General features: G+C 48.0%; 2 protein-coding genes across 2 annotated transcripts; one reads left to right on the top strand and one right to left on the bottom strand.

Moving 5' to 3' along the window:
• Positions 1-56,849: 56,849 nt before the first annotated feature.
• Positions 56,850-62,953, top strand: FABP6 (fatty acid binding protein 6; the record flags this gene model as incomplete). The annotated part of the gene is made up of 4 exons (XM_081232388.1): positions 56,850-56,916; positions 58,047-58,222; positions 60,338-60,427; positions 62,900-62,953. 4 exons carry the CDS (start codon positions 56,850-56,852, stop codon positions 62,951-62,953), a joined length of 387 nt encoding a protein of 128 aa, XP_081088514.1.
• Positions 62,954-70,843: 7,890 nt separating this feature from the next.
• Positions 70,844-126,276, bottom strand: CCNJL (cyclin J like; the record flags this gene model as incomplete). The annotated part of the gene is given in 8 exon segments (XM_081230796.1): positions 70,844-71,818; positions 73,348-73,507; positions 75,083-75,385; positions 94,859-95,072; positions 125,522-125,636; positions 126,015-126,028; positions 126,030-126,158; positions 126,160-126,276. Coding segments are annotated over 8 exon segments (1,476 nt in total). The 3' UTR covers positions 70,844-71,394.
• Positions 126,277-144,179: the final 17,903 nt, after the last annotated feature.

Below are 144,179 nucleotides of genomic sequence, written 5' to 3'. Positions count from 1 at the left end.
CCTCTGCTACCCTCACCCCAAATGTTACCTTTAAAAACTCTTCTCTGAAAGCCATCGAAGAATTTAGGCCTTTTGAGCACAAGCCACTGTACCCCTTGCTCGGCACGCTGCACATATGTGCTGTGCTTTCCTTTACCACAACCTGGTGTCAGTGTATTGGCTTTGCTGCATAGCAGGTGAGTGGACCCAAATTCAGTTCAGTAACATAATTAACTGCTTAATGTCTTTCTTCTCCCCCCTAGACTGAAGCTCCAAGAAGGCAGGGATGGCATAACTTTTAATTCACTTCCCAGACTTGGGCAAATTAATTCTTTTGAGCTTTGGTTTTCTCATCTGTAAAATGCAGGTGATACTGATAACCCTCCTTCTTAACTAAGTATTAGGACTAAATGAACAATCCAGCAATTCCACTTCTGGGTTGTAAAGAAGAAATGTTGCCTGCCATTCCAGTTTTACAAGAGTCAAGCCATTGGCCACTGCAGGCACCCACCTGAGGAGAATTCAGGATGGAAAAAAGAACAGGAAACATGCTGTGCTTTGTATATACTGGCTCCTAGAGAGTTAAGGTGCATATCTAAGGAAAAAGTTCAAATTACCCCATACATAGAAAAGCACTAATATCATTAACTTGAGATGTCTGTTCTTTGTTCTTTGTGATTAGCAGTAATTTTTTCACGCTTGACTACATATTTTCCTGGCAAAAGTTCACAGATATTCTGGCTCCTCCCTTATCTTTTCAGAGCAGTTCCTCATAGCTATCTGAGAGGCTGTATCGCAGGCTAGAGTCCTCAGTAAGGTCCCCAAATAAAACTTAACTCACAGGCTTCCCTGGTGGTGCAGTGGTTAAGAATCCGCCTGCCAATGCAGGGGACATGGGTTCAAGCCCTGGTCCGGGAAGATCCCACAGGCTGCAGAGCAACTAAGCCCGTGCACCACAACTACTGAGCCTGTGCTCTGGAGTCTGCGAGCCACAACTACTGAGCCCACGGGCCACAGCTACTGAAGCTCACGCACCTAGAGCCTGTGCCCTGCAACAAGAAAAGCCACTGAAATGAGAAGCCTGCACCCCGAAACGAAGAGTAGCCCCTGCCCACTGCAACTAGAGAAAGCCCGCACGCAGCAACGAAGACCCAATGCCGCCAAAAATTAATTAATTAATTTAAAAACTTTTTAAAAACTTAACTCACAACTTTTACATTACGCATTTTTCTTTCAGTCGATAGGGTATATACCCAAAAAAACTGACAGCAGGAACCTAAACAGGTATTTGTATACCCATGTTCATAGTAGCACTATTCACAATAGCAAAAAGGTAGAAGCAACCCAAATGTCCATCAATAGATGAATAGATAAACAAAATGTGGTCCATACATACAAAAGAATATTATTCATACATGACTAAATGAAATTTTCATACACGCTAAAACATGAACCTTGAAGATGTCATGCTAAGTGAAATAAGCCAGACATAAAAGGACAAATATTTTGTGATTCTACTTTTATGAGATGCTTAGACTAGGCAAATTCATAGAGACAGAAAGTAGAACAGTGGTTACCATGCACAACAATGTGAGAGTACTTAATGCCACTGAATTGCATGCTTAAAAATGGTTAAGATGGTCAATTTTATGCTACATATATTTTACCACCACCACGACAAAAAGATTAAATGAGATCATTTTATAAGGCCTCTTAGCATAGGGACAAATATTCATTATTATCACTTTTTTCCTAGAAGTGTTCTAATAAAGAGAGGAACCAAGAGCTAGGGGCGCAGAAGCAAGCAAGCTGGCTAACTGGGTGTGGTCTGCCTCAGGGACCGTTCACAGCTGAGATGATACTGGACTGAGACTTTGCTACAGAGTTGGAGGGGGAGGCTCTGAGAGGCCAAAGCTGCAGCTCCTCTGAGCCTGAAACCACCACGACTATCAAGCTCTAGAAGGGGGTTCCGCACGGAGCTGGGGGGCGGGGGGGAGGGGTGCGGTGGTCTGCCTGGGTGAGCCCTTCCCATAAGGGCCTGAGGGCCCATACTTTGTCTTCACCAGGCAGGAATATCTGGGCCTGGGGACATCTGCATTTGGTATCTTGATTGCTGACCTGTCCCAGCAGCTGCTAAACCATGATATGCTTTCTCTGAAACCCAATGGGCAGACAGAAAACAAGTTAGCCTGGCCTTCCTGGCTTTGGTGTCATAATTAGTATTCTAGTCCTTGTGTAGAGAGAAAATAGCCAGAGCACCTGCTCTGAGAGGCGTCAGTTGGCGCCAGATCTCCCCGGGGCATTCTTTATACGTATACCATTTTAGGGGAAAGACTTTTAGGAGCCTTAGTCTAACCCACTCATTTCACAGTGAAGCCAGCACAACGCCAAGGAAGTCGACAGACTTGGAGAGCAAGGGCTATGGTTCAAATCCCAGCTGGCCACTTCCAAACTGTGCAACTTCGAGCAAGTTCTTTAACTTCTGGAAGCCTCATTCCTCCTCAGTAAAATAAAGATAGTAATACCTGTCTCTTGGAGATCTTCTGAGGGATGAAGGTCAAGGAGAAGTTTCAACTCGTGGCAGCTGGCTGGAGGGAAGTTTGGCTGCACCCCCTCCGAGAATGCTCTCTGTACCAGCCACATCTTTTCACACTCCATCACTTGCCTGGTGTTATTGTCTCCCTGACATCTATCCTCACCTGAAATTGTTTATGTGTATACTCATTGGTTTTCTTTTTTTTTTTTTTTTTTGCGGTACGCGGGCCTCTCACCGCTGCGGCCTCTCCCACTGCGGAGCACAGGCTCTGGACGCGCAGGCTCAGCGGCCATAGCTCACGGGCCCAGCCGCTCCGTGGCATGTGGGATCTTCCCGGACCGGGGCACGAACCCGCGTCCCCTGCATCGGCAGGTGGACTCCCAACCACTGCGCCACCAGGGAAGCCCCAACTCATTGGTTTTATTCTTCCCCCTTCCTCCACCAGAAAGTAACTCTGACCCACTCTGGCTCAGCAGCTAGGGCTGGATCTAGCACATTAATGGCATTTAGTAAACGTTTGTGGAATAAATGGCCCTCGAGAGTTACTCTGGGGTTAGATCAAGCCTCGTTTCTTCAAACTGCCATACAACACATGGGCATGGGCACTTTAGGTAAATTATTTCAGTAACTGTTGAGAAGTCATCAGCCTAAGAGAGATACATTTAGCTGTGTGGACCAGAAGTAGTTCATATCTCCAAGGCCTAGACAAGGAGAGTAAATAAAATGAAGGCCTCTGGTACCAGTCCCTCCTTTGCTGGAACCCAGTGTCCAGGTAACGTGGGAGAAACACTGGGATTCTGAGGGTAGAGGTGGGAAGAAGATGGATGTGAGGAGGGTAAGGCTGAGTGGGGGGAATAAGGTAACCCAGGGTGGGGATTGGCTTTTCTAGGATTCTGACTCTTGGCTGTGCAGTACATTGCAGAGTTGGGTTCTTAGAAAGAAGCACTGTATTGAACCAGGGCATCATAGTAGTGAAATACGTAGGCTCTGGGTCCAAACCTAGGTTCATCCCTTACCTCCTGTGTGATCTTGTCACCACAGAACCAGTCCCACAGTGGCTCTATTCTGGTTCTAACAAGACCCTGAGCTGTTTTTCAGAGACGACAGAACAAAACCGCAAGTCATGCAGCCAAAGCATGTGCAGAGGAAAAAATTTTGACCTCAAACAAATTCGCTCCCTTCCCCCATCCCCCCACCCCCTCAAGAAACCAAAGGACCTGGGACATGACCAGAACTTGAATGACGGAACCCAGAAGGGAAGGATCCATTGTCCAGGAAGATCTGGTGGTGAAGCCCCTTTCCCACACCTTTTACCCTAAATGGCCAAGTTCCAGAGCCCTCCAATCAGAACCTGCCTGGCCAGACCTTCAACATACCAACCCTCCTCCCCTAATTCATAAAAGTTTGACAGAGGCTTCCCTGGTGGCGCAGTGGTTGAGAGTCTGCCTGCCGATGCAGGGGACACGGGTTCGTGCCCCGGTCCGGGAAGATCCCACATGCCGCGGAGAGGTTGGGCCCGTGAGCCATGGCCGCTGAGCCTGCGCGTCCAGAGCCTGTGCTTCACAACGGGAGAGGCCACAACAGTGAGAGGCCCGCGTACCGCAAGAAAAAAAGAAAAAAAAAAGTTTGACAGAACCCCAGATGGGGAGACAGATTTGAGCTGTGCCTCTTGTTCCCTTGCCGGCCAACCTCGCAATAAAGTTCTTTCTTTTCTCAAATGCCGGTGCCATAGTATTGGCTTCTATGCATGTAGGGCAGTGAGCCCTTTGCTCAGTAACAATCTGGAGTCAGGTTTGTTTCCTCTCTGGGTTTCAGCTTCCTCATCTGTGAAATGGGATGATAACAATACAAGGTACTTTGAAAATACAAGGTACTTTACAAGTACCTTGGTACAGGTACAATACGAGGTACTTTATTCCCTGGTTAAATGAGATCAGTCACCCAACAGTTAGCATAGTGTGCTACTGAAATACATTTCTAGTCCCAAGATGGAGTCACTCCCACCTGGGGTGCCAAGTCAGCAAACCAAAACTTAGATAACGTTCATGTCCCAGAAAACGCTCCACCTGACCAGGAACACAGTATACCCAGGCAGCCAATCCCCAAAAGCCGAGCTAACTCTGGGCTCTATACTTATTTCCTTGTCCCTTATTCATCTGCTAATTTGCTCTTCCTTGTCCCTTATTCTTTATCCTATAAAAGCTTCCTGCCTTCTGTCCCAGTTTGCAATTCTTTGGAAACTTGGGAACCGAGACTGCTTGCTTCATGAAGTGTTAAATAAAGTGTTTGCATAACCTGAATTGTCCTCTTTTTTTTTTAAATATTTATTTATTGATTTGGCTGCACCGAGTCTTTGGTGCAGCATGTGGGATCTTCATGGCCACGTGCGGGATCTTTAGTTGTGGCATTCAAACTCTTCATCGTAGCATGCGGGGTCTAGTTCCTTGACCAGGGATTGAACCCGGGCCCCCTTGCATTGGGAGCACAGAGTCTTAGTCACTGAACCACCAGGGAAGTCCCTGAATTGTCTTCTTTACTCGTTTTTAACAGCACTCAGCACAGAGAAGCAGCAGAATCATTCTTAGCTATATTTTCATTCAGATGAAATGCTGAGCTCTAGCGTAGAGACATGACTCCAGTTGGTGGCAGAGCTTAGAACTCACTGCTCCCAGTTCATGCTCTGTCCTCTATCTGTTGTGGCTGCCATCTCTTGTCCCCAGGGCCTTGGGTCTAAGAGGGGAACCTGAATATGTAAAAAATAAATCTCAGGGGCTTCCCTGGTGGTGCAGTGGTTGACAGTCCGCCTGCCGATGCAGGGGACACGGGTTCGTGCCCCGGTCCGGGAAGATCCCACATGCCGCGGAGCGGCTGGGCCCGTGAGCCATGGTCGCTGAGCCTGCGCGTCCGGAGCCTGCACGTCCGGAGCCTGTGTGCCGCAGCAGGAGAGGTCACAGCAGTGGGAGGCCCGCGTACCGCAAAAAAAAAAAATAATAAAATAAAATAATAAATAAATAAATAAATAAATAAATAAATAAATCTCAGGAAACTACAAGGATGACAAATGAGGCTTAGTATGTGTAGTCAAGTAGACCCATGCCTTGTGATACTAGGATCTTCAGAAAGAATTTCCTATCCAGAATGATGGTAACTAATACAGTTTATTGAGTGCTTTCTCATATGTACAAGACATAGTTTGAGTGCCTAAAACGACTGTTATTTATTCTCCAGAGCAATCCTAGGAAGTAGGAGCTGTCATGACTCCCATTTTATAGATGTGAAAATTAAGACCATAAGAAGTTTAACTGGTTCAAGGCCATATTAAGAAAGTTCTAGGGAATTCCCTGGTGGTCCCGTAGTTAGGATTCCACGCTTTCACTGCCGAGGGCCCTGGTTCAATCCCTGGTGAGGGAACTAAGATCCCACAAGCCACACGGTGTGACAAAAAAAAAAAAGATAAATAAAAATTTTTTTAAATTAAAAATAAGAAAGCTCTAAGTGGAACTATATGGCATGCCCTCCTTGCCCCACCACAGATTGACATTCCAGTATTAAAGAGTCCTGCCTAAAGATCACAGCATCTTTTTTTTTCTTATTTTTTGGCCATGCCATGCAACATGTGGGATTTTAGTTCCCCGCCAGGGATCGAACCCGGGCCCTCGGCATTGAAAGCATGGAGTCTTAACCACTGTACCGCCAGGGATCATAGCATCTTATATGCTATACTTGTAGAATCTCAGAGGTGACAGGAGTATTAGCAATAATAACAGCGAATACTGTGTCAGCTATTGTTGTAAGTTCATGTAAACTTTAAAAGCAAGACTACAAAGTAGGAACCATTATTATTCTTGTCTAACAGAGGCATAGAGAGGTTAAGAAAGTGGCCACTGGAATGGCGAGGCTGATGGCCAATGAGTGGAGCTGGGAGCTGAACCCAAGCAAGCCACAGGCAATCTTGTGTCTGCACTTCGCCCTGTTCTGCCTCTTGGTAAATGACCTGCCCAGTTGCTTGATAACCTGTTGGTAGGCTGTTGGTAGGCTCAGGTGACCCTTTGTGAATCTTAAAAACAAAGCCATAAATTCTCTCTTCAGACACATAACTCTCTGTGATTTTAGGGGCTTCCCAAAGCCTCTGTCTGATATGTATCAGAAAACCTCCAAAAAGTAACCTCATTTCAATCCAGACCCTGTAATCTCCCCAAAACATGCTCCATCATTGTCCTTTAGCCTGGCTCTACCATCTCCAAGAGTGGGAACGTCCTACCTCCCAGGCAGCTCATTCTTCAATCAGCAAGATTCAATAGATACTTCTCCTCTCTGGTGAGATGATGTTGCCTCCCAGAGCCTGCTGCACAGAGCCTGGAGTCTTGGAGAGCAAGTCAGCTTCCAGCTCCCAGACAGCTCTTCAAAGGACAGCCCTGGGTCCATCCCATCCCACCTCTGCTTCCTGGAAAGCTTCTGATAGGCAGGGAGCCCTGGCCTCTCATCTAGTTGTTTGTCTCCCTCTTGAAGCAAGAGAAGTAGAGATGAGGGTGATGCTGCTTCACAAAGGATGTCCTTGTCCCTGCTGAGAGCAGGTATGGATGGAAGGAGCCTAAAGAGCCCTCCTGATCCAAGAAGTGCAGGTGCGGATACCCTTCTGCTGGCTTGCTACGCACGCTTGGTCAGAGGCTGGACTGCATGTTTCTGGGCCCAGGTTAGTCTTTCTGCAAAACTAGGGGGCGTTGATTAGATTGAGGCTGCAAACCCAAAAGCTCATTGAGGCCAAGCTAATGATAGAAATATCTAGGAATATTCATTTCCTCTACAAAGAAGAAGACCACTCTCTTTTTCTATTTCTGATGGAGCCGTGGAGGCAAACTATCCAAAGTAATAAAGACAAAACTGTCAGCGGTGAAGAAAATGGCAATGAGCACTTGGTCTCAGTGGAGGGGACCAAAGGGGACTGTCGCCCACTTCCCGTCTGCAGGGGCAGCTGTGGGATGCCGATTCTTTGTCTATAGGAGCGTCTGACACTCAGCATCACCAATGTGGACACAGAGACCTGGTGATGGCAGATCTTACCCACTTCCTTTTTTTTAAAATAAATTTTATTATTATTATTATTTTGTTGGCTGCGTTGAGTCTTCGTTGTTGTGCGTGTGGGCTTTCTCTAGTTGCAGCGAGCGGGGGCTACTCTTTGTTGTGGTGCGCGCACTTCTCGTTGTGGTGGCTTCTCTTGTTGCCGAGCACAGGCTCTAGGTGCGCACGCTTCAGTAGTTGTGGCTCGTGGGCTCAGTAGTTGTGGCTCATGGGCTTAGTTGCTCCATGGCATGTGGGATCTTCCTGGACCAGGGCTCGAACCCGTGTCCCCTGTATTGGCAGGCGGATTCTTAACCACTGCACCACAAGTGAAGTCCCTTACCCACTTTCTAAAGAAGCCAGACACATGAATTTTTATGTGAAACTCCCAATTTTTAGAATGTTGGCTCAAATTTTTCTTAAACAGTGGGAGGGCCAAATACATGTTCTGAACTGTGATCCACCCATTTGCAATCTCTGGAGCTGGTGTTTTTAAAGCTCCCTTTCTGCTGGAACATTCTGTGGAGGGAGAAGTGAAGAGAGCAGGAGGACAGGAAAGAAGGAGAGATGGCAGGAGCCGCAGGGGAATCTCTCTGAGACCTGGTTTGGCCTCTGCTGAGCCTGTGAACCTCTGCTAGTTCAGCAGAGGGGAGGGGGAGGGGGAGGGGGAGGAGGAGAGGAAGGCCTGGCCCTTCTAGGCCGGGAGGCTGTGTTTAGTAAACCATCCTCTCCCTTGCTTTCAGTTCTCACTCGGGAGAAACATAATGGCCCCAGGCCTCAGGAGTGTCTGAGCAGGTCTGAACAGGAGGCCCAGGTCTGTGGCTGGAGAGGCGGTGCCCTGGCTCCCAGGGCTGATGGAGAGGGGGAGGGGAGGGGGCACTCAGCATCCTAGGCCAGAGGCGGGCCCTGGGCCTCAGCCTCAGGCTGGACTGCTGCATGCTCCCTGGCTTGCTTCTAGCTCCCAGGGAGCCCAGGATATCTTTCCAACTGGGCCTCTGTGTCAAGCAGGGAGTTTATAGCCCATGGTTAGCATGGCTGACCGCCAGCCTGGCAGATGGCCAGAGCCCAGAGCACACTGGGAAGGAGCATAAACAAGGCCCCTGGTGGGCAGCTGTGACCCAGAATCTTCCAGCAGAACAGAAGTAAGCAGGGAGGAGGAAGACCAGGGGGACCCTTCCCCTGACCTCTCAGGCTCCCTGGGCTTCAGGCATCAGCCAGGGACAGGATGGTGCTCCCTGAGGCACCAGGCAAGCAGCTGTCACAAAAGGGCTGCAGGAGTTCACTTTTTTTTTTTTTTTTTGTGGGCCTCTCACTGTTGTGGCCTCTCCCATTGAGAAGCACAGGTTCCGGACGCGCAGGCTCAGCGGCCATGGCTCACGGGCCCAGCTGCTCCGCGGCATGTGGGATCTCCCCGGACCGGGGCACGAACCCGTGTCCCCTGCATTGGCAGGTGGACTCTCAACCACTGCACCACCAGGGAAGCCCAGGAGTTCACTTTTAAGGGGACTTTCAACCTTCTGAGACGGTGAGTCCATGACTATGATCCAGCTTTTCTCACACTGTAGGTGTCTCTCTGTAGAGAGGACGTCTGTGGTTTCCCCTCGCCTGGAACCCACTTCCCTCCTTTTGTTAGCGGCACCCCAGTTATCCTTCCAGAAACAATCCCTCCTCCACTCTCAGTCCATGCGGATCAGGTGAGGCTAAGCTGGCCTTTCTACCTGCCTGGCTCCAGGGTGGAGGAGGGATTGTTTATATGTGCCAGGCCTGGCCTGGCTGATCAGCCGATTTCTACCTCTGCTGGGTCCAATGAGACCACCTGAAGGAATTTTGCTGGAACTCTTGGGAAAAGAGACATTGTCAGCAGTCAGCTTCCTGCACATCTGGAGGTGCTGGAGACCATCTGGCCATGACACCGGAGGAGCTTCCTTGAGGACGACGCCATCACAGAAGGAGACCCCATGGAAAGAGAGGGAGAGAAAGAGACGGAGAGAGAGGGGACCAGATTGATGGATGCATTGATGTGTATAAGAGAGAGATAGAGACCTGAAACTTGATGAAATGGTTTAAGCCCCTGGATCCAGCTTTAACTGATGAAGTATTGGATCCCTGGACTTTTCAGTGAAACAGTAAAGAATATGCCACTGTGGCATAAAAATTACTTTGAGCAGAAGGCATTTGAGTTCCCGATATTTTTTACCTGCTTAAAAGCATAGCTTCTCAAAAGAACTCAATTGTCCTAAATCCCTCCCTGGGGAGCAACAAGGGAAGATTGACTAGAGACGAGAATTACCCACCTAAATCTACACTGTCATAAAGTGATCGTATCTCCCATCTCGTCTCCTAAGGGCCCATTTCTCTTTCCTCATAGTAATTTGTTTTCCTGTAACTTCCCTTCTCCCTCCTCCCTAGGGACTTCCCTGGTGGTCCAGTGGGTAAGACTCCGCACTCCCAATGCAGGGGCTCTGGGTTCGATCCCTGGTTGGGGAACTAGATCCCACATGTATGTCCCAACTAAGAGTCCACATGCTGCAACTAAGAGTCCGCATGCCACAACTAAGAGTCCGCATGCTGCAACTAAGACCCAGCACAGCCAAAATAAATAAATTAATTAAATAAATTAAAAAAAAAAAGATGGTATATAAACCCCAAATTCTTTTTTTTTTTTTTTGGCTGCACCGGGTCTTTGTTGCTGCGCACGGGCTTCCTCTAGTTGTGGCGACCGGGGGCTACTCTTCGTTGCGGTGCGTGGGCTTCTCATTGTGGTGGCTTCTCTTGTTACAGAGCACAGGCTCTAGGTGCGTGGGCTTCAGTGTATGCGGCGTGCGGGCTCAGTAGTTGTGGTGCACGGGCTTAGCTGCTCCGCGGCATGTGGGATCTTCCCAGACCAGGGCTCAAACCGTGTTCCTGTACTGGCAGGCGGATTCTTAACCACTGTGCCACCAGGCAAGTCCCTAAACCCCAAATTCTAACCACCTCCTTGAGTCACATTTTTCTGTAAACTTCTGTATATTATGTGATTAAACCTATCTTTTTTTCTTACTAATCTGTCTGTTGTTGGTTTAATCCACAGGCCCCCATTTACATAACCTAAGAGGGCAGAAGAAGTCTTTCCTCTCTTACATCAGTTATATAGGCAAAAAAAAAAAAAATCTACCTCTGACATCAGCTTCCAGGACTCCAACATTCCACATGAGATTATATAATTATATTATGTAATTATACAGTAAATCTGTGATTTACTCTATAATTTGCTTAAGGAGTAAATTCTACTTTACCTACTTTTTTTTTAGGACATAGAGAAGCCAGCAATAACCCAGGCCTCTGAAATCCTGCCCTGGTTGACTGAAACTAGGGGAATTTGCCCAAGAAGCCTCAAGGATCCTGGCTGCATTCCTGCCCTGCCTGCACGCCCAGCATACACCCTAGACAGCCCTGGTCAGTGCCGAGACCTGCAAAAGAGAATGTCACAGGTCCCAGTGGTGCCCTTTATTCATTCATTTGCTAATTGAACACATATTTATGGAGCACCAACTGTGTTCAGAAATGATGTTCTTATCCTCAGAGATCTCAGAATTTGGTGAGGAAAACAGACCAGTAAGAAGAATTTCATCAGAATGTGATGACTGCTATGCTAGAAATAAACACAGAGAAGGGACCTCTAGACTGGGGAGCGTGGCAGGCATGTCATAGAAACTTCCTGAAGGAAGTGACCCTTGAGATGAGTTCCACAGGATGAGAAGGAGTCAGCTGGATAGGGGGTAGAGGAAATGCTTTCCAGGCAGGCAGAAGGAACAGCATGAGGTACAAACTCCAGGGGATGGGAGAGGCTGTGGCCTGTCCGTGGGAGTGACTGGGGTAGAGACGGAGTCGGGGGAAGTGCAGGGGATTCCCATCAGGGAGCAGGGCCTGTCTGACAAGCTGGCTTTGATGAGGGCTGCTTCCTGTGCAGACGAGCACACAGATGGCTCAGACCTGAACCTGAGGCCAGGGCAAAGCCTGACTCGTGCCGCAGGGGAAGAAACAAACTGGAGGAGCCCCAGCCCGGGCCCCAGGTCAAGGGTGTGCAACAGAGCCCTGGCCACAGAGAAAGCCTGGACCTCCCTATTGGAAATGATTGAAGGCAGGGCCCGGAGCCTCATCTTCCATCTCCTCTCCCACTCCGGATTCCTCCCTTTCCCACACATGTCCTTGAGCTCTGTGGGGTCTGTAAGGATGGGAGAGATCATGGGTAAAAGTAGGGACTTTGGAAGTCAGGCAGTCCTGGGCCCTAGTCTTAGCTGTGTCATGAAGCGTGGCCTTCTTCCTCAACCTCTGTGTGTCTGTCTCCTTGTCTGCACAATAAAGCTAGTAATAGTACAGATTCAATAAACTAATGCCTATCTGGTGACGCAGTCGTGCATTCGTTCATTTACTCTTTCTTTTTATGTTGTCTCTTAGCATCCCTTTCTTTGGGGATCCACACCACTCTCTGTGTTTTGTTAAGACTTTCAGGGGACTTCCCTGGTTATCCAGTGGCTAAGACTCCGCACTTCCAATGCAGGGGGGGCGGGTTCGATCCCTGGTCGGGCAACTAGATCCCACGTGCCACAGCTAAGGGTTCGCATGCTGCAACTAAAGATTCCACATGCCGCAACGATAAATAAGTAAATAAATAAACATTTAAAAAAAAAAAAGACTGTTGGTTACAGAGCCTTGGCCTCTTCTGGGCCACAGGGATGGGGCATAGACTATGTCCAGCCAGTCATGCTATCCCCTTCTTGGCAAAAGTGATTGGTCCCTAGGGTGGACCTGAGATTCAAGCAGGCCAAGCAGAGACTGGATTTCTCTTCCCCGCTGTTACTGAGCTGGAAGAATATGAGCTTGGAGAGAGAGCGCATCTACCTGTGGGTGACATCGCTTCTTACAAGGAAATAGAGCCAAGATAACGATGATGATGATGACATCACCATGCTTTGCTTGAAGCCAAATCTGTTCCTGAACTTCCCAGTTTGAAGAACATATTCATTCACATTTTCCTTAAGCCAATCTAGTTTGGTTTCCTTTATATGCAGCTCCAAGACTCTTAAGCCATTTGGCATGTGAAACCCTGACCACAATATCTGTCCCCATAGGAAGAGCTCAGTGAACTGTCACTACAATGAAGAGGCTGAAAATATCTTAAGCTCCTTCACTATCACCCCTTTCCCTCCCAGAACACAGTCTCAGCCCTTACCTTCTAGCCTGGGGAAGAGGCTACTAGCTGTGTTGGCTTCCGATTTGCAAGAATGGCCTGGAGGTGAGGGATAGGGTGACAGGCAGGCCAAACACCCAGTGCCCACCAGTTAGCATGGGAGCTGCAGCAGCCCCACCGAAGTCCCCAGCTGCCCACTGAATGTGATTTGGATTGACTGCCTGGTAGAGTGGCCAACAGCTGGAGTCCCACTGGCCTGGTCTGCATCCCATCACTACAGAAGTGTGTCTCAGTCACTTTATCTTTCTGGGCTTCTGTTTTCTTTTCTATAAAACTGGCACAATAAAAGCCCCTGTCGCTCAGAGAAGTTGTGAGGACGAAATGAAAAAGAACTAATAATAAGCCTAGTCTTGACAGTATGCTCGATATATTCCAGGCATTGTTCTAACCACTTTACAAACTATTAGTCCAATTGACCTCCACAGTAAGCCAAGGGGATAGGTACTATTATTATTCCCACTTTACAGATGAAGAAACTGAGGCTCGGAGAGGTTAATAACATGCCCAGAGTCTCAAAACTAGGAAGGGGTAGGGCTGGGATTTGAATCCAGGCATTCTGACCTGAGTTCACATCAGTAGAGGTCCAGGCAGGATCAAAACCAACGCCAGAGGGTTGAAGCGAAGGAATTTAATAGGGGCAACTAGTTAGAGAGGGGCTAAAAGAGATGAAAACCAAGGAAAGATGGGGCAACCTAGAGGTTAACAACTGTAGGAAATAACTATTTCCCCAGGGCTGACGGGACAAAGGGAAGAGTCAGTGTCACTGCAGTCCAAGGAGAGCCTTGGCTGCCTGGTAGGAGCTAGGACATTGGAGGAAGGGGCCATCCTCTGGAGTCACTGCCAGAGGCTGCAGGAGTGGCGGTGTCAGGGGTAGGGGATGGGGTGGATACATCTCAACTTCTCCCCACCCCCTGCTCTCTAAGCTGCTGGCACCTTCCATTGGCCAAACTGAAAAGGAAGCCAGTGGGCAGGGGAGCCTGGGAAAGATAGTTCAGCCCCCTAGATGTGAGCCCAGTGGAGGAAGGGAAAGGTATGGGTCTGAGAGCAAACAGTAAATGACCTGCATATCCACCGTGCCATACAGCCTTTTCATCAGACTGCAGGGCACATAAGGGCAAATGCACCCATAAATGGGAATTGTGAGGACAAGAATTTAGGTCTCTGACTCCTGGCTCAATGTTGTGTCTGGTACAGGAGCAGAACCCAACAGTTACCGGCATCCGGTGACACTGAAAAGCAGAGGAAGGGGCAACTGGGGTTCCTGATGGTGCCTCCTGTTCTTGGCCTTTGCACATCTGGAAGCTTCTACGGACGGCTCTACGCAGCAGAGTGCAGATCCGCAACAAGAAGCAAGCACTGTTTTTCTCTTTCAAGGGTATGAGAGCAACCTGAATATCCCCAGCAACTGCTTGGGGATCTGAGAGAAACAGATGCAGCTGCTGCTGAAAAACAGGAGGCAAATACATGGGGTGAGGGGCTTCTCAGCTCCCCATGCCCTCCTTTTGCAAAGGCCGTCTTCTCTGTCTCTGCGGAGTTCCCTCACTCCCCTCACCCCTGCAGGCCCCATATAACCTCGGGGAGTAGCTGGGAAGCAGCTGCCACCTGCTGCCCTGGAAGCTGGCAGGATCCCACAGGTGACAGCATGAGCAAGCGCAGAAGGTCCAAGCCAGAGCACAAGAGGTGTGGAATTGAGCAGGTCCTGCCAGGATGGAGTGGAGATGGTCATGGGAGCCCTTCCCTTTGACCAGAATTCTGCCTCTAGGGATTTATCACAGAGATAATCTTACACAAGCACATAAAGACTTCTGGACAGGGCTATTCACTGCAGTGTGGGTTATGATTCACAGAAGACAAGGGAAAAAAAGCCAATCGGAGGTGATTTGATTAAGCAAATAATGGTGTACTTCAACAATGGAACGCTCTGTGCACTTACAAGGAATGAAACATCTACATATGCTGAAACAGGCTGATCTTCCAGACAGGCTGTTAAGTGAAAAAGGCAAGGGCCAGAACAGTGTGTCTAATATGCTGGGGCGGAGCCAGGGGTCGGGGAAGAAATGTTCTTATGTGTATTTATGCAAGCACCTCTTGCTATCCAAATCTATTTGGTTTCTGAATTCAGATAGCAGGGGTTCAAAGCAAGGGATGCTACATTATTGGAATCTTTGACTCCTGTCTTTCATTTCCGACAGCAAATAGCAAGAGTTCATTAGTAAACAGTTCATCCAAGAGGCTATCTGAATCTATTTTGTTCCTGCATCGGAATAGCATTTGGATAACCAGAGTAAACAGTAGGGATATCTGTATATGTAAAGCTCTCACCCTGTGTACGTGTGTATTTTCTCTCTGGGAAGATACACAGGGAATTGGTTAGCAGTGGTTGCTGCTAGGGAGGGTAATTCAGCCCTGGGGGAACGGGGTAGAAGTGAGACTTATTTTTCAGTTTACACATATGTTGTGGTGGTTTTAATACATGGCCCTGCAATTCTTTAAGAGGTGGGATCTATGTCCTGTCCTGTTCCGTCTGAGGGGCTTTGCATCTGCTTAGACAGATGAAGAATGGTGGAAGTGATACTACATGACTTTGAAGGTTAGGTCATAAAAGGTCATGCAGCTAGATCTGGGACACTTTCTCTCAGACCCCAGCCACCATGCTGGGAGAAGTCTAAGGCACGTGGAGAGGCCCAGTGCAGGCACTGTGGTCCCCAGTGCCACCTGGGCTCCAGCTCCAGCTAACATCATATGCAGCTATGTGAGTGAGCCATCTTGAAGTTCAGCCCCCATCAAGCATTCAAATGACTGCACCCTCAGCTGCCATGTGACCACATCAATGCCAGAGACCCCAGGTGAGAGCCACCCATATGAACCAAGTCAGCAACAGAACTGCAAGAGACAATAATACATTGTTGTTTCAAGCCACTGAGTTTTGGTGCAGTTCTTTGTATGTGAATATTAACTGGACCATATATATCATCACACATATTACCTATTCAAAATTAAGAATATCAGGCTTCCCTGGTGGCACAGTGGCTAAGAATCCGCCTGCCAATGCAGGGGACACAGGTTCGAGCCCTGGTCCTGGAAGATCCCACATGCCGCAGAGCAACTAAGCCCGTGTGCCACAACTACTGAGCCTGTGCTCTAGAGCCTGCCAGCCACAACTACTGAAGCCTGCATGCCTAGAGCTCGTGCTCCACAACAAGAGAAGCCACTGCAATGAGAAGCCTGTGCACCGCAACGAAGAGTAGCCCCTGCTTGCTGCAACTAGAGAAAGCTCGTGCGCAGCAACAGAGACCCAACGCAGCCAAAAATAATAAATAAATAAAATAAATATTTTTTTAAAAAAATTAAGAATATCTTCCTTGTAAACATACAGGGATGGTGCTAAATGTTAAATGTACAGTATCTCATTTATTCCTCACAAGTTCACTGTAGTTATCTCCATTTCACAGATGAGAAAACTGAAGCTCTAAGGGGTTCTCTGGTTACCTGCCCAAGATCACACCTCACAAAAAGCAGCCCTAGGATAAGAACCCAGGAGGCCTCTCAGTCCCAGGGCAACTGTCCCTCCCGGGACCCTGCTCTCACTCCTTCCCACTGCGGGCCTCACCTTCTCCAGTGACGGGATGGGAAGAGGTGAGGGGTGGAAACTCATAGCCCACAGGGGCCTGGTCAGTAACACAGAGGGGTGAAGTGGGCGTGGTGGGCTCAGCCCTGGGAAAACCAGCTCAGAGTTGCCAGATCGTTGGATTTTTTGAATAGAATCCAGAAATCAGATTTTTATGTGCACTTTATTTCTGTTTTAATGTTGGCAACTAGTTATGTGTGTGTATTGTTATTTTTGTTTTTTTCATTGTGTAGACTGACAGGCAAAACAAAAACAAAAGCCTGCGGATTTGCCTCTTTGGACTAGAAGATCTCCAAGGAGTTTTTGGCGCAGACGTTCTGACTTTCGGCAGAGCCTCTCCGGGGAGACAGCGCAATTCCAATCCCAGGAGGCTCAGATCTGAGAAAGGAGAGGGGTGGTGAAGACGGAGACGCCCCAGCCCCTCCAGAAGTGGGGAGGGAGGCAGGGGGTTCCGGGAAGCCAGGCCACAGGGACCCACAGCAGTGCTGGAGGGCAGCTGAGCCTGTGGCCAAGCAGCCGCCATAAGCTGCCCGCCTTCCCAGAGCTGTCGTTCTGCTCCCCGGGGCCGCGGAAGGCAGCCAGGGCACCGGGGGAGACTGAATTTAAATCGCAATGGGAAAGCACCTCCGCCCGCCCACACCAGCCATTTTCTCCACCTCTTCTGCTCACCCCACTCCTTTTCCAACAGGAACGCTGCCCCCACCTCTTCCGCATCGACCCTTCTTAGCGGAGGCGGGGATCGATCCCGACCTCAGCTGTCTCCTTGGGCCTCTCCCTCCCCACTCCCCACTCCCCAGTGTCTTCGATTCCCTCCTGAGCTTGCGGCCCATTCCATTTTCAGCTGACTTGTCTTCCTCTGAGATCCAGCCTGGCAGAGCGCCGTGGAGTGATTGATGAGCTAGGGAGCTCTGGCTGGCAGGCGGGTGGGCAGCCAGCCAGAGACGCGGCTCTCACAAGACAGCCCGGCCGCCCAGGGAGAGCCCCCAGCTACTGGGGTGCTCCCTGAGGTCCCCCCGCCGCCACCCAGGTTGACATGGCAGCCGCTCTGGACAAAGCAGATAAGCACAAGGGCCACTGCGTACAGTACCTGGCACACAGCAGTCCCTGAGACAACGAGGGCGCTCTATTCTCCACTCCAAAAACAGACCCAAGAAGATGAAGACAGTGAGCTCCTTAAAGCTGGGAATGTTCTCATTCAGCCATGCCTCTCAGTCCAGGTATTTATAATTTGTACACTCACTCATTCATTCGTTCATTCATGCAGCATGAGCCTTTGCTATGAGGTTCAGCACTTCATTACAATTGCTAGTGTGGTCTTGGGGGACAGGGTGGTTTGAATCCAGGCTCCATTGCCTCCTAGCTCCGTAAACTTGGGCTTGTCACTTCACCTCTCTAAGCCGCAGCTTCTCTCTCAGGGTTGCCGCTGTGAGATTGTTAGATAATAGGGAAAAAGTGCTTAGGACAGACCCTGGTATATAAAGGGGATCAAGAAATGTTTTCAGTTGGGGCTTCCCTGGTGGCGCAATGCTTAAGAATCTGCCTGCCAATGCAGGGGACATGGGTTCGAGCCCTGGTCGGGGAAGATCCCACATGCCACAGAGCAACTAACCCCGTGCACCACAACTACTGAGCCTGTGCTCTAGAGCTCGCCAGACACAGCTACTGAGCCCATGTGCCACAACAAGCCCGTGCACCTAGAGCCCGTGCTCCACAACAAGAGAAGCTACCACAATGAGAAACCCGCGCGCCGCAACCAAGAGTAGCCCCCGATCGCCACATCTAGAGAAAGCCCGCCTGCAGCAATGAAGACCCAATGCAGCCAAAAATAAATAAATTAATTAAAACAAAACAAAATAAATGTTTTCAATAAACAGCAAATAAATGAGGGCCTACCACATGCCAGGTTCTGGGGCTACAACTCTGAGCGAGGCAGATAAGATCCCTGCTCTCATGCAGTTCACCTTGGAGAGAGTCTGGAAGACCAACAGAAAACAAATAACTGAACGGACAAACAGGAAATAGCAGGTAGAGCTAAAAGGGCATAGGATGGAGAATGGCAAGGAACAATGGTGATGGGGGGATGGCCTGAAGGCCCCTCCAAGGAGGTGACACTGGAGTTGAGTTGGGATGAGGAGGACAGGTGAAAATCTGGGGAGACAGCATTTTAGGCAGAGGGAACAGCACATGTAAAGCTCCTGAGGCAGGAGCAAAGCTTGGAATATGTAACAATCAGAAAAAGAAGAGAGAGGGGCCCACGTGCCAAGAAGAGCAAAAAAGAGAATGTAGGAGATGAGCTTGGAGACCTAGAAAAGGCCAGAGCAGCAAGGACATGTAGGTCAGGATGATGGTTTTATTTTAAGCACAGTGAAGTGACTATGCTTTTTGTTTCTGTTTTGCTTTTCAGTCTTCACAATTTAAAAAAAGAAAATGCCACAACTAAGTAGCCCGCATGCCGCAGCGAAGATCCCGCGTGCTGCATCTAAGACCTGGCACAGCCAAAGTAAATAAACAAACATAAATATTAAAAAATAATAATAAAATAAAAATTAAACAAACAAACAAAAAGGATTCGTTGCCAACATTTTAAGCAGGGGAGTGGTGTGATGAGGGGATAGAAGAGGGAGCAGCCGAGAGGTTCTCATGGTGACTTGGACCAGGGAGGGGGCCATGGCGGGTGCAGGATGGTCTGAGAGGTTGCAGGGACAGGTCTTTTCCTAGATTCCCAGGAGGAGAGAGATTGGACCAGGTGTCCATGATGATTCCTGCGGTTTTCATTTGAGCCGCTGGATGAACGGTGGTGCTGTTTACGGAGGTGGGGCAGCTCCATAAAGCGTATGTTGCTTTACGCCATCAGTCAAGAACAGGAGGCACAGCACTCAACCAGAGGTGGTCTCTGTCCTTAGGAACTCGTGGTCTGGACGGGGCATCAAAGAAATGACCAAGCGATGACGATTTAGCATGACAGGTACTAGGACAGGGAAGGAGAGGAGGGGTACCCACCAAGACATGGGGGAGAGGCCCAGCTCCCCGAGGAAGGACCTCCGGGCCCATGTGCTCCAGCCCTTCCCTCCATCCTCCCTCTGCTCTCCTCCCTCACTATACTCCAGCCGCACTAATCTTTCTACTCTTCTAAAAAGCCACTTTGGGGACTTCCCTGGTGGCTCAGTGGTTAAGAATCCGCCTGCCAATGCAGGGGACACGGGTTCGAGCCCTGGTCTGGGAAGATCCCACATGCCGCAGAGCAACGAAGCCCGTGTGCCACAACTACTGAGCCTGTGCTCTAGAGCTTGTAAGCCACAACTACTGAGCCCCCAGGCCTGGAGCCTGTGCTCTGCAACAGGAGAAGCCACCGCAATGAGAAGCCTGCACACTGCAATGAAGAGTAGCCCCCACTCACTGCAACTAGAGAAAGCCCATGCGCAGCAACGAAGACCCAACACAGCCAAAAATAAAAATAAAAATATATAAATTAAAAAAAAATAAAGTCTTTTTCTTTCCTGCCTCTGAGCTGTGCACATGTGGTTGCATCTTCTAGGAGTGCCCACTTCTATCTCGGCCTGTTTCTATTCCCCTCTATGTTCATCTCAACTTAATTTTTTTCCTGCTGAAATTGTTGAATTGACCATCTCCTCCTATAAGAATCTGTAAGGGGATAGGAAGAGATTTGTGTCTTCTTCACTCCTGGATCCCAAATCCTCAGCACAGCCCTGCACACGATAAGTACTCTATAAGTATGGGGGGACTTTCTTGGTGGTCCAATGGTTAAGACTCCACACTTCCAATGCAGGGGGCACGGGTTTGATCCCTGGTTGGGGAACTAAGATACTGCATGCTGCATGGCATGGCCAAAAAAAAAGCACTCTATAAGTATGGGTTGAATGAATGAGTGAACAGATGAATGAAGGTAAGGCCTGAAAAATGAATTGAGTTAGACAGGCAAAGAGCAGGGGAGGTAAGACTAGTCCAGGCAGAGGGGATGGCTTGTGGAAAGGCCAGGAGGCAAGACAACACAGTATAATCAGAAAACCAAAAGGACGGACAGATCTGCAGCTACCTGTATTTTCTCCAGGCCCTCGGCCTGGCCAGCACACAGGGCGTCCTCAGTGAGCATGGAGGCCTCCCTGCTCTCTCCCGTGTGGTGAACAGAGAAACTGCAGCAGGATGGCCAGAGCCCAGGAGCTCCCAGGGTAGGGACTGTGTCTCATTCTGTGCCAGGCCCAGACCATCACATCGTAGGTTTTGGACGTTGACTGATGCTGAGAGGACATTCACACCTCAGCTGCAAAAGTGACGGGACTTGATAATTCCAGAATGTTAGCTCCAACAACCTAGAGCCCAACCTGCCCCTTGTTACCAATGAGGAAACTGAGGCCCAGAAAAGGGAATGGATTTGTGCAAGCTCACACAGCAAGTCAGTGAGATGGGAGCCCAGATGTCCTGACTGCTGGTGCAGAGCCTCTCCCACCCTGTGCCCACTTCTACCAGTCCCCCTCCTTCCCTCTCCATCCTTCTGCCTTTCAAGATGTTAGAAACCAGCAGATTGGAGCCAACAGAAAATCCCTGAGTGCCTTTTACCAGGGTGAAGGCATTGTGTTACAGGGAGGGCAGATGGGCGACCCATTAGCAAGTGAACACTGAGTTCCTGTGGGCTCCATTAGTGCTTCTAATTAACCCATTAGCACCCACTGGAAGCGGGAAGCACAGAGACCCCCAGAGGGGATGAGTAATGGAGTAAGAGAGCTTTGATAAGGCCAAGGGAGCAGAGTTGGAGAGACAGAGAAGGGGTCTTTCCTCTTTCCTTAGAAGGAGACTTTCCTTGGAGAGGGTGCCAGGTACTGTCAGGGATGAAGAAGACCAGGCAGGACTCAGAAGCATGGCATTTCAGAGCTGGAGGGAAGCAGCTGAGCTGACCCTTTGTACAGATATGAAAACTGAGCAACAGAGAGGAAGAATTTGTCTCTGAGTCACTCATGGAGAGCCCAGGATTCCTGGCCATCACACTACATTACAGGACTCAAGTGTGTAACAGGAATTATGGCTAAAAATACAGCAAACCATTATTGCAGCACCAAGCTAACTGTTTTACATATTTATCTTATTCTCACAGCAATCCTGGGAGGCAGATACTATTACCTCAAAACTGAGGCTCAGAGTGGTTGAGTAACTGCCCCAAATCACACAGTTAGTATGTGGAAGAGCCAATATTCGGACCCAGGCAGACTGATCACCAAATTCTCATCTTCATTGTCATGCCATCTTGGGGAGCAGCAGAAAGAGACAGAACCACCATTTGATACATTTTCTGCACAGCCCTTCACTCGGTCATGCTTTTTTTTTTTTTTTTTTTGCAGTACGCGGACCTCTCACTGCTGTGGCCTCTCCCGTTGCGGAGCACAGGCCCCAGACGCACAGGCTCAGCGGCCATGGCTCATGGGCCCAGCCGCTCCGTGACATGTGGGATCTTCCCGGACCGGGGCATGAACCCGTGTCCCCTGCATCGGCAGGCGGACTCTCAACCACTGCGCCACCAGGGAAGCCCCGGTTATGCTTTTTATTTTAAGCACTTAAAGATGATACTATTGTCCTATTTTACAAGTGGAAAACCCAAGGCACAGTGAGGCCAAGGAGCCCACCTAATGTCACACACACAGATACTGTCAGAATCAGGATGCAAACCCGTTGATCTCACTTCATTGCCAAGGCTCTGGGCCACCCCACTGCGTAAGTGTGAGGACCTCTACTCTAGGACAAGCGTGTAAATGTGCCTACCTCTCTGCTTGGCATCCAGACTGATCCTTCTACTTACTCGGGGAACCACTGAATGAAACCGCCTGCCCTGGCCAGGCACCATAGTAAGCACTTGCGTGAGTTATCTTAAACAGGCGGTCCTGGTACGGAATGCAGAACTAACAGGCTACCACCAACCAGAAGAATTTGGGAAAGGTCAAAAGGAGAGAGGAGACTCCAATCCTCATGCCTTACCAAGCTCCCAGAATCCTTCCTGCTGGAATCCATCTTGGCTGAGTGACATGCGCACCACCAGGAAGGACCCCGAGTCAGAGTGACTGGCCAGACACAAGCCGGAAACTAACCCCATCACCATAAAACCTGAGACTGCAAGCCACATGGCAGAGCAGTTCTCCTGCGTTCCCTTACCCTGCTGCTCTCCACCCGGGCCCCCTTCCCAATAAAGTGTCTTGCTTTGTCAGCACGTGTATCTCCTCAGACAATTCACTTCCAAGTGTTAGGCCCACTCTCAGGCCCTGGAAGGGGTCCCCTTTCCTGCAACATACTTGTTCATCTATTCATTCACTCAGACAACAAATGTAATATTGCGTGCCTGCTGTGTCTGCCAGGCCCTTGCTTACGAGACCAGTGGGATTCCAGCACTTGTGCAGCTACCATTCTACTTGGGGGGGCAGGAAAGACAGATAGCAATTCCAATAGGGTAGGGATGAGCATTGGGTGTCATGGCATCACCTAGTCCTAGGGGACAGAGAGGGCCGAGCTGAGTCTTGTAGGCCAATTAAGCATTGTCCAGGCAGAGAGAAGCTAGAAGCAGCCCAAACAGAGGCCCAGAGGTATAAGAGATCCCCAATTCCAGTAAAAGCTGGGTGGGAGCTTTTACCAGAGGAGCCAGGTGGAACTGGAGAATCAAGAAGTGGCTGGAGTGTGGACTTCACTCCCAAGACAATGGGGAACCACTGTAGGATATTACATGTATCATGAAGATTTGCATTTAGAAAGCTTGACTCTGGAAGAAGGATGTGATGGGCTGTGGGTAGATGTCTAGAGGTGGGTTTGGTGGTGGAGTTTCCAAAGATAAGGAGGACGAGGGTGATTGATTTGATCCAGGAGTGAGAGGCAGGGAAGTGGCCTGTTACTGACTAGGATGACAGGAGAATCAGGGTGGGGGTTGGGAGGATGAGAGACAAGTGCCTTAGACCTGCTGAGTATGAGATGCCTAAGGGTGTCCAAGAGACTCTGTCTAGAGTGTGCCTGGACTTACTGGCCTGGATTTCAGGCCTACTGGTCTTAAGATTTTGCAGAGAACTGACTCCAGACCTTCTTACCCTGTGTCTCAACTTCCTCATCTGAGGACTTCCTTGGTGGTCCAGTGGGGAAGACTCGCGCTCCCAATGCAGGGAGCCTGGGTTCAATCCCTGGTCAGGGAACTAGATCCCACATGCATGCCGCAACTAAGAGTCCACAAGCTGCAACTAAGAAGTCTGCGTGCCACAACGAAAGATCCCACGTGCCGTAACTAAGACCGGGCACAGCCAAAATAAATAAATTAATTTTTAAAAATTAAAAAAAAATGTCCTCATCAGTACAATGGGTAATAACATGATCTCATAGAGTTGTGAAGATTAAAAGGATACAAAATATATAATTAGGGCTTGCCTGGTGGCGCAGTGGTTGGGAGTCCGCCTGCTGTTGCAGGGGACATGGGTTCGTGTCCCGGTCCAGGAAGATCCCACGTGCCACAGAGCAGCTGGGCCCATGAGCCATGGCCGCTGAGCCTGCACGTCCGGAGCCTGTGCTCCGCAACAGGAGAGGCCACAACAGTGAGAGGCCTGCGTACCGCAAAAAAAAACAAAAACAAAAACAAAAACTATATATATATATATATATATATATATATATATATATATATATATATATATATATATATATATATATATATATAATGTATAAAGGATTTGACACAGTCCCTGGTACATGGGGATGCTTCATAAAGGTTAGTTGAATAAATATGTGAATGGATGATTCTTTGGGCTGTGGCTGCTAGAAGTTATTTGGGAAGAAAGAGTTGATTTAAAAATTCATAGACCTTATTCATACACCATGATCAGGTGGAATTTATCCCAGGGACGCAAGGATTTTTCAATATCTGCAAATCAATTAGTATGATACACCACATTAACAAATTGAAGAATAAAAAGCATATGATCATCTCAATAGACACAGAAAAGGCTTTGACAAAATTCAATACCCATTTATGATAAAAACTCTCTAGAAAGTGGGCATAGAGGGAATCTACCTCAACATAATAAAGGCCATGTATGACAAATGCACAGCTAACATCATTCTCAATGGTGAAAAGCTAAAAGCATTTCCTTTAAGACCAGGAACAAGACAAGGATGTTCACTCTCACCACCTTTGTTCAACATAGTTTTGGAAGTCCTAGCCATGGCAATCAGAGAAGAAAAAGAAATAAAAGGAATCCAGACTGGTAAAGAAGAAGTAAAACTGTCACTGTTTGCAGATAACATGATACTATACATAGAAGATCCTAAAGATACTACCAGACAACTACTAGAGCTCCTCAGTGAATCTGGTAAAGTTGCAGGATACAAAGTTAATGCACAGAAATGTCTTGCATTACTATGCACTAACAGTGAAAGATCAGAGAGAGAAGTTAAGGAAACAATCCCATTCACCACTGCAACAAAAAGAATAAAATACCTAGGAATAAACCTACCTAAGGAGGCAAAAGACCTGTACTCAGAGAACTATAAGACACTGATGAAAGAAATCAAAGATGGCACAAACAGATGGAGAGATATACCATGTTCTTGAATTGGAACAATCAATACTGTGAAAATGACTATACTACCCAAGGCAATCTAAAGATTCAATGCAATCCCTATCAAATTAACAATGGCATTTTTCACAGAACTAAAACAAAAAAATTTTCAATTTGTATGGAAACACAAAAGACCTCAAATAGCCAAAGCAATCCTGAGAAAGAAAAATGGTGCTGGAGGAGCAGGCTTCCTGACTTCAGACTATACTACAAAACTACAGTCATCAAAACAGTATGGTGTTGGCACAAAAACAGAAATATAGATCAATGGAACAGGATAGAAAGCCCAGAAATAAACCCACGCACCTATGGCCAATTAATCTATGACAAAGGAGGCAAGAATATATAATGGAGAAACGACCGTCTCTTCAATAAGTGGTGCTAGGAAAACTGGACAGCTGCATGTAAAAAAAATGAAGTTAGAACATTCTCTAACACCATACACAAAAATAAACTCAAAATGGATTAAGGATCTAAATGTAAGACCAGATACTATAAAACTCATAGAGGAAAACATAGGCAGAACACTCTTTGACATATCTTTATGGATCCACCTCCTAGAGTAATGAAAATAACAAAAATAAACAAATGGGACCTAACGAAACTTAAAAGCTTTTGCACAGCAAAGGAAACCATAAACAAAACGAAAAGACAACCACAGATTGGGAGAAAATTTTTGCAAATGATGTTACTGACAAGGGATTAGTCTCCAAAATTTACAAACAGCTCATGTGGCTTAATATCATTAAAACCAATCATCAAACAACCCAACCCAAAAATGGGCAGAAGACCTAAATAGACATTTCTCCAAAAAAGACATACACGTGGCCAAGAGGCACATGAAAAGATGTTCAACATCGCTAATTATTAGAGAAATGCAAATCAAAACTACAATGAGATACCACCTCACTCCAGTCCAAATGGCTATCATCAAAAAATCCACAAACGGGACTTCCCTGGTGGCACAGTGGTTAAGAATCCACCTGCCAATGCAGGGGACATGGGTTCGAGCCCTGGTCTGGGAAGATCCCACATGCCACGGAGCAACTAAGCCCGTATGCCACAACTACTGAGCCTGCACTCCAGAGCCTACGAGCCACAACTACTGAGCCCACGAGCCACAACTACTGAAGTCCACACACCTAGAGCCCACGCTCCACAAGAGAAGCCACCACAATGGGAAGCCCACACACCACAACGAAGAGTAGCCCCCGCTCGCCGCAACTAGAGAAAGCCCACGCACAGCAACAAAGACCCAATGCAGCCAAAAATTAATTAATTAATTAATTAATTAAGGAAAAAAAAGATGTGGTACATATATACAATGGAATATTACTCAGCCATTAAAAAGAATGAAATAATGTCATTTGCAGCAACATTGGCGGACACAGAGATTGTCATACTGAGTGAAATAAGTCAAACAGAGAAAGATAAATATTGTATGATATCGCTTATATGTGGAATCTAAAAAGAAATGATACAAATGAACTTATTAACAAAACAGAAACAGACTCACAGACTTCAAAAACAAACTTATGGTTACCAAAGGGAAAAGGTGGTGGAGGAAAGATAAATTAGGGGTTTGGGATTAACATATACACACTATTATATATAAAATAGATAATCAACAAGGACCTACTGTATAGCACAGGGAACTCTACTCAATATTCTGTAATAACCTGTATGGGAAAAGGATCTGAAAAAGAATGGATATATATGTGTGTGTGTGTGTGTGTGTGTGTGTGTGTGTGTATGTATATATATGTGTGTACATATATATATATATACATACATATATATAAAACTGAATCACTTTGCTGTACACCTGAAACTGACACAATATTATAAATCAACTATACTCAATATAAACTAGAAATTAAATTTTTAAGAAAGGAAAAAAATTAAAATTAAAATTCATGGACATTTTTCCTCCTTCAGTATTCAGGGCTGGGTTGGAGGGTAGGGGAGAGGTATAGTAATGCCAATATTAACCTGGAAACGACTGGGTATGGGAGGGGATGGTTCCATCTTCCATCCTCACCCCTACCCTGGAGAGACACACACACACCTCTAGGTATTGAATAATTATAAACCTATAAAACTGGGGGGAATGGTGGGAGGTGGGGGGTGGAGGACATTACAGCCCTTATAAAGGAGGCTCCAGAGAGATCCTTGTCCGCCATGGTGGCACCCTGATCTCTGACTTCCAGACTCCAGAACAGGGTGTAAGGCTTTGGGACATTGTTTTGGGAGGAAAGGAATGGCCAGGCCTTTTCTGTGCTCTCTCAACGGAGCTTGGGATCTTTCTGCAGGAAAGCACTTTTTAAGCTAGGGAGTAGAGAAAAGAGCTCAAGGTAGAGCTCAGAATTGAGCGCATTCATTCATTCACTCATTCATTCATTCAACTAATTAAGTGGTTCTCAACCAGGGGTGATTTTGCCCCTTGGTGAACATTTGTCAATACCTGGAGACATTTTTGGGTGTCCTAACTGGTGGGGGGGGGAGGTGTGCTATTGGTATTGAGTGGGTAGAGACCAGGGATGCTGCTAAATATCCCCAAATGCACAAGATAATCCCCACAACAAAGAAGTTTCCAACCCCAAATGTCAATAGTGTGGCATTGGAGAAATTCTGATCTAGTTAGTACTTACTGAGAGCCTGTTGTATGCCTACTAGGAGATACTAGGAAGGGGGGACAGTCAATTTTACTACCAGGTAGGGGAGACACACACTAAATTTATCAGGTGGTGATAAGTGTTATCAGGAAAACGTGAGAGATGCTGGGGGCTGCAGCACAGGGAAGGGACAATGACTTTTTTCTTTTTCTTTTCTTTTATTTATTCATTTTTTGGCTGCATTGATTCTTCGTTGCTGCACGCGGGCTTTCTCTAGTTGAGGCAAGCAGGGGCTACTCTTCGTTGCGGTGCACAGGCTTCTCATTGCGGTGGCTTCTCTCGTTGTGGAGCATGGGCTCTAGGCCCATGGGCTTCAGCAGTTGCAGCATGTGGGCTCAGTAGTTGTGGCTCGCAGGCTCTAGAGCACAGGCTCAATAGTTGTGGCGCATGGGCTTTGTTGCTCCGCAGCATGTGGGATCTTCCCGGACCAGGGCTCGAACCCATGTCCCCTGCATTGGCAGGCAGATTCTTAACCACTGCACCACCAGGGAAGTCCCACCTTGACTTTTCAACTGCAAAGAGCTGGAGGAATGGAACTGCTAGGGCAAAGGCCCTAAAGGCTGTGGAGAATCTGGTTTCATTTATTCTGAAACTACTACTGAAGTGCTTCCTGTGTGTTAGGCACTGTCCCAGGTGCAGAGTAGAGATCACAGGGCAATACAGATACAAATTCCTTCCCTCTTCAACAGCGCAGCCTCCGGCCCCTAAGGAGACTAAAATAATGAGGAAAAGTGCCTCCTGTGGGCACTGAGAAGGTGACTGAAACAAATATGGGAGGTGAGGGAGTGAGCTTCCAAGGAAGCAAGGACCACCAGTGCAATGGTCCTGTGGTGGGAGCGCAAGCATGTGGAGGGAATGGGGAAGGTCAGTGTGGCTGACTGGAGTAGCAGGAGATGAGTCAAAAAAGGTCTAGAGGGGGCTTCCCTGGTGGCGCAGTGGTTGAGAGTCTGCCTGCTAATGCAGGGGACAGGGGTTCGAGCCCTGGTCTGGGAGGATCCCACATGCCGCGGAGCAACTAGGCCCGTGAGCCACAGCTACTGAGCCTGCGCATCTGGAGCCTGTAATCCGCAGCAAGAGAGGTCGCGATAGTGAGAGGCCCGCGCACCGCGATGAAGAGTGGCCCCCACTTGCCACAACTGGAGAAAGCCCTTGCACAGAAACGAAGAACCAACACAGCAAAAATAAATAAATAAATTTAAAAAAAAAAAAAAAAAGGTCTAGAGTCTGAACGTTCGTGTTCTCCCCAAATTTATATGTTAAAATCACTCAAGGTGGGCTTCCCTGGTGGCACAGTGGTTGGGAGTCCGCCTGCCGATGCAGGGGACACAGGTTTGTGCCCCGGTCCGGGAGGATCCCACATGCCGCGGAGCGGCTGGGCCCGTGAGCCATGGCCGCTGAGCCTGTGCATCCGGAGCCTGTGCTCCGCAACAGGAGAGGCCACAACAGTGAGAGGCCCTCATACAGCAAAAAAAATCACCCAAGGTGAAGGTAGTAGTGAAACAGGAGGGAAGGGGGCAGGGCACAACCTTTAAAAGAATGACACAGCCATAGGACATGACAAAAACTGGTTAGATCAAACTAGGTCCAAGATGGCGGATGTGAGTCAACTTCCCGTAGACCTTGAGCCTCATTGCAGGCTCACTGTAACGCATCAGTACTCTAAATGACACACCCACAGGCACCATGACAGTGCCAAGGCCGACCAAAGATGGTAAAAAATTGGGTGGTGGCCCCAATTCCTGGAAATCCCCATCCCTTCTGCAAAATATTGATAGTTGGAATAATCCTCCCACTCATTAGCCTATGAAATTACTCACCCCTACAAAAACTGACAACCCCATACCCTGAGGCCTCTCTTGTCTTCTGAGATGGCCCACACTCTGTCTGTGGAGTGTGTTTCTCCCTAAATGAATCCACTTCTTATCTATCACTCTGTCCCTCACTGAATTCTTTCTGTGATGAGATATCAAGAACCTGAGCTTCATTAAGTCCTGAGGCCAGGTGTGTGATCTCAATTAATAGACTGTGGGATTAAAAGACTGTGGGTTCAAGTCCCAATCTGAGTTCCATGGTTTCATTAGGAGGTGGGAGCCTTTGAGAGGTGATTAGGTCAGAAGGGCTCTCATGGAATTAGTGCCCTTATAAGGGAGGCTCCAGAGAGTTCCTTGTCCCCCACAGTGGCACCCTGACCTCTGACTTTCAGCCTCCAGAACTATAAGAAATAAATTTCTGTTGTTTATAAGCCAGTAGTCAGTCTGTAGTATTTGGTTACAGCAGCCCTAACAGACTAAGACAAGAGGTCATGGGGCCCAGATCGTTGGGCCTTATAGGTCACCACAGCGATGTAAGCAGATAGGGTAGGGGCAACCCGGAGAAAGAGAACCAGGCATGGCTTTCTGGACATAAAAGAAGCCATTTGTGGCCTAAGCCATTTTGTAATCTATGCCTGGCCACAAAGCTTGCCCTTGAACAGGTCTCAGTAATCAGCGATCTTAAGGGAAGCGAGGGAATGCAGGAACAAAGGAAAAGCAAACAAGAAACAATGGTTCAGTGAAAAAACAGTGTCCTAGTTCCTGCTCAAGGGATATACATAACAATTTAATACAGTCTTTGAGTTCTGCAGGAACTAAGGCCCGCACCCAGGGGAAGGACAGGAATGATGATGTTGACCCACATGACTTCAATCAACTAAAACTTGGACTCTTATCAATCATGGCCCCAATTCTATGCTGAATTCTCCTCTGCTCAGGCCCCTTCATGAATATGCATGTACCCTTAGCTTAAAACTTCCCCAAGTTTGCTCTTTGGGGGAGACACTATTTTAGGAAAGATCCCCAAGTGTTATTACTTTTGCTGCGAGTGATAAACCTTTCCTTTTCCTGATCTTTGGCTTGGTTGTATCTTTTTCTGACACCCACCAAAAGGCGAACCCAGTTTTCGGGTAACAACAGGATTACATGAGAAGATGTCTGACCAGTAAGAGCTGCCTGTGAGAAGCTTGTAGAGAAGAGTAACAACAGGGGTGGTGGGCTGTCTAGACTGGCAGTAATAAGTCCACAGGAAGCAATGTGGAAGGAGAGGGGAGGAGAAATGGGTTGCAAAGCTCCACAAGGAGCGAGCAAGGGAGTGACCGTACCCCCTAGACCCTGATCTACGGGAGTACCTGGGAAAATTAACAGCTCTCCTTGAGGGACAGTAAGGGAACAGGGTCCTGGGGTGGTGGGCAGGGGAGGGCAGGTTTCAGGCCAGGAAGGGGAAGAGGACGTGCAAAGAGGCTGAGAATCAGCAGTTTTCTGATGAGGACTGTGGGCTCCTGACATCACCATGGCAGGGTGGTCGCAGAAGGAGTCAGATTAGTTGTGTCCGGGCTTGTGGGAATCAGGGTCTCGGTGATGGAGCACAGATGCCGAGGGAAGCTCGGGCTCCTGGTGGGGAAGGATGTAACAGTTCCACAAACGGTTACTCTCACAGCTCCTATTCTGAGCCACACCTTTAATAAATGTTTGCTATTACTTCTATTATTTCGCCAGGAAGCCAGAGGAAGGAGCTTCTGAATTCCTCCGGGGCGGCCCTCCCAGTTCACCCCGGAGGAAAACAGGCTGGGGCGGGTCTCAGATTCCAGCCGTACGGCTGGAGCCACCGCGCACCCCACGACTGCCCTCCGGTGGCTCCTCCCGATTCCTTATCAGCCAGGAGATCCCCCAAACAGAGGCGGATCAGATGCTGCTTTCAGAGCCCTAGGCAGCTGGGTGTGTCTTCCCTGCTTTGCAAAATCGGGGAGAAAAAGAAAAAGAAATGCCTGGACGAACCTCCTGGCTCAGGCAGCCAGCTGGCTGAGCGTGGGACTCGCCTTAGAACCCGGCGGCAGCGCAGTCGGGGCAGAAGCCGCGTGCGGCACCAAGCGGAGAGCGGAGCGCGGGGGGCGGAGGCCGAGACGCAGGCACCACCCGTTCCCCGCCAGCTAAGGGCCTCCGCCAGCTAAGGGCCTCCGCCAATCCCCGCTGCAGCCCCGGTCGCGGCCCAACTGAACCTTATAGGCCCCAGGGGCCGAGGCGCCCGCATCCCGGCCCACTGGCCCACTCCTCCCCGCGGGAGGCAGCCCCCAAACTGGCTGTTGGCCACATGCTGAATGGCCTTGGGCAGGTGGCCTCCAGTCTCTGGGCCTAAGCTTTTCTCATGTTAAAAGAGGACGCTGGGACTTCCCTGGTGGCGCAGTGGTTAAGAATCCGCCTGCCAATGCAGGGCACACGGGGTCGAGCCCTGGCCCCAAGTCCCACGTGCTGCGGAGCAACTAAGCCCGTGAGCCACAACTACTGAGCCCCTGTGCCACAACTACTGAAGCCCGCGCACCTAGAGCCCGTGCTCCGCAACAAGAGAAGCCACCGCAATAAGAAGCTCATGCACCGCAACGAAGAGTAGCCCCTGCTCACTGCAACTAGAGAAAGCCCGTGCGCAGCAACGAAAACCCAACTCAGCCAAAAATAAATAAATAAAATAAATTTATAACAAATAAATAAATAAAGAGGACGCTGGACTCAATTTCTCCAAGGTCCCTCCAGGTTGAGGCAGTCCCTGCAATGACCTACCTTCTCCGGATTTGAAACTCTTCCCTCCTCGTAGCCTTCAGGTGGACCCTGGGTTATCTCGGGATGGTATTTATCCTTTCTGCATCCTTGGGGGCAGAACAGTTGCAGCGCAGCTGTGCTTCCCAGCAGAGGTCAGCATACTTTTTCTAAGAAGGGCCAGATGATAAATATTTTAGGCTTTCTAGACCAGGCATTCTCTGTCACAACTATTCTACTCTGCCCTTGTAGCAAAAGCAGCCATGGAGGATAGTAAACTAATGAGCGGGGCTGTGTTCCCATAAGACTTTGTTTATGGCAGCTGATTTGAATTTCTTATAATTCTCAGGTGTCAAGAAAATTTTCTTTTTATATATTTTTTTCTTTCACTTAAAAACACAGAAAGTGTTCCTAACCTAGCAGGCTGCACTAAATCAGTTTGTAACCCCAGGCTTTGTAATGTGGGCTTTGGGGTTGATTCCTTCACTTTTCTGGTGCTGTTTCTCATCTGCAAAACACTGACAAACTTCAGCATGGTTGTGGGGGGTGGGGGGAGATGATGTCAGACCACAGATGAAACTACTACATAATTGATGTCATTCTCCATGTTGTAGCTGGTACGTGTCTCCAGCAGAAGATGGGGGCTTAGAGGTCAGGATGGTGTCTTGTTGCATCCCACACTCCCCTCATTTCCTGAGTGCAATTATGTGACAGGCACTGTGTTAGCTGCTCAACATGCAAATCTCATTCAGTCAGCTCAGGCTCAGGAGATAGAAATTGTAGGCAGATAGGATAAGGGGTCTGGGATAAGGAGAACCAGGCATGGCTTTCTTGACATAAAAGAAGCCATTTTTGGCCTAAATCATTTTGTGATCTAAGCCTGGGGCACAAAGCCTGCCCTTGAACAGGTCTCAGTAATCAGTGACCTTAAGGGAGGTGACAAATGCAGAACAAAGGAAAAGCAGTCATGAAACAATAGTTCAGTGATAAAACAGTCCCAGTTCCTCCTCAAGGGGTATAGTAACAATCTGATTACGTTTTTGCGTTCTGCAGGAACTAAGGCCCCCACCCAGGTGGAAGAGGGAATGATGATGTTGACCCTCCTGACTTCAATCAACTGAAGTTTGGACTGCCCAGGCCCCTTCATAAATATGCATGTACCTTTGGCTTAAAAATTCCCCAATTTTGCTGTTGGGGAGACACTGCTTTGGGAAAAATCCCCAGTGTTCTCCTTACTTGTTGTAAGTGATAAATCCTTCCTTCTTCCTTTCTTTGGCTTGGTTGTGTCTTTTGGCTCAACACCCACCGAGAGGCAAACCCAGTTTTGGGGTAACAAGATGACATATTCCTACTTTACCGGTAAGAAGGTGAGGCTCAGGGGCTTCCCTGGTGGCGCAGTGGTTGAGAGTCCGCCTGCCGATGCAGGGGACGCGGGTTTGTGCCCCTGTCTGGGAAGATCCCACATGCCGCGGAGCGGCTGGGCCTGTGAGACATGGCCGCTGAGCCTGCGCGTCCGGAGCCTGTGCTCCGCAACGGGAGAGGCCACAGCAGTGAGAGGCCCGCGTACCGCAAAAAAAAAAAAAAAGAAGGTGAGGCTTAGAGCCCAGATTTGAACTGGGTGTTAGGTCAGCCTCCAGAACCCCTTTCTTTGTTTCCTTGCTTTTTTGTCTGATAAAACTTAGAGTTGCTTAGTCTAGCAATGTGACCTCAAGCAGAATACTATTTTTCTAGATATCTGTAAACTCTTTGGTCAAAGGACAAGCTATAATTAATACCCATTATGTGCACCTGTCATTTGCTCCCATTTTTCAGAACAGAAAACTGAGGCTGGAAGAGGTTGAGGATTGAAATCTGGGCCTATCTGACCCCTAAACTGAGGCCTTTCAACTGAGGACAGTTTCCACGTAACTGGTTGCATAGGCTCCAAACCTAGGAGCCCTCTAGGTCTCCTCCCGTCCCTTCCCCCGTGCCCAATACGTTGGCAAGTTGTTTTGATTCATCCTCGAAAATATATCCTGAATCTATCATTTGGGGGACGGAGAAGAGCTGCTTTGGGGCTACCGTGATCTATTGAAAATGCATATTAGAACCTTGGAAGCCTTCCTAGTTGACTTGGAATAATATCCCAAACCTTACCTCGAGGGCCCTGGGCCATCTAGCCCATCTCTCTCTCTCCTGTCCCCTACTCATGGCCACATTCCCTTAGCTCCAGCCTCAGTGGCTTCCTACCTTCCAGTGTAGCGAGAGACTGCAAGAGATAACGCAGGCGCCGTGTGGTCACAGAGAGATCGCCTGGTAAATGGCAGTGTGATGAGAGTGTGACTGCGATCAAGAGGACAGTCTCTTCCAGGTTCTCAACCTCAGCACTGTTGACTTTTGGGGCCAGATCATCCTTTTGTTGTGGGGGGCCATCCTGTACCTCGAAGGATATTTAGCAGCATCCCTGGCCTCCACCCACTAGTGGCCGACCCTCTTCAATTATGATAACCAAAAATGTTTCCAGATATTGCCAAATGACCCAAGGAGACAAAAGTGCCTCCAGCTGAGAATCCTGGGTCTTGTGGGAAATGCTGCAGGAGCCGAGAGGGTGGCGTGGAGGCAGCAAGAGCAGGAGGTGGAATGTGAAAGGCAGCAGAGGCTGCCTCCCCGCCTTGCACAACTCCACGGTCAGCTCCTCTGGCTCTGTCCCTGGAGACCCTTTGTCTCTGCTGGAGGCTTCCTTCCCATAAGGCTGCAGTCAACTGTGTGTGTGTGTGTGTGTGTGCAAGAGCTGGAGAGGGAGAAAGAGAAAGGGAGAGAGAGATTGGGAGGAGACAGAGAGAGACTGCAGATGGAGGCGAAGAGAAAAAAGCTCTTTGGGGCTGGAAGCCCCTCTGGCCCCAGGTCCCAAGCCTCTGAACACACCAAGCTACAGCCCTGGGGGCCTCTGGCAATGGAGTCTAGGGTCCTTTGCCCCTCCACTAAGTGACCTGAGGGAGATGACTCAGTGGCCCCATCCCCAGGCTGGAAGGGGTGGGGGGTGGGGGACGGGGAGGCACCATCCTGGTCTCCATCATCCCTTCCCCACCACAGACAGCCCACCAGCCGGTCCTGTCCAGCCGGCCTCTCAGGTTCATCAGAACCTGACCCCTCCCCGCCCTGGTTTGGCAACCATCCCTCTGTTTCCGGGGGCCTGGAGTCTCCCCGTGGCTGCCTCCCTGCTTCCACCCTCACCCTTCCCATCGTTTGTGCTCCAAGAAGTAGATGGAATGACCTACTAAAATTGCAATTCAGATCACGCCATCCTGGCTCAAAGCGCTCCAGTAACTTCCTCGGCCCCCAGAATCAAATCTAAACCCCTGGCACACCTTCAAGCGTATGTGGTCCCCAGCCCCCATCTTTTACCTGAAGTTTCCCCTGCCTGCTCTCCCCAGTCCTGTGTCCTCAGCATTAAGGTGTCCCTTACCAGACAGGCCTTCCTGCCCACCCCGTCTGAAAACAGTCTCCTCACACTCCGGCACCTCCGCCTGTTGTGTAGTCTTCAAGGCACTTTTGACCACTTGTCTCACCTTGTTTCTTTCTTGCCTGCCTCACCTGGAATCTCAATTCCTTGCCTGTCATTAATTTCTGCATCCTCATGTGGCCAGCACATAGTAGAGCTCCATAAATATTTATCAAATAGACAAACGAATGAACAATTCGATAGCCTCAAGAGCCCCTGTCCTTGCTATGGCTCCGTGTCTCATCACAGGCTTTGTGGCCTTGCGCTCAGCGAGGCTCATAGGCAGGGACGGCTCAGCCCATGGTGGTGGGGCGGCAGGCGCAAACAGGACAGCCCTGAAAAGGTGCAAAGACGTCAACAGAGGCAAATGCAAGGATGTCCCTGGTCACAGTGGGGAGGACACTTGGGGGACTTGGACATCTTTCCGTGACTCTAATGATGAGTCCATGGCTTCAAGAATCCTTTCCCTCCTTTTATCAGTCTCTTTGTGACCCTTTTTGAGGGCGACTCATTGTTACTATTATTAAGCTGGCTTCCCTCCGCGGAAGGACACTTCCGGGAGAAGCCGCGGGCCCGCTTGGGCCCAGAGACGGTCCTGGTGGAAAGGAGGCGGCCCCTCCTCCCCTGGGCCCAGCCTTCCCAGGCCAGGCTGCGGAGTGCGCCACCAGAGGGCGTTCCAGGCCACCGCATCCCCGTGAACTGGCGGCCAGAGGTGGGCATGGCGGTGCTGGGCTCTGCTGCGTGTCCGCCTGCTGGAGCCTCTCTCCCTGTCCCTCTCTCTCTCCCATTCAGGTCTTCCTGCAAGAAGTGGGGCTGGACATGGCCGTCTCTGTGGAGGGGCTCCACATCTCCACCCCCACCTGCAGTTATCCTCTCTGATTGAGCCCCTCCCCGCGTAGTCACAGACCACGTGACTTTCTGAGCTGGAAGAGGCTTAGTCAGGGTCTCGTTGCCTTACCTCGCTGAGGGTTAATCCAAGGCCGTGAAACAGAGCATGGAGTCTGGCTTTATATCCGCACTCTGTCACTTAAGAGCTGGACCACCTTGAGTGGGTTCCCTAACCTCTCTGAGGTCAGGCTGCAGACGTTCCAGCCTTTTCGGGCTGCGGGAGGTGACACATGCAAAGTGCTTAGCACTGTGCCTGGAGAGAGCCATTATCATTATGAAAGTGGCCTGCTGAAGGCCACCTGTCAAGCTGAGGTGGCAGACCTGGGCCCAGAAGCCTCAAACTCTCAGGGTCCAGCTCTTCCTGCTGTGGTGGGCAGAGGCCACCTCTGCTTGCACCCTTACTTGGGGGAGAGGTCTGTGTTACCAGCCGATGTCACAGGACTGTCCCCATGTGCCTCATCTGTGTTTTCCTGCCATGGGCTTCCCTTGGGAATGGCTCCACCCTTCCTCCTGGCCTGGCTACACCTGAGCTCCCTTCAAGCCAGCCCAGGGGTTGGGGAAGGGGGAGGCAGTCTCCAGGTGGTGGCTCTGCCAGGATGTAGCACATACTCTGTCCCAGCCATTCTACTTCAGGAGACTTAATCCTACAGACAACAGTAAATAATGCACAACATTTTCCACTGCAGCTTTTTTTTTTTTTTCTTTTTTTGCGGTACGCGGGCCTCTCACTGTTGTGGCCTCTCCCGTTGCGGAGCACAGGCTCCGGACGCGCAGGCTCAGCGGCCATGGCTCACGGGCCCAGCCGCTCCGCGGCATGTAGGATCTTCCCAGACCAGGGCACGAACCCGTGTCCCCTGCATTGGCAGGCGGACTCTCAACCACTGCGCCACCAGGGAAGCCCTCCACTGCAGCTTTGTTTGTGATTACAATAGTTGGAAGTAACATAAACGCCCCTTCAGTAGGTGACTGGTCAAATATGGTGGAGTCATAGAATGAAACACTAGGCAGCTGTAAGAAAGAATGAGGACGTCTTTGGTATCAACATGGAACACTCTTTAAGCTGTATTAAATAAAAAATCCAAGGATGACAAAGGGGGGAATATATATACACATAAAAATGGATACATATTTGTGTATATATGCATCAGATGGCTCTGAAGGACACATACAAAACTGATCATTTTGTTTACCTGGGGTGGTGGGGATCAGGGTGGCAGGAGACCTGCGTGTGAGGGGAGATTTTCTTTTTTCTTTTGGCTTTGCTACGTGGCTCGTGGGGTCTTAGTTCCCCAACCAGGGATTGAATCTGGGCCCTAGGGAGTGAAAGCACGGAGCCCTAACCACTGGACCACCAGGGAATTCCCTAGGGAGATTTTCTTTGCAGCTCCTTTTGTTACTCTTGAATATTGAAACGTGCATGTGTTACCTGTTTTGAAAATTCATTTAAAAACTCTCTTTAGGGACTTCCCTGGTGGCACAGTGGTTGGGAGTCCGCCTGCCAATGCAGGAGACATGGGTTTGAGCCCTGGTCCGGGAAGATCCCACATGCCGCATAGCAACTAAGCGTGCACCATAACTACTGAGCCTGTGCTCTAGAGCCCGCATGCCACAACTACTGAAGCCCATGCACCTAGAGCCCGTGCTCCGCAACAACAGAAGCCAACACGATGAGAAGCCCGCACACCACAACGAAGAGTAGCTCCTGCTTGCCGTAACTAGAGAAAGCCTGCGCGCAGCAACGAAGACCCGACGCAGCCATAAAAAATAAGCAAAAAGAAAACCCCTCTCTTTAATGAAAGGAAATGGTGACCAAAGAAAAAATTATGTAATACAACATAATAGGACATGATATAATGTAATATATTTGGGTTGGAGAGAATCCAGCTGGGATGCTTCTCCCCTCTCTGTCCCCCTCCTTTTCACTCCTTTCTCCTCTTCCTCTTCCCTCTCTTTAGGAAGCTGCCTTTTCTAGACCAGCTCACATGGTGAACTGTCTCTGAACTCATTCATTCATTCACTTGTCATTGATTTATTCACCAAATGAGCTCTGGGACGGAAGCAGGATTTAGGCAGACATAACTACTTTCTGCTGTGTGGGGGCAGAGAGGTACTGTGAACACACAACTAGCCAACAGTGTCATTACACTTAGCATAAGTGCGGTGAAGGAGACGGCACATGGCAGCACAGAAAAGGGGACCTGACCTAGCCTCTGGGTTGGAAAGGCTTTTCTGAGGAAGTGACTTGTTTTTCCCATTTATTCTTGAACAAGCTCTTATAATCTCTTATGAAAGAGTTCAAACACATACAGAAATAGAGAATATATTATCATGAACCCCATATGCACCCATCAGCTCCCACAGTGGACAACACGGCTAATCTTGTTCTGCCTCTGCACCACACCCACACCCTCACTTCACCCCCACCCAGTTATTTTGAAAGAAAATCCCAGGCCTCTTATCATTTCATCTGTAAATATGTATCTCTAAAAGATAAGGACTCTTTAAAAAGAAAAATATAATCACAACACCATCAACACGCCTAAACAAAATGAACCTTTCCTTAGGAGAAGAAGTGACATTTAAGCTGAGAGCAGGCCAAGCAGGTGCAAAGGCCTGAGGCAGAGAGGGGCACATATATGGGGCTTCCCTGGCGGTCCAGTGGTTAAGACTCCATGCTTCCAAAGCAGGGGGCAAAGGTTCGATCCCTGGTCGGGGAACTAAGCTCCCACATGCTGCGTGGCATGGCCAAAAAATTAAAAAGAGAGGGACATATATATAAGTAGATTTAAGGAATAAAGAGAAGGCCCGGGTGGCTGAAGTGAAGAAGACAAGGGTGGTGGGCGGCGGCCAGACCGTCTGGGGCTTTGTAAGCTGCAATAAGGACACTGGCTTTAAACGTTATCCTCATAGCAATGAGTAACCCCTGAATGGCTTTAATCAATGTTGAGAGATGATCTGTGGGCAGAAAAAAAATAATTCTAGCCGGATACCTGGCTCCTCACTGAGCCTGAACTGTGCTTTCATGTTTTGCAGGTTGAGGAGTTATTTCTCTCCTTCAAGATGTTTGGACATCTGTGTTCCTGTTTGACAGAGTGTGAACTCTGGAATCAGGCCGACTGGAGTTCAAATCCCACCTCTGCTCTTTATAAGGGGTGTGACTGTGGGGAAGTCTCTCTCCCTTTCCAAGCATCCTTTCCCTCATCTATACAAAGACCCACAAAGCCCTTGCTTCAGAGCTCACTGTGGAGATAGAGTGAAATTCCATAGGGGAGTTGCAGTGTCAGGCCTTTCCCTCCCTGCTTCCTGCCCCCGCCATATTGTCTTTACTGGGAAATGCGCTGTAGAGAGTGAAAGAGAAGCCAAGGGCTCAGGGCCTACCTGGGGTAGGAGACCTCACTTTGCCAGCAGCCTTGAGCTCCGCTTCCTAGTCTCTCTGGAGTCCAGTCCTGAGGTTTACAGCCCCATGGGTGGGGCTGGGGTGGGGATCACGGAGGGAGGCAGTATGGCAGCTAAGCTTTCCTATTGGCTATTGGAGACCAGTGGTGTCCCAAGTAGAAAACGGCAGGCTCTCGGGGATCAAAAACTGTGGCAGGTCTCTTCCTCCACTGCCAGCAGTGTGGTTTTAGTTTATGATAAGGCCTGAGTCTTCTGCCTGGCTCAGGACCCAAGACCTTCCAGTCAAGGACAAGTTCCCGGTAATGATTAGATTGTTACCCTTGGCCAGGATTTGCAGTCTCAGGAAGGCCACAGCCCCGGCAGGTCCACCCCATCAACTTTCCCCCTATGTATGCACACATATGCAGGCCCCTGGCTCAGGCGGATGCTTACACCTGCACACGTGTGCACACTTCCTTGTGTGTATGTGCACTTTTCTCCACGCATACTTACCCACCTGCCTGTGCATATATGCACATAAACAGGCATGCATGTGTAAACTGACACTTACATACACACCTTCACACTAACATACACACTGCCACCTACACATAACCCACAATCCTTAAAACGCACACACACAAGCAAAACTGCACACACTCAGATACACTCACCCTCATGTTCAAGACATACTCCTGCTGTGGTAGATCATTTCTAAAGATGGCTGCCATTAATTCTTTTCTTCTCTGCATGTGCATGCTGCCCTACCTATCAGAAGGTAAATTCTATTCCCTTCCTCTTGAATGTTTGTGGAAGAAGCAACATTCTGAGATTTCTGAATCCAGGTTTTAAGAGCACTGGCAGCTTTTAGTTCCTCCTTGTTGGAAGTCAGCTGCCACGAAAGAAGTGCAACGATTCTGAGACTACCATGCTGTGAGGAAGCCCAAGCTATTCATATAAAGAGAGAGAGGAGCCATGCTGATGTGCACTAACATGTCAGAAACAGGAGGGAAGCCTTCTTAGACCTTCTAGCTCAGCCTAGCTACTAGTGGAATGTAGCTTTGTGAGTGACCGCCGATGATGCCATTTGGTGCAAATGACCACCCAGCCACACCCTGCCCAAATTTCTGACCCACAGAATGATGGGAAATAATAAATAAAACTTTAAATAGTTGTCTTAAGGCATTATGTTTTGCAATAGTTTGTTATGCAACAATAGGTCATTGAAACACCCATACATATTACATACTTATGTTCATGTATACAAACCCATGTACACAAACATGTGTGACATGTGTGCATACATGCACATACCTTTGTACTAGGCACTTCCTTTTTTTTGGTCACGCCACACAGCTTGCAGGATTCCCTGACCAGGGATAGAACCCAGACCCTCAGCAGTGAAAGCCCAGAGTCCTAACCACAGGAACACCAGGAGGTCCCCTGTACTAGACTACCCTTCCTCCAAGCAGCCTTGTGCTTTGAAAGGCTGATACCATCCTCACTTCCAGGAGAGGGATCCTGATGAGTCTAAACCAAACTTGGTGGTCTCATCCTCTCCAAGATGGGTTTAGCTTTGGCAACGTTTAGTTCTAGCCAATGAGACATGGGGGGAGGTAGGACTGGGCTTCTGGGAAAACTTCCTCATTCTTAGGAAAGTCACCCTAGAAGCAAATATGCTTTTATCAGTCGCTGGATTCTTAATGTCTGAGTGTGGGATATGGAAATGCTACAGTCATTTTGTGACCATGAGGATGCAGAATTAAGCAAAGTGGAGAGGTGGACAGGCCCTTAAAGACATTATTGATCGAGGCAATCAGTCAACTTGAGAGTCCTCCCTCCCCACCTCTGGAATTCCAGTCAAGAGGGATAAAACTTACTTATTGTTTGGGGAGGGTTGTTTGTTTGTTTTTGCTTGAAATCTAAGGCTTCCAACTAATATCTACCCTCCCTTCAGTAAATAAACACTCTCACGTACCTATGAACAAACAGATCCAGAGGCATACTCAGAAAGTCACAGCTGAGCACATGTGCGCTCTGCTTTGCATGTATACACAAGCACATAATAATACTCCACATGTATACACAGTGATACACACCCATACACAAAGGAAGCATATATCCTTCTACATACACAGATACAGGGGGACCTACACATACTTTGTTACACATGCATGCAATTCTTGTGTACAGTACCACAGACATAAACGCACCTGTGCCATGTGCATTTTTATACAGAGAAGCACAGAGACAAACACTGGTCACGTTAATGTCAACGTGAATTTACCTATTCCTGCCCACGTCTGAATAGCTGTAACAAACATACAGCTCTGAGGGCCTCCTTGGCTGCAGTGAGAAGCCACTGGCAGAGGCCAACAGCACCTCACATGGGACTGACAGAAAGTTCTGGATAGAGATAGGAAAGAGGGACTTGCAGACCAGAACATGGCCCAGGAGGCAGGAGGACAATTCCAGTGTGACCTGGATGTGCAGCCCCATAGTCATGGTTGCTGAACTCAACACAGCACCAAGGAAGGCTGTGAGAAGTTTGTTTCCACCCTCAAAGGGGAAAGAAAACCTCCCCCCACCTGCCCAGCATCTCCTTCTACACTGACACAAAACCTATGCTGTGAGGGAGCCTAAGCTAGTTTGCCCTCCAAGGGCCTCTTCTGGCTTTCCTCATAGGCAAACACTTGACCTGGACATTGTATGAAAGTGAATTTTCACCATTTATGGCAGTGGGCACTCTAGGTAGAGAGACAGTGTATGCAAAGGCACGGAGGTGCAAAACAGCATAGTGAGTGTGGGAGATTCCAGTGACCATGAGTCTGCAGCAGAGAGTCAGCGTGCGACAGAAAATGAGGCCGGGGAGGTGGGCAAGGGCCATGTCGGGCCCCTGGGTTCATCTCTGTACTCCACAGCCCTGTCCACTCACCCTGACCCCAGTGCCAAGTGACTTTGCACTTAGGCCTTCATCTTCCATCCACTGGTCTTCTCATGCCAAACTCCTGCATCAGACTGAGAAACAAGATGTTTGGTTTCTTTTTGGGGGGCTGCGCTATGGCCTGAGGGATCTTAGTTCCCCGATCAGGGATCGAACCCGGGCCCCTCAGCAGTGAAAGTGCGGAGTCCTAACCACTGGACCACCAGGGAAGTCCCTAAATGACATTTTTGAAGATAAGGTAGCAATAAGCAAATTTCCTTTCTGTCTTGCATATGAGGCTTTTTGGACTTTATTCTCTCAATCCCCCTTCTTGTATCTTCCCATAACCCAGAGGAGTTACCAAGGAATTTTTTTTTTTTTTTTTTTTTTGGCCACACCTGGCGGCACGAGGAACTTCCCTGACCAGGGATTGAACCCTCGCCCCCTGCAGTGGAAGCGCAGCGTCTTAACCACTGGACCACCAGGGAAGTCCTACCAAGGATATTTTTGTTAAATTAGTTTTTATTTATCATCTGATAATGTAAATTCGTCTTCCAGAAATTTCCTATTTCTTTTTTTTTGCATTTTTGCATTTTATTTATTTTTTATACGGCAGGTTCTTATTAGTTATCTATTTTATACATTAGTGTATATATGTCAATCCCAATCTCCCAATTCATCCTATCACCACCACCACCCCAGCTTTCCCCCCATACGTTTGTTCTCTACATCTGTGTCTCTACAGAAATTTCCTTTTTTTTTTTTTTTTTTTTTTCGGTATGTGGGCCTCTCATTGTTGTGGCCTCTGCCGTTGCGAAGCACAGGCTCCGGACGTGCAGGCTCAGCAGCCATGGCTCACGGGCCCAGCCGCTCCGCGGCATGTGGGATCTTCCCAGACCGGGGCACGAACCCGTGTCCCCTGCATCGGCAGGCGGACTCTCAACCACTGCGCCACCAGGGAAGCCCCAAATTTCCTATTTTTAACTTTAATGAAATGCAAGTTCTAAAATAGCACATATGATACAATCTCATTTTGGGTAAAAGGTTGGCATGTATATTTACGTGTGCCAATAAGGTCTGGAAGGATACATACACCAACTTGTAAACAATAGTTATATCTGAGTGATGGGATTACAGATGATCCTTATAGTTTTTTAGGCTTTTCTTCATTTTTTAGAATTTTATGCAAAAAGCATATGTTACTTTTATCAGCAGGAGAAAATGATTTCAAACCAAGAAAAGACTTTAATCTACATTTTAGCCAAAAGTATGAAGTTGGTTGTAAGAAAGTGAGAATAAAGAGAAAATTTCAGGGAGAAGTGGGGAAAGGAGACATGAAATCAACTTGTGCAGGATGGAATCTTCCAGGTGTCTTCAGGAACCCTGACCTACCCTTACCAAGGGAGTCTTGCAGCCCATCCTCTGAACCAAGGCCAGTCAAATAGGGGAAGGGGATCATAGAAACAGCTCCCACCTCAAGGAACGTCTGATCTAGGTGGCAGTATGAGTCATGTGCAGGAAAAGCATGCCAGGCAGTAAATGAGAGGTGAGCTGAAGAGCTAACTCACCTGGGGGTGGGAGCCATGGGTTCTGTTCCCAGCTCTGGTACCCAGCGACCTTGGGCAAGTCGTGTCACCTCTGTGAATCTCAGTCTCTTATTTGTCAAGGAGGTATAATGACAATAATTGGAATGCTGTGATGATCAGATAAGATAACTTACCTGTGACTGCCTCGAGAACTCTGAGGCGTGCCATAGGTCATCTTTCAACCTGCAGCAGGGCCTCTGATGCAAAGGAATCCATCCCTATGATGGAAGTTCAGACGCAAGCAGTAGGCAAGTGGAATAGACCATTTGGGGGCAGGGCCACCTTTGAATGAATGGTCCTTAAAATCCCACCATGCAGGCTGCAGCCTGCACAGCTCTGACATTTCAGAATATAAAGTCAGGAAGGGCACTCATGTCTTAGCTCAAGGACCCACACAGCCCATTCCTCTCTGTAGAGCAGTACACCCCAAGGAGAAAAAAATAGGAGTGGCCACTTCCTGGCCTCCTCTGAATGGCCAGTCCTTTTCATAATTTAACTGCCTACTCCGGATAATTACTTTTCTCCTGCTTATGAGCTTAGAGCAACAGTAGTTCCCAATAACTTAATAAGGCTAAATTATAATGAGTGTCCTGAGGAATTACACACTGCATTAACACCAAATGAGTTCATTAGAAATTCATTAGGAGTGATTCCTAGGGCTGCCACAGGAATTAATCACGGTTAGCCTGCGGCAGGAGAAGGGGCAATGAATAATTGCACAGGAACTGGATGAAGACCTTCTGGCATTTGACTTTGGCCTGAAGCAATATTTTTGAGAGTCATGGGGTGCTTTGGTTGTAAGTTTGGAGGTGAGGTTGTTTGGATGTTGTTGGACCTACCTCCCTTGCGTCCTCCTCCTTGCTGGCTATGGCCCCACCAAGGATCAGACCAGGAGATATGGGGGTGGGCATGCCCAGTTCTGGGGTGTTGAGAAATTATAGAGAGGACTTAGGGTTCTCGCCTGCCCGGCATGCATTTCCCCTTCCTCTGTATGAGCCTTTCCATGTTCTTTCCACGTTCCTTGAAGAGCTACCCCTCCCCTTGCTGCACATGGGTCTTCATGGGACTGTCAATCAAGAGGCTCCGCCCACCCCCAGGAGTTGCATACAAACTAGCTAGGCCAACTGAACTTTGTCTCTTGGTACTTTTGTTTGTTTGTTTGTTATGTTTTGGTTTGTTTTTTGTTTTTGCGGTACGTGGGCCTCTCACTGTTGCGGCTTCTCCCGTTGCGGAGCACAGGCTCCGGACGTGCAGGCTGAGCGGCCATGGCTCACGGGCCCAGCCGCTCCGCGGCATGTGGGATCTTCCCGGACCGGGGCATGAACCCGAGTCCCCTGCATTGGCAGGCGGACTCTCAACCACTGCGCCACCAGGGAAGCCCTACTTTTTTTTTTTAATTAGCTAGCATCTATTAAGTATTTGCTAGGTGCCAGGCCCCTTCCTAAGTACCTTCATGTACTGAGTTATCCAGTTCCCCCGTGTCTCTAGGAGGCAGGTTTAATTGTTAGCCCCATTCTGCCAACCAGGAATCCCAAACAGGTTAAGTAACGTGTCCAAGTGATACAGCCAGTAATTGGTTGAGCTGGAAATTGGAGTCTCAGGTGCAGGGCTATAAGGATGAAGGGTGGTTGAAGGTGATTCACTGGATGGCAGTGCCCCATGGGGTCTGGCTCTTCCTTCCTTCTTGCTCTCTAGTGCTATGGGCTATCTGGAGGTCTGGTGGTTTAGCTTTTCCATCCTTTCTATGAGCTACCCTATACCCTCCAAGAAATCCACTCCCACTTTTTTGCTTGTCACCAAGAATCAGTGTCTGTACTTCCATCTGAAAGAGCCCCAAGTCACCCAACAAGTATCTGTAAAGCCCCTTAAGACAGGCCTTGGGACTTACCTGGTGGTGCAGTGGACTCCACGGTCCCAATGCAGGGGGCCCGGGTTTGATCCCTGGTGAGGGAACTAGATCCCACATGCATGCTGCAACTAAGAGTTCGCATGCCACAACTAAGGAGCCTATGAGCTGCAACTAAGGAGCCCACCTGCCCCAACTAAGACCTGGTGCAACCAAATAAATAAATTAATAAATAAATAAATAAATATATATATATATATATAATATATATATATATATTTAATGTTTACATCATAACTTCAGAGATGCCCAAACTTTGTTGTCTTTTATTTTATTTATGTTTTAGAATAAATTTATTATTTACTTTTGGCTGTGTTGGGTCTTCGTTGCTGTGAGCGGGGGCTACTCTTCATTGCAGTGTGCGGGCTTCTCATTGTGGTGGCTTCTCTTGGTGCGTTGCACAGGCTCTAGGCGCGCGGGCTTCAGTAGCTGTGGCATGCGGGCTCACAGTTGTGGTGCGCGGGCTTAATTGCTCTGCAGCATGTGGGATCTTCCCGGAACAGGGCTCGAACCTGTGTCCCCTGCATTGGCAGGCAGATTCTTAACCAGTGCGCCACCAGGGAAGCCCCAAATAAATAAATATTAAAAAAAAAAAAAAAAAAAAAGACAGGCCTGCCCTGGCTCAGCTGACATACAGGTCACACAGAAACATAAGGCCAGCTTCCTGCCCTCCAGCTGCTTACATCTCAGTTAGAAAAGCAATGGTAACGATTGAATCCCACACCCTCCTATGCAGATTCTAAGCAAAAGAGAGCCAGACCTGGGTGGGCTAGATGCGTGGAGAAAAAGGCTTCATGGAGGGCACAGCACGTGATCTTTGGGGATAGTCACTGTCGTGGACCCCTTTCCATCATCTGCCATCCCACAATCTCTTCTTCAAACACTGTCCCTCTCTACTCAGAACAGTTGGTCCTGATTGCTGAGGTGGTACCTCAGGACCCCATCGGTGGGGCAGAGCTTCTGCACCCTGTCTCTGTGCAGAGAACTCCTCACTGCATGGACCCCACCTTCCAGTATGAGGCTGAGAAGGCCAAATACTCATCTTCTCATCACCCCATCACGTGGCAACGAAGTGCCTGTGACTTGGGCGCCACCAATCAGACATTCTCACAAAGACATTTTCTCTGCAGCTTGCAATGCAAAGAAGCAGGGGCAAGAGAATCCATTCTGGTGGTGGTGGGGGACATGTCCAGTGCCCAGGGGAATGGTGGCTGCAGTGCCAGTATGCAGTGCCACTGTTGGTAAGGGCTACAAACTGCCCAGTCCAGCTTTTGGTGGTACTGGCAGCGGGATCCTCACAAAACCATTTCTGTGATGGGATTGTGGCTATGGTTCTAGCTGTTGGTCCACTCTCGTCCCTACTTGTTTTCCAAGCCTGAAAATTCTGTGATCTAATTGATATCCTCACAATAAATTTATTTTCTGTTCAAATCAGTTTCCATTGCTTGCAATGAAGAGCTCGGCCTCCCTGCCCACAGCTGATTTGACCAGAGGCGGACACTTGACTCATGACAGACCAATCAGATTATCTCTCTCCTGACTCAGCTTCTGTTGTGTGTTCTGAAGGCCCTGTTGTCTGCGAGCACATGGACAGCAGAGAAAGGACGTCTGTGGAGAATCAAGTTGAAAAAGAGAGAAGCTGAAGATGAAGAGAGGGGGAGGGGGAGAGAGGGAGAGAGAGAGATTCCTCTAGTTCCTCATGAAGCCCTCTATTTCCCCTTGGGTTCTCTGAGTCGCCCCTGCATCCTTAAAATATTAGGTTGAATTATATGAAATTGCTGTTTTTATAGGTCAAAAAGCAGCAATTATGTATGCTGTAACCTAGTAAGCTCCCCTTTTGGCCTACGCTGGATCAAGTGGGTTTCTTTACTCGCAACCCAAAGGGCTTTGTCTACAACAGTCAGACATTCCATTAGCTCAAAAATAGGGAGTGGAGGGCTTCCCTGGTGGTGCAGTGGTTGAGAGTCCACCTGCCAATGCAGGGGACACGGGTTCGTGCCCCGGTCCGGGAGGATCCCACATGCCGCGGAGTGGCTGGGCCCGTGAGCCATGGCCACTGAGCCTGCACGTCCGGAGCCTGTGCTCCCCAACGGGAGAGGCCACAACAGTGAGAAGCCCGCGTAATGCAAAAAAAAAAAAAAAAGAAAATAGGGAGTGGAGCGGGCAGAGACATAGAGCAGAAGCAGGAAATAAGGGTTTTCCATGTCTGGCAAAGACTGTCCCCAGTGAGAAGGCTGCCTTGCAGACCAGTGGCTACAGGACTTCCCATCTCCTCTCTGGGCACTGACTCTGAGGTCACTGTCCTCCACTGGTTTGTAATCCATGAACTTCCAGAAGATCTTCAGCCCCACCCTACTCACCTCAAATAATACCACAGTTGACCCTTGAACAACAGGGGATTGAACTACCTGCCTCCAATTATACGCAGATTTTTAAAAACAGTAAATACTATGGTACCACACAGTCTGCAGTTGGTTAATCTGCAAATACAGAGGAACCACAGATACAGGGGGGGACTAAAAGTTTTTCATGGATTTTCAACTATACAGAGGGCCTGTGCCCCTAATCCCTTGCATTGTTCAACTGTATTCATGTTAATATATGATCTTGAATAATGTTTTTGTTTTTGTTTTCTCCACATGGTGGTGTTTCCTAGTCATGTGTGCACTTTTCCCTACCTAACCTGACTATCCAATAACAGGGGACTGGTTGAAGAAGTTGTGATATATCCGTACAGTGGATTGCTATATGGCCATTAAAGTGATGGCTGGGGCTGCAGTGAGCAGGCGGGCAGTGGGAGTGATGTAGAAGACTTGATAAGGGTAGTTGGCATGGAGAATGGGGTTGAGAACCACCCACTGATGAAGGGGAGTACCACTGAGCTGTTCAAAACCTGGCTGAGGGCGGACAATGAATTTGTGGTGATGTGCACCCCCCGACCCTATGCCTTTTCTTCTGGTTGTAGCCAGCAGTCCTGGAGACGGGAGGTGGAAAGACACTTTTTTTTTTGGTCCAAAGATGGGACCTGGGAAGTCAAGGTGGCCAAAGGACATTGAGGATCCTAGCAAAAGAAGTGAAGCATCCATGGGCTGGATAGGAAAGGAAGTGAGGCTAAGAGTAGGGGATGAACTGGGGGAAAGGCGATAAGCTGTGAGGCTAGGAGAGTCATTCAATGGGGGTGGGGACTGTTTTCTATTCTGCTGCATATCTTCCTTCCCTAACACAGCCAGGTGCTCAGTAAATGTATTTTGAATGAATGAATATGTGGGTTATAACTCTGATATTAGAGCCAGAGACTGGCATTCTGCTTTTCATCAGAGAACCAGCGGTATCCATAGTGGTGGCAAGTACCACTTAAGGTCAGAGAAAACTGAGCTCAAATCCAAGCTGCATCAACAAGCTGTGTGACCTTGAACAAGTCACCTAACCTTTCTGAGCCTAGGCTTTCTTTTCAGTAAATAGGGATAATGACAGCTTTTTTGGAAATTTGTTGAAGGGATTAAATGAGATGCCATGTGTCAAGCACTTGGCGCAGTGTCTGGCACTTTGGGATCACTTGCTAAGTACTGCAGGAGGAATAATGGTCTCCAAGAGCCCGGCTGGTTCTGGAGGCTGCATCCTAATCCAATTGCTGCATTTAGTTAGAGGTCATGAGTGCAAGACCTGAAGCTAAACTGCTTCCTCAGTCAACTAACTGTGACATTTCTGAGCCTGTTTACTCATTTATACAGTGGGAATAATATCAGGACCTATCCAATAGACTGGTTGGGAAAATTGGGTGATAATTTACGTAAAGCATTTAGCATACTGCAGGTGCACAGCAGAGGCTGGCTGCTGGGATTCCTCATTATCTGAGATGGAGGAGGCCATGGGAGGAGCTGACTTTGTTGAGGGCGGAAGAACAGTTTTGGACCTGTCAAACTTTGAGATGGCGTAAGACATGAAGTGCAGCTGTTAGGTGGGCAGCTGGATGTAAGTCCAGAGGGGAGGTCTGAGATGGGGAAAATATCTGGGAGTCATCAGCATATAGATGATATTTAAAGCCATGGACTGGATGACATCACCGTGGAAGTGAGGGCTTACAGAAAAGACAAGACTGAGAACTGAACCTGGGGTAATCTGATGCTTTGCAATGATGGGGATAATTGTCACTGCAAAGCTGGTGACCAGACACAGTGGGGCTGAAGCTGCACAGCCAGCCTGCCCCAGCAACATTTACTTAACATGCTCTTATATACTCGGCCAGGCTCTGAAAAAAGTGCTTTACAAAAGTTAACTCATTTAATACTCATAACAACCCTTTAAGTTAGAAGCAATTATTATCTCCATTTTGCAGATGGGAAAACTGAGACACAGGAAGATAGTTAACTTGCCCTTGCATACACAGTCAGCAAGTAGCAGAGCTAGGATTCAAACCCAGGCAGCCTGACCTCTGAGTCTCTATCTCTTCCAATTTTAAAATTCTAATTCTAATTTCTAATTGTGGATAAACAAAGTGCCAACTGGACTTTCCAAGGGAATGCTGAATTTCTTAGTCTCTGACCCTTGAGAGCACAGCTAGGCAAATCATCCTGGAATAAACTGCTATCAGAGGTCCCACTGATACTCCAGGATCAGCCCCAATTAGCATTTCAGATTCTTGGTTGAGGAAAGAAGAGGAAGGGAGGTTTGATTAAGGAATCTATAGGGTTGGCCAAGAAGTTTGTTTGGGTTTTTCTGTAAAGTGTTATGGAAAAACCCCAACGAACTTTTTGGCCAACCCAGTATAACACTGATGGATCACTTACTACACGCACGGCTCTGGAAAGTCCTGGAGTGGGGAGGTCAGGGAGAGGTCAAGGGCTCCTCTTCCAACCACGGACTCAAGCACCTGCATTTCCTACTTTCTTCACTAGTTACTCTCAGAATAATGGTGGCTGATTTGAGGCAGGAGCCAGAGTCCAGGTGGGAAGTTGGGGTGGCCCTGGGGGATTAGCCTTGAGGCCATTCTTCGTCTCCATGGGGTATAGCTGCTCTATTGGTTCAATTGCCCCATAAAACCTCACTGGGATAGGAGGCAGTTTGAGTTCATTTACCCCTCTTGGAAGGTTCTCAGTGAGTGTCTGAGCAAATAGGTGAACCCCAGTTGAAGAGGGAGAGAGAGAGGGTGTGGACGGGAGGAGGGTGGGAGGGTAAAATTCACACATAAACTCCAGTGAAAGGGAGCACAGCTGAGTCAGGTGTCCCAGTGCCGAGGCTGTCCTTTCCCACACCCCTGCCACTCCCAGCCTGCCCTTGACGCTGGCTTTGGATGAGCTACTAAGGAGAAAAAGGTTCTGACCATGCACAAGGAAGTCGATGGGAAAGGGACTTAATTGGGGGTCTGGAGAGCCCATCTGCCAGCTCCTGCCCACGTCCCCTGGCCTGGAGCTTCTCAGGGTAGCTGCAGCACAACCAGCAGGGAACTTGTCAGATGCAGATTCCAGGGCCCCACCAGGCCTACCAAATCAGAACTCCTGTGGGTCAGGGCCCAGAGGTTTCCATTTTTCACAAGCCCTCCCCTCCTGCACCCTCTGCAGTGTATGATAAAGATCACATTTGAGGGCTTCCCTGGTGGTGCAGTGGTTGAAAGTCCGCCTGCCGATGCAGGGGACACGGGTTCGTGCCCCGGTCCGGGAAGATCCCACATGCCGCGGAGCAGCTGGGCCCGTGAGCCATGGCCGCTGAGCCTGCGTGTCCGGAGCCTGTGCTCCGCAACGGGAGAGGCCACAACAGTGAGATGCCCGCGTACCGCAAAAAAAAAAAAAAAAAAAAAAAAAAAGATCACATTTGAAAAACTGTCTCACAGCCTATTCCAGACTGATCTGAACAAATAAAACAAAATCAGAGGGATCCCAGTGCCTACTAGGTGCACAGCCATAAGGAAGTATGAAATGCAGCCTCTTTCCTTAAAGGGGTTATAATCTAATTGGGAGGGACTTCCCTGGTGGTCCAGTGGTTAACACTCTGCATTTCCATTGCAGGGGGCATGGGTTCAATCCCTGGTTGGGCAACTAAGATGCACATGCCACGCGGCCAAAAAAAAAATCTAATTGGGAGATAAAAGACATACTTTGTGAAGAGTTAAATTAATGCTACAATGAATAATTCAAAACAATAGGCAGATAGGCTGGACAAACTGCCAATGAGTGGGAATAACAGTATCATTCAATGAGCGGCTACAAAATACTAGATCCTATGCTAAGCCCTTTATTTATATACTGATTATCTCACTAAAATCCTGGAAGACAGGTTTTTTTTTTTTTTTTTTTTTTTTTTTCAGTACGCGGGCCTCTCACTGTCGTGGCCTCTCCCGTTGCGGAGCACAGGCTCCGGATGCGCAGGCTCAGCGGCCACGGCTCACGGGCCCAGCCGCTCCGTGGCATGTGGGATCCTCCCGGACCGGGGCATGAACCTGCGTCCCTGCATCGGCAGGCGGACTCTCAACCACTGCGCCACCAGGGAAGCCTGAAGACAAGTATTTTTATCCCCATTTAATAATGAGTAAATTAAGGATTTGGCTTATTTGCCGATCTCTCTCACATCCGCCTTCCCTGACCCTTAAGAGGTGATCAGGGTGATGCCTCTGTTTTCCCACAATACCCCAATGTTACAGGCTTTATCTCAGTTATCACACCGTGTTACAATTGCCTGTTTACTAGGCTGGTTCTCTCACAAGATTTGAGGACAGATACTTGGCAGTTCCAGAATCTAGTGAACAGTAGGTACTCAGTATTTTTTGAATGACTAAAGATTGTGTGTCTGAAGTCTCAGGGCTAATACTGTGACTCAAAAGCCCAGGTTTCCCCCTGAGCAATTACAAGCAGCTGGTATACACCTGGGGGATTCCTGTAAAGGACAATCTACAGGTTGGAGTAATCAGAGAAGACTCCCGGGAGGAGGAGGAGTTGGAAAGACAATTCAAATTTGGAAAGACGGTGAAAAGTGAGCAGTCATTCTATGCAGGCCAAGGCATAAAGGTGAGATTCTGCAAAGGGCACACCTCCTCCGAGCCTAGAGACCCCAGGGGATTTCGGGAGACTACACCCCTTTCCCTAAGCCTCCCTAGCCTCCCTAACCATCTTACATCGAACCTACATCCCATACTTCTGTGAAATCACAGGGAGATGGCAAACGGTCTATTGTTTCCCCATGCCCAGACCGGTATGACATGTTTCTTATTAGTGGATTTCTCCATTTGGAAAGTCCCTTTTAAGAATTAATGGGATAGTTTTCAGTTTCCATGAAGAAATAAGATCCATTAATGTCTATGATATACTGCTAAGTGGGGAAAAAAGCAAGACAAAACAGTGTCTTTGGATTTCATTTTTGTTAAAAAGAACAGGAAAAAAAAAAAAAAAGGATAAACACAAATAAGTTTGTGTGCATGTGGGAAATGTCCAGAAGGTTATATACTGAATTAAAGCGCAACTGCTCTGGAAAAGGAGATGTAGGGGTGTGGGCCTTTCACCTTTACTTTACCCAGCTTTGAGCTTTTGTCTCCTTAAACACTGAGTGTGTATTAATTTTACAACTGAAAAACAAGACCCCATGGTGGGATTATAGGTAGCTTTTAGTTTATTTGTGCTTTGTTCTTCCCAAAGGATCTACTATGAACATCTATTGCTTTTATAAACAGAAAATTAAAAACCCTTTCCTCCATAAAGATTGTTTAAAGAGGAAAGAAAGAGAATCTCAAGGTGGCACAATTCATGATGCTGGGAAGCAGAATGTTTGGGGGAAAAGAACTAAAGATGTTCTAAATTCTGGTTTCCGAGAACTTCAGCACCCAGGCAATCTGGGGCTAAACCAATTCAGTCTCAACATGGCAAAACATATTAAGAGCTGTAAGAATGTTCCAGATTCCATAACTTTGCAATCCCATCCTGGGGCTTTAGCTCAAGGAACTACTTTAAAAAATTCTCTACATACAAAGAAGCTCACTGTGGCCTCTCATTTAATGGGGTAACCTGAGCTCCCCCTAAAAGTCCAACAGCAAACATTATGCAGCCATTTCTAACAATAAACATGGCAGCTTAATAGAAACATGGGACTGTGTTTACAAACTAATACTGAGTAAAGAAAAAAAGAATGGAATATTGCATTATATAGTGACTATGGCTATTATACACCTGCTATAATTAGAGTCGTGGGAAAGAAAGCAAGGATGAGAGAGGAGAGAGATGAATGAGAGGCAGGAAGACAATTTAAAAAGTAAAAATAGTTATAGTGTTAGGGTAATGGGATTATGGAGGACTTTTGGAAATCTGTTTAAATGATGATGAAAGTTGCCTTGGTAGTAAATACGAACTACACACAGGGGCACTGTGACTTTGAGCAAGTTACTTAACTTCTCTGAACCTCAAGTTTCCTCCTTGGCAAAATGGGGACAATAATGGCACCTACTTCACAGAGTTGTTTGGAAGATTAAATGATATAATTCATATAGAGCACTTAGCACCATGCCCCATGCATGATAAATATTCAGTAAGTGTTAGCTATTATTGTCATTGTTACTTCATCATTATTATCAATTAGGGGAAATTCTCATATGCTCCAGGTGGGAGTGTAAACTGTTCTAGCCTCTGACAAAGGCATTACGGTATAGATATAACTTATATATAAGTTTATATATAACTTTAGATACAAAACCCCTTTGGTTCCAGGAATTGCATGTCTAGGAATTTATCCTTAGCAAATAATCTCAGTAAATAATCTGACATGTACACCAAGAGGTGTGAATGAGAATGTTTATCTCAGAGTTATTTATAATAGAAAAAGACTGGGAACAACCTAAAGACCCGGCAATAGTTACATAAATTATGAAACATACATACCGCAGAATATGTACGATATACCTTTATGTAATGATATACACGTGTACTTACATCATTACATGAAATAGAAATGACAGAACACTATAATCTTATTTATAGAAGAAAGTATAGGTGTGCATTTAAAAGTCTAGAAAGATAGCTACCGACTGTTATCAAGGGCCATCTCTGCCAGAACTGTCACTTGCTCTGAATTATGAAATTTTAATATACATAATTCAGCATCAGAAAATCCACGATGAGGTGTGGGTGAGGGGAGTGCGGGTGTGTGTTTTTTTGTTTTTTTAAAGTGAGACACCTGGCTGGGGTGAGGAATTCTAAGATTGGAGATTGCAGACTGGCAAAATGTGGCAAAGCTGGTTTCACCAGTTCAGAAACCACTCAGTCCTGGGTCTGGGGGGTTAGCAACTGTGGTGAATTCTGCTTTGGATAGAAATGATGGGGATTCTTGGAGAGCCCACTCTGGAAAAGGAGACAGATGCAAAACTTTCCTTAATTAATAACCGTAAGAGTGACGGCCTTTGTAAGTGCTTCATACTTGCATGGCCAATCGGTTTGATCCAGAGAGCAGTCCCACAAGACAGGCAGGGCAGGAGTTATCACCGAGGAGATGGGAGTCCTTAATGTGAAGTGATGCCAGAATCAGAACAGGGACAGGAAGTGGGGGCTGAATTACTAGCCCTCCCAGTGGTGAAGCTGGAATAGAGTGAAATTCACCACGCTCCCAGCCCATGCCTGGCACATAGCAGGTCTTCAGCACACCTGGCACTGCCTCCTCTGATTGGCTCCCTGGGCCCTCGGGCAGCTGCTTCCCTTTGCTCGCACCGTCTACACCCATCTCGTGCCTATTCTCCTTCAAGTGCTCTTTGCTGCAGACAACTCATTGTTTCCTTCCATTGTGGCCCTTCCCACCTTCATCACGTTGTTCCCTCAACTTAGAATGTTATCTGCCTACATTCTCAGTCTCTTCCAACCTTACTACTTCTGTAAACATCCAAATTCCTTCAAGACCTGTATTAAATGCCATCTCCTATGCAAAGCTACACCAGCCAGCTGGACACCATCACTCCTTCCCTAGGCCCCAGGCCCCAGATCTGCATGTCTAGGGGTTCTCTGCAGGTGTGTTTTGTCCCTGGGCCAGACTGGAGGCTCTTTTCGGAAGGGGGTATGTCTCACTGCTTCCTCAGTGCTGGCCCCAAAATGAGGTACCCGAGGCCCTTTGGTCCACGAATGCAGGGGTGACTGAGTCAATGAGGGAAGATGGAAGCATGGATGGAGGGAGGGCTGGGCAGAGGTGGATGACACCTCAAACCCTGTGGCAGAGCTGGTCCTGGCCTTGCCCATGGCAATGGGATTCCAGCCAACGAGTCCCCAGGGTGAATAACCTCAGGTTTCTGCTGCCTGCCTACGTCATAAAATTGCAAGTGCTTCCCCTTCAGGGGTGGGAAGGAGAAGTGGGGTGACTTTGGGGCTGAGCCTCAGCATCTGGGAGGGTTTCTAAGCTGAGGCACCAGACCCCTCAGCACCACAGCCCATCGTCCTCATCCTTCTTCTCCTGAGCCTCCAGCTCTCTGGCAGCATGGCCTTCACCGGCAATTATGAGATCGAGAGTGAGAACAACTATGACGAGTTCACGAAGCGCCTGGGTGAGGGAGTTCCTGAAAGCACCTCCCTGGGGCTGGGCTGTCACGGCCAGCTCTGCACAGGGAACCCAAAGTCTACGAGGCTCAGAGAAGTTGAGTGACTCGTGCAAGGTCACACAGCCAGTAATGGGTGAGGTGGAGAGTTGATTGGTTTATTCATTCAAACGTTTACTGAATGCTTGCTACACGCACGGCCAACCCAATGTTACTGATGGGGCGCCTCAGCAAGGCTTGCCCAAGGTCACACTGTGCATCAGCAGCAGATGTCATTAGACCCCGCTGGACCCGAGGATGAGATGATGAGTGGTGTCACCACATCCTGCCTGGGGAGAGGTGACCAAGGGGTGGGAGCACAGAGATCAGGTTTGACAAGCCACTCGTTCCCTAAGTCACTGAGCAAACAGGGGCCTCTTACAGTGCTAGGCACTGTGGGTGGAGATCAAAGGCCCCACTCTTCTGATTGTTCGATTTGCAGCACTGGTTGTGAGGAACCAAAGAGACAGTGGACTTGACAGTCCCGCAGAAGTCTCGGTGTGCTAGCTAAGTGTGAGGCAGTGCAGTCGTCTACACTGAGGACAGCCCCAGGGGAGCAGGGCTCACTACCTCCTGGTAGGAAATGGGCCCCAAGAGCGGGATCCGTGTGCCCTGGGGCCTTGGGAAGGCAAGAGCCCTTCTGAGTCAATCACTGGGACTGGCCCTGAAGGAACAGTGACTTGGCTTCACCTACAACAGTCTAGATGTGGGAATCTTTATCTGTAAAACAAGAGCATTTCAAGACAGTCTTGAAGGTCTCATTCATTTTAGAAATTTATGAGGTCAGCAAAGTTCTGTTCTACCACCATCAGAAGAGCAGCTATTATTTATTCTTAACTATATGCCAGGAGTTTTACCAGACACCATCACTGTAATTTAATCCTTGCAACAGCCCTGGGAAATGGGCCTTATTATCCTCATTTTTTGGATGAAAACACTGAGGCTGGGAGAGACAGTGACTTGCCCAAGCCACATGGCTCACGACATGGGGCTTGTGCTCGACTGTCCGGCTGGCCTGCCGTAGGGGAGGCAAGCTCGTGCCCAAAGCCACAAGTCGTAGGCAGCTCCTACATGGCCACTCTGCTTGTCCCCTGGCCCAGGGCTCCCCAGCGACAGGATTGAAAAGGGTCGTAACCTCAAGATCACCTCAGAGGTGCAGCAGGACGGGCAGAACTTCACCTGGTCCCAGAACTACCCCGGGGGCCCCTCCATTACCAACAATTTCACCATCGGCAAAGAGTGCGACATGGAGACCGTGATGGGCAAGAAGTTCAAGGTGAGAGGCAGCTAGCCACCCCTCCCTCCTTCGCCAGGACTCTGGCTGACTTCTTGGTCCCCACCGTGTCCCCGGGGGCTGCTCCCCGAGCTGAGGCTTCTTCTCGAGTCTAGCCTCCAGCTTTAACAGCTTGAGTTACTTGGCAATTTAGCCTCTCCTAGTGTTTAATGCTACCGTCAATAATTGACACTATAATGATAGTAAAAATTGTTAACATTTGCTGAATCCTTCACACATATATCCCAGACACTTGCTGGATCTGTCACACATCTTAATGCAGGTAAGCCCATGAGGTCGCTACAATTACTGCCCCATTTTACAGATGGGGGAGTTGGGCTGAGTCATAGGATTAAATAGCTGCCTGGATCCCACAGCAGGGGCGGGCCTGCATAACCAGGCAGTCTGGTTCCGGAGAGCATAACCACATTTTTTAAAAAAGTAATTTATTTTATTTATTTATTTTTGGCTGCATTGGGTCTTCATTGCCGTATGCAGGCTTCCTCTAGTTGCGGCGAGCTGGGGCCACTCTTCACTGCAGTGCACGGGCTTCTCATTGTGGTGGCTTCTCTTGTTGCGGAGCACGGGCTCTAGGCGTGCGGGCTTCAGTAGTTGTGGTCCATGGGCTTCAGCAGTTGTGGCTTGCAGGCTCTAGAGCGCAGGCTCAGTAGCTGTTGCACACAGGCTTAGTTGCTCCGCGCCATGTGGGATCTTCCCGAACCAGGGCTTGAACCCGTGTCCCCTGCGTTGGCAGGTGGATTCTTAACCACTGCGCCATGGTTATGGAGGGAAGCCTCCATAACCACATTTTTATGCTGCCTCCAGCGTGGCCTAGAGATTAATTGCCCAGGCCCTAGAACCAGACTCATCTGGGTTTGAAACTGCAGTCTTGGGGAGCAAAGAATTGAAAGGTGGTTGTTTGTCCCTTTCTACCCAGACTGGTCCCCCACGTGTTCCACCCATTCCCCTCTGTAGCCCCCAACCCTGGCCAAGAGAGTACTTTGCTCCTTCAGGCTTCTAGGCTGCCAAGGTGGAGGATACGCAGTCATAATATTCATATTCTGCCACTTGGGTATTTTAAAAATGTAACAACTTCTCACAGATGTCTTTCTTTGTCAGCACATATTGACTTGCCTCTTCTTTTTATTTTTTTTGCCGTACGTGGGCCTCTCACTGTTATGGCATGTGGGATCTTCCTGGACCGGGGCACGAACCCGTGTCCCCTGCATCAGCAGGCGGACTCTCAACCACTGCGCCACCAGGGAAGCCCTGCCTCTTCTTTTTCAATGGTGGTACAGTATCCTATGGTATGGAAATGCTATCATTTACTTACCACTCCCTCATTAATAGATTTTTAGGTTATTTACCAGTGGATAATACAGGTTGGATATTTAGGTTGTTCACTATTACAAACAATGCTGCAATCAACACCCTTGGATGACATCAGCATCATTCTAATAATGATGATCATAACTGACTCCATAGTTAACAAGGGGTGCTCAACACCAAGCCAGGCACTGCTCTAAGCACTTTATATATATCATAGTAAATCATTTAATCCTCCCCATAACTCCAGGAAGTAGGTACAGTTACTACCCCTATTTTAGAGATGAGAAAACCGAGGCACAGGGACTTCCCTGGTGGCGCAGTGGTTAAGAATCTGCCTACCAATGCAGGGGACACGGGTTCGAGCCCTGGTCCGGGACGGTCCCACATGCCACGGAGCAACTAAGCCCGTGCGCAACAACTACTGAAGCCCGCACGCCTAGAGCCCGTGCTCCACAACAAGAGAAGCGACCGCAATGAGAAGCCCGCGCACCGCAACCAAGAGTAGCCCCTGCTCACTGCAACTAGAAAAAGTCCATGTGCAGCAAAGAAGACCCAACGCAGCCAAAAATAAATAAATAAATGGATAAACAAACAAACAAAAACGAGGCACAAAAGGTTCAGTGACTTGCACAGGTTATCTATATCTTTGGATATATGTAATCAGATGTCTATAGGGCAAATTAATTCCTAAAGGGGGATTGCTGAGGCTGCAAGCAGGGCCTTCATCCCTGAGGGGCTGGCCTGTGTTTGGGGGCTGCTCTGCAACTCTGTGTTTTGCTTTTCTTCCAGGCCACTGTGCAGATGGAGGGTGGGAAGGTGGTGGTGAACTTCCCCCACTACAACTACACTGCAGAGATCATGGATGGCAAGCTGGTGGAGGTGAGTGTCCCACTGGTTCCTGGCAAAATCGATGAGAATGCTTTTCTGCCCCCAGCCACGGCCCCCAAGAGGTGGTCCTCTGGGCAGCTGGTTTTATGGGCAACCTGCTCGCCCAACCATGGGCCAGGCTCTGTGCTGAGCACTGGGTGCACGTGACCTCATTTGACCTTCACAATCACCCTGTTAGTTAAGGACTTTTATCCCCATTTTGCAGGTGAGGAAACTGAGACACAGGATGGCTAAGTGATTGGCCAGAGGGCACAGAGTTTTTTTGACAGAGCAGGGATTTGGCTCTGGGCAGTCTGACTCCAGTGCCCACACTCGGCCACCTCAGGGACACACATCTGGACCCCTCCCAGAGTGTGAATGAAGTGGGGAGTCTGGGTGGGCCCTGCAAGGGTAGCCATCACTCCATTCCACTTCCACAAGGGACTTCAGGCCCTTGCTGCTAGATGTTTTGGTGTTTCAAGAGAAGCTGGAAATTGGCACTTCCAAGTGAAATTTCCAGTCTAGCAAACGTTGCCAACTAATTAAACATTTTTTGAAACGCTGACAGGGACAACTCACACACCTGTAGACTGACCCCTCCCACACGCCATTCTCTGTAAACACAGGTTGGAGGTGCTGCCCTGGAAGGCCCTCATCTCACATCCATCTCTTCTCCCTGGGGCTCCAAAGTTTTCCCCAGGTGAAAGAAACAGTGTGAGGTTAAGAGGAAAAGGAAGGCGTTTCTACATGTCATTCCCCCTTCGTGAGCCTGTGTCCTGGGCTAGAGTCCCCCTGGGGGAGGTCTGGTGTGTCCTCCTCAAGCCCCTCCAGAAGGGAAGTGATGAGGGAAGCAGGGTTTGCCTCCCCTTGTCCTCTCTCTCTGTCTCTCAATCTCTCCCTTGTTTCCTTGTTTTCCTCATCTCAAGCCCAGTCTAGAGAAATGGAGCACGTGGCCCAAGAGGCTCAGTGCCCTCCCATTACTCACATTTTACAGAGAAGCCATAGAGTCTCAGAGACACAAGTAACTTGCCCAAGGTCACACAGCTACTTTGTGGTGGAGGCAGATCGCATCAGCTGACTTCTAAATTCTCTGCCTGCTCTTCCCAGGCCAATGGGTCTTCTTTCTCCCCTTCATTTTAATTAAAAAAAAAAAATCTAAAAATAAATAGATGTACAGTGTTTTAAAAATATATCTATGTGTATGTGTGTGTGTATATATATACATATATATATGTATATATATGTGTGTGTGTGTGTATGACATAAGTGACTATACATTTTTTTCTGGATGGAAATCGACCTCTTGGAGAATCTGATGAAAGCTAGAGGCAAAGCTCCCCAGCCTGTGATGAGTGCAGGGAGAACACAGGGCAGGGGAATGGAGCACATTTGTGCCCAACTGAACTGATTTTCCCAAATGGAACAAACCCGTTTCCTAATTCCTAGAGGCGCCTGACCATGGAGCCTATAAGGTGTGAGCAGAGCCCAGAGTTCGGGGCCATTATACACACACACACGCACGTGCACGCACAAACGCAGGCAGGCACAGGCATGCACACATGCACATGCACACACACACAGACTAGGCACCAGAGACAAGCTGTCTTGGTGGCAGATCTCCCATCTCTGGAGGCCCAGAGTCATTCTGGATACCTCCCTTCTTCTCCACCAACATGGGTGCATTTTGCAAGCACCCCTCCTTCCGTCTCCACCCACCACCAGCACCCCTTCTCTCATCACCTCTCCTGTAGACCGTGCCCCAGCCTCCTCCCCGGCCTCCCCCTCCACTTCATCTTCCATCCATCCCATATGCGAATCACACATCACTTCACACTGCTGCCCTTTTACAAAACTGCTTCCGCCAAACTCCATTTGCCACCCACCCCTCCTCACAAGAAAGCTGCTTTCCTCTGCTGGGGATCTGGACCAACTGATGCTATGCACACATCCCAAGATAGCATGTCTTGGCCTGGAGCCCAGGGCACCACACACAGTGGTCCTTGGCTGAAGAGTATCCTCTTGCAGCCTCTTCCACGAACGCTTACACTTCCTGAGGACAGGGAATGTATCTTCCCATCACCAAGCACAGGGGCCCCATAAATGCTAAATGGTGCAGAGGGTGAGCATGGCCCCTCAGACTTAGAGGGGTGACTGATTTCTCTAACCTTCAGTTTTCTCATCTGTACAACGGGGACAGGCTTGGTGTCGTGCAGATGTGCCTGGCATGGGTGAACTGAAATGGACAGACGGGTGGAAGATTATCCCACGAAAAGCCACATCACGCCAACATCTGTTAGCACTTTGGCCACGTAGAGTCCACACAATGAGTCCTGCAACAAATTGGGAAACTGAGGCCCAGAGAAGCAGTGCAGCAGGCTCACTCCCACTCAGGGCTGGGACTGGAGGCTGGTCTACCTTCTCTGGGCCCCATGGTCACCTTGGGGCCCCTGCACTGACACCCCCAGTTCCTGCTGCTTCTTCCAGATCTCCACTGTTGAAGGTGTGTCCTACGAGCGCGTGAGCAAGAGGCTGGCCTGAGCTAGCAGGCAGGGCTCTGCGGGGGCCGCAAAGCCACCAATAAAGCTGATGTAACAACAGACATTCTGCTCGTTCCAGAACCTGTCTTTGTTCTCTGGTGTCTTGGGGCAGTTCTGGCTGGTGGGGGTGGGAAACCCCTGACGATGGTTACACAGGCCACACCTTGGCCCTGAGATCTCTGTGGGACCTGTGTCATGGCAGAAGGAGATGGGTATGGTCGGAAGACCCCTGGCCCCGGGGAGAGGGCAAAGGCGGTGCTCAGGATGCACGGCGGGCACACTTCTGTGGACCCCTCGCCCCAGCCTGCCACCCACACTCGGCGTGGAGACCATCCTTTCAAGAGACAAATATCACCTCGGAGGGGTGGCACTCTGACTCTCAGATGGGCCACAGGAAGGTGGGGAAGGGCCCCCCACTGCTGGGCCCCGAGGCTGCACAGACACTGGGATGCACCCACCAGGGCTTAGCCAGGGAAGGTGTTTCAGCACGGCTGTGGCTCTCTGCTAATCTGTTGGGGAGTCGTTCCTTTGGGTCTCAGTTTACCTGCTGGTACAAGAGGGGGCCAGAAGGACCAATGAGGAACTGAGGAGAAATGGGACTCTATGAGATGGCACAGGGGTTATGGGAGTGCCAGGCAGCAAGCGAGCAGTCAGAGTAGGGCTTAGACAGGGGGGCCTGGGAGAAACTTGGAGAAGCTGCAGTGGGCTGGGAAAGGTGGTCAGAAGGGTCACTCTGATCCCCTGGTAGGTGCCTGGAGCCCTGCATCAGGAAGGATTCTGAGGCGGCATTTGGATTGAGCAGACATCCCTGCCTGATTACAGCGTCTGTCCGGGGCATGGAGGAAGAGGAGGGAGGTCTGCCTGTCCCGTGGCTAGATAGTCGCTAACCCCGATGCGCTTTTTTTCATTCTCCTCTCTCCTTGGGAGTGTTCCCCATCTGGGTACCACCCTAACTTCTATTTTATTACTTTTCTTGGCCACGCCATGCAGCATGCAGAATCTTTAGTTCCGGACCAGGGATCAAACCTGTGCCCCCTGCAGTGGAAGCAGGGAGTCTTAACCACTGGACAGCCAGGAAGTCCCCACCCTGACTTCTTTTTACCCCATAGTTTTCTCTATGGCAACTCACTTATTTTTACTACAATGGAAACTTTATATCACTTATATACATGGAAAGCCAACATCATTTGCCATAAATAGACTAAGACTATTAAAAAAAGTCAAAGCTGAACAATGTTGACTTCTAGCTGGATTCTGCTGCCAAAGCCATGACTCTGAGGCCTCCCTTAGTGAAAAGGTTAAGAATCTTACAGAAGCCAGTAGCATCAAATTGGAAGCTCTCTCCTTCCCTAATCAAAAATCCTGCAGGACTCCTTGAAAAGAGAAGAATGCACTCACTATAAGAGTTGAATTATCTAAGTGTCCATCAGTGGATGAATGGATAAAGATGTCTCTTTCTCTCTCTCTGTCTCACACACACACACTGGAATATTATTCAGCCATAAAAAAAAGAATGGAATCCTGCCATTTGTGACAACACTGATGGACCTTGAAGGTATTATGTAACGTGAAATAAGTCAGATGGAGAAAGACAAATATCGTATGATTTCAAAATAAAACAAAATAAACTCATAGATGCAGAGAACAGATTAGTGGTTACCAGAAGGGAAGGAGGTTAGGCGGGTGGGTGAAATGGTTAAGGGGGTCAACTGTATGGTGGTGATCACTCTTCAGTATATACAAATATACTGCAAAGTATATACAGATATACAAAGTATAAAAATATACTGCATGGGCTTCCCTGGCGGCACAGTGGTTGAGAGTCCGCCTGCCAATGCAGGGGACACGGGCTCGTGCCCCGGTCTGGGAAGATCCCACATGCCGCGGAGCGGCTGGGCCCGTGAGCCATGGCCGCTGAGCCTGCGTGTCCGGAGCCTGTGCCCCGCATTGGGAGAGGCCACAACAGTGAGAGGCCCGCGTACCGAAAAAAAAAAAAAGTATATATATATATATACTGCAAAGTTGAATTATAATACCGTATACCCGAAACCTATACTACAAAGAGAGCTGAATGATCTAAATTATCTTGAATATACAAGTCCCACATACGGGGTAATAGAAATAAGGTTTGCCCGACACCTTGCGAAGGGTCTGGCACACAGCAGGTGCTTCATAAGTGCTACCTGACCTCAGGTCCTTGTAGCCTGTGTCATCTACGGCCTTTCACTCTCAGGGGCCAGCCTCAGCTTGGACAGACAGCACAGCTCAACTCACTGGCAGCTCAGACCTCGCCTCCCCCCACATTGTGCCCTGAAACTTGTTGCTTTCCAAGCACAGCACTCAGCCTCCCACACCCACCCACCAAGCCAGGACCCTGTGAATGCCATCATTTTGCCAAGACTTATTGCTAATTAAGTTAACTAGGTAAGCATTAAACTCGCAGTGTTGCTGTTTCCCCTCCAGACTGAATGATTACTCATAATGAGCTTGGATAATAAGTCTCTAAATAACAGAGAGGTGACCATAATTAGGCTGAAACCTGAGAGAGAGAGAAGGGCGAAGAGTAGCAAAGAAAGAAAGAGCTGAGGGGGAAGAGATTGTTTATACTCTGGTAACCGATTCAAGGACAAATTCAAACACTGCAGCCAGGGTTACAGAGTCACAAATTCATGGACTAGAAGGACCTCCGAGCTCAACTAGTTTAAACTCTGTATTCCACAGATATAGAAACCAAGGCTCAGAGAAGGGAAGAAATTCATCTAAGGTCACACAGCAGATTAATGAAGGGCTGGGCATCACCGGCTGATGGAGGCTACAGTTTCTCTTTCCAGCTTATGGGGGTAAGTGGAGTAAGGTGAGATGGGGTGAAGTGTCCATGTTGCTGGCATCTTGGAAAAGAGGCTTCCTCAGCCAGTAGAAGGGACAGCGGTTAAGAGCTTCGACTCTGGAGTCACAGTGCCAGGGTTCAAATCCCTCTTCTACCACCTAGAAGCTGTGTCACCTCGGGGTACGTTCATCCATTTCTCTGAACCTCAGTTTCCTACCTTGTCAGTGGGGAAAACAACTGCACTTACCTAACAGAGTCGTCACGCTACAAATTAAATACTAGCCACTGCGACTGCGACCAGCATCACCTCCATTATCAGCACTGTCATTCTCAAGCCAGTGTGATGCAAGTGTAAGGAGTGCCCCCTCCACTCACTTGTAAGGCACGTGGGCACGCTGCCGTATTTCTTGGCATCTTGTCTTGTCCATGTGTAAAATAGGCCCATAAGACCTTCCCTTCCCGGGTGACAGAGGAGTTGCAAGGGTAAAAGGTAAAAATCCTCGCCAGTGGCCTCCATAAAGTTAGAGGCGCTTCACCATTTTGCTGTGCTGTTCAAGGTGCGGGAGTGACTCCCTGCTCAGTTCGGGTGCCCTTCACCCTGACCCTTGGAAGTCATCTCTAGCAACCATTGCCCTCCTGCCAAGCTCATCTGGTGAAATGGGGGCTTCTCAAAGCATCTTTAAAGACTACCACTAGGTGGCGTTCCACCACACACCTGTGGCCCCCAAGGATACCAAGAGGTGTTTGTATGCTGGGGGTGGGGCAGGGGGGTGAGCAGTGAAATCCCAAGTGACTGGGCCATGGTGTGGGGGTGTGTTTCCTCTGGGGGCGGCAATGCGGAGGCCACAAGCCTCCTCAGTCCGGCGTATCTAAGTGCCAAACTGAGTCCACACCCCTTGCCCACGGTGAGACCTTGGGCCTCTCTGAACCTCGGTATCCTCATCTGGAACATGGTGATAATGATGTTGCCATGAGGACAAAAGAAGAGCAGGGGGAATAAGAGACCATGAGGGAAGTGTCAAGTACAGGGCGTGGAACACAGTAAGTGCTCACTACACACGGCCCTTCTTGGAGGTTCTACTGGTGTGACTGGGAACACACTAGGTCAGAGCTTCTAGAGCAGAGAGATGTGGTCAAACCTGGCTGTGCAGGTGCATCTCCTGGGGGTCCTATTAAAAGGATAGCCCAGGGCTTCCCTGGTGGCGCAGTGGTTGAGAGTCCGCCTGCCGATGCAGGGGACACGGGTTCGTGCCCCGGTCTGGGAAGATCCCATATGCCGCGGAGCGGCTGGGCCCGTGAGCCATGGCCACTGAGCCTGCACGTTCGGAGCCTGTGCTCTGCAACAAGAGAGGCCGCAACAGTGAGAGGCCCACGTACCGCAAAAAAAAAAAAAAAAAAAAAAAAAAGGATAGCCCAGGCCCCACTGCAGACCTGCGGAACAGAAGACCAGGGAGATGTCACTGTTCTGAAGTGCTCCCTAGCCAGGTGTGACCTTGGAGACCATTCCAGTCCCAACCCTCCCATTTTGCAGATGAAAAAACTGAGATCTAAAACAGGGGACTGACCGGCCCTCGTCCACACAGCTAGGGAGTAGCAGAAGGTCTGACTCCAGTATACACTGCCTGCTGTGGCTCTGGTAAGGGCAGGGCCTGAAACATTGGTCCGAGCTGGGCCAGCAGATGGCTGACCACTTGAGTTCTTCCTCCTTTAAAGCTAGAGCTGGGATGGGGGGCGGTGAAGCTCTGGGGCTCATCTGGGCCCCTCCTCCAAAGGGAGAAGCCCACTCATCTACAATATTTGTCACAGAACTCACTGCTGAATAATGATGCCACATATTCCATGCTTTCTTATCATAAACCTGAAGTGCAGCCCAGGCTGACAGCTTTCTCACCTTACAAACGAGAAGACGAGTTCAGAGTGGAGAAGCAGCTTTTCTCAAGGTCATCTAGCTAAGAGCAGACAGACTCGCACCTTCCACCTCTCGGGCTAACGTTCTTGTCCGTACACTAGAAGCTGCAAGCTTCCAGCCTAAGAACCACCTTAACCTGTGTTTTATTGGTCTTCTATTGCGTTGCAATTTAAAAAAAATTTTTTTAAATCACGAAAAATTAGATTTCCTAGCAAGTGCAGATATCCAGTTTCTCTGAAAATCTGAAGTTGTGGCAACATAAGGCTTACATCCCTGAAAGGTTGTAATTAGCCAGAGCTGAACAGAAGCCACACCCTCTACAGGGGACACACTGGCTTCATCAGTCCCCATAACCTCACGCTGTCTCAGTCATCCAGCTGATTCACTCACTATGTTACCTGCCTGGTCCTGGTGGGCCTTTGGATTTGAGACGCCTGCCAAACGCTATGGCCTTTCTGCTGAAAGTTGTCACAAATGGCTTCCCTGAGGAACAGAGAATGAGGTTAATGAGATTGGTAAGATTCTTTCCCAGGAACTTGGTGCCAGGGATTACCAGAGGCAGCCCAGAAGTGGATTCCCTCCCAGGGGATGCTCTGGGGAAGCCCCAAGCCTGGTCCCAGGTCTTCACCTTCACAGATAGGGCTGGGGGAACCCCTCCCACATCAGAGCCTGTTGGGGGCAGGCAGATGGAGCCGTAAATCCCGTTAGCCTGTGGCAGCTGTGCAAAAGCTATGTTTCTGTACTTTTGTCTGCTGCTGAGCACACTCTGAGAATCCCCTTGACCCCGTCAATCAGCAACACAAATGCCTGGCGACTCTTTGGCGAACCCATATCCATTATTCTGTCATGTCTTCTTCACCAGGTGAGCAGGATGGCCAGCTGGAGCCTTGCACTTATTCAAAACTCGACTGAGGCATCTCAGGGCAGCGGGGCAGCTCCAGGCTGCCAGGGTTTGAATTGTGCCTCCCTCCTTCACCACACTGTCTTTAGGCAAAGAACTTCTCTGTGGCCCTGTTTTCTGATCTGTAAGGTACAACTGCCTTGTAGGGTTACTAGGATGGTTATAGGAAATAATATAAGCAAATTCCTTAGCAGAGTGCTTTACAAACAGCAATCGCTTAATAAACGTCAGCTGGGTGATTAGTGCTACGATCACCAGGTATCTATATATTCTATTGGTTGCAGGTGGTTTAGGGCACAGCCATCAAACCCAGTAAACAAACTAACAAGATCATTCCAGATGATTTAACAGCTATGATGAAAACAAAGGGGGTAAGGAAAGAGACCTGGGGGATGACAGAGACCTCTTTGGAAGGTGACCTTGTGGGCTGAGGTTTTTCAACCATGGCACAGCGGTCATCTGGGGCCAGTCCATTCTTTAGTGTGGGGGCTGCCCTGTGCATTGTAGGATGTTGAGCCGCATCCCTGGCTTCTGCTCACTGAATGCTAACCAAGTCCCTCTCCCAACTGTGACGACCAAAAAATATGTCCAGACATTGCCAAAAGTCCCCTGGAGGGCACAAATGAGCCCTGCTGAGAATCACTGATAAAAGGGATTAAGAGAGGGGAGCATTCAGATGACAGAAAAGATGGCTTTGGAGAGATGGACTTTGAACCCAGAGGGTATGAGGAAGTGGAACCTTAACCCTGACCCTAATCCAGGCATTTGGGACATTTAGCCGATTTCCTTAAACTAAATCACTCTACCTCCATAATGGGTTCTGTTTCTCCGGAGAACCCCACCCGATTCAGAGCCGGGATGTCAAGCCTCACTCACTCTCGCTGCCCAGCCCGTGACCCAGGGAGGCCCAGCTCCAGCTCCGAGGGCAGGAGCCCGTCTTGCTGTCACCCAACTCCACAACCTCTTGGCACCAGTGTGGGTGCCCATCTCTGGAGGCTGACGTGGGGGAGGGAGGGAGGGCTGGCTGAGAGAAGGCCAGGAAGAGAACCCAGAGAGGCCATGAGCAGGTGATGTGTTTATTGCGGGACCACTTTTTTTAGGGGCTGGGCTGGCTGTGAGGTTCTACTGGGGGTGGGGGGTGACGACGATACGGACAGACGGACCCTCCCAAGCGCCCAGCCCCAGAAAAGACAAACACAATAACTTGGAATCCAAACCAGTTGCACATAAATAGAAGGAGGTTGGCAAAAGAAAAAGAGAACAACAAATGAATGTGCACTTTCCTATGCTAGTGTGACAAAGCAGCCCCGCGCGCCGCCCGCGTCCAGGCTCTTCTTTACTCAGCTTCCACGCTGAGGCTCCCATCTGCTCTGAAAACCGCCTTCAGATCCGACTCCTGGCAGCCCCCCTGCCAGTCTCCTGGACTGGCAACCAAGTCAAGAAAACTGAGATGGGTTCTTCTCAAAAAAAAAAAAAAACCAACCAAAAACCGCCTTCGTGGTTCTCTGCACCTCCCAGTCCTAGGGGGTGAACAATGGGACCTCTGACCCTAAACCAACCAAAAAATAAAACACGCTGAGCACAAGCCGTGAGTCAGAATAAAAACATATTGCACATGCTTCCAAGAGTCTTCCTGAGAGCCCTCTCACTGCAGAGACCCAAATACTGGCTTCTGATCCACCCTGTCACTGGCTGTCAGTCGTGTAACAGACCCTGCACGCCCCCAAATCCCCAAAGCCAGTTGGCATCAGGCATACAATCCCACATTATGAGCCTCTGCTCTGAGCCAAACTTGAGGCTGAGGCTGGGTTTAACCTCAAGCAGGAGATGCATGCGGTGGAAGGAGGTGAGCATTGCTGGGTTTAAATCTTTGTCTACTTTTCAACAAGCTTTCTCCTCTGGGTGGTTATCGAAGTTCTACAGGTGAATAGAGCATCCAAGACGTGGAATCTTCCGGAACAGAGAGCCTGGAAAGTGGTTCTCCCCAACCATATGCTTTTGCAAAGGGAGCTCTGTGGTTAACCACAGGTCTGCCCCAAGCCAGGTTAAAAACCTACAGCCCTTGCGTGGGACAGGCAGTGTGGCAATCACCATCATTTTTCTCCTAAGGACTTTTCAAGTATCACAAAATCCCTGATACAGCATGTAAACAAGACATCTTACTGAACAGAAAGCTAGGTCACTTCGGGAAGCAGCAGCATGTGAAATATCTAAAAGGCTGAAGAGGGTTTTAGGTTCCACAACAAAGCAACAAGACAGCTGCCCACTGTGCCTCGGAAGGCAGACAGACACTCGGGCATGAACACACACACAGGCCCCTGTGGATGGAGCCAGGGAAAGAAAAGCACCCCAGATAGCATCTACCGGGGCTCTGGAGACACATCAGGCTGCCCCCTTTTCAGTGGTGTAGCTGCCATCGGCAAAGAATAAAGGAGTCTTTGATGCTAAAACCTGGACGTGCTCGTGAACTGCTGGTCTGCATCCAGTCCCCAGTCTCCTGGCCTCTTCCCAGGTCTTTCTCGACCCGCTGGGCCCCTCTCCAGGGTTTGGCCACCGAGCCATCCCCTTGCATCCCAGCCACGTGTGGAAGACGTTTTCCAGAGCAATGCTCTTGGGTGAGGTATGTCACTGCCTGTTTTGCCCCGGGTCAGTTTTATTTAAAAAGAGCATGCACCCTCTCCGTTCAAGGGTCCTGAGGCTCTGCGGGGACAGCCTCCCAGGCACCTCACTGGGCTGAGCTCCCTTCGTCAGCATCCTCTTCCTCTGCCCAGGTCTCTAAGGCCTCCCTGCGTGGCTAAAGGTGCCCTATCTGTCGAAACAGCCCGCAGGGAACGCGTGGCTCCCGCTGAAGTAGCTGCTCCCGTAGGTGGCGGCGAGGCAGTGTCTGGGCTCAGCTGCAATGGCCATGTGCATGCTGAGGGACGTGGGCAGTGGCACGGGACACATGTCCAGGGGCTGGAGGGTGGGGTACAGGGTATGGAGGGATGAGCCACTGCCCCCTGAGAGCAGGGTCCCCGAGTGGTGGGCCTGCAGCGAGTCCCGATAGGCCACGCACAGGTCCTGCACGGGGGTCTGGAACTGGGCCAGGGCCATCGCTGTCGGCTGGCCGAGGCCGGGATAGGCAGGTGGCTGGCACAGCACCTGGGGGGGAGCTGGGGGTGTGCCGGGCACCATCGCCAGGGCCTGGCTCTTGACCGCGACGGCATCCTTGAGGATGTTGTCATAAGCTCTGAAAGGAAAGGACTTGGGTGAGACTTGGGAGGTCAGAGGCTCCAGCACCAGACACCTGCCTTGCTGAGGGGGATGCCAGGAGACGCATGTGCTGTGACTGCTGGGCCTCTCCCAGCCTGGGCTCACTGCCTGAAGCACTGCCTCAGCTGCTCTCTGACTAAACTCGGGCCTCAGATCTCAGCTTGGATCTGCTTCCGACAAAAACCCTCTTCTGACCCCTCAAGACTAGCCTAGCTGTCCCTGCAGCCCCTCTGCACTGCCCCACCTTGGCGGTCAACACCGCAGATGATAACTTCCGGTCACTACCTGGTCCCTCATGCATAGTTCGAGCTTCGAGAGGGAGCACCCATCTGCTTTTGCTCATCACTGCATCCCCACACTGGGCACAGCGCCTGCCCTGAGAGGGCAGAGCTCCCGGTGCTTAGGTGAGCACAACCTCTGCCTTCAAGGCACTTCCAGCCAGCTCCATCCCCGGCTAAGCTAGCAGATTTCAAGCAGGTTGCCCCCAGGGACCTAAGTGTCTCCATCTGAAAAGGGGGATGGAACAGGTCTTTTGCCCTCTCAAAAAAAAAAAAAAAAAAAAAAAAGCTTCCGGTAGTAAACCTTTCTGGGAAAACAAATCAATTAGAGGCTTCGGTAAGAAAGGAACAAGTGGAGGGTGCAGCAGGCCTGAGCAGGGGGTTACCCCAGAGGGACAGCCTTGGGGAAGAGGCAGGGCTGGTGGCTCAGTCTCCAGGGGCACCCATCCTCACTCAGGCTAGACAGTGTTCTCCAGCTTTGGGCACCTTCTAGAAGGTACAGATTCTAAAATAAGGGCTAGGGAGCAGGACTGATTCCAGAGGAATGGGACAAAGGCAGCTGCACCAGGAGGCTGAGAGGTGGCTCTTCAGGGGCTGGCCCCGTGGTCAGTGGGGCCAGCATCCAGGAGATGCCACCAGCCGTTGGGTGGAAGAGAGACCAGGTGCAGCCAGGCGAGGGCTTTCTGCCCTCTCTGCCCTCCTCCCTGCAGTCACTACTGAGCTCTTTTGCTTCCGCTATCAGTTTCAGGGTGTTCTGACTATGATGCCTTTAAGCATCCTCTCTGAAACACTGAACACTTCCTCCCCAAGATTCCCAAGGACCCTTGCAAGTAGGCTGTGGCCTCTTACGTGAAGCCACTCTGGGCTTAGCTGGCTAAGAGTCAGCTTTGTGGCCATGTCTGAGAAAAGCAGCTCATAATGAGAGTGTCTCAATATAATCACCCAGAAGACTGACTGATACACTGGGTCAAAGAGCCCAAGACACTCAGAAAGATGTGCCCAGAGCCCTTCTGCTGCTGCACTCTTGACCTAAAAATTGCAAACCCAAAGCTACTCAAAATAGGAAGGACCAACTCCCCGAATCCCACTTCTGTCAGGAGTCACCACGGCCCACTTTCCGTGAGCCACCAGCCCACCATAAGCCTCCAGGAAATTGCCTGAAGTGAGTCTTATGAGCAAGTGGAACTTCGGTATTTCCGAAACACAAAGGATCAGGAGAGGAACTTACACCAGCAGGATTTCGATGCATGTGCTGAGATGTTCCAGGGAGTAGTTTGAGATCCTCTGCAGGTCTCTGGTCCAGTAGGGAGAAAGCTGAAGGCAAATCCTAGAGGCCCCGACGCAGGCTGCGGCCACCACAGAAGGCTGGAATTTGTAGAAAATATGATCTGAAAGAGAATCACAGAGAAGGAGTCAGCATCAGAAAGCCTGGTCCTGGAGTCCTGCCTTGTGCTCCCCGGTAGACAAATGATTAGGTCCAAGGTTGTTCACTGCTCCCGCAAACACACACACACACACGATGAAAAATTAAAACAGCATGAATTTCCATTCTTGAATCTTAAAACACCTTGGCTCTCTCAGTCTGGGATTTCTTATGTCAGCCTAGAGCAGTTTTCAAAATACCATCCCTGGCTTCCAGGGGCTGCAATGGGCTTGCTGATGGGCTACAAGCAGAACTGCCGAACACCTGTTCCTTCCTTTGGCTGTTAGGGGTGACCCACACACTGTTTCAAAGGCTTCTTTTTGAGGTTATGACTGAAGGCTACTTAGTAACAAAGCCTGGCCCCCAGTAGGCACTCCCTAACAATCTGTTGAAAGAACTAACGAATGAATGAATGCCTGTAAGTGTTTGATATTCTTAACTAAAATTGGAACTTGACTTAGGTTTACTGGGGAATCCTCCCCACCTCACCCCAGCTTTACTGACGTATAACTGACAAATAAAACCTGTACATATTTATGGTGTACAGCGGGATGTTTTGGTACATGTACATGTACACACACTGGGAAATGATCTGAGAAATCTTTAACGTCCTGCTTTGGTATCTGGCAACACGGCAAAGCTGGGACTACTTATGTGCAAAGGCAAACTGTTGAAATTCCCACAATTCTCATGAAGAACAGTCAGTTATCAGATGCTGTCTTATCCTGTTTATGACTGGCAATGATTTCAACATTTGCCTGTTAAAGTATGAATTAGGCAGGGTGGTACGGTTACAGACACAGTCAGAGTCAGACTCCCCAGGTTCAAATTCCAGCAATGGCCTTGGGTAAGTTACTTCACGTCTTGAGTATCAACTAAGGAAACGGATTCGTAAAATGAGAATAGCACAAATGATTTTCATGTGAAGTCGTTGTGAGGTTCAAATGAGACAATGCATGCACAGCACTAAAATAAGGTGCCTGGTACATAGTAAGTGCTCATTTAATGCTTGATATTACAATTGTTGATGATGTTACTGAGATTATTGATATTTGGTTTGCAGCGGGTTGTCAGGTGGTTGTATCAACAGTATTTCTGACCTAGTGTTGTACTTAATATCTAGATCTTTAGACACTTCAAATAAAAGTCCCCCAACAAGGTAAAAGTTTATTGCTAAAGCAGATGTAAACATAATCCTCCCTCCCACCCTACCTGTATGATGATAGCTCTTCCGGAGTCACCTACTTGTGGATTTGCATTGTGTTCCAGATTAGTGTATAAAAAACTACCAGGTGATCAGTAAATAGACAGGCTACCAGCTGCCTGCATACAAGCTGCTACTTCTCTTTTACACGTTACTGCTAACACAGGGTTGAATCGTCGCTCCTTCTCTGCTGATCCCTGCCAAGGGGAGTGATCTGGTGATTTGGGTGGATGGGCCCCCATCAGCAAGGACTCCCTGGGGCAGGTCTCTCAGGGCCCCTGACCCCGGCCCCCGTGTGGTGGGGGAAGGGCGGACAGGCCCTGACATCAGCCCCACCTTGCAGGGTGACCTCTAGGAAGTAGTGGGCGTACTCCTTGAGGCACTCTTTGGTCTTGCGGGGGCAGGTGGTGGGCCAGCTGTGGCAGTGGTGGTCCTTCTGGCTGACGGAGGCCAGGAGGTAGTAGTCGAGGAAGTGGGCGGGTGTGGGTAGGCAGAGGTTCCAGCCGAAGGCCTCCAGCAGCAGCAGCTCTGTGCTCAACAGCTCCTTCTTGGTAAGGGAGAAGTTCTGGCTGCTCAGGATCCTCGTGCTGTTTATCTGTTCCAGCTTGGGGACATGGTCTTCCCTATCCTCGAACTTACCTGAGGGAGAAGCAGAGGTTACTGGGACTTTTACGACACTTGCTGTAAAAGCCCACCTTAAAGTACCTGGACGGTGCTGACAGGGAGAGGAGCAAGCCCAAAGGCGCACATTCCAGATCTGTCACACCTGGGCTCGAATCCCCAGGCCATCACTTCCAGCTGTGCTGTGTGGTCATGGAAAGGTGTCTCACCCTCTCTGTGCCTCAGTTCTCTCACATGTAAAAGGGAAATTATACATCCGAAAGCTTTTGTTAGATTCAATGGGAAACCTCACACCAAATGTTCAGACCAGCAGTGAGGATCACAACAGCAGTTAGCAACAGCAGCAAGGGCCTGGGGAGTAAGGTGGCCCTCCCATCTGGTCCTCACTAATTCAGCCTCAGGACTGGTCAGGGCGCCATTGTCACGGTGACCTTGCAAATCTGGTCCTGTCCCTCCAGACGTGGAAAAGTCCTTCAGTGGCTCCCCAGTATCTACAAGACTGAGTTTAAACTCTGTCAATGGGTTCTTAATTTGGATTCCTCCAGACACAGTTTGCTTGGGATGTGAGCCTAGGAAAGATCTATAAGTAGGAGAAGACAGGAAAGGGACAAAAGCCAAAAGGGCACTTGATCTTGAAGAGGTTTCTGCACCCCTACGTTCACTGCAGCATTATTCACAACAGCCAAGACAACCTAAGTGTCCCCTTTCAGATGAATGGATAAAGAAAATATGGCATTTATATACAATGGGATATTATTCAGCCATAAAAAGAAGGAAATCCTGCCATTTGGGACAACGTGGATGGACCTTGAGGGCATTATGTTAAGTGAATAATGAGAGAGTCAGAGAAAGACAAATACTGTTATGATATCTCTTACATGTGGAATCTTAAAAAAACAAACTCAGATACAGAGAGCAGATTGGTGGTTGCCAGAGGGGGTGGGGGATGTGAAGACGGTCAGAAGGGACAAACATCCAGTTATAAGATCAATCAGTCCTGGGGATGCAACAGTCAGGCATACTGACTATACTTAACCATATTGCATATTTGAAAGTTCCTAAAAGAGTAGATCTGTAAAGTTCTCACTGCAAGAAAAAAAAGTCTAACTATGTGGGATTATGGATGCTAACTTATCGTGGTGATCATTTCACAATATATGCATATATCAAACCACTGTACACCTTAAACTAATGCAGTCTGCCAACTGTATCTCAATAAGACTGGAAAACAAAAAAAGTGGCGTCATGTAACTTCCAAAGCGAGGCTTTAAGAGGCCTTGCATCTTCTGCCTTTGTCCCGCCTGAGGTGCCATTCCCAGACCTCTGTGCAAGGAATCAAGTCTAGCCTGTTGGAGGTGAAGAGGCCACAAGGAGGAGAACCAAGATGCCCAGGCAACAGCCCAGCCAGCACCGACTCTCATACACATGAATGAGGCCACCCTGGACCTTCCAGGCCAGCGGATCCTCCAGCAACTGTATGAAGGAGTCCAGGTAATACCAGCACAGGAACCACCAAGCGACCCACATCGTTGTTGTCTTAAATCACTTAGTTTTGGGGTGATTCGTTTTGCAGGAACAGACAACTGGAATACATTCATATCAATGCACAGTGGCAAAAAGATGCAAAACCCCGCAGACAGACATGTCACACAGCTCGGTAAGTACTGAAGGAACAATGACCTCAGACTGGAAGGTCCTGGAAATCATCTGCAGGAAATAAATCCGCATGAAGAAATAATCTGCAGGAAATAAATCCGCAAACAAACAGAAATAAAACACAAGCCTGGGGTTATCCCACTCAAGGGTCAAGGAACCGAGGATTTCCATAGCAATGTCCCCCTGGCAGTCATCAGTTGTGGAAGGCCCTAGTGGCAGCCTCTGCTGTGGAGGGCTCTGCAGGCAGGGGGCGTGCAGCCACCACACCCCCACTCGGGGGAACCACGCACTCCTGGCTGTAGCCTCGGCCACGGAAGTTCTCTGCAGGCACCGTGCCCTCCCTGCCTACGAGCCTTTGTCCGCGCAGCCCCTCTGCCCAGAGCACCCTTCCCCATCCCCTCTTCACTCCGCCCAAAGCTCACGCTATCCTTCACCTCGAAGCCACTGCCCCCTGGAAACCTTCCCTGACCATGGTCCCCATGTGCTGCCCGATGCCCACATCGGATGGTGGTGGCCTCGGTCTGGTCACCTTGGCCTCCAAGCCTAACCTCACTGGGTGCAGAACAGCTGCGGGAGCAGGTGTCGGAAGAGGCAGTGGGCGACCCAGTTGAGCTCTGAGCACACATCTGTGCCGATGAAGGCAACAGCCAACAAGTCATCCACACACCTGTGCTCAACTGCCAGTGCCCCCTGACCCAGTTCTCAGCAGACGCTCAGGCTCGCTGAGAGATAAGGAAGCAACCACTTCAGGCAGGCGGCCCTGCAGCAGATACAACACATTCCTCACTAAGGCCTCAAAAGACGTCACTGAGAAACGAGACACTGAGTCTGGGAAGCCTGCATCCTTCTTCTCAGGGAGCCAGGCAACAGCCCACTGGGTGGGCAGAGCTGGTGACGAGAAGCTCTAGTGCTTGCCACGGAGGAGCAGAGACGATGCTGACTGGTCCCGAAGCGGCTTACAGCAAAGCAACCCAGACTCACCTCCTTCCCGAGCCCCATCCACGGCCCCGCCGGCGGAGCACACACCTTATTCCCTTGCCTTGTACCAACCAGGGCAACTCAGGCGGGAAAAGGTGAGGACAGTGCTGCCCCCTCCCCAAGGGGAAGAGGCTCTTGAACGCTGAAATCCTGGGTAGGGGGGACCCGGCTGACCAGGTCTTGCTGCCTTCCGTGGCCTCAGGGCCCCTCGCCCTCCCCAAGCACTGGATCCAGCCACACTTGGAATCTGGCCCCTCCTCCAGCGGGCGTGCTCATCCCCTCACCCCCTTATCACCTGTCCTCCAGAGCTCAGCTCAGAGGCCGCTCGGCGTCATCAACGCACTGCTCACACTCCGATAGTTTAATCTCTAATAGTAGTAACAGTGGCCAGCACCTGACCATTAATAGGTCATTAACAAGTGTGAGCCCCAGAAGGATAGGAACCATGTCCCACATATTCGAAGGTGTGCCCCGAGGTACCAGCACGGCCCCCGGCACACAGTAGATGCCCAATGCCTATTTGCTGAGAGAATGAATGGTTCTCTCTGGCTAGCTGAATTGTCGGCCATTTGAATTGTTCTCCGATGCTCTCTGATTATCTGTATCTGCTATTTTTTCTCCAACAATTCATTTATTCTTTATGCAAATTAAAAAGAAAGAAAATAATATTTTTCTTGCAAAATTGTCAAGGTTTCCCTGAACCTTGGGCTGACCTGAGCCAATGCTGTTCACAGGCACTCAATAGCTAGAGCTCTTTTCTTCCCAGAGCAGAGGGTGGCACGGTGAAGGTCACCGCTCTGGCAGAAACCTTTGCATCTGGTACCTTTAAAATGGAGAGATCTGGTGTCAGCACCTTAACCAAGCGATCAAATGTAGCATCGCTATTGCATCGTGCCAGCGGTGGCACCAAGACCCTTCCATGGTCTTGCTGGCAGCCAGCAATCTATTCCGATGGCAGATGTGCTCAATCAGATTAATTTCTCCCTGCCCTCAGTGCTTTTCAAACCTTTTAGAGTTCTGCCTTTTCCGCAGCCACCAGGCCCAAAAAGGATCACCCTCAAATGGAAGGGGCCATGGATTACTGAGGAATCTGATTCATCTGCTCTCTCTGCTCCCCACACTGGGGAGGCTACATGGGGACCCACCGCACTGCAGAGCAGGGCAGAGCTGGGTCTGAATCCTCGACAAGTTGACCCTGGACCTAAAAGCACTGAACTCCACAGGCTGTTCATTTCTTCTCTAGGAATCCGCCCCACACGGAGAAAGCATGGCTATGCAGGATGCAAAGTGCTGTAAGAAGTACCCAGCACACAGAAATGGACAGACCTTCCATGCTGGGCCGGGCACTAGCATGTGCTGGACACACAACAGATCCTCCCAGGTAGGTTCTGTTCGGAGCCCCAGAGGGTCAAAGAAAAAGCTCACGCAAGCACTCAGCTCCACACCTAGGAGTGACCTTGCAGCCCCTGCTCTCACCGAACAACACACTTCACAGCCAGCAAAGATTTTATGAGTTTCCTGGTGTTGCACGTGCCCGGCAGACGTTTCCTCCCCTCCTCCCATGACCGTGAGCCGGGCAGCCCTTTGTCCCCAGCCCGCCACCACGGAGCACCGCCACTCAGCTGCTTGCTCCTTATTGACAAATGGCACAGACAACAGATGCCTGGGAGTCTTTAGGCAGGTCCCCCGGGAGGGGCGGGGGACAGAAGTCCGAGTCTTTGCAAGTCAGACAAGAGCCACAGACTGTCTTCAACTTGTTTGATGTACTTTTTATTTGGAAAAGTTTCAAATCCACAGGAAAGAAGAAAGAACTGAACAATGAACCCAGATGACCCTTCCCCAGATTCACCAACAGCTGACACGGAGCCACACAATTGCCGTGTGTGTGTGTGTGTGTGTGTGTGTGTGTGTGTGTGTGGTATATAAATATTGGTTTTACTGGACCATTTTTTAATTAAGTTGCAGGCATGACGTGCCACCCCTGGATATATCAGCATCCATCCCTGAGGTCATTTTCCTACTTAATTATAATGTTATTAGCAATTGCAACAACATCAGCATTAATGTAGTTAACATTTTCTAACATTCAATCCATATTTGACTTTCCCCAAGGGTCTCAAAAATGCCTTTATAACCTTTGTTTTTTTGATCCAGATCCAAAAGGCTACACATGGTGTCTGTTACATCTCTTTGGTCCCATTCTTTGTTTGTTTTTCATGACATGGAACTCTTTGGATGAATCCAGGCCAGTTGTACAATGTCCCATATTCTGGATTCCCTGATTGTTTCCTCATGATCAAACGGTTTGAGCAAGAAAACTACAGAGGTGACGTTTTGTCCCTCTTAACAGATCACATCAGAAATTATACAACATCAGTTTGTCCCAGCAATAGCGATGCTACATTTGATCGCTTGGTTAAGGTGCTGACACCAGACCTCTCCATTCTAAAGGTACCATTCTCCTGTGAAATTAATAAGTCATCTGTGAGGTGACACCTCAAGAATAAGTGAATATCCTGTTTCCCAACAGCCTTTAACTCAATGGTTTGGCATCCATGGAGGATCCTTTCCTGAATAAATTATTACATTGGGGTTGAAAAAAAGAATTTTTAACAATTCTACCGTTTCATCTACATTTTTCTTTTTGGATATTCACACTGTCCCAAATTTGAACAGTGGGAGCACTGTCAACATACTAAGGTTAAAAAAAAAATCCTAAGCCTATCAGAGCACTCACCCTGAATCTGGGAGGCCAGCCACATGCACATGAGCCCTTAGTGTTGGTGGCAGTGGTGAAACATACAAAAAACACCTCTGAGGATGCTCTGCACATCAGCTGACTGATTGCTCCCACACTCCCAGGGGCTGGTGCAAAGAGAGCCTGAGCCACACTTGGCAGGTCACAGAGTTAGTGAGTGGACTGATGACTGTGAGGCCACCAAGTGACCTAAACTCTTAACCACAGACTAGGCCACAGTGGCCAGACACTGTAAGCCAGCAAGCCTCAGGAGTGACACTCACACACTGGCTTTTTTTTTTCTCTCTCTTTTTTTAAATGGCATTTAAAGAAATTATAGTAAAATGCACATAACAGAAAATGTACCATTTTAACCGTTTTTAACTGTACTGTTCAGTAGCATTAAGTACATTCACACTGTTGTGTAACCAATCTCCAGAACTCTTTTCATCTTGCAAAACTGAAACTCTATACCCATTAAACAACTCCCTGTTTCCCTCCACCAACCCCTGATAACCACCTTTCTACTTTCTGTTTCTATGAATTGACTAAAGACTGGCTCTTTCTTCTTTTTCTTCTTCTACCTGCTGTCCTGACAATCAAGCCTTAAAACAGACCAAACAGACTCCTGACTTTTCTGAAGTAGGGTCAAGAGAAGCAGTTTTTTTTTTTTTTTTTTTTTTTTTTTTTGCGGTAGGCGGGCCTCTCACTGTTGTGGCCTCTCCCCTTGCAGAGCACAGGCTCCGGACGCGCAGGCTCAGCAGCCATGGCTCACGGGCCCAGCCGCTCTGCGGCATGTGGGATCTTCCCAGACCGGGGCACGAACCCGTGTCCCCTGCATCGGCAGGCGGACTCTCAACCACTGCGCCACCAGGGAAGCCCTAGAGAAGCAGTATTTTTAATTGCTTAAAAAACAAAACAAAACAAAACAAAACAGAAACCAAACTCTTTAGTTTGGAAAAATTTAAAAATACCAAAAAAAAAACAGAGAAAATATTATAATGAACCCCCATGAATGCATTATGCAGCTCTAACGCTCATCCACATTTACACTGCCTTTAGAAAAATTCTTAAACAAAAACATAAACAGCACAGAATGGGAGTCTATAAAAAGCCAGTGTTGCCCGTTTCTCAAGCCCAGGCCCAGCGCTGCCCATTTCTCAAGCCCAGGCCCAGCGCTGCCCACTCTCTACTAGACAGGTCCCAGTTAATCCCCCCAACAGTCCTTCATGCCTGGCAAGATGCCCATTTACAGACTCATTCAGGATTACCTGCTGCCCATTCAGGAGGTAAACCTAGGCTCAGACATGAGGCCAAAGTTCCCTGGCTAAAGAGAACCAGGTGGGGGTTTTTTTTTTGCTTTATTTTTATTTTTATTTTTTTTGTGGTACGTGGGCCTCTCACTGTTGTGGCCTCTCCCGTTGCGGAGCACAGGCTCCGGACGCGCAGGCTCAGCAGCCAAGGCTCACGGGCCCAGCCGCTCCGCGCCATGTGGGATCGTCCCGGACCGGGGCACGAACCCGTGTCCCCTGCATCGGCAGGTGGACTCTCAACCACTGCGCCACCAGGGAAGGTTTTTTTTTTAAACAAATACATAAATGGCTCCAAAGTCCAGAGCTTTCTATACCACAAGCAGGAAATCTCAGATACAATCAGGAAGATCCCTGCAATTCCAGAAAGTCTCCATAGTGAGTTTATCTACCTGGGCGCAGGAATTCCCATGGATGTGAGTGTCAGGTAAGCTGCAGCCTCCCCATCTAACCCCCATGTTCTCTACAAATACTCTCTTCATCAATCCTCCTATTTACTCCAGAGCCTTTCCACTAAAGATCTGTATGATCAACAAGACTCAGTTTTTATTTCCAATGGCAGAACTGAAGTTGAAGAGTAAATCTCCAACAGGGATACTCTCTGTAATAAAGAACAGCCTCCCCTAGAGGGTGTGGAGAAAAGGGAACCCTCCTACACTGTTGGTGGGAATGTAAGTTGGTGCAGCCACTGTGGAAAACAGTATGGAGGTTCCTCAGAAAACTAAAAATAGAGCTACCATATGATCGAGCAATCCCACTCCTGGGCATATATCCAGAAAAAAACATGGTCCAAAAGGATACATGCACCTCAATGTTCAGAGCAGCACTACTTACAATAGCCAAGACATGGAAGCAACAGAAATGTCTATTGACAGATGAATGGATAAAGAAGATACAATGGAATACTACTCAACCATAAAATAGACTGAAATAATGCCATTTGCAGCTACATGGATGGGCCTAGAGATTGTCATACTGAGTGAAGTAAGTCAGAAAGAGAAAGACAAATACCATATGATATCACTTATATGTGGAATCTAAAATAAGACACAAATGAAACAGAAACAGAATCACTAACATAGAGAACAGACTGGTGATTGCCAAGGGGGAGGGAGGTGGGGGAGGGATGGAGTGGGAAGTGAGGTTAGCAGGTATAAGCTTTTATATATAGGATTGATAAACAATGAAGTCCTACAGTATAGCACAGAGAACTATATTCAGTATCCTGTGATACACCATAATGGAAACGAAAATATTAAAAAAAGAATGTATATATAACTGATTCACTTCACTATAAAGCAGTAATGAACACAACACTGTAAATCAACAATACATCAATTTAAAAAAAAAAAAAAAAGCTCTGGCTTTTTGTAGTTATTGAGGCCAGAAGCTTGCTTCCTACTCATCCCCAAAGGGGCATGCTCCTATGTCCAGCAGACACGTGTCTTTCCGAGGAAGCAGGGGAGACAGATTTTGAGCAATCTGATGGAGAAGCCAGGAAACTACTCTGGGGACGGCACCCTCCGAAAGGCTGTTTGACTTTGCGATGCAGCACGGAGAGCCAGAGCAAGCACGGTGCCGAGGGTCACCCTGGGTTTTCCAGAGGCTCAGCCACTCGCTGGCTGTGTGGTCTGGGGCAAGTCTCAACCTCTGGGGCCGGTGCAAGGGGAGAAACGGAGGAGACAGAATGTTGGTGAGGATGACACAAGGGCTCGGTGTGCTCAGAACAGGGCCCAGCGCTCAGCAAACATGGGAACGTGCGCTGCTTTATAAACCTCTGCTCGCTTCAGGACCAACTGTGCAGTCACAGTCACAGGTGCAATAACAGCTTAATTTGTGCAGGATTTGAGGTGGGAGAGAGAGAAAGCCAGGGACACAGCAAGAAAACCCTCCAGCTATAAGACAGTGCTTCGGTGGTGGTTTTCAGGGAAGGCAGGAAGCTGTGAAGACCATAGCAGGTGGGAAGTGGGGAGCATGTGTCTCCCCGACGCTATCCTGCTGCAGACATGCTGCGTCCAAGAGCTCCAGCCCCTCCAGAGACCTGGAGGTTAGGAAACGTCCCGCAGAAACAAGCCTGTAATCTCAGCCAGACCTGGGTGTCAGGGAGACCCGGCATGAAGGTGAAGCTCGGCTACCTTCCCTGGTTGAGCTCCCTTCCTTCTTCAGGACACAAAAAAAGGTCCTTAAGGAATGTCTACGGTCCCTGTCACTGAAGATGCCTTCCACACACACGTACCCACTGTGTGCTGAGCCTGGGAGATGGTGGGGCCCGAGACAGATCAAGTCCCCATCCTCACCCTGCCTTACAGAGTCTCCCTCCTTCCCCTCCTCACAGCAAGGCTGCATCTCCAGTCTCCCGCACAGAGCAGAGCTCAATAAATACTGAATGCACGAATGAATGAAAACACATTTATGACAGGCTGACTCGGTTCCTGAGTCCAACTTTGGACCGGGGGTGAGGTTGCAGGTGGTTGTTTTCTCCAGGAGGAAACTGTAAAAATGTCTCCGAGGACAGAGGTGGCATTCGGCCAGCTGGGTCAGACACTGGCTTCCCTTCTGGCTGCGAGGACTTCCCCATCTCAGGATGGTGCAACTGGTGGGATGACTTCACACGGTGGCCCCATCAAAGCCCAGGCTCCTTTGTGCTCCTCTTGTTTTTTTTTTTTGTGGTACGTGGGCCTCTCACTGCTGTGGCCTCTCCCGTTGCGGAGCACAGGCTCCGGACGCGCAGGCTCAGCGGCCATGGCTCACGGGCCCAGCTGCTCTGCGGCATGTGGGATCTTCCCGGACCGGGGCACGAACCCGTGTCCCCTGCATTGGCAGGCGGACTCTCAACCACTGCACCACCAAGGAAGCCCTGTGCTCCTCTTTCAAGGGACCCAAATAATATCATTGACTGTAAAAGCACGGGCCATGGGATGTGGCCCCTTGTCATGTACACGGCTGGCATCTGGGGCCCGGGTTACATTACAGAGTTCTCCCCTGTAATGAGGGTCACTGCTTTGCAGAATGCCCACTCCTGGCTCACCAGGGGCTGCCCTGGACTGGGCCTGACCAGGCTGCCGGCTGCAGGAAGAGCTGAGGGAGAGCTCTTCTAGGCTGCGGTGCTGAAGGCATGGATGGAGGGGTACTGGATCCTTTGTTGTTCCAACCTCTCTGCTTGGAGAAGGGAGGAGAAAGAGGAAGAGGAGAAGGGGGAAGGGGAGGGGGAGGGGGAGGGGAGGAGTGCAGAAATCTTGGCCCTCTCTCTCAAGGTTAGAAGCGGAGCCACTTCCAGACGTGAAACCCGGTCCTTAGGGCCGAAGTTTTCATCCAGGTCAGCTAAAACGCGCTCTGCAGCCTCGGAAAGCAGGGGAGCCCGGCATCTCCCAACAACCTCTCCATTTGCTGGTTTGAGTCTTCTTGCTACAGCCAAGGAAGAAAGTGGTCTGGGACCTCCCTGGTGGCACAGCGGTTAAGAATCTGCCTGCCAATGCAGGGGACACGGGTTTGAGCCCTGGTCCGGGAAGATCCCACATGCCACCGAGCAGCTAAGCCCGTGCGTCACAACTACTGAGCCTGTGCTCTAGAGTCCACGAGCCACAACTACTGAAGCCCACATGCCACAACTACTGAAGCCCACGTGCCTAGAGCCCGTGCTCCACACCAAGAGAAGCCACCGCAATGAGAAGCCCGCGCACTGCAACAAAGAGTAGCACCCGCTCGCTGCAACTAGAGAAAAGGCCGCGCACAGCAATGAAGACCCAATGCAGCCAGAATTAAATAAATTTATAAAAATAAATAAATAAATAAATAAATAAAAGAAAGTGATATGCTGTGGGACAAATGCTGCTGTTGTGTAGCAGCTGAGAGCAAGGACTCGGGGGACAGGGTTGGGGGGCGGTGATGGCCACCTGGGTCCCCATCCTAGCTGTGTGCCCATGGGCAAGTTACCCAACTACTGGGCCTCAGTTGCATCCTCTGTCAACTGAGGAAAATAACAGTGCCTACCTCACAGGATTGTTCTGAGGATTAAATGAGCAAACCCACACAAATTCAAAACACTGCCTGGCATAGAAACAATACATATTAACCGTTCCATGATCACGGAAGCCAGGACCTGCCCTCCACCCCCAAATTCTGATTATAGAAAAAAATGCAGTGAGTTTGCAAGTAGTTTTTATTTTATTCTTTATATTTTTTTCTGTTTTCTACAAGGAACAAATACCACTCTCCTGCTGAGGAAAAGCAGTTTCAACTTCTCAGAAGACAAGATGCCACGGATGGGTCCCTAGAAGCCAGAACCGGCAAAGTAACTGCCAGAGAAGGTTCCTGAATGTGGATCTGCCCTAGTCCAAGACTAGGACATAGGGAAAGGCAAGGAATGCTCCTTGAAGACCATCTTGAAAATCCACTCCTAATATGAAAATAATCTCATCTCACCACCCAGAGAGGGGACAGGCTGGCATATTTCCTTTGGGCCTGGAAGGGGCTTTTGTTTTTGTCTAGAGGACAGTGATCTTTATTTTTTTTTTTTAATTTTTTTAAAAAAAATAAATTTATTTATTTATTTTACTTATTTATTTTTGGCTCTGTTGGGTCTTCATTGCTGCACACAGGCTTTCCTCTAGCTGCGGCAAGCGGGGGCTACTCTTTGTTGTGGTGCACGGGCTTCTCATTGAGGTGGCTTCTCTTGTTGCAGAGTACGGGCTCTAGGCGCGCGGGCTTCAGTAGTTGTGGCTCTCAGGCTCTAGAGTGCAGGCTCACTAGTTGTGGCTCATGGGCTTAGTTGCTCCATGGCATGTGGGGTCTTCCCGGACCAGGGCTCGAACCCGTGTCCCCTACATTAGCAGGCAGACTCTTAACCACTGCACCACCGTATAGTTGATTTACAATGTTGTGTTAGTTTCAGGTGTACAGCAAAGTGAATCAGTTATACATATACACATATCCACTCTTCTTTCTTATTTTTTTTAGAGTCTTTTCCCATATAGGCCATTACAGAGTATTGAGTGGACTTCCCCGTGCTGTACAGCAGGTTCTTATTAGTTATCTATTTGGAAGGGGTTTTAAAACCAACTGAAAGGTGCCTTGCTGGTACAATCGAGACCAATGCTGACCAGGCGGTGGGTGTCCCATGGAAGGCAGGCTGCTGTGACCAGGGGAGTGAACACCCACCACGTGGAGCCCGAGTCTCGTAGGCAAGGCAAGGAGGGGCTCTAATCTGGAAGACAGTCTCTGGGTGTGGGGAACAGTGCCTAATGAAGGACTCTGAGTCTGCCCTCTCAGACTTCAGCACTAGCAGGAGAATGCGTATAATGCAATTCTGGCCATAAGAGCGGAGAAGGTACTACAAGACACGAGTATTCACTACAGAGAGGGTTCAAGGCTATTGTAAATAAAAAGAAAATAGAGATGAACGCCTAGGTCCCAGCAGCCAAACTGCAGACAGCGTGAGGAGCAGACAGGGTGCTCAACGTCGATGTCCGGGTCTTTGTGTGAGCCGGGCTGTTCTCCTAACAGTAAGGACACTTGGATTTTCTCAGAAGGGTGACTGGCTTGTTCTTGGCAGGTACCCAGAGACCTGCTGGTCATGCTTGGCTTGAAGGCTGCTTCTTTAGGACAGGGACTTGATCTGTTTTGTGCCCTATAGTCTCCCAGGCTCAGCACATAGTAGGTACATGTGTGTGGAATGAACCATCGTCAACGAAAGGGCCTGTAGGCACCCCTACTGTTCACCCCCGTCTCCCCGGGGCTGAACACAGCGTCTGGCATATTGCAGAGGTGGAATAAATGTTTTTTGACTGGTTTAGCCATGCAGGGTCAAGGGCTCCTGAACACTGCATGATTAATGAACCCATGCAGCTCAAGATCCCCCCTCCTCTCAAAAAACCTCAGGCCTTGGCCAAACAGGTCTGGGCACTAGAATTGCTAAGGCAAATGGTGTGATTTCTGAATTTCCAGCCCAGCCAGCTATCCAACCGGCACGTCACACAAAATCCCTCCCCCGAAATAGTTCTAGGCCTGCCAGTCTGCAGAGATGGGAACAGGAAATGGAAAATCCTCACTCACTGCGCTGTGACACTGGAGCCCCGAGCCCGGATCTGCTCAGCGTGGCCCTCACGTGACAGACCACTGTTTTCAGTCCACCCATGCTGTGTGGCCACCGCCAAAATGTCACCGATTAGAAGATGTACCACTGATGTTGCAGCAGCTTTTGGGAGGAAATAATGAACTATGGTCATATGAAGCGCACAGATCAAAGGTAAGGCCTATCCTGGTTTCTGAAATGTGAAACCATGGCAGGGAGGAAACTGAGTGCTGACCACTCTTGCATGAGAGGCAGGGAGTGTTAAATTATTTCCTGCACGGGGGCAGCCACATTTCCTTGCAGATTTGGGTTTAATCCTATAAATAAATCTTAGGCTTTGTCTGAAGGACACCCCTGAACAAGGCCACCTGGAAAAATTGCTCCCTTTGCATCTGCTGCGTACAATTAGTGCCCCAGAGGGGTCCCAAGCATTCCTAGCTTTGGGGGGAGCTGGTGTGCCTTCCTTCATCCTTGTCCAGAAGGGAAATCCAGGAGGGATTAGGACTGCTTCCCCCCAGTTTGCTGTCAAAGAAGCTGCTTCTCAGTCCTCAAAGCAGGGGGAGGGGAGGGGAGGGGAGGGATGCAGGGATGAGAGAGGGGGAGTGAGGCACTTTCCTAGGAGAAAGACAGCACTCTCCTAGAATCTCCTGAGACCCAGAGGCAGTGCCTTTTTTGGTACCTGCCCTAAGAGATGAGGCTACTGATTTCTGGCTTAAGGAGCCTTAAAAGCAGTTGGTCTGGGAACCCATTTCTCACCCGGACACCCTGGACAGGACAAGGCAGAAAGGCAGGATGCAAATGTACTCTCTGCTGGGAGCATAGACAGAGCTCAAAGTGGACAGCGAGGGCTTCCCTGGTGGCGCAGTGGTTGAGAGTCCGCCTGCCGATGCAGGGGACACGGGTTCATGCCCCGGTCCGGGAAGATCCCACATGCCGCGGAGCGGCTGGGCCCGTGAGCCATGGCCGCTGAGCCTGCGCGTCCGGAGCCTGTGCTCCGCAACGGGAGAGGCCACAGCAGTGAGAGGCCCGCGTACCGCAAAAAAAAAAATAGTGGACAGTGATGAGGGGCCAGGATGGGGGAGGGACAATGCTCCTCTTCTGATGGTGTGTTGCTCTCGTGGAGAAGCACGCGCTTCCAAAGGCTCCCACACGTTAAGTTCAATATAAGAAAAAAGGGATCTGCTCAGCTGTTGGTCAAAACCTCTGCAAGGCAATTCAGTGCTACCCACCAAAATCTTAAATGCACACACCTCTGAGCAAAGCAATCCCACAGATATACCTCAGTGTGCAAAGATGCAGAGGAAAGGACCGCTGTTGTCATATTGTTTAAAGCAGAAAAAAAAAAAAAAAAAAAAAAAAAAAGATGGCAATGTAAATATCCATCGACAGGGAATCATTCTATAAATGTCAGTGTTTATACTTTGGAGAACCCTGCAGTCAGTAAAAAGAGTAAGGTAAATCCATACAGACGGGAAAGATGTTCCCTAATGTACCATGAAGAAAGCACCTTTGATATTAATCCACTTGTGCAAATGTAATGGATTCTGATTACTCACTGTGCACACTGATCTGGTGAATACAGAACCACACTCCTAGGGGAAGATACAGGGTTAGGTTCCTTTGAGCCTCTGATCACAACCGATCAACACATAACCTTTTTTGTGTATTTCTGTTTACTATATTGTTGACTCATGATCACTGAACTCACAGCCAACAGCACTTGCACCTTATACCTGAGCAAAGCTTACCTAACACACACATTTTCTCCTAAGGTACACACACCACAGCCTTCCCAAAGGTAGGAACAAGACACTGCAATTCAGCACGATGGTTAGGGCCCGTTTTACAGAGCAAAAACACCAAGAAGCAGAAAAATGAGAAAACATGGCACTAAACAGCAAAAAAAGGACACCTGTTATTAGTATGAGAGTTGAGAAGGCACAGTGCTGCCTTGTTCAACCTCAGCAGGGAACACGCACGCCAGGCGATTCACATCTTCTGCTGCTCAGCACGTGTCCACGAATGACCCGAAAAGTTCCGGGAGTATTGATTTTGGGGTTACAAATAAATTTTAGTGAGTAGGCGAATTCACAAGTATGGATGGAATCTTGGACTCATGAAGGCTGACTGTATGTTTGTATATGCACAGAACATTTCTAGAAAATACACTCGATCCATTTTCGAAAAAGATGTAAGGAACTGTTGCCGGAAGTTATCTCTGGAGAATGAGATGGGTAGCAGATTTTTTATTTTATTCTTTGAATCTCATTTACAAGTGAGCACACCATTTCTAATTTTAAAACTCGACAGGAGGGAGACGGGCCTTTCTACAGGTAAGCACAGCAGAGCATGACAGACTCAATGCTGGGCTACGGCACCCTGCCCTGCAGGAGGACCCATGTGCAGAGAGGGGTCCTTCCCTTGCAGAGGCCGTGGGACCACCCTCCTGCTTGATGTTTCCCTCTCCTGGGGAGGAGGATGAAGGCTGAGATGAGGGCCAGCATTGGACTCAGGCTCACCTACAAAAATATGGAAGTCAGAACTTTATCCCAAGAAACAAATGGACTTGTCCCCCTGAGCTTGCACAGCTTTTCACAAACCCGAAGCCAGGAGCAGGACAGGGCTCACCAACAACTCAGCACTAAGAAACCTTGTTTTCCCAGGGAGTGGGGTGGGGGTCTGGAAGTCACAATGAAAGAAAACAGAAGTTTGCAAAGAGAAAGTATGACGGAATTGGGATTAGAAAGGAAAAAAAAGAAGAGAAAAAGGAGGAAGGGAGGGAATCTGGCAATTTTGTTTAAGGGCAGTTTTTTTTTTTTTTCTTTTGGCCACACCACGTGGCATGTGGGATCTTAGTTCCCCGACCAGGGATCGAACCTGTGCCCCCTGCATTGGAAGCGAGGAGTCTTAACCACCAGACCACCAGGGAAGTCCCTTTACGGGCGGTTTATATGGCTGTTAATCATGATTCATTCCCTCCTCTCACCCCTGGAAATGAAAATTGGTTTGTTTTCCCAATTATGAAAATACATAAGTACATCTAGATCTGGAAGGATACACCCCAAACTTTGGGAATGGGACTATGGATGTGGGGGGAAACAATTTTTTTACACTAAGTCCTTCTGTATCTTTTGTATGTTTTTAACAATAAAAATGTATCTCATACTTTTTGTATCACCACATTTAAGGCCATGCTACCGTAGCAATGCCACCAAGCATGCCTCTTGTCTTTCTGGTTTTCTTTCCCTCCCTCTCTCCTTCCTCAGGCTGGTCCGTGTCCTGAGGCTAAGAACTCAGCACCCAGTCATCTCTGAGCAGTGACAACCAGGCAAAAGTAAAACTCCAAGTTTCCGGGGCTTCCCTGGTGGCGCAGTGGTTGAGAGTCCGCCTGCCGATGCAGGGCACACGGGTTTGTGCCCCGGTCCGGGAGGATCCCACATGCCGCGGAGCGGCTGGGCCCGTGAGCCATGCCCGCTAAGCCTGCGCGTCCAGAGCCTGTGCTCCACAACGGGAGAGGCCACAACAGTGAGAGGTCCGCGTACCGCAAAAAAAAAAAAAGAAAGAAAAAATGGTAGAGTCTATGTTGTGATATGAATTCTACCTCAATTTAAAAAAATAAAGCAAAATTCCAAACTGTGTGACCTTGGGCCTCTCTGAGCCTACAGAATGGTCAGATGACAGCATGATCACATGGGCTGATTGTGAGGCTTCCAAGTGATGTGTGTGTAAAGTGCTTGGCACAGGGCTGGGCGTGTAGAGAGGGACCAGTGAGCAATGAAGCTGCCCCCGCCGGGACGACGATTATTATGTGGCACTGTGAAAGCCAACTCACCTGCGAGTGGTGGGGTTTCTGTGTTGTCAAATTGTCCTTTTAATTAAACACCAACAACCAAAAGACAGTTGGGGAGGGGTGCTATGCAAGATGAAAGACTAAAGAAGAGAGTGGCTCTTCTCTATTTATGGTATATTTCTATCTAGATTATATTTATAGTAGAATTCTCTCCTGTGTTACGGAAGGAAATGCAGTTAACTTGGTCATAGAAAGGCAAAGGGTGGCTTTGCCAGTGGTGCCCCAGGGAACAACCCACACGCTCTTGCTTTTCTGCCTCCTTCCACAGGCTTGGAGACATGCGTCCTTGACTGGCTCCTGCTTTATGGGGGCAGAAGGGGCTACGTGTAGGTGAGAGGGCTCCACCTATGCAAAGGCCCTTACCTGGAAGCAGCTTTAAAAACCTAAGAATGGACAGGTGGGGGCAAGAAGGACTGTCCCCCTTATATCTGGGAATTAATTATTTGCCACAAAATCAGCAGAACTCAGAACTTCCTGAGGCAAGGTGAACCCCCTTGTGGCTGACAGTCGGCCTGGGGAGAGGGGAGGGAGGAGTGAATAGGATTTCAGGCTGTCATGGAAACTTTTCTTTCCTGGGGCCTCTGAGCATATGGCAGGTGTCCTGAAAAATCCGTTCCTGCCGCCCAGGGCTGGCTGCTGTCCTCAGACATGTGGGTGAGGGCCTCTGCCTCTCCCTCTGAAAGGCCCCCTCCCTCTGCCACAGCAGCAGGCACAAAAGAGTCCCCGGTGCGCGCCTCTCATCCCAGCTCCCCAGATAGATGCCGGGAGCCTCGGTGAACCCATGGAAATCCTCGGAGTCCCCTGCCCCCAGGGACCTCGAGGCAACCCACAGATCACAGCCGGCAGCAAGCCAGAGGCCACGGTGCAGACTCCTCGAGGGCCGCTGAAACGTGATGCCTGTCCTGCTCTCCGCTGAAGGGGACGTCTCGCAAACCCCCCAGCTCGTGCTGATTTGAGACTTTGAAGTAGTGATCAGGCCGGACTCCCAGCAAGACAGGCTCCCCTGTATAACATGGGAACTCCAGCTGGCTCAAGGTAGAGAAAATCACAAGTCAGGAGGCTGCAAACCCAGAGCAGCCAAAGGGATTAAGATAACAGCAGGTGGCAGGTGGCAGGTGCCAGGGCGGAAAACAAGGCAGAATTCTGAAAACTCTAAAGCCATGTGTCTGGACCTGGGTGACTGTGCTGGAGGGTCTGTAGCAGCGTGCCGGGGACAGACAAAGCCACAGGAGAAAATGGGCATGGTGGTCTCAAAGCATCAGAGGGAATCAAGCACTGGGGAATGGGGAAGGGACCCATAAAATAAAATAGGACAATAACATATTGTAGCGGAGAATGTAAGATCTGATTGAATTTTAAGGAGAAAAGACTAGATGTCAAGGAAATGTGACTGCAGCTGGACACTTTGGGGTGTCCCGCTCGTCTGCATGAAGGGCCACTTGCCCCAGCTCTAAGGGAAACTCTGGCTCCATTCATTTCCTTTAGCCCACAAATATTGTTTTCATTTTATTTCATTTTATTTTTTTTGGCCACGCCACACGGCATGTGGGATCCTAGTTCCCCAACCAGGGATAGAACTCCCGCCCCCGGCACTGGAAGCACGAGAGTCCACAAATCTTATTTTTTGAGGCCTTACTATGTGTTCCTTTCCCTCCCTGAAACTCACTGGTTAGTGGGGGAGGTGAGTGTCAATCAAAAGTCCATGAGGCCGTGGGGCTGTACCTCAGGGAGGCCTTACGTACACCCCACGCCCAAGGCGGCAGGGGAGGTTTTCTCGGGGATGTGAGGGCAGGGCCCAAGTGCCGTTTAACCAGGACCAGATGGGCAGGGGGAAGGAATGGGAAGTGCTGTGGGCAGAGGGAACAGCATGTGCAAAGATCTGTGACAGGAGGGGCTTGGCTGGAACCCAGGGATGGAAGAGGAGAAAGGCCTGAGGTCAGAGAGGCAGGACACCGACGGACGGTCCTTCTAAGACTGTCGGTAAATCAGGGGGCAATTTTTAGTTGCAGCGTGGCATGGCAGACTGTGTTTTAAGCAGTTGACCAGAGTAGTAGCACATTCATTTCCTACCTAGGCAGACAGATGGTCAAAGCCATGCTGTGTTTTGTTTTGTTTTTTAAGATTTTTTTTTTTTTTGATGTGGACCGTCTTTAAAGTCTTTGTTGAATTTGATACAATATTGCTTCTGTTTTATGTTTTGGTTTTTTGGCCGTGAGGCATGTGGGATCCTAGCTCCCCGACCAGGGATCAAACCCACACCCCCTGCATTGGAAGACGAAGTTTTAACCACTGGACCACCCCAGGGAAGTCCCCATGCCATGTGTTTAGTGAGGCCTCACTGGAAGATACAAACTCCAAGAGGCCTGTGCCCAGGCCTGGAGACTACATAATGGGTCCTGCTTGGGGCCCACACAAACAGTCACATTTCTAAACATCTCTAAGAACAGTGGTTGCTAGGGCTCCCCGCCGCCCCCCCACCGCCAGCAATTTCAGAAGCCCTATGTCAGAAAGCAGGAGACATGGGGTTAAGACACAGGTTCTGGCACCATGCAGTTCTGGGCTCAAATCCTGTCTGCTATAGATGAGCTGGGTGACCCAAGGCAAGTTTCTTAACCTCTCTGTGCCTCGGTGAAATGGGGGTACTAAAAGTATCTGTCTTCTAGTGTCACTGTGTGGATTTGTTAAGATCAAGCTGCTAAAGTTCTCATCCTTTGGCCTGGTACATTATAGATGCTAAAGAAAATGTTGCTTATTCTTACTATGGTTCGCATTCAGCTAAGGATGAACATGGAAGATGTGCAAAGACCATGGAAATGCAGAACGATTCGGGAGCACCCGGGCTCACCAAGTGGGAGGAAACGGCACGGGGAAGGAAGTGGGTTCCACGTACTTGCGAGCAGAAGGCAGGAGACTGCCACAGCGTAGAGCTGCTTGGAGGTGGTGATGTTATAGCGATCCAGGAAGTGGTCCAGCAGGTAGACGGCCAGGTGCCGGGCGGCGGGGCAGAGCTGGCAGTGGCTGCTCAGCAGGGTTAAGATGTCAACAAAGAACCGGCGGCTCTTCAGGAGCGGGGAGTGGGCTCGGAAGGTGGGCAGCTTCAGCTCCTGGAACAGGCAGGGCAGAAGGGGGGTCAGGGCTGTCTCCCGAGAGCCTCAGAGGCCCACCTGCTGGCTGGTGAGGAAGCATCGATTCCCTCCACGCCCTCTTCGTTTTCCTTCAAGTCCCAGGATGGCAGCCCCTCTATTCTAGAAACTCCCGGACCGTCTCCCACCTGCCCTCACTGAGCATAGGCTCGTAAAGGGTCAAGAACATGAAGACAGAGGCAGGTGAGGGAGCGGGTCATTCCCAGCAAAAGCTCGACTATCTGAGGTGCACGAGGCCATAAAACATGTAGGAGGCCTTGAGGTGGAGACCCACATCCAAATTTTGGTTCCTCTACTCAACCAGTTTGACGGACCTTGGTCAGCCTGCCTTCACCTTCATTTCTTCCTCAACAGCTGAGGATTAAATGAAAAATGGATGTGAAGCACCTATTTTGAAAAAATAAACCGTAAAAAAGTTGTTAAAATAACAGTACAAAGAACTCCCAAATAGCCTTCACCCAGATTAATTGTTGACATTCTACGTTTTCTCTCTCTGCAGACATACATGCTTTTTTTCTAAAAGTAAGCTCTAGACATCGTATGTCCCCCTAGGAGGTGACTTTTCCTTTGTAATTCATACACTGCCGTGTCACCTGAATTTATTTAGTCTACCACAATAAAAACCAACAAGAGAAATGTCACCCAACCAAGATTTTTATGACGGAAAAATTTTTCTTGTATATCTACCATATTTATAATTGAACCAAAGTAGACAAGACACAATTTATTTAGGAAATGTCTTAGCAACGTTTTGTCAAATCGGGCAACAAAACTGAGGAAAAACAGGAAAAGAAAAGCTGGCAGAAAGGGAATTGTGAGAGCTCACTAAGGGCAGGTTCCCTGGGGGAGGAGATTAAAACAAATTGGTGCCCATCCTCCGTGTAATGCCCTCTCTTAACCCTGGGGCTTTACTTAAATAGCAACAGCTCTGGGATGAGAAGATATCTGTTCATTCACTCATTCAAGAGATATCAATTCATTCATTTCACTCAGTACTCACATCAAGTACCTCCTATACATCAGGCATTATTTTAGGCACAGGATGTACAATCTGGAATGAGATAGACACAGACCTAAATGTAACATTAAAACTATAGAATTCTTGGAAAAAACACAGGAGCAAATCTTCATGACTTTAGATTAGGCAATGGCTTCTCTGATCTGACATCCAAGACAGAAGGAACAAAAAAAGAAAAAAATGCATAAGTTAGACTTCAAAATTTAAAACTTTCAAAAGATACCATCAAGAAAGTGAAAAGACAAACCACGGAATGGGAGAAAATGTTTGGAAATTATGTATCAACAAGAGACTCTAATTCAGAATATATAAAGAACTCTTACAACTCAGCAATAAAAAGACAAACAACCCAATTTAAAAATGGGCAAAAGGGCTTCCCTGGTGGCGCAGTGGCTGAGAGTCCACCTGCCGATGCAGGGGACACAGGTTCATGCCCCGGGAAGACCCCATATGCCGCGGAGCGGCTGGGCCCGTGAGCCATGGCCGCTGAGCCTGCGCGTCCGGAGCCTGTGCTCCGCAACGGGAGAGGCCACGACAGTGAGAGGCCTGCGTACCGCAAAAAAAAAAAAAAAAAAAAAAAAAGGGCAAAGGACTGAATAGATATTTCTTCACAGAAGATACAGAAATTGCCAAAAGCACATGAAAAGATTCTCACATTACTAATCATTAGGAAAATGCAAATCAAAAGCACAATCAGATACCACCTCACATCCATTAGAATGGCTATTATAAAAACCAAAACCAAAAGAGAAAATAAACAAGTGTTAGTGAGAATGTGGACAAAATGGAACAAATTGAAAGCCTCAGTACACTGCTGGTGGAAAAGTAACATAGTGCAGCTACTGTGGAAAACAATCTGGCAGCTCCTCAAACTGTGAAACATAGAGTTACCACATGACGCGGCAGTTCCAATCCTCGGTGTATACCCTAGAGATGGAAACACAGGACCACACAAAAACTTGTCCTGGAATGTTGATAGTGGCATTATTCATAATAGCCCCCAAATGGAAACAACCCAACTGTCCATCAACTGATGAATGGAAAAATATGGTCTGTCCATCCCATGGAATACTATTAGGCCACAAAAACGAATGAAATACTGATATGTGTTACAACATGGATGAACCTTGAAAACATTATGTTAAGTGAAAAAAATCCAGTCATAAAAGGCCACATATCCTATGAATCCCTTCATATGAAATGTCCAGTATAGGAAAATCTGTTGACCCAAACTGCCTGCCTCAGCCAGGCACGATAATAACCACCTGCACGTGTTGTCTCACAACAGGAGGTCCCGATAGGGCCCACTGCCGCTGAAAACTAACCAGGAGAATTCGGGAGGGGCCAAAAGGAGGGAGGAGACGCCGGCCCATAATAGGTCCTGCCAACCTCCCAGAAACCCTCACGCTGGAATCCATCCTGGCTGAGAGATGCACACGCCATCGGGAAGGACCCTAGTCAGACCAAACAGGGGCACAAGCAAGATGACTGGCCAGAGACAACCTGGAAAGCTAACCCCATCGCCATAAAACCTGAGACCGTGAGCCACGCAGCACAGCAGTTCTCCTGGGCTCCCTTATTCCGCTGTTCTCTGCCCGGGTGCCCCTTCCCAATAGTCTTTTGCCCTGTAAGGATACGTGTCTCCTTGGACAATACATTTCCGAGTGTTAGACAAGAGCCCACTCTCGGGCCCTGGAAGGGGCCCCCCCTTTCGTTAACAAATCCATACAAACAGAAAGCAGATTAGCAACTGCTGGGAGCTGGGGGCAGTTGGGGAGGTTGGTGGCAGGGGGACCTGCCAATGGATATGGGGTTTCTTTTAGGGATGATGAAATGTTCTGAAATTAGATAGTGTGGATGGTTGCACATCTCTGTGAATACCCTAAAAGCAACTGAATGTATACTTCAAAAGGGTGGATGTTATGGTGTGTGACTTATATCTCAATAAAGCTGTTATAAAAAAATAAGATGGACACATCACCCCCTCTCATGGAGTTTATGGCCCAGTTAGAAAGAGATGGCCATCAAAGGATAAGGCAACTGCAGAATTCCAAACCATGATCAACACTACGGAGGAAAGCTGTGGACTCTGGGAAAGCTCCTCTGAAAGCGAAGCCTGGTGGAGATTTCATGCTGGGATCTCTTATCTTCTGGCTTATTCCCCCAGAGCCTTGAGTCCACAACACAGCTCTCTCAGTAGCCCTAGAGCTGTGCTCAAGGAAGATGCCCAAAGCCTGAATCAATTATTTCCTGTTCTTAACATTATACATGAAGAAACTGAGTTTGACAAAGTCCTATAAACCCCAGGGCTTAACTAACTAGCAATATTAGATCTGAGACTAGAAGAATTTTAATGTATCCTTTTTCTCAACCTTTTATTTTTTTTTAATCATGGAGAAAATCTTTTTTTTAATAAACAATGTTTTAATTGAAGTATAGTTGATTCACAATATTTTGTTAGTTTCAGGTGTACAGCAAAGTGATCCAGTTAACATATATGTATTTTTTCAGATTCTTTTCCACTATAGGTTATTACAAGATATTGAATATAGTTTCCTGTACTATACAGTAAACAATCCTTATTGTTTATCTATTTTATATATAGTAGTACGTATCTATTAATCCCATACTCCTAATTTATCGACCCCCCTCTCTTCCCCTTTGGTAACCATAAATTTGTTTTCTATGTTGGTGAGTCTGTTTCTGTTTTATAAATAAATTCATTTGCATTATTTTTTAGATTCCACATATAAGTGATATCACATATTTGTCTTTCTCTACCTGACTCACTTCACTTAATATGATAATCTCTAGGTCAGTCCATCCACGTTGCTGCAAATGGCATTATTTCACACTTTTTTAGGGCTGAGTAATATTCCATTGTATGTATGTGCCACATCTTCTTTACCCAGTCATCTGTCAGTGGACACTTAGGTTGCTTCCGTGTCTTGGCTATTGTAAATAGTGCTGCAGTGAACATTGGGGAGCATATATATTTTTGAGTTAGAGCCTTTGTCTTTTCTGGATATATGCTCAGGAGTGGGATTGCTGGATCATATGGCAATTATATTTTTAGTTTTTTAAGGAACCTCCATACTGTTTCCCATAGTGGCTGCACCAATTTACATACCCACCAAGTGTAGGAGGGTTCCCTTTTCTCCACATCCTCTCCAGCATTTATGATTTGTAGACTTTTTCAATCATGGAGAAAATCTTAACTTCTTTATGGAAAACATCTGACTTCTCTGTGTATTATTCATCTTCATTGTTTGATGGATTCATGCTGCTCCTTGAAGGCGGGGGTCTGGGTCTGCTCTTGCTCATTTTTGTTTTGCCACCACCCTGGTGTGATGAGAACATGGTCAGGTGCCCGAAACTAAATAGTGAAGGAGTGAAGGGAGGGAGGGGAACAGGAAGGGAGGGACTGCAGTGATGAGCACCAACCACCCGGGGCCCAGAGGAAGGTTTGGCTATCTGTGTAGAGTAGCAGGTCCGTGGGGACTTCAAGGAAAAGAGACCTGTCTAGCCAAATTCTGGAAGGATGTCTAGGAATTAACCTGTTGAAGAAGCAGGAAGGAAAGGAAGCTCAGCAGGAAAAACAGCACCTGCAAGGCCACACTGGTGTCCCGTCTGGGGAATCTGGAGTCCTTGGAACAGCCGGAGAGGAAGGGTATGCTTGAACAAAGCAGGCTGCGAGGGTGGGCAGGGTCCCAGCCTGTATGTCCTGCTAAGATATCCGGCCTGCCCTGAGGGCAATGGGGAGCCAGCGAAGGGTTTAGAGCAGGGCGATGACATGGGCGGAACAGCCATGCAGGAGGATCTCTCAGCCAGGCTCGTCCTGGGCTACAGCCAGACAGCTGGTATCAGCAGCCAACGTGTGGCTGCAGCCCCTCAACGACAGGGCCCTCTCCCCACCCTCCAGCAGCCCCCACAAGCTTGCAGCCTACTTGGGCATTTCCTCTAAGCAGAGGGCTCTACGGCTCTTGACAAGAAGCAAGCAGTCACAGATCCTTGGTGTTCCATAGGCAGCAGCTGGGGGAAATTAGCCAAGCGACCTTTGGCCCAGGCCGCGCTGCCCTCATCAAGGCGGTTCAAAGGCCCCAAACACAATAAGTCAGATATGCAATGTCTTGACTTCCCTCCCAGCTCAGCTCAGCCCAGCCAAGCTTCACTCCCTCCCTCTGGATTTTCCCTTGTGTCAAGAGAAACTCAAAGCAATATGCTGTAGGTCTTTTCCTCTGAACACTCCCCTGCGAAAAGGGCCCACTGGCTCGAGCAGATTCTCACAGGAAGCCATCGGTGCATAAAAGAAAAAGCTATGGACCTTCAGAACAGGCAACAATAGCTCCGGAAGGAGTTAGCAGGTAGAGCTTCCTGGAAAAGGCTGGTCTCAAGGGTGGGCAGGCTCCTGAACACAAGAACAGATGCCTGCGATGCTTCCCAGCCCCATTTCTTCTCCTCCCTCAGACACGGGTTTAAAGGTCACTTCCTGAGAGAGGCTTTCTCTGACCCTTCATCATTCCAAATCAGGTGCCCCTTGTTTTATCTCTTAGCACGCTGTTCTTCATGGCCAGGTATTTACTTATTTATGTGTCTTTTCCTGCTAAACACTAGCTTCAGAGAGCAGGAGCCACGTCCATCTTGCTGATACCATCTGCCCAGTGCCCGGAGCCTGGCACAGGGGCAGGTGCTCAAAAAAATATCTGCATGAGCAAAAAGGAATGAATAGCCATCAAAAGTCATGGAGGAAACTTACATGCATATTACTAAGTGAAAGAAGTCAATCTGAAAAGGCTGCATATTATGACTCCAACTATATGACATTCTAGAAAAGGAAAAACTATGGAGAGAATGAAAAAAGATCAGTGGTAGGCAGGGGTTCGGTGGGGAGGAGATGAATAGGGGGAGCACAGAGGATTTTTAGGGCAGTGAAACTGCTCTGTATGATACTATAATGATGGATACATGTCCAAACTCACAGAAGGTGCAACACCAAGAGTGAACCCCGCTGTAAACTGTGGACTTTGGGTGACAACAATGTGTCCATGTAGGTTCACTGACTGTAACCAATGGACCCCTCTGGGGGGTTGTTGATAGTGAAGGAGGCTGTGTGTGTGTCAGGGGGCGGCAGGGGTACAGGGGGAATCTCTGTACCCTCCGTTCAGTACTGCTGTGAACCGAAAACTGCCCTAAAAAACAAAGTCAATTAAAAAAAAAAAAAAGAATGAACACAAGGACATCCCTCCCTGCTCCAAATACACCCATCCCTGCCATATACGGGGGAGCAACTTGGCACAGATTGTAAAGTCAGGCAGTTCTGGGGTGGAGTCTCACCTTCACTATTTACTAACCTTGGGCATGTGAATTCTGCACCCGTGTCCTCATGCAAAAAACGGGGGTCACAGTGCCATAATGTAAAGCATCTGGCACTTCACAGCACTCAAGCAAGCGTCAGTGGCCTTCCCCTCAAACTGGGCAATCAAATCTCAGGTAAGTTGAGCTTATCTGCCTCTGTCGGGCTCTCATAGGAAGCTGCTTTGTACGGTGGAACGAGACATTCTACCTGAGGGGTTACAGCTGGGCCTGGGGGTCTGTGCAGAAAAGGAAGCCTGACCACTCCACGTGCTCTGCGGAGCCCCGGAACCAAAGGGAATTAGAAGCTCTGAGCCTCTGCTTTTCTCCTGCACCTCAGAGCAGGGCGATTCTTTGGCAAATGAACAACAATGCGGGATGCCAGCATGCCTACCCTGCTTAGTTGAGAGTCCAGCCGATTACTCCCCTAACCCAATTAGCGGGGAAAGGTATTCATTACAAGGGCTTTGCTCTAAGGATCGCATTCCTCCCCAAGCACTCTTGACCTAAGTCAGCTCCGGGTGCACGAAGCCAGACCCTCTGCTGAGTGCTGAGTGGCCTGGATTCCAGAAACCAAAGAGCAGCCTGCTGAGAGGCGGCTCAGGAAGCTCTCCTGGATTAGGCAGGCACTTGGCAGGCACGCAGCAGCTGGCACGGGCGGAAAGGGGGCAGGAACCAGTCAGGCAGGGTGACTTTGCTCGAGCTGGGGCCAGGGGCAGCATCGGTGTGGCCGGCACAAAAGCTGCGGGGAGGGCACTGAGAGGAGGGGAGGAGGGGTGGAGGGGCGGAGGGGCGGGCAGAAGCTTCCAGAAACTCTCCCTCCCCAGTTCTGGCTCTTTATCACCTGAGCCAGACGGGAGAGCACCTGTGCCTCAGGTACATCTAGAGGCGGGAGCACAGGGACAGATGGCCATGATAGGGTGAGGGCCGGGGGATCCACCTTAAAAAAAACCTGCTCTTGTTATCTCAGTAGTTTACCATATTTTAAAAAATAATAAGAATGGACTAGGAAAAAAACTATTAGATGTACACCAAAATGTTACAGTGGTTATCTCAGAGGGCTGGGATCCCACATGATTTTTACTTTCACACTTTTCAACACTGCCCAGATTTTTAAAAAACATTCACTGAAAAAAAAAAAAAACATTCGCTTTATTATTTCAATTACTGTGTTTCCAGTTTGAAAAAAATGGAGAGGGACTAGATACCCACTGTATTAAGGCCCAGCTCAAACCTTATCCCCGAGGATTCCCTGGCAACCCTGCATCATCGCTTTGACAAAATCAGCTCTTTAATAATAGCATCCGGGCTTCCCTGGTGGTGCAGTGGTTGAGAGTCCGCCTGCCGATGCAGGGGACACGGGTTCGTGCCCCGGTCCGGGAAGATCCCACATGCCACAGAGCGGCTGGGCCCGTGAGCCATGGCCGCTGAGCCTGCACGTCTGGAGCCTGTGCTCCGCAACGGGAGAGGCCACAACAGTGAGAGGCCCGCGTACCGCAAAAAAAAAAAAAATAATAAATAATAATAATAATAATAGCATCCCCCCTGCCAGTGCTGGGCTAAATATCCCGCTTCATCCTCACAAGATGTAAAGACCCCACCAAGGCACTACCCAGAAGTAGTGTTTTTCTTGGTTTCTTCTTCTTCCTAATTATGAATTATGTGCTCACTGATAAATTTTCTAAAGTAAAGAAGAATAACAAATATCACTGATAACCCCTGGTGCAGCGAGAAGCACTGTTAAGTTTCACACGGATTCTTCAGATGTTCCTGTGTGCAAACTTTCACAGAACAGGCTCCTCACCTACAAGCACATCCCTTTCACAGGAATCTGTGGTTTCAGTGGCTGCCTGGAGTTTCATTGTGAGGTTGTGCTGTGACTTCACCAGACCCCGATTCTGGACATTTGGGCTGTTTCTCCTATCTTCCTTCGGGTGTCGTCTGAGAGGCCTTCCCTGACCCCCCTCTGCTGCAGCATCCCTACAACCAGTAGTTACTGCTGACTCAAGTGTTCCTGTCGCCCCCCCTGCCCCTACCACCCACAATGTGACCTCCGGGAGGGAGGGAGCCACCTCTTTCCGGGTCTTGGTTGTACCCCTGGTACCCGGCACACAGTTAGGGCGAATGAATGTCTGTTGAATGAGTGCATGAATGTATGAATGAATGAATGGACTGTTCTGTGATGAACACAGCTGCAACGCAAGCAAACACCAACTGGAGGACCTTCCCTCCACCTGGGGCCTTCTCTAACCTCCTCCCCCAAGTCTCCCTTACCTGGTCCTGCACCTTTCCCTGGGGTAACCAACGGGGTGGGGGAACAGCCCCCGAGTGGGAAACCCCAGGGATACCAGAGGTGCCATTTTGGGGGAGAGGAAGGCGGTGGGTGTCAAGACAGGCTTGAGCCCTTTAAAAACACTCTCCTTGCTGCCTAAGAGCTCTGCCTGAGGCTTTCAAAGCAGAAAGAGGACTACCTGAGAGGTGCAGGGCTCCGAGAGAGGCCAGGGACAAGTGAATCATGACCCACATAAAGCCCCAAACCGAGTTTTGGAGGTTTCCATGCTTCCCCCTCCCCTCCCCCCAGCACAGAGGCGCTGACCTTGGCAGAAGTTGGCAAATCCTCTGCACCTGTGCTGGGCTCTGATGTGCGTGGGAGCATGGGCAAGGCCAGCCCCAAGTGCACTTCAACAGACCCTGAGCCCGTAGCCAGGACCCCAGCCCATCACTGTTGCAGGAGAGATGGGGAAGAAAATTCAGTGTGTGCCCCTCACACACAGCCTCTGCCGGCATTTTAAGGCCAACCTCAGAGGGCTCTGAAGGTCATGTGCACTGTGAAAGTTCAGCCAGTCACCCCTGGTTTCTCGTATTAGGGGAGAAAGGGAAGTCTTCATTTGACCCCTTGGTGTCCTGCACTGTTACTAATTGACTATTAACCCACACTTTCTTCCCATCTCTGCTTAAAAGTCACTTCTGAAAAGTGTTCCCTGGTCATGCCCCTGTCAGTCCCCGAGCATCCAGGACTTTCTATCCATCCATCCATCCATCCCTCCTTCCCTCCCCCCATACAAGCACCATCTTCTTCACCCCTGACTGGGCATCACGAGGGCAGGGGCTGGGTTCATCTTGTTCGGCTCTGTGACCCCAGCACCTGACACAAAAGAGATACTCAATACTTACCCAAATCTCCAAATTTGGGGAACTGCAAATACTTGGAATGAAAAGGTAAGAAAAAATGAGTTGCTCCTGATCTTAGGTTGAATAAAACTATTCATCTAGTTGAGCAATTCCAAGTACTCACAAAGGCTGGCAGTGTGAGGACAGGGCAGGGGTGGGGAAAATGCTGAATTCCAGGGGAAGAGAAAGCTGTCCTTGCCTTGGGGTGGTGTGTGCCTCAGTCTACTCCACAGCAACACAGGGTAACCGAGGAGGAGGAAGGCCAGTGTTTACAGAGGCCTGGGAGCTTTAAGAATCATAAATTATGCCCTCCACACTTGGTCATTCCAAAGGTAATGCTTCCCAACGTGTGTTCCATGACACCCCAGCCCCTGAAAAAAGGGTTCTCTGGGCCATTAGTTTGGGAAACGCTACATACATATTAGCCCATTAGAGGCCCTGAAACATTTGTCCAGGAAAAAACTTACATAGTCTTGAGAAACTCTCAGTTAAATTTATTTATCCACAGACCACTACCACCCACTGTCCTTTTTCAGGGGCACACTAACAACATCCCAGAGAGCTTGTTCTGTGAAATGGTGCTTTAGGGTGCTGGCAGCTGGGCCCTGGTGCGCTGGGGAAAATGAAACCCCGGCGCATCTGCAAGGCAATACTCTGGCGAAAATCCTTAGCTCAGTGCCTAAGAATTTGATGATTCGAAATCAAGAGATTAACTGAAAAGCTTGCTGAGATTAAAAACCACAGCTTCCACCTGAAGAATGGCCCCTGGTAAGAATTTCCACATGGCTGTGGTATTAGGGGCCTAGGAGGGGCACAAGAGGCCACAGAAGCCCTGGGCAGCCAAGTGCTGGGTGGGTGCCCTGCCTTGAGGAGTCCAGGGACTGGGCCCAAGATTAAATCTCCTGCCCCGTCCCATCTCTTTTATATATATATATATATATATATATGTATGTATGTATGTATGTATGTATGTATGTATGTATGTATGTATGTATGTATGTATATATTTATAATTTTGGCAGCTCCCAATTCTCCGTAAACTACAGACCTGGTTCCTCCTTGGTTACCTTCTGTTGCTACTGGATAGACTGAGGCACATGTCACCCCAAGGCAAGGACAGAGCTTTCTCTTTCCCCTGGAATTCAGCTCCCTGAGTTTTATACCTCCCCTATGGTCTTCATGAGTATCTGGACCTGCTCATTATGATGAATGTATCCTATTTATAATTTGAAAGCTTCTATGTATGTATCATATTATACATACCATTTTAGACATATGTATCATATTTATAATTTGAAAGCTTCTATGTCATTTGCCAGACCCTGCATCCCATGCACTGTGTCCTCTCATCCTCCAACAGGCCCACGAGATGGGGATCATCAGCACCCCAGTATTCCAGACAAGGACGGCTCAGAGAGGCTAAGTAACCTGCCGAAGGCCACCTAGTTAATAAAGGACGGATGTGAATCTGGGCTTTCTGACTCCGTGATCTTAACACTATGTTTTGGGGTCCCCATGGGATAGTTTAGGTTTGTGTTTTCCTTCCAAAATCATGCAATAGTTAACTGATTATAAAATATCTCATCACTACAGAAATTTTAGAAAATACGATGAATACAAAGAAAATTTAAATCACCAGCAATCTCTCCACCAGGAGATAACTGTGAGCATGTATGAGTGTCGATATATGCCCTTCGGACACTGTTTCTCTGCACACAGACACCCCCGACAATTTAACCCAATTTAGGCTCTCCATCCCAACACCCACCCTCTTGACACGGGCCCGGGCAGAGGTACTGCCACTAACAACAGTACCCAGGAGACTGAGGCACAGAAGTTCAGTGGCCAAGGCCACATTCCGGCTTAGTGGCAAATCCTGGCTTGGACATCAGAGGAGCTGGCCGGGCCCGGGGTGTGACGTTGCTTTGAGTGCGACAATTGCTTCATACAGCCCAAGGTGCAGAGCATGGCTGAGCTGCTCTCCCACACCAGCCACTGAAAGAAAACCACCCTGGGTCTCCTCCCGTGCTTCCCACCATGCTCATCCTCCCTGCTGCCAACGGCTACCTCCCGAGGGAGGCTGGGCCTCCAGGCTCTGGGCCAGCTGCTTGGGAAACAGCTCCAGGGGTTGAGTCGGCCTGAGAACAAAGAGCAGCAAGACGTGAAGAAACGCCATGGGTAACCAAGGTGACCAACAGGCAGTGGAGACTTGCAAATTGAAAGGGAAAAAGAAAGGGGTGCGTTGGTTCTTCAGAGGCCTCAGGAGGACACACCACAGACCTGGGAGGCCCTGCAAAGCTGGAGGATCACTCACCCTCCCCTTCCTCTCTTGCCCGATTGCTTCATAAACCCCGAGGAGACATTTTCCGTAAAAAATCAACTTCTCTGCGGGAACATTATTGCAACATTCTTGAGAGGGTGGCTTGCAGTACATGAAGCCAACAATGCTGGTGACATCCTCTCCTGCTGATATCTGGCCTGCAGCTTTCTTCCAGCAGAGAGAAAGGTCACCCCCAGTCACCCCATCTCTCAAGGGTCCCCTGAACTCTGCAAATGGCAGGAAGACCAGCTCCAAACATACCGCCTCATTCCCAGAACCGAAAACACCCACAACCTTTTTATTAAACGCCCCCAGAGTTCTTCCATTCAGCAGCTTCCTGATATGACCACGTCCCACACCTTCTCGACTGGGGGTGCCCCTCATTTTCCCACACCCTCCATCACCTAGGGGTAGGGGTCATGATGTGCCCCCTTCTATGGTGGTTCTCTGCAACAGGTCCAACCCTTGACTCTCTCTTCCTGTTCCCCTGGGTCACCATTCCTAAGCTGTGGCCTCAAAAGCTCTTCACTTCATACTTCCAGCTCCCCTCCCCAATTTCCAGATTCCTTCTGATGGATTCTTCTGGGCACCCAGACCCTACTGTGCAGCCCAAAACGAGTCAGTTAGGGTAACCACCACCACTAACCCCCAGTCACTCCAGCTGGGACTCCAGTCCCTTGCTGACCTGGGTTTCTGCAACCGTGGTCAGTTGATCACAGGCACTGGAATCTCCTGGGGATCTACTGAAACATGGAGGCTGTCCCCAGGTACTGAGTTGGATAGCGTTTCACCCAGATTCATGTCCACCCGAAGCCTCAGAATGTGACCTTCTTTGGAAACAGTCTTGACAAATGCAATCAAGTTAAAATGAGGTCATACTGGATTAGTGTGGAGCCTCATCCAATGACTGGTGTCCTTATAGGAAGAGAAAACAGAGACGCACAAACATACAAAGGGAAGACTAGGCAAAGACAAACACATGCAGAGGGCCAGGTGAGGATGGAAGCAGAGAACGGAGGGATGCAGCTACACGCCAAGGAACGCCCAGGGTGGCCGGCAACCACCAGATGTTGGAAGAAACAAGGAAGGATCCTCCCTGCAAGCCTTTGAAGGGATCACGGCCCTGAAGACACCTTGATTTCAAACTTTGGGCCTCTAGAACTGTGAGGGAATAAATTTCTGTTGTTTTAAGTCACCCAGTTTGAGGCAGCCCTAGGAACCTATTACACTCCCCATTTCCTGACTTACTGAATCAGACGTCCTGGGACGGAGTTGGGCACCTAAATATGCTTTACAAGCACTTCATGTGAGCCTGATGCTTGACTATAAGCTCCGTGAAGACAGACAATTTTGTTTTATTCATCACTTATATCCCCAGTAGCTAGCAGTGTGTGGCATGTGGTCGGCTGCTAAAAAACATGTGTTGAATATGCAAGAATGAACCTGAGCCGATGTGCAAGAACTACCAGTGCCTTGCTTGGTCAGGACATTAAGGCAACTTTAATTATCAAATAAAATGATGTGCAACAAACATTCAACAATGTCTAGCATACTGTGCCCAATAAACACCTACTCCCTTAATTTAGAGGGCAGTGGGAGTTTTGAAAGAGTACACAGAAACTAGCAATTAATTGCCGGAAGGAGCTTTCTAAGAACACTGTTCACTGTGAAAAAGGCCAATCCCTCAGCAATGGAAAATCTCTTTGTTCCAACAAGTAAGAAACATGAAATCTTTCACTGTTTGTTAACCGGTCCTTTTGACCCCACTTCCTAAAACTCTCAAGTCTCCCCACTTCCTGCCCTGGTTCAGAAGCCATCTCCTTGGATCATTACCAATACCCAGGTCTCCAAGGCCAAGATCATTTTCCAGTGATTCAGCACTCACTCCTCACAGCTCTCCATGTGTCTCAGAATAAGTGTAAACATCTACGGAGACCTGCATCCCAGAGCCAATGCTCCCGGTGCATCTCCTGCTCCTCCCCTACTCACCACACCGCCCCTGGCAGGTCACTGATGTGTGACTATCACACGCAGCCCTGAGCCCTGGTAGATGAACTTCCTCCACATCTCACCTTCTCTTGGAAGCTCTTCACACTTCCCTAGGCAATGGGGTGTCACCGCTGGTACAGTGGTTAAGAGTGTATGCTTTGGGGCTTCCCTGGTGGCGCAGTGGTTGAGAGTCCGCCTGCCGATGCAGGGGACACGGGTTCGTGCCCCGGTCCGGGAAGATCCCACATGCCGCGGAGCGGATGGGCCCGTGAGCCATGGCCGCTGAGCCTGTGCATGCGGAGCCTGTGCTCCGCAACGGGAGAGGCCACAACAGTGAGAGGCCCGCGTACCGCAAAAAAAAAAAAAAAAAAGAGTGTGTGCTTTGGAGCCAGGTTGCCTGGGTTCAAATCTTGGCTCTGCCATCTACCTGCTGTATGACCTTGGGTAAGTTATTTAACTCTCTAAACTTTAGCAGGCTCATCTGTAAAGTGGAGATAAAATGAAGATAATTTAGTACTTACTAGAGGCGGTTGCCGGAGGATTTAGATAACAGGAGGGAACATACATCAAGCACACAACAAGCACCCATTAACGGGGAATAGCATTGCTACATTTCACTGGATTTTACGACCATTAACAAATAGAATGGCCAGAAGTGGTTTGAGGTGATTAGCCTCAGCTGTGCTAAGAACAACACACACACACACACACACACACACACACACACACACACACACACACACACACCCGCCCCTCAGCCTCAGCTGTGCTAAGAACACACACACACACACACATACACACACACGCCCCTCCCAATCCCCAGGACCGGAGTGGGGCTTGGGGCTGTGGTATCTCCTGGGAGAGCCTCTTAGGGTCTGCAGGTCATACACGGGGTTCAGTAAATGACTGCCTAATGAAGAAGTCGTCTGCCAACAAGCCATGGGGATGGTCCAAGGAAATGAGCCAGAACTCTGCCTTCCCAGATTCACGGCCAGGCCACCTGTGGCCACCCGGCTTCCTCCCTCCTGATCCAAATGCTGAATCCCCTTCACCTGAAGCAGGCTTCCAAGGAGGATTCCTACCTGGGAAGGTGTCGCTAGTGGTTTGACACAAGTTCCCCCAGAAAGTGCTTTATGGCCCATCTTAAAAGTAACCATGCAGGGGCTTCCCTAGTGGAGCAGTGGTTGGGAGTCTGCCTGCCGATGCAGGGGACACGGGTTCATGCCCCGGTCCGGGAAGATCCCACATGCCGCGGAGCGGCTGGGCCCGTGAGCCATGGCCGCTGAGCCTGCGCATCTGGAACCTGTGCTCCGCAACGGGAGAGGCCACAACAGTGAGAGACCTGCGTACCGCAAAAAAAAAAGTAACCATGCAAAATAAACCCTGAAATATTCAGGGATAATGGAGTATGATGTCTGCATCTTGGTCCAAGAGGGGAAAAAAAAACGCCTGACAGAAAAAGGGGATGATAAGGCAAATGTGTTAAAGTGTTTACAACTGTGTACTGTGTTGGCAACTCTAAGTTTGATAATACCTCAAAATAGAAAGTTAACACAAAAGAAGAGACCAACGAGAGATTCCCACTCAGAGCTAACAGCTCTGTACCACTCGCCCCAGGTCGCCCCGCCGCTGAAGGGAAGTCCCTGTTACACATGGCTGCCTTCAAGGCTGCGTGCGACTCCCCTGCATTTTCAAAGTCAGACTCCGGACAGCAGACCGTGAGGTTTTAAGGTCCCAGCTCCCCCACTTAATGGGGGACCTTGGCCAAGTGCTGAAGCCCTTGGAGGCTGTTTCTCTCCCAGTAGATGGAGTTACTGGCAGCTGTGCTACCCACCCCACCAGACAGTGAGGTCCAGGAAGGCGATGTGTGTGTGGGCTGTAAGGCACAGACCCCAGACCAGGCGTCCGTGATGAGCACACACCAAGGGGCTTGTGGCTACTCTGCTCGGAACTGGGGAAACACAGCCCCAGCCTGCTCTCATGCACCTGCCGTCTAGAGAGGGAACCAGATCCAAATGGAACAATCCCACTAAGAAGTGTACAATTACAAGTCATGATGGGTGCTGAAGGAATAATCGAGGGTAGTCTGAGAACGTCACAGGGGTGCAGACTGACCTTGTGTGCGAGTGGGAGAAGGTTCCTCTGAGGAAGTGATGTTTGACGGCCAACTAGAGAGCAAGGAGATTGCAGCATATTCTAGTCCCACAGAGTAGGGAAGTATACAAGCCAAACTGTTAACAGTGAACTCAAGTTAAGAATACCATGAGGAAGTAATAGGCCAAATTAAGAACAGGGGGTGTCCCTCAGGAAAAAACCCAGTGGCATGAAAAAAACAATTTTAAGGAGCTGGGAGACAGGGAGACCATTACAGAATAAAAGACTTAAGAGTAATTTTTAAAAACCTACTGAATAGAAGATATTTGCAAATGATATGACTGATAAGGGGTTAATATCCAACATATATAAACAGCTCATACAACTCAACATCAAAAAACAAACAATCCAATTAAAAAATGGGCAGAAGAACTGAACAGACATTTTTCCAAAGAGGAAACGAAGATGGCCAACAGGCACATGAAAAGACACTTAACATCACTAATCATCAGGGAAATGTAAATGAAAACCACAACGAGATAGATTATCACCTCACACCTGTAGAATGGCCATCATCAAAAGAGCACAAATAACAAATGTTGGCAAGAATGTGGAGAAAAGAGAACCCACCTACACTGTTTGTGGGAATGCAAACTGGTGCAGCCACTGTGGAGAACAGTATGAGATTTCCCAAAAAACTAAAACCAGAACTACCATATGACCCAGCAATTCCACTCCTGGGTATACATCTGGAAAAAAAAACCCCAAAAAACAGAAACACTAATTCAAAAAGATACAGGTACCTCCATGTTCATAGCAGCATTATTTACAATTGCCAAGGTATGGGAGCAACCTAAGTGTCCTTCAACAGATGAATGGATAAAGAAGATGTGGTACATATATACAACAGAATACTACTCAGCCATAAAAAAGAATGAAATTTTGTCATTTGCAGCAACATTCCTGGACTTGGAAGGCATTATGCTAAGTGAAATAAGTCAGAGAAAGACAAATACTGTATGATATCATATGTGGAACCTAAAAAATACAACTAGTGAATATAACAAAAAAGAAGCTTACAGATACAGAGAACAAACTAGTGATTACCAGTGGGGAGAGGGAAAGGGGGTGGGACAATATAGAAGCAGGGGATGTAAAAAAAGGGTTATTACAGGATTATATGAAATCATGTATGTGAAACTTTTGAAAATTATAAAGCACTATAGAATTTAAAGAAACTTACATTCAATTAAAAAAATATAATGCATGGATCTTATCTGGATTGTGATTTTGAACAATGCAACTATAAGTGCCATTTCTGAGACAGCTGTGAGAACTGAATTATGGACTGAGCAATAGATTATTAATGAATGATGGTGAGTTTGTAATAAAATAATGGCATAGTTGTTATGTCAAAAAAAGAGGCTTTTATTGCTTAGTAGATATTTATGGGTGAAATGACATGCTGTCTGGGGAAGATGAAACAGGTACTGAAGCTGGGTAGAGGGTACATGGGGATTCATTCCACTTTTCTTTCTACTTTTGTGTATCTTTTTAAATTTCTATAATAAAAAGGAAAGCACAGTGGTTCATTCCAAAGAGTCAGGAGTACTGAGTTACTTGCATTTTTTTTTACAAGGATCAGGAAATTAACTGTTATTAAGCAGAAAGTTATCTACCTCATCATATTTGATAACTCCACCTATTTTAGTCTATGCATGAACCACAGTGAAACCAATTCCCCTCTGATGGGCATTTAGGTTTTCTCCAAGTTTTCCTTACAATAACTGAATCCATCCAATTCCTGATGCTTTTCTCTGTTCTTATGATCCTCCTCACTCCTTGTCAACCCAACCCACCCACGCAAGTCAATGGATGACCATTTTTGGACTAAGTAGCTGGTGCTACCAGGGGAGATGTCCCTACCACAAAGAAGGCCTAGGCCCTGGTACCATCTGCTCCAGTGACCTGCAAGGGAGCCAGTGCCGCAGGACAATTCAAATTCCACCTCAAGATTCAAGTTTCCAAGTAACTGCCACTTGGGGGTAGAGGGAAGCACACACTGCAACAATGGGGCTCAGAGGGAGCCTGGGGAGTTTTCTGGCCAGGGCCAAAGGTCAGCAGCCCTCACCCAGCCTGACACAGGTCTCAGGCTGGTTCCCTGCTGCATATGGGCCTCCCCAGATCCTGGAAAGTATTCAGAGTTCTGTACCCCTTCCTTCCCACCCGTTAGTGCTTTTCCCATTCTGGGTTCCTGATTCTTTTAAACACAGCCAAGAGACACCATTTTGACCTACTGAAATGGCATGGACTTTTTTTAAAAAATAAGTTTATTTATTTTATTTATTTATTTTTGGCTGCGTTGGTTCTTCGTTGTTGCGTGCGGGATTTCTCTAGTTGCAGTGAGCGGGGGCTGCTCTCCGTTGCGGTGCGTGGGCTTCTCACTGCGGTGGCTTCTCTTGTTGCAGAGCACGGGCTCTAGGTGCACGGGCTTCAGTAGTTGTGGCTCACGGGCTCTAGAGCTCAGGCTCAGTAGTTGTGGCGCACGAGCTTAGTTGCTCCGCAGCATGTGGGATCTTCCCGGACCAGGGCTTGAACCCGTGTCCCCTGCACTGGCAGGTGGATTCTTAACCGCTGAGCCATGAGGGAAGCCCGGCATGGACTTTTCTTTTTTTTTAAAGGCTAATATCCAGGGTTAGCAAAGTTACTGGGAAGCTGACACCCTCCCACACCACTGGTACAAGTGCAGGCTGGTGCAACTTTTGATAATTTATTAACTGGTGAAACTCAAAGTTCTTAAAATCACACCCCAAGACCAGCAATTCCATTTTAGGCATTTATTCTCATGAGCACACTCGCAGACAGAAGAATAGGATCACCACTGTAGTGCTGTGTAAAATCAAATGGTACAGGAGAAATGACCCAAAAGACCATCAAGAGGGGGATGAATGAACAAATTATGTAATATACATACTGTGGACTACTACTCAGCAATAAAAAAGAAATAAACTCCTAATAGATACAACATAGGTGAATCTCAAAAGTGTTCTTAAAAGTGAATCTCTAAGTTAAAAAAGGCAGACAGAAAAGAGCACATATATGTAACTCCATTTATATGACACTCTGGAAAACACAAACTAATCTACACAGACAAAAAAGCAGATCAGTGATTGCCTGGGGCTGGGAGCATGATGGGGTGAGTGACTGAGAAAAGGTACCTGGGAACTTTCTAGGTTGATGGCAATGTTCTGTATCTTGACTATGGTGGTAGTTACATGAGTATATACATTTGTTAAAACTCACTGTATACTCGAAACTGCATATGCACTTAAGATCTGTACATTGTATTGTATATAAATTAACTTCAATTAAAAAAAATGAATAAGCAGCTCCATCTAAGTATCTAACAAAGAAATGAGTTAAATCATGGTATATCCATACAATAAAACATTATGCACGATACCGCAGAAGAATAGTTAATGACAAAAAAAAAAAAAAGAATAGTTAATGACATACCAAGTTACTTAGTATATGCAGTTAAGAAAAAAATTGTTATGAAACTATAATATACTATGATAACATTTATATAAAATAAAATGTATATATTTGGATAAAAAATTACCAAAAAGAAATATTTCATTCATTCATTCAACACAAATATATTGAGTATCTACACTATACCTTTATTGTTAAAATGAGCAGAAAAGACCCCAAAAAAATCCCTTCTCATCATGGAGCTTCTGTTTGGTCATTTCATAAAAAATATTTAAATTATTAAACTGTAAACATTAAAAAAAATCAAATGGTACAGGGAAGTGTGTAAATGCTACTACCACTTGTGTTAGAACACACACTTGGTTTGTTCATGCAGAGAACAACTCTGGAAGGATTCATGAGAAACTGGGATCAGTGGTACCTTTCAGGGAGGAAAACTAGAGCCTCTTCACCATCCACCCTTTCATATAACTTGGGTTTTTTTCCCTTTTTACTATGTTCTTTTTTTTTTTTTTTTTGCGGTACGCGGGCCTCTCACTGTTGTGGCCTTTCCCGTTGCGGAGCACAGGCTCCGGACGCGCAGGCTCAGTGGCCATGGCTCATGGGCCCAGCTGCTCCGCGGCATGTGGGATCTTCCCGGACCGGGGCACGAACTCGTGTCCCCTGCATCGGCAGGCGGACTCTCAACCACTTCGCCACCAGGGAAGACCTACCATGTTCTTATATTGTCTATTCTAAATAAACACAATCGCTTCTAATTTTTTGCTAAAGTCCAATAATCAGGAATTGGGTGGAGAAGAATGATATGGAAATGTGAGCATGACATACTACAAAATCAACAAAGTGTTCTGAGAAAAGGTATTTTCCATTTTTACTAAATAAAAACTCCAAAATAAAAATGTGTTGTAATGACAGGCACACAAAGGAACAGAAGAACCTACACCAAAATGTCAACAAATTACTTCCAAGGGGTGGGATTGTGGGGGGGAATTTTACTTTCTTCTGTGTGCTTGTATTTACTTTTGCAGTTTCCTAAACAAACAAACAAACAAAAACCCCACTCTGTGTGTTTAATAACTTTAAAAAAAAAAATGAAGGGACTTCCCTGGCAGTCTAGGGGTTATACCAGATTCCATGCTTCCACTGCAGTGGGCATGGGTTCAATCCCTGGTCAGGGAACTAGGATCCTGCAAGTCGGGCGGCATGGCCAAAAAAAAAAAGAGAGAGAGAAAATAACAGACCAAAATTGTCACCTCTTTCTGCCAGGTTCTCTCAGAGAGAACTGTTGGCTACACTCTCTTTACCCAAGGGGCTATGTGGTTTAGGAAGACAAAGAACAAGTCAAGGGCAAGGGCACAGGGCCAACCCAAAGCCTGAACTGTCCTCCCCTCACTTAGGGAGCACAGGCTTTCCCAACCATCCAGGGTGCCCACCAAGACCCTTCCAGAGGCCCTGGAGACTGATGGAGGACACCCATTTTCTCCCAGGATACCTGGGAGGCAGGGGGCAGGAATCACTCTCCTGGTTTATAGATGAAAGGGAGGCTCCAAGATAATCTGCTTCTTCCACAGATCAGGTGCAGAGACCAGGTCTCAGCTGAGTGTTGAGGGCACCCTGAACACTTCCTTATCCTAAGGCGTGTAGGACTCGAGAGAAAACGCCAAGTTCTGATTCAGTTTTGTCCCCAGCTTCCTACAGAACACAGGTGAGGTAGTGGAGTGAGGGCGTCTCCAAGCTAGACACCACTCTGAATGACATCTCATTCCACCTACAAACCCCATTTCTCAACCCACCTTCCATCCTCTGTCTGCACACACCTTGGGAGCAGCCCAGATCATCTCTTCAGGATGCGTGCAGGAAACTCCTGCTTATACTAAAAGCCTCACCATTACCTCCAGGAAGGGGCCCTGAGGGACGGCTGCTTAGGGTCTCACTTGAAGATCATCACCATGTCAGTACCTAAGTGTTTGTCAAAACCAGCATGTGGGTCTGAAAGGCCTGAGTAACACATTCCTGGAACGAAGCTGGGCAGACACATCCCAGTGTCTGGAACACTTTCTTATGGGTGGATCTGGGTGTGCCTCATGATTTGGGAAGAACTGTTCCCTGGGGGTGTAGAAACCCAGAGGGAGGAGAAGGGAATAGAAAAACCAGTTAGGGGGTGACCTAGCCAAATGGCTGAGCATGGACCTGAGTCACCACCTTCTATGAGGAGACAGATGTTCAGCCTTGCAGTGGGGAAATTCAAGGAATTTAAGGGGAGGGGTGAGAAGAGAGAGTATTGATGTTGGAAAAGAGAAATAAAAGAGGCTTTAGGGGTCACTAGAAAATGGTGCAGTTTTAACCCAGGTGAAGGACAGAGCAGGGATGAGATTCTACCACATGCAGCTGTCAGAGTTCGGGCAAGAGAGGAAGGCCCCACAGCATCTCTCCCTTTCCCCAGTCAGGGGAAACAGGAACAGCCCACCAAGGACGCCCCAGGGCAGGCAACAGCAGAGGCCAAATCACTTCAAGGAGAGAAGCACCACGCACAGCTGAGGCACCAGGACCCACCAGGACCAAACAAGGGAGGCCCCGGCCGGGCAGTCAGGCTTCTCAGAATGGTTTGGGGAGAACCTAGCTCTTGGCGAACCACTGTACCATAAACTAAAATACAGAGCCTACAGTATCATGGAGGGCAGAGCCTCAATTGTTCCCTGCCTTGGACTTCCATTCTTTGCTAAAATGGATGTTTTTCTCCCCAGATTTATGTTCAGACTCTAATACAATCAGGGATTTGATCTCAAGAGAGTGACTGACACCCTCTGAGTCTTGTAGTTTCCACCTATCACACGGGGTCAATCCCAGCACCGGGGCAGGTATGAGGAGTGAGATACTACACAGGGGCGTGCTTGGCACACTGCCTGAACTACGGGACGTGCTCAGTAAATAGTAGCCACTAACATCATCACCACTAAGCATCATTTTTGTTGTTGGTGTTTTAGGTCTTTGTATAAATTCAGTCCCAAATCAGTAAAAATGTCCTTTATCACTCCATTGGTTCAAAAAAACATGGTCTCACACAGCTAAAGACCTTTAAGTGTGCAAGGAGCTGGCTTCAGTAGGGAAAACACATTTGGTGGCTGGTTGCTCTGCAGATCTCAAATCTGGGGCAATGGGGAAGACCCCCAAGGTACCAGGCGACTCTGATCCTGGGAGAAGACGAATGCCCAATGGAGGAAAAGCGAGCCTCGGGTACGCGGGCTCCCCAGAGCCCCAGAAGATAAAGCTACCAGGTCATGCTAAGCAGCGTTTGTCAACGTGGCTTTGGGACGGTGGGGTACTCTTTCCCCAAGTACCCACCCCAAACCCTTATATTCACAGTCTTTCACATACCCAAGAAGCCTTAAATCACAGTGATGGATAAGGGTCCTTAAACACACTCTTTGCTTCACTAATATAAGCACTTCTTCCTAACTGGAGGGACGATTATGTGTAAAATGGACATAAGTCAAACGGAGACCAGAGCAAGCTCTATCTATTGTGCTGCTCATTAGAAGATAAAATTCAGGAAGGAAAATGGAACTTCCTGACATAAGTGTGGGAGGAATGATCTAGACTTCTATTATCCGGGCTTAACCTGTAGTTCTTTTCCTAAGATCCTGAGGCTGGACTTCGGTCCAGGTCAGTGGATCTGCCCTTGTGGGAAATTCTTTTTCTAGCCCCTCCTCTATTCCTCTCCTCCCCCCACATTATCCAAGGAAAGAACGAGACTGCCTACTATCTAAGTCTGTAGGAGGCCAGGAGGCAGCCTCTCCCTGGTCCTGTGCCTGGCACTGCAGCTGCTCACACAGACTGCCCCAGCCAGGCCAGGGGCACCTCCTGGGACATGCCCAAGACCCAACGGAGGGTCCCTGGGAAGCATTCCTGCACCACCATTCAACGTGCCCCCGCAAGTCCATCTGAGCCTCGTCCTTCCATTCTGTGCTCCCCCAGGGGCTGTGTCTGCAGCAGGTGAGGGGGTGGACACCCCTTGCCCTCCCTCCACACCTCATCACACTGGTCTGGGAATCCCGAGATATCACGCATACTTCATGCCTGCGAGGGGCTCACACTCTAGTGAGTAGGACAAGTTACTACACAGGTGACAAGGACAATGAGAGAAGCATGAGGTTGGGGCCAGGACACATGGGGGAAGGGAGAGAGGCTTGAAGAACCAGGAAGTTGGCCCTCAAGCTGACAGCCATCCCATGACCTAATTTCATCATGTGTACCCAGAACCTGCTAATTTTAAACTTGGGTGGATGCATCTTTTTGCCAAAAAAAAAAAAAAAAAAAAAAAAAAAGGGCTGTCAGTCTAATCTGAACACTCCTTGGGGCATACAGCTGGTTACTAGAAAAACATCACCAACAGCCTCACTGTCACCACCAGCATGGTGGGGATGATCTGCTCCTCCCCCCATGTTCAGTGAAGAAGTTCAAGGGCACAGGTGTGATGAGGAAGAATCCTGACCCCCCTGTACTGGCTGGCACCCCCAGGCCCAGCAGAAAAGTAGTCACAGGAGGGGGACTCTCACTCTGCTCCAGCAGCAGCAGTAAGGCCAGGTAGGATGATCAAAGGAGTAAGTTAATATTTGAAAACGATGTGACCTACAAGGTCTTGATTTCCAAAATATACAAACAGTTCATACAACTCAATAACAAAAAAACAAACAACCCAATCAAAAATTGGGCAGGGCTTCCCTGGTGGCGCAGTGGTTGAGAGTCCACCTGCCTTTGCAGGGGACATGAGTTCGTGCCCCGGTCCGGGAAGATCCCACATGCCGCAGAGCGGCTGGGCCCGTGAGCCGTGGCCGCTGAGCCTGCACGTCCGGAGCCTGTGCTCCGCAACAGGAGAGGCCACAACAGTGAGAGGCCCGCGTACCGCAAAAAAAAAAGAAAAAAAAAAATAGAGTCATCATATGATCCAGCAATCCCACTCCTGGGCATATATCTGGAGAAAAACATGGTCCGAAAGGGTATATGCACCCCGATGGTCACAGCAGCTCTATTTACAATAGCCAAGACATGGAAGCAACCTAAATGTCCATCAACAGAGGAATGGATGAAGAAGATGTGGTACATATATACAATGGAATATTACTCAGCCATCAAAAAGAATGAAATAATGCCATTTGCAGCACCATGGATGGACCTAGAGATTATCATACTAAGTAAAGTAAGACAGAAAGAGAAAGACAAATACCATATGATATCACCTATATGCAGAATCTAAAATATGATAGAAGTTGATTTATTTAGCAAACAGAAACAGACTCATAGACGTAGAAAACAAACTTATGGTTACCAATGGGAAAAGGTGGGTGGGAAGGGATAAATTAGGAGTTCGGGATTAACATATACATACTACTACATATAAAATAGATAAACAAGGACCTACTGTAGAGCACAGGGAATTATATTCAGTATCTTTTTTTTTTTTTTTTTTTTGACTGCACCACGTGGCATGCGGGATGTTAGTTCCCTGACCAGGGACTGAACCCACACCCCCTGCAGTGGAAGCGTGGAGTCTTAACCACAGGACCGCCAGGGAAGTCCCTCAATATCTTGTAATAAACCATAGTGGAAAAGGATATGAAAAAAAAAATATATATATATAAAACTGAATCACTTGGTGTACACAAGAAACTAACATAACATTGTAAATCAACTATACTTCAATAAAATAAATAAATAAATAGGAGTACTTTAAGGTTGAGCACTGGATAAAGGGGGCCTGAAAAGAGAGGAAAGGGAGCCATCTCTCCATAGCAATTTGGGCGGGAAGAGGGTTCCACCCTCCCATTCACTAGTCAGAAAGGCTTCCCGGGGCTGGGCAGAAGATCTTGCAGATGGGGTCTAGTTCCTGTGTCCTACCCCTCAGCAGGCACGTGACTTCTGGCCCACTGCTCCCCCTTCCCAGCCTCAGCCCCAACACCATCCAAAGGTCCAGTGCTGCCTTTCTTATGAAGACCCTGTCACACTTGCGAACCCCTCAGAGAGGGTGGTCACAACTCCAAGCCTTACCCTAATCACGCATGTCACAAAAGGGGCTATTGGCCTCCCCCGGAGTGGTCGTTAAGTGGAAAAGCATAGAAAAGCACAGCACCTGTCAAGTAGCCACCACGTGCCTCACACGGCTCTCAGGTTCTCTCACTGAATCCTAACATTCCTAGAAAACATTTCCCCCAGTTTACAGAAGAGGAAATTAAAGAAGATTCACTCGCCTCATCATTCTGCAAAGGTCGGCTGTGTTCTGGACACTGCGGCCCCGCACTGAACAAGACAAACACAGGCTTGTTCTTCTGGAACGTACATTCTTGTGTGGGGGAAAAGATAATAAGCAAACAGAAAATAATCCCAGACACTCGTTAAATGCTATATAGAAAACAAAACAGGATGATTTGATTGAGGGACACAGAGGAACAGTTATAGAGAAAAGGAGACTCCAGATAGAGGGAACAACAGCCCGTGCAAAGGCCCTGAGGCATGAAGGAGCTTGACTTATTCAAGGAAGAGAAAGGAGGTCAGAATGGGATGGGGCAGGAGACAAGGCAGGAGAGCAGGCCAGGGCTGGGCTGTGTCAGGTAACAGAGGTGGTGATAAGGACTGGAAATTATAACTGCAGTGGGATGATGGTAGAGGTCTTTAAGCAGAGAAGTGACACAATCTAAGTTCTGCCTGTTGTGGGAAGAATGAACAATGAGGGCCAGGTTTAAAGAGGTTTAGAGAGGCTAAATAAGCAGCTCAAGGTTTCACTGCCATTAGTAGCTTGCATTCAACACCAAGGTTTGTTTCCTCAGTGTCACATTTTATACACTGTAGTATAACACTATACTGGAATCTCATATCTGACAAAGGGGGGGGGGCTCTCACTATCTCTGTCATCCCAGGCTTGCTTCCTGCACCAGTCAAGTGAGGATAACTGCTCCTGGTTCTATGATGACAATTCAACAGCCTAGATGGAAACATACTTTGTATTCATCTGGCAGCATTCAACAAACAAAGAGTATGACATTATAAGCAAGAAAAGCCATGGAGAAAAGGGAACCCTCCTACATTGTTGGTGGGAATGTAAATTGGTACAGCCACTATGGAAAACAATATGGAGGTTCCTCAAAAAACTTATATATGCCACTCCTGGGCATATATCCAGAGAAAATTCTAATTTGAAAAGATACATGCAGTACTTCCCTGGTGGCTCAGTGGTTAAGAATCTGCCTGCCAATGCAAGGGACACAGGTTTAATCCCTGGTCTGGGAAGATCCCACATGCCGCGGAGCAACTAAGCCCACGTGCCACAACTACTGAGCCTGCGCTCTAGAGCCCACGAGCCACAACTACTGAAGCCAGTGCACCTAGAGCCCATGCTTCCTCAACAAGAGAAGCCACCACAACGAGAAGCCCGCGCACAGCAGCGAAGAGTAGCCCCGCTTGCAGCAACTAGAGAAAGCCTGTGCACAGCCACGAAGACCCAACACAGCCAAAAATAAAATATTAATTAATTAATTAAAAAGAAATGAACAGAAAAGACACATGCACCCCTATGTTCACAGCAGCACTGTTTACAAGGAAGCAACCTAAATGTCCATCAACGGATGAATGGATGAAGATGTGATATATATACAATGGAATACTACTTGGCCATAAAAAAGAATGAAATAATGTCATTTGCAGCAACATGGACGAACATAGAGATTACAATACTAAATGAAGTAAGTCAGAAAGAGAAAGACAAATACCACATATCAGTTATATGTGGAATCTAAAATACGATACAAATGAACTTATTTACAAAACAGAAACAGACTCACAGACACAGAGAACCAACTTATGGTTACCAAAGGGGGAAGAGGGTGGGGAAAGGATAAATTAGGAGTTTGGAATTAGCAGATGCAAACTATTACCTATAGCGTAGATATACAACAAGGTCCTACAGTATAGCACAGGGAACTATATTCAGTATCTTGTAACAAACCATAACAGAAAAGAATATGAAAAAGAATATGTATATGTATGTATAACTGAATCACTTTGTTGTACACCAGAAACTAACACAACATTGTAAATCAACTATACTTCAATTAAAAAAAAAAAAAAAGAAACCCAGGATTTACCCTAATAAGACCAGCTTCGAGTCACAGGTGACCCCGAGTATCAACCCGAGTGAGTTTTCTATCTCTAACCTGAAAAACCTGGACAAACCCGTCCTCCTTCAAGGTAGGCAGCCCAACAGTGAACTCATACGGCATTATGGCATGGGTGAGCCACAATTAATGGGGAATTGCCTAACCTGCTCCTTTTTTTTTTTTTGCGGTATGAGGGCCTCTCACTGTTGTGGCCTGTCCTGTTGCGGAGCACAGGCTTTGGACACGCAGGCCCAGCGGCCATGGCTCACGGGCCCAGCCGCTCCGCGGCATGTGGGATCCTCCCGGACCGGGGCACGAACCCGTGTCCCCTGCATCGGCAGGCGGCCTTTCAACCACTGCGCCACCAGGGAAGCCCTGCCCTGCTTCTTTGAGTGGCTGGAGGAGAGATTAGAACAATCTTGCTTATATACAAAAGGCTGAGGATTCTCAGGTAGTTGAGCTGGTTGAGTTTATACTGCTCTCAGAAATCCTTCCTGCTAGAAAGGACCAATGAGGTCAAAGCCATTCCTCCTAAGCTATGAGCAGAACTAACAACCAGTCGAGCCTACAACGAACAAGGAAGCCCAATTTCCACGGCAGGCCTCACTAATTTATTTAGCCACCACCTCCAGAAAAGGACCAAGACCTTACTGCCTGGTCCACCATCCCACTGCCCCAGCTTTTTAATTGAACCATCAAGACCTGAATTTCTTCTCCAGATGCCTAAAATGTGCTTGCACCTTGGGCCATTCTGTTCTGGGAAGAAGACCAAGGGAAGCAGAGGAAAGCCACAGCCCAGACAAGCAATGCAAGATGGAGATAGACTAGGTATAGGAAAAAAGAAAAAGTAATTTTACTAGAAGACAGCTACCTCCTGATGAGGAAAAAACCCTGTGGTGACTTTTTAGGCAGAACTCCATAGACATCGGGTGCAAATGCACTGGATATGAGACCTGTTTGTGTAGGGAGCCAGGTAATCCACTAAGACCTTTCCCTCCCTGTATTGGGTTGAATGGTGTCCGCCCAGAATTCATGTCTACCCAGAACCTAAAAATGTGGTCTTATTTGGAAATAGGGTCTTTTCAGATGTAATTAGTTAAATTAAGATGAGGTCACGCTGGATTAAAGTAGCCACTATTCCAATGACAGGTGTCCTTATAAGAAGAGAAAATAGATACAGATAGAACACCATGTGACAACAGAGACAGAGATGGGAGTGATGCCTCATGAGCCAAGGAATGCCAAGGAGTAGCATGGCCTTGCCAACACCTTGATTTTGGACTTCTAGCCTCCAGAACTGTGAGAGAGCATATTTTTATTGTGTAAGTCCCCAGGTTTATGGTACTTTGTCCCAGCAGCCCTAGGAAACCAATACATACCTTTATTTCACACCTGTTCCCCAAACCACCCTTCCCAGTCTCAGCCCAGGGGCAGGAGACAAGACGCACAGGCCACATCTCTAATCCACCTGGACTCTTCCACCTTCCTGGAGCCCATCAGCACTTCTCCTTTTGAGGTGAGGGGGAAAGCAGAGATCACATTTCAGGTGCCTCCACCTTCTGCCACCAGCGGCAAACTGGCAGGGGAGTGTTTGTTGTCTCCCCACATTCTCTTAGTTTTGTAGCCTCTCCTTTATTTATTTATTTATTTATTTTTAAATTTTTTTAACATCTTTATCGGAGTATAATTGCTTTACAATGGTGTGTTAGTTTCTGCTGTGTAACAAAGTGAATCAGCTATACATATACATATATCCCCATATCCCCTCCCTCTTGCGTCTCCCTCCCACCCTCCCTATCCCACCCCTCTAGGTGGTCACAAAGCACCGAGCTGATCTCCCTGTGCTATGCGGCTGCTTCCCACTAGCTATCTATTTCACATCTGGTAGTGTATATATGGCCATGCCACTTCCTCACTTCGTCCCAGCTTACCCTTCCCCCTCCCTGTGTCCTCAAGCCCATTCTCTATGTCTGCGTCTTTATTCCTGTCCTGCCCCTAGGTTCATCAGAACCATTTTTTCGTTTTCTTTTTTTAGATACCACATATACGTGTTAGCATATGGTGTTTGTTTTTCTCTTTCTGACTTACTTCACTCTGTATGACAGACTCTAGGTCCATCCACCTCACTACAAATAACTCAATTTCGTTTCTTTTTATGGCTGAGTAATATTCCATTGTATATATGTGCCACATCTTCTTTATCCATTCATCTGTCGATTAGGTTGCTTCCATGTCCTGGCTATTGTAAATAGTGCTGTGTAGCCTCTACTTTAGTGTTTCTTAAATCTTATTCAGTCCCATCCTAGATATATTTGGGGTGGGGGCATTAACTACGTATGCCTTATACTATCATTTACCTAATTATTCTTTATGTAAAGTCACTACTTTTACTTAAATTTATTTTAAAAGGAACTACATCGTTACAATATATGGAAAATCATCATCAGTTAGCCTATGCAGAACTTGCTCGATATATGTTTTTAAATTGCACATTAAAGTAAATACACGATGATTATTTTTTTTAAGTTCATTCATGTACCCTTTAAAATAATCTCGGGTGACAGTACTATGGGAAATACCACCTTAAGGGGTACAGTTTAGTTGTCTGAGAACTCTGGGCTCCTAAGCAGAAAAACCAATTTAAGCTCTCCAGTCTCGTTTCTCACCTCACGACTGTCCCAGGAGGAGGCTAAGAGCAGGAGGGAAAAAAAGCACCGGGAGTTTCTAGTTCCCACGCAGGGCGACCTGAGGATACTGAGTCGAGGGCGAAAGGGACTTTTTAAATACCCAGCCCTGCGAGTGACAAGGGCGGGGATAGACTGACCTTCTCGCGCAGGGTGCAGTGGACGTCCGAGGCGACACGCCCTTCCCACCACGGCTCATCCATCATCGAGTCTACAGCGCCGCGACGCGAGGCTACCGGGCTCTCAGGGCGCACCCTGTGTGGACACGGGCAACTTCAGCGGCCGCAGCGCGCCCCCCGGCATCCCATCCTCTCTCGTCCTCGGCCGGGGTCTCTGCCGGGCGCCCCCTCCTGTCCCGCTCAGCGGAGCTGGCGGTCGCCTCCCATCCCGGGAAGGTTGCAGTGCCCCCTCCCCTCTATTCGCGGAACCTGAGGCGACCTGGAGCTGTGCAACAACTTGCAGAATTTTTATCTTCCCTTTTGCAAAAGTTGCAGAGAAAGTTGCCGACTTCGCTAGCTCTCCAGAGGCCAGGGCTCTGGCAGCGGCCACCGGCTCGCTGTCCCCAACTCCTCCCCCGCCGCCCAGCCTTTGTCCTGCTCCCACATCCTGCCCTCCAGCCGGGGCGAAACTCACGCATCCCTCTCCGGGCGTGGGGGGCTGCGGGCGCCAGGCCCCCCCGGCCCAGGGCCGAGCTGGCTGTGCCCTGGGGTGCCTGCACGCGGATGGGCCGTAGCGCTGGGCGCTCCACGCTCTTGACTGCCGCCTCCGTAGCCCGGCTAGCCCCCGCCACCGCCGCGCCCCTGCGTACGCTCGGGTCCCTCCGCGGCTCACAGCCTCGGGGCCGCCGGGGGCCTTTCTCTCTCGCCGGGGGAATTGGGGGCCGGGCCTCGCGCATGCGCCGCCGGCCCCCGCACCCCGCGGGGCGGGGGGCTGGGAACTGGAAGTCTTTCTTTCGCCGGCGCTGGCTGCGTTTCCTGTCAGCCCTCCTCCCCCGCCTCGGTGGAAAGCTTCCTCTCACCTTCGCGTGGGCACCGGGTCGCCTCCTGGGCACCCCGAGGACTCACGCGGGCATCGATGGGACCGCGGCGCCAGGACCGCGGCGCCACCTGCGCGCGCCACTCATGAAAGGCGCGGACAGAATGCCCCCAGAAAGTTCTCTCTCCCGCGTGCGCTGTTCTAGCCAACCTTTCGTCGGTTCCACCTGGTTGGTGTTTTTTTTTAATTTCTTTTTTTTTTTTTTAACCGGCCCTGGAATGGGGAGGTGGATTTCCAAACGGACAGTTCCCACGAAATCGCCAGAAAATCCGCTCTTGATTATTCACGAGTCCCTGATTCTAAAGGAGGCTCAGTAAATCAGCGGATATTTTTTTGTGCTCCTGCAAGGTATAAATTGTACGCCCTACATTGGGAGAAAACCAGTGTTTTTGGAGGGTCCGCTGGATGGAAGGCATTGTCTTTTTGATTGTTTTCGGAAAGGCATGCCCTTTAATCAGCTCCTCTGATGGCACAGAAGATTGATTGGTTTTTGTGATTCTTCTGGACGTTCACAGATCTGTTTCAAATCCAGCTAGCAGCTGGGTGACTTTTGCCATGTTCCTCAGACTCTGTAAGCTTGGAACCCTCATATGTAAATTGGGAATAAAAATTGCACCAACCTGCTGGAGATACTGTATCATTAAATAAGATACTTCATATAAAGGGATAATCGCCATGCCAAGTATAAAACAAATAGCTGCCACTAAAGAGCCTTTGGTTTCTGACTGGTACCCAAGTACCCACCTGGAAAAAAAATTTTTAAATCAGCTTTGATAAGCTTCAGTAGGTGCTTAAAGAGAAGTTTTAATATAAAAAATAAATTTAAAAAACTGTGAAAGTGAAAAATATCTAAGAATAAACAATAAGTGCAGGCCCTTAATAAAGAAATTATAAAGGTTAAACATAATAAGAAAGGCTTGAAGAAACAGAAATAGGTGAAAATATCAACTTTACTCAAATTAACTCAATAAAATTCTAACGATTGTGGGTAGATGGGGGTGGGGGAGGGATGACAACACTTTTCTAACACTCAAATGGAGGAATATCTATGACAAAAGCTAAGATTTTTATATTTTAAAAATGGGGTATAGATCTATATATTGCTGGATCTTAAAACATATTGCAAAGCTATAATAATTCAAACAGTGGTGTTGACACAAGAATGGATGGATAAGTATCAGTGGAATAATTGAAAGTTTAGAAACATATCCTACATACTTAAAAATTAAGTGTGTGATAAATGTGGCATTTCACTTTTGAGGGGAAAAGGATAAATTCTTCAATAAACTGGACAGAGGAAATTAGTTAACTTGGGGGAAAAAGGTAAAACTAGGGATTTATTTAAAGCATCATCAAAATAAATATAAGAACTTGTCAAATGACAAAACTAAAACAATTTAGTAATGAGTTTGATGTTCTTTATTTAAGGGAAAACAATTCATGAATTGGGAGAGTGCAGTGCCTCACAAGCGGTGGAACATTCTTCCCAAGGGATTTGGGGGAAAGCGAGTTTTATAGAGCATTAGAAGGGACAACGAGGAAACAGAGCATGATTGGCTAGGAGGTCCTGTTTTCTAGGGTAAGGTGAGCCAGCTTTAGCTGAGCTGGAGGACTGTGATTGGTGTAGTTAGGTTTCCTAGACAGCGAGGTGTTTCCCATAAATGCAGGCTGATTTAGGTTTAGATTTGTGATGTAGGCCAGGCCACTGGGGCAGCCTCCATTTGGTGGGTCCCAACATACAATTTAACTTTTTCAAACCCAAAGAACTACAAAGAAATATCAACACACCCCCCCTAAAAAAAAAAAATCACAAGAGAACTAAAAGAAAACGCAGGTTATTTCAGAGGAGAAGACCTAGAGCTTAAGAAACAAAAGGCCAGGATGAGTATATATATTTTAATAAATATGTAAGACTTAGACATCAAATATCACCAAAAGGGAAAATGACAAATTGAAGAAAATGTTTTTAACAAATGTGGTAAAGGTTGATCTTACTATATAGACCTCTTGTAAATCAATACATATTATAAAACGCTAATACCTGAAATGCAGAAAAGGATGAACAGGCATACATGATAGAAGAAATTCAGGGACTTCCCTGGTGGTCCAGTGGTAAGGAATCCACCTTCCAATGCAGGGGACGCAAGTTCAATCCCTGGTCCGGGAACTAAGATCCCACATGCCACGGGGCAACTAAGCCTATGTGCCACAACTACTGAGCCCAAGCACCTCAACTAGAGAGCCGGTGTGTCGCAAACTACAGAGCCCATGTGCTCTGGAGCCCCTGCACCACAACTAGAGAGAAGCCCACATGCCACAACAAAGATCCCACGTGCCTCAACTAAGACCCAACGCAGCCAAAAATAATAAATAAATATTTTTTAAAAAGAAAGAAGAAATTCAAATGGACAATTATCATTTTTTAAATGCTCATACTAGTAAAGACATTAAACATGTTTTAGAAACAAGGTATATCTTTGTCAAGAATTTTTAAAACACAAAACACAGGATTGACAAATATACAGTGTTGGTGGGAATATAAATTAATACCATCTTCTGAAAGACAATATCACTCAAAAACCTTAAAAATGTATCATTGTATCCAACTATTCCACTTCTGGAAATTTATTCTAAAAAAATAAGCAGATGAGTACAAAGATTTCTTTACAAGGGGTTTCATCAACAAATGCTCTTTTATCATAGTGAACTATTAGAACAGGGACTGGTTAAATAATAATTTGGCTCTTACCATTTTTTAAGGAATGAATAATGACTTGAGAAAATGTTCACAAGACATTAAGTGAAAAAGGAGATAAGAGTATGATCCCAATTGTATATTACATTCACACACAAACACAAAAGAAACAAAAAAAATCTGTAAAAATATTAACTGTGTAATCAGAGTGGTAGGATTATGGGTAATTCTAATTAACTTTTTATTCTAGTATATCTGAATTTTCTAAATTTCTATAAGAAACATGCATTACTTTCACAAAAAGGAAAAAAGAGTGAATGTTATTTTTAAGTAATCACCGATATATTTACTAGACTGGCCTTCCATTGAATAACAATTCACAGTGTTGTTTTGTTTTTGGTTTTGTTTTGTTTTTTTCATAGCAGTATTATTTCTTTCTCAGGCTACACCAAAAGAGGACAGACCTTTATTATTCACTGATTTGGAGTCTTCTTTTCCTAAACTTCAGCTCTCAGTTATCTGGAGTTCCAATAGGTGAGAGGGAGACAGAATCTTGTGGCTTTTCTCCCAGGGTATTTTAAGAAGATACTAAACATCATTCATATTCTGCAGTCCTTTTTGTATCATTCTCAGGAGTCTCTCGTTTTCCCAGTGTCTCTGAAAGATAAAAACATGTTGCACTGATGGTTTCGGTAGTGAGTCCTGTCCACAGGTAGAAATGATGTTGGTGCCCTTAGCAGAAGAAGCTTCCTCTGGTGCACAGCAGGGGAACAACACAACTGGAGTTACTTCTCCCACCCACTCCATCCCCAGCTAAGCTAAGAAGTATCCATTCATTTATTCATTCATTCACTCAAAAACCAAAACTGGGGCTTCCCTGGTGGCGCAGTGGTTGAGAGTCCGCCTGCCGATGCAGGGGACGCGGGTTCGTGCCCCGGTCTGGGAGGATCCCGCATGCCGCGGAGCGGCTGGGCCCATGAGCCATGGCCGCTGGGCCTGCGTGTCCAGAGCCTGTGCTCCACAACGGGAGAGGCCACAGCAGTGAGAGGCCCGCATACCGCAAGAAAAAAAAAACAAAACTAAAAAAAAAAAAAAAAAAAAAAACCAAAACTGTATCAAGTGCTTACTATGAGCCGATTACCACCCTCCCACTTCCAATCTCTGAAGCTCACAGGTTCGGAACCAAAGATTTAGAGCAAGGCCATCCTACCTCAAACTTTACCAGGTATAAAATGAGAAAAAAAATTTTTTTTCTCTGACCTTTCCAATCTTCCGCAGAGGACAAATCAATCTAATATTATAAACTGCTCACTTTAATTTTCCTTTGTCTTTTTTTTTTCCCATAGGCTATAAGCTCTCACATTAAAAATATACATTTACGGTGAAATGAATGTGTTCTCATCCTGGTCCTAGGCCTTGTTCTCCTCCCCAAGGATAAGCAACGCCTTGTGTTTCCTTCCAGAAGTGATCCACACATTTACCAACATGAACACCCATGTCTTTCCCCCCTTTACACAAATGGCAGCATACGGAATGTATCCTTCTGCACCTTGTTTTTCCTTCTTGGTTGTTTCATGGCAGTGCCCGCAGAGCTGCACAGTTATCCCATAGTCCCATAGTATGGATCCATCATGATGTATATAACCAGTCTTCTTTTGCTGGATACTTAGGTTGTTTCCAGTCTTTTGCTGCCATAACCACACTGCAGTGAATATCCTGGGTGGCAGGATGGTCAGTGACACAAATTCTTCAGGCACTCAGCTTTACAGGTCCTAAGCTGAGGCAAAGACTTTGAGTAGTATTTCCTTAGGGTCTTAATGGTTTGCATTGCTCCATTTAGGACCAAAGGTATGAAGCCTGGCTCAGTTTATAGGACAGAAGGAAGACATCTGGGCTATAAACTTTGAGACATAAGCCTTGTTTTCCACTTTGGTCTTTAACCAAAAACCAAGCCAACCCCTTTAAACTCTTTCTAACTCTGTGCTCTACATAGTCTAAAGGACATTGGCCAAATCCTTTATGATCCTTGATTAGAAATTCTTGAGATATATTTCTACAGATTAGGTCTGAGACCCCAGCAGGAAGAATTTTAAAAAGCAGCATTTTGCAAACAAAACTCAAAACCTAGGATATTTATAAAGCTGGTCCATACTAATTTTTTCAATTAAAAAAATAGTATGAGGGGACTTCCCTGGTGGCACAGTGGTTAATTTAAAAATCTGCCTGCCAATGCAGGGGACACGGGTTCGAGCCCTGGTCCGGGAAGATCCCACATGCCTTGCAGCAACTAAGCCCCTGCGCCACAACTACTGAGCCTGCACTCTAGAGCCTGTGAGCCACAACTACTGAGCCCTCATGTCAAAAATACTGAAGCCTGTGCACCCTAGAGCCCAAGTGCCCCAACAAGAGAAGCCACAGCAATGAAAGCCCACACACACCACAAGAAAGAGCAGCCCCGCGCTTGCCGCAACTAGAGAAAGCCTGCATGCAGCAGTGAAGACCCAATGCAGCCATAAATAAATAAATAAATAAATAAATTTTAAAAAATAGTATGAGATCAAAAAGACACAAAAGGAATAAGAAAACAATGACTTTCCCTCTCGCTGGGCCAGTTCCTGGGTTGAGTTGTACAGGCTCAAGCTCAGGAGGGCCTCGTGCTTGATTTTAATGTTCTACTGTCACCACCTTGACATTCTTAAGAGCTTTGTCTTCGAACCCGTGTTTTGTAAATGAAGTTCAGGGAGACAGAGGAGCATGCATATGAGCAGATGACATCCGTGACACAGGTGTCTGCTGTTCCTTGCTGCCCCGTGAGCATGGAATTCTAGTGGACCTCCTAGGCCTGGGAGTTGAGTGAAATCCAAAGAAGTAGAAAGTAAGAGTGTTACCTCTCTACGTGGAGGGCAGGAGGAACTGACAACCCCGAGAGGCTACACTTTCCACTGCACTAGACTTGCTTTGAGTGCAAAAGGAAGGTGTGACCGTTTCCTAAATGCTGCTGTTAACAAAATACCACAAACTGGGTCGTTTAAAACAACAGAAATTTATTCTCTCACAATTCTGGAGGCTAGAACTCTGAAATCAAAGTGTCAGTGGGGCTATGCTCCCTCTGAGACTCTGGGTAGAACCCTTCCTTGCCTCTTTGAGCTTCTGGTGGTGGCCGTCAATCTGTGGCTTGCGGCTGCATCACTCCACTGTCTGCCCCTATCTTCACAACATTCTTATAAGGACAGTAGTCAGCCATCTAGGATGAAGGGCTCACCCCACTCCAGTAGGATCTCATCTTAACTAACTATATCTGGAATGACCCTATGTCCAAATAAAATATTAGGACTTCAACATATTTGGGGGGGAGGACACAATTCAACCCATAACAGAAGGCAATAACATTCTGAGAAATATGAATGACCCAGGAAGCCTATCATAGCCTTTCTTACTGGTGTTGCTTCCTTGTATTAAGCTACCATGTATCATGACACAGAAGGAAAGGAAAAGGTGGAGCAACCTGTCATTCCTTTTCCTTTCCTCTCTTCCCGACTCATGAGTGAGCCAGAGGTAGAGAGTATTGATAAGATGTGCACATCTCAAGAAGTTCATTGCAACAGTATTCACAATAGCCAAGACATGGCTAAGTGCCCATTGATGGATGAATGAATAAAAAAATTGTAGTATTGGGCTTCCCTGGTGGCGCAGTGGTTGAGAGTCCGCCTGCTGATGCAGGGGACACGGGTTTGTGCCCCAGTCCGGGAAGATCCCACATGCCACGGAGTGGCTGGGCCCGTGAGCCATGGCCGCTGAGGCTGCGCGTGCGGAGCCTGTGCTCCACAACGGGAGAGGCCACAACAGTGAGAGGCCCGCGTACCGCAAAAAAAAAAAAAGGAAAAAGAAATTATAGTATATATACACAATGGAATATTATTCAGCCTTAAAAAAGAAGGGAATCCTGTCATGTATAACAACATGGATGAGCCTGGAAGGCATTAAGCTAAGTGAAATAAGCCAAACACAAAAAGACAAGTACTGCATGGTATCACTTACACGTGGAAGCTAAAAGACTGGAATTCATAGAAGCAGATAGTAGAACAGTGGTTATCAGGGTAGGGAGCTGGGGAAGACGGGAAGATGTTGGTCAAAGGGTACAAAGTTGCAGTCCTGTAAGATGGGTAGGTTCTGGGGATCTAATGCACAGCACAGTGTCTGTAGATAGTCAAATTGCATTGTAGGGACTTCCCTGGTGGTCCAGTGGATAAGACTCCATGCTTCCAAGGCAGGGGGCATGGGTTCCACCCCTGGCCAGGGAACTAGGATTCCACAAGTGGGGCGGCCAAAACAACAACAACAACAAAAACAAAAAACAGGTAACTATGTACAATGATGGGGCGATGGATATGTTAATTAGCTCAACTGTAGTAATCATTTCTCTATGTATATGTATGTCAAAACATGTTGTACACCTTAAACGTACACAATTTTTATTAGAAAACAGAAACAAAAAAAAACCCAAGACAAGAGCAAAAAGGAGTGAAATAAAAAGTTGCATTAGTTGTGTGCAGCATTTTCACTGCTATTATGTAAACTAAATACATATGAACATACAAACTGTGAAATATGAATTGTGTGATTTCAGGGATCCTGCATATGAGTTAAATACTTTTACTTTTGCATCGAAAAGTGGCAATGCACAATATGAAGATGAATGATAAAACTCACAGGGCTTCCCTGGTGGCGCAGTGGTTGAGAATCCACCTGCTGATGCAGGGGACATGGGTTCGTGCCCCGGTCTGGGAAGATCCCACATGCCGCGGAGCGGCTGGGCCCGTGAGCCATGGCCGCTGAGCCTGTGCGTCCGGAGCCTGTGCTCCGCAACAGGAGAGGCCACAACAGTGAGAGGCCAGTGTACCGCAAAAAACAAACAAACAAACAAAAAACACAAAAAAACCTCACAGTAATATCTAAATTTTTCTTTTCTTTTCTTTTTTTAAATTTTTGGTCATGCCATGTGGCTTGTGGGATCTTAGTTCCCTGACCAGGAACTGAACCCACGCCTTGGGCTTTGGCAGTGAAAGCACAGAGTCCTAATCACTGGACTGCCAGCGAATTCCCAATTTTACTTTAGTTAGAACATTAAATAGCAAATAAAACAATGACAAGTTGAGAGATGGCAGAAGAAAGGAAAAAAACTTTATATTTTAATAACTTTAACAGCACTTTTCCCTGCTTTTTGAACAAGGAGCGCCATGTTTTCATTGAGCACTGGGCCCTGCAAATGGAGCTAGCCCAGCCCCCACCTCTGGTCCCTCTGAACTCTACCCCAGAGGAAGCCCATTGCTATGGTCTGAATGTTTGTGTCCCTACCATCTCCTAAATTCATATGCTGAAATCCTAACACCCCAAGGTGATGCTATTAGGAGGTGGGGGCTTTGGGAGACGATTAGGTCATGAGGGTGGTGCCTTATGAAAGAGACCCTGGAGGGACCCCTGGCCCCTTCTGCCATGTTGAGGACACAGCAGGAAGGTGCTGGCTATGAACCAGGAGGTCACTAGAATGTGACCATGCTGGCACCTTGTCCTTTGTGTTCCCAGCCTCCAGAACTTCTGAGAAATAAATTCCTCTTGTTTATAAGTGACCCAGTCTGTGGTATTTTGTTATAGTAGCCTGAATGGACTAAGACACCCCTTTATGTTTCCTCCCAAAGATATTCTATACCTTATGGTTCTTAATCTGAACTCACCCGTCACCCTCCATGGGCAATCCTTGGGGCAAAAATTTCCCCTTCTCCCCACCATTACAATTTACCCTCACACCATTTAGGACCCTTGAAGACAAGGACAGTGCCTTATGTAAAGGAGGTGGTCAATAGAGTTTTCCTGCATTAATAGATAAATGAGGGACATATGGGTCGCAGAGCTAATGGAGTCTGAAGGAATCAGCTGGCTCAGACTTCAGCTTGATAAGGCATTATCCCCAGTTTTCAAATGAGACTCAGAAAGTTGTAAAACCCTGGACACTTACGCTCTCTGGTAGTAAAAAGGAGGAACTATTGTTTCCTTAAAAGACTGTTGTGACTATGAAAAGAAGAAAGGTGCATGGAAGTACAAACTGCTCTCTAATATGCGTCACTCAAAACATGCCAGAACCTTCCTAGGACATTGCTTTTTTTAAAAAATATTAATTTATTTATTTGGCTGTGCCAGGTCTTAGTTGCCATGTGCCGGATCTTCATTGCGTCACACAGGATTTAGTTCCCCGACCAGGGATCGAACCCGGGCCCCCTGCATTGGAAGTGTGGAGTCTTAACCACTGGACCGCCCGGGAAGTCCCAGGGCATTGCTCTTTAGAGCCTAAAACAAATGCTGTGTAAACTCACTGTGGGGAGTTGGCAAGCAGCTCTCCTTCCATAGGGCTCAGTTCCTCCTCTGTCAAAGGAGGGGATGGGATTAGATCCCTAGGGTGGGAAACAAACCCAGGGGGACCAAGGGGTCAGGAAGACAACGTGAGAGAATCTTGCTGGGTGGAAGAAAGCTCTCACAGACCTCCTGTGTAACTTCCCTACCCCCACTCCCCACTCCGAAGGAGACACAGGGATAGAGAAGTACTCTTCTCTGTGAGGAAGACAACAGCACCTCCTAATAGCATGTTCAAGGGCCATGCAGCCGAGGCGCCAGGGGACAGCAGGGAGTGGTGAGGATTGCGGTGAATGAGTCAGCTCATGGAGCATCCCAAGTGAGGCGCCCGCTGTTCTGCTCTGAGTGTTCCAGCTCCAGAGTTTGGGTCCATTATTCCCAGTTTGTTAGATTTCTCAGAGAAAGAGGAAACCAAGATATCTCCTGATTTTTAAGATACTGGCTTTTTTTCCTTTCCTTTTCTTCTTCTTTTTTTTTTTAATTGCTTATAGCCACCCTCAGCATCAGACCCATTTTGTGAACGCTGGACTAGGTGTGTGATAAGGAACATTCCAGCCTGACTAGGAGTCTGTGGGGAACAATGGAACAAGAGCCTAAGAGCTCCCCAGACTCCAGGAGGAAATAAAAGCAGCCATTAACTTAAAAGCCCCTGAGCCTGCCAGACGCCCCTCCCCTGACAGACAATGAACAGGAAGGAAACTGAGACTGGACAGTAAAAAGCAACCAGACAAGCCTGCTGGGGCCTGCCGGTAGGACCCTCAAGCTGAGGAGGTCCTCACCGCCAGCAGCCGGCTGCTGATTTCCTCAGGCCGTGGGATGCCAAGAGGTCACCTTCTATGAGGGGCTTCCAAAGCTTGCAGGTGCCCAGGCTTGAAGAGCCAAGTATTAGGGCAGCAGCTGCTCAGCTTGGGGGGCCTGAGGCTGGGGGTTAGGGGAGGGCGCTGGGCAATCTTCTATTTTGACATTTTTGGATCACACGGGTATCACTCTCCTTGTAACACTATTCAAACTTGATTAAAATATGTTGAAGATCCTGAACAACCCCACTCTCCTACCACCATTAGGCAACTATGTGATATCAGTGTGATGGTATCTGGGGCTGGGCACATGGAAGGTGGGGGGCATATACCCTGAGAAAACCATAATTCAACAAGAGTCATGTACCACAATGTTCATTGCAGCACTATTTACAATAGCCAGGACATGGAAACAACGTAAGTGTCCATCATCGGATGAACGGATAAAGAAGATGTGGCACATATATACAATGGAATATTACTCAGCCATAAAAAGAAATGAAATTGAGTTATTTGTAGTGAGGTGGATGGACCTAGAGTCTGTCATACAGAGTGAAGTAAGTCAGAAAGAGAAAGACAAATACCGTTTGCTAACACATATATATGGAATTTAAGAAAAAAAAGTATCAAGAAGAACCTAGGGGTAAGACAGGAATAAAGACACAGACCTACTAGAGAATGGACTTGAGGATATGAGGAGGGGGAAGGGTAAGCTGTGACAAAGTGGGAGAGTGGCATGGACATATATACACTACCAAACGTAAAATAGATAGTGGGAAGCAGCCGCATAGCATGGGGAGATCAGCTCGGTGCTTTGTGACCACTTAGAGGGGTGGGATAGGGAGGGTGGGAGGGAGGGAGACACAAGAGGGAAGAGATATGGGGACATATGTGTATGTATAACTGATTCACTTTGTTGTAAAGCAGAAACTAACACACCATTGTAAAGCAATTATACTCCAATAAAGATGTAAAAAAAAAAAAAAAAAAGAGAGAGACCTGGTCAGAGGCTCCAGGTGGAAGTGGTGGAGGAGGTAAGAAGGGGCCAGACTGAGCATATGCGGAAGTCAGAGCCGACAGGATCTGCTGATGGCACAGATGTGGGGTGTGAAAGAGGGGAATCAAGATGACCCCAAGGTTTTAGGTCTGAGCACCTGAAGGTGGTAGTTCTCATTTCCTGAGACCTTAATCCCATGACCCAGGACATTTTTGATGTCTTGCCCTCCCCCTGACCCTGGCCTCTCTACCTCCTGCCAGCTCAGTGCTTAAATCAGGGCTCTGAGAGAGACTGCCCAGACTGCAGTCTTGACCTTGCTTCTTTCTAGTTGATGATCTCAGGCAACTTACTTAACCCCGGATTCTTCATTTGTAGAATGGGGATAATAAGGGGTAGCTCCTTTATAGAGTTATATGAAGATCAAATCATATCATGCCTGCTATGCAGAGGGCACTGAGTGTGAGTGCTAATTTCTATATAATCATGGAATTGTAATCACCTGAATGCAGCTTTGTACCCTGCTGCTTCTAAGCCCCAAATGATCTCATGAGCATTTTTCATGAGATATCTCAAAAATATCTTTCAAAACTATTTTCAGGGAGTTCTCTGGTGGCCTAGTGGTTAGGATTCTGGGCTTTCACTGCAGTGGCCCGGGTTCAATCCCTGGTCAGGGAACTAAGATCCTGCAAGCTGCACAGTGAAGTAAAAAAAAAAAAAAAAAATAGTAATAATATTTTCAGTGGCTGCATAATATTCTATCATGTTACTAAATCATTTATTTAACCAGTCTTTTATTGTTGGATATTTTAAAATACGACTGAGGGTTATTGGTAACACATTGTGTTTTATCTGTGCATTATAAATAAAATCTTAAAAACATACTTCAAAAAAAATTTTATTGGGGTATAATTGACTTACAATGTTGTGTTAGTTTCAGGTGTACAGCAAATTTTAAGTGCCTTACATGTAATAAGTCATTTTTTCCTCATAACAATCCTATAAGGTACTATCATCATCATCCCCATTTTCAAGATGAGAGCATGGAGGAACAGCAAGGTCAAGATCACAAAATTAAGTGGAAGAATTAGAACAGAACCCAGGCGGTTTGGCTCCAGAATCTACATTCAGAACCACTACACCAGCCTCTCAGGTCCACGAACCTCCTACGGCTGCTAATACCCAGCCATTATATCATATTGAAGTAGGCTGGACCTTCTCAGATCAGACCAGGCAGCAGATGCAACTGGAGGGCTTGTTAAGCAGATGGCTGGCCCCACTCCCTGGGTTTCTGAATCCCTGATAAGAAGGGGTGGGCCTGATCGTTTGCATTCCCAACAATGCCCAGGTGATGCTACTGTGCTGGTCTGGGGATCCGACCCGTGAGGACCAGTCCCAAGTCCATTCCCCCCTCTCTTTCATAAGCCACCACTTCATACCTTTTCTCAGCCTCCAACACTTTGTCCCCATCCTCACTCTTGACTGATGACCTTCCTTCTACCTCACTGAGAAAATAGAATCTGTCAGAAGGGAACTTCCACAAGCTGCCCCAGCATATTTCCTCACCTTCCTGCTGTCCTCCCTCCTGTTACTACAGATGAAATGTCCCTCTACTGGATCATTCCCATCAGTATACAAACATGCTCTAACTTCTCCCAGCTTTAAAAAAAAAAGTACTTTAAATCCCATACTTAGCTACCTCTCTGCTTTACAACCGAGCTTCTCAAAACAGTGGTCTCTACTCACTGTCTCCAATTATTCACCTGATGTCTCTTTTTATTTTCTAAGAAAATTTTGTGATAAAATACATAACGTAAAATGTGCCCTTTCAACCATCCTTTCAACCATTTTAAAGTGTATAATTCAGTGGCATTAATTACTTTCACCCTGTTGTGCAAACATCACCACTGTTTTCAAATTTGTTCCTATATATAGGAAATGCCAAAGAATCCAGAAGAAAGCTACTAGAGCTAATAGCCAAGTACATCAAGGTTGCAACTGCCTATTGTCTCTCGAATGATCCCCAACCATGTTTTTCCTCTATTTCTCCTCCCAAACTTCTCTTTCCAAAATCTCCTCTGAGCTCCATCTCACTAAAGCAATGGTCAACACTCGATCCTAATTTAATTTTTCCTACTGCATCGTCTGACATGATTGATTGTTTCTTCCTTTCTGTAACAGTATCTTCACTTGGTGCTACAGACTGAAGTTGTGTCTCCCACCCCCAAATTCATATGTTGAAACCTGATCCCTGATAGTATGGTATTTGGAGGTGAAGCTCATAAATGGGATTAGTGTCCTTATAGAAGAGACCCCAGAGAGCATCGTTGCCCCTCCACCATGTGAGGACACAGCAAGAAGACGGTTATCTATGAACCAGGAAGTGGGCTCTTACCAGACACCAAATCTGCCAGCATCCTGATCCTAAAGTTTCCCGCCTCCAGAACTATGAAGTATAAATTTCTGTTGTTTATAAGATACCCGCTCTATGGCACTTTTTTTTTTTTTTTTTTTTTTTTGCCCACGTGACATGAGGGATCTTAGCTCCCAGACCAGGGATGAACTCACGCCCCCTGCAGTGGAAGAGCAGAGTCCTAACTGCTGGACCGTGTATGGCACTTTGTTATAGCAGCCCAAATGGACTAAGACACTTGGCTTCCAGCCCCACGGTCCCTTGATTCTCTCCTACCTCTGTAGGAGAGAGGGAATGAGACCAAAGAGGCAGAGGTTGGGGCAATGCAGCCACAGGTCAAGGAATTGCCATCAGCCCCCAGAAGCTAAAAGATGCAAAGAATAGATTCTTCCCTAGAGCCTTCAGAGGAAACATGGCCCTGCTGACACTTAGAGCTCAGACTTCTGGCTTCCAAAACTGTGAGAGAATCAATTTCTGTTGTTTTAAGCCACCAAGTATGTGGTAATCTGTTACAGCAGCCCTAGGAAACTAATAGAGTTGTCTAGTAGACATCTCCAACTCAACATGTCCAAAACCAAACTCTTCTTTTATTCACCTCCCACTCCCACCCATGAACCTGCCCCTCCCACAGTATTTCCCATCTCAGTAAAGGACAATTTCAGCCTTAAAGTCACTCAGGCAAAAACCTTGGTGCCCCTATTGAGCCTTCACTTTCTATCACATCCAAATCATTGGCAGACCCTGTTGGCTGTACCTTCAAAAATAGCCAAAGTCAGATCACTTATAACCTCCTTCCTTGCAACCACCTGGGTCCAAGCCACCAGCATCTCTTGCTTGGATTATGACAATCATCTCCTGTCTCCCTGATTTTGTCCTTGCCCTTTAAACTCTTCTCAAAATACTAGCCCGAGTGATGCTGTTAGAATCTAAGTCAGACTTTGTTACTCCTTTGTTCAAAACCTTCCAATGGTTTCCCATCTTACTCAACACAAAAGCCAAGTCCTTACAATGCGTACAAAGGCCCTTATGATCTGAACCTGCACTTCCCTGATATCACCTCCTACTACTCTTCCCCTCCATCACTTGGCTCCTTGACCAATCATGTTGGTTCCCACCCAAGGAACTTTTCATTGAGAATGCTGGGCGTTTGGGAGGGGAGCTGATAGGATGACCAGGCTACATTTTGTGCCATTTGAGACTGTGGACATGAATTTAAAGTGAGATCAATTGACATAGTTGTTTGTTCTCTTTTACATTCAGTTGGGAATGAGTGAATGGAGAAGGAAGAGGGTTGGGTTTGGCCAGATTAAGGTTTTGCTAGGGAAGGATGATGGAGAGAGAAGAGGGAGGGCATTATGGCCATTTATATGAGGAAGTGATTATAATATTGGACCATGAAATCTAAGCTGGATAAGAAGGAATTAAGTTAGGCAATGCATATAAAGCACTTACTACAGGGCTTGGCACATTGTTAAGGCTCAAGAAGCATGAGCTGTTACTATCACAAGCATTCATCTTAAGTACACTAAAAGAACTTTTAAACCTAAAAAGACCTGGCAAAATTAATAGCAGTACCACACTCTATCCCAGCACTTGTGATTAAATCTCAATCCCTATAAACAAGAGATGGCTTTTAAGATAGAGCAATAAAATTCAAGATAAAGATGATACTTAACAAATCTGTATGTGTCTTGGGTATAACTAAATAAAAGGTATATTTTGGACTTCACTACCACCAGAGTGAAAAGTCATAATTGCTTTCTAACTCTAAGAAATTATACTGGGCAACATCCAAACATATCCTTCGATCTAAATACATAAAGATTTGTTACCCCTCCAAAGATTTCAGCCTGATGATATGGTGGTTTTCTCTTAAAGGTATGCTTCATCTTACAAATTGTCACTGACTTGCTTTCAGTGATACATTAATACTGACATAGAAAGTACCTTTTCATCTGTTACCCATATCTGCCAAGAGGAAAGCTGTGGTTGACTAATTGGAAGCACACAATCAAATGGATCAACTTTATCAATGTGTTCTGGGTACCCAAGGCCATGGCCCATTTCCTGTCAAACTTAAATATTATTCAACGATTTGGCTAAGAAAAACATACTATTTCTGTGTTCACACAAATAGAGATGTTAATGAATAGAATGTCAAAGTCACATATATTTTAAAGATTAAAACATATCAGCAAAATTCAGGAGCTGGGCCATGGAGCAAAAAATCAGCAGATGGGTACTGTGATAGGAGGCTCCATCTGCCAAGGTCCTGCTAATTTAGGATTAAGACGAACCCTCTGTGTTGGCACTGTGGTAGAGGGAATGTGGTAGAGGACGTTTCTGAGCTAATCACCTAGGTGGATGGGGTTGCCCGCTACTGAATGAGGGAACTGGGGTTGGAACCAAGGGTTGCATGTTCAAGTCTCTGGTTTTACACTTCTAACTGCAGGAGCCTCAATTTCATTATCTGAAATGGATGTGGTAACTCCAAAATGCCTCAGTTCTAACATTCACGTTTTGACATTTCTAGTATTGAGAATGTGTCTCAAAATTAACCCATTTGAAGGGGTAGTGTTTGTCTTTAAGTGGATAACGAATAAAGCAGAAGGCAATTCTTTTTCTGGGTATTGATTTAAAATGTAATGAAGCAGAGAGGCCCCAGCTCATAAGGCTGTTGTGAGGATTAAGTCAGCGGAAATGAGATGCTGTAGGTAAAGCATTTAGGGGAGCATCTGGACCTGGGGTGGAGGGGGTTGTGGAGGAGGGGCAGCTGCAGCCCTCCGATGTCCCCCTCCCCAGCCCAGAATGCTGCTAAGATTTCCATGTCACCTTATCTGTGCAAAGACCTGGCAGAGTAAGACAGAAAAAGAAGAGGGAAAACATCCCTACCCTGCTCTGCAGGGTTACTTCTTATCTATAATTTGTTCTAACTAGGTTCAAGGACTTGGATTTCTCTGATGCTGTTTCCTGCCCCCCTCCCTTTATTTTGTTAATCACCATGAATCCGATTTCAGAACACGGTCAGATTTGGCTCACCCGTTCAACACCTCTGCAGGGGGACCTGGAGCCTGCATTTATTTCCTGTTTACATGCACATCATTTATGTAAACCATTGTTCAAAACACTCCAGGGGCTCTCCATCTGCGTGTTAAGCCCATGTCGGGTCAATGGCCCTTAATGCCATCCCTGATCACCCCGCCATTGTTTCTCTAGCCACGGGGGCCCCTTGGCTGTACGCACGCACCCTGCGAGCTGCTATCTCAGGACTTTGCGATTATTGTTCCCTCCGCCTGAAATGCTCCCCCGCCCCCTCAGCCCCCTCAGATAGTCGCATCTCACTATCTGAGGGTCTTTACTCAAGTGCCACCTTTGCAGTGACACCTTTTTTGGACCCCTCGCTGAAGTCGTAACCCCCCGAACAAGCCCCCTACGCTCTCTCCTACTTTATTTTCTCTCCATAGTAGCTAAGACCATGCAACATACTATTTTACCTTTTTACCTGGTTTATTGCCTCTCTCTATTAGAGCATAAGTTCCATGAAGGCAGGAATCTTTCTCTATTTTGTTTGCTGCTTTATCGCCACTGTCCAGAGCAGAGCTAGCACATATAGGTACTCAGTAAGAACTAGTCTTTATGTATTTAGCATATCCCTTCTTTAAGTTGGAACTGAAACAGGAGGGAAGGGGGCAGGACACAACCCCTGAAAGAATGACATAGCCCTTGAAGCTACAATATAACCTGGTTAGAACCAACTAGGATCAAGATGGCGGAAGACTGGACTTCCAGTAGACCTTGAGCCTCATTATGTGCTTCTTGTAATACATTAGCCTGCTAAAATGACATACTCACAGGCACCATGACAGTTCCAAAGCTAACCAAAAAAGGTCAAAAATTGGGCAGTGGCCCAATTTCTGGAAATCTCCGTCCCTTCTCCAAAATAGTTGGAATAATCCTCGCACTCGTCAGCCTATGAAATTACCCAGACCATATTTCAGGGGCTTCTCGCCTTCTGCGATGGCCCACACTCTGTCTGTGGAGTGTGTTTCTCCCAGGACCATTCTCACCTTTTGAGACAGACTGCATTCTGTCTATGGAATGTGTATCTCTCTAAATAAATCCACTTCTTACCTATCGCTTTGTCTCTCACGGAATTCTTTCTGTGACTAGATGTAAAGAACCTGAGCTTCATTAAGTACTGAGACCAGGTGTGTGATCGCAATTAAAGGACAGTGGGTTCAAGCCACAGTCTGGGTTTTAGCTGGGTTCAAGTCCCAATCTGAGTTGTGTGGTTTCAGAACTATTGGGCCAAAGGGATGAATATTTTCTATAGTTCTTCACTTTAGTTTTTGCTTGTACCAGTGGTTTGCCCCTTTTAACCGCTGAGTAGTATTTCATAGTGTGGATGTACTGCACTTTGTTTAACCATTTACCCATTGAAGAACATCTTGGCTATTTC

Source organism: Mesoplodon bidens (genome assembly GCF_964165515.1).
Source record: "Mesoplodon bidens genome assembly, chromosome: 4".
Taxonomy (NCBI): domain Eukaryota; kingdom Metazoa; phylum Chordata; class Mammalia; order Artiodactyla; family Ziphiidae; genus Mesoplodon; species Mesoplodon bidens.
The sequence above is the reverse complement of the archived record's forward strand: the minus strand, read 5'-3'. Positions and strand labels throughout refer to the sequence as shown.